This window comes from Synchiropus splendidus, chromosome 14 (assembly GCF_027744825.2).
Source record: "Synchiropus splendidus isolate RoL2022-P1 chromosome 14, RoL_Sspl_1.0, whole genome shotgun sequence".
In the NCBI taxonomy this organism is placed as follows: domain Eukaryota; kingdom Metazoa; phylum Chordata; class Actinopteri; order Syngnathiformes; family Callionymidae; genus Synchiropus; species Synchiropus splendidus.
In genome coordinates this window covers 10003858-10148036 of record NC_071347.1, presented here as the reverse complement: position 1 = coordinate 10148036, position 144179 = coordinate 10003858, and the positions used below count along the sequence as shown (strand labels likewise).

The following is a 144179-nucleotide window of genomic DNA, read 5'->3' as shown; positions in this document are numbered from 1 at the left end:
GCAGACTTTAATGGAGGCGCTTCGCAGGCTATAATCACGTCTCCCCAGACCGGTCTATCTAAATTGTGAGGCAACAGCGCATGAGTTTAGTCTGCAGATACATATTTATCTGCCTGCATGCTTGTGGTGGTGCCTGCCCGAGGGCTTCTCTCAATGTGGTCTTTTTACACGGCGAAGTCTTGCAAAAATGTTATTCAATAAGGTCCTATATATGAAAGTCGGCGGTGCCGATTGATCTCAGCGAGGTCTCCACAGGCCCAGTTTGTTCATTTAGAATTGTTTTTCCGAAGTGCAATAAAGCTGAAGAAACTCCCCCCCCCCTTTTTTTTTTTTTTTTCTTGAGCCAGGCTCCTAATATGTTCCATATTGTGAAGTTAAGCGGGGTGGACTCAGGAAATGCAGTCACACTGCTTGGCCTTCCAAGCTTCCAGTCTGAGGTTTGGCCTGCAACGCTGGTGGTTGTGTGGACTGCGGCTGATTGGGTGGCTGGAGCAGTCCAGGCGGTTTTGGTTGGGCAGTGTGGCTTTTCTTCCTCCTCTTCCTCAGGAGCCGAGATGTCCACGTCGCTGTTTCTGTTTTCTTGTGTTTCCTTGGCTCAGATTACCATCTCTAGCAGTGCTGCACGTGAAATTCGATGCTGCTTATGTCAACGTGACCTACTTGTTTGGGATGTAGTCGCCAGTTGACTGATCCAGCGTATACCATGGCAGTGAGTGTAGTGTACACCGTGATGTGTGGTTACAAAATCCTTGAAACTAGATTTTGTACTGTTGTAGTTCAACCTTTTTTTGTGTGTTTAATTTTTGCTTTTTTTATAAGGAGGGGGAGTTTGTTCCTGTGACCTGTTAAAATATTAGATTTTTTCTATTACATTACATTAATATGAAATAAAAATATAATCTAAATATGTAACATATGAATGTATCTGATCTCTGATATGAATCAGGTCATCTAAATCGGTTTTTCAGTCAGAAAAGGGTCGAATGTCCCGTCCATATTTAAGATGAGACCCATCCTCTGGTGGAGGAACTTTCTTTGGACTTGGATGGAGCATGAGATTGGCGTCTGGACTCTTACAGTCTAAGTCAAAAACGTTAAAAGACCAACCCCTCCATTTTCAGGCTGATGCACCCTCCAACCCTCACTTATGGTCATGAGGTTTGAGATTTGTCATCCAGGGGACGAGCCACTCTAGTTGTTGCCAGGTTGCCTCCTCCCAAGTGCGATGTTCTCAGGTAGCAAGAGCTGAAGGAGTCTGGACCTAATGGTCCTGTTTTGCCACCTTTGTTCCCATTTATGAAACTATATCTCACAATAAAAACACATTCTAGCACTAACTGCTTTGATAATATTTGTCCCGACCCATTTACTATGTCGAGAGATTTTAGCGGGACGTGGTACCACCAGCAGCTGGTTGGGTTTTCAGAGCTTCTGCCCACCAGTGCATCTGTTGCTCTTTCATTAACCTGTCAGGCCTTGTTTTTAATCATTCCTGCCTTGTAAGCAGTCATTTCCGTCACCGTTATGTGCTCAGACGCTTAATGTCTTCTCATTCTTGGGTTTTAGGGCAGATTAGAGTTGTAGCTTTTTGCTTCCGATAGCTAGATTCGGCAACGTCCCCCGCCCCTCCCTTTTTCTTTTTATGTCTTTGTGCTAAGCTGCGTGGCTGCAGGGCGCATGAATGGTGAGCTCTGGTTTCTCACGAGATCTTCATTTACTCCAGAGCAGCTCACCAGTTGCTGGAGATGACTTTATGAAGTTGTGAAGAGCTCTGCCAGGCTTTAAACTGAGTCTCTGAGAAGAGCGAAGATGAGTGTGGAGGCTCGAATTCCTGCCGAGAGGTCAGGTTTCGCATTCCGCGGGCGCACACCAGCGCCTGTCTCCACGCCGACATACCTGCTGAGTGTATGAGTGCCAGCCAGGGGCCTGGAATGTGAGCGTCTGTGTGTTCAGACCTCCGTGTGCATGTATGTACTGTGTGTATGCACAGGGTTCTGTGTGTTTCAGCAACACAAAGCTGCAGCTGAACATCATCTCTCAGAGTAAACACTGCTCCATCATGCACATCATGTAGTGGGTAAACAGAAAGAAGAGCTCGCTTTCGCTCCTTCTCCATCTGAAGGTGAAAACACACAAAAGTTTTGACTCCACTAATCAATCCAGGCATTGCAGCCACACGCACCGTTGTACGCAATCAGCTCGGAGGTTGGGTGGAGGAGCAACAAGGACCCTGGTCTCACTGGAGCCTGCGAAGGTCCAGTGCTTCCAGAACTCCCGAGGCCTGCGGCTGCTTCTTTGTTTTGATTTCCAAAACTAGAATTTTGTTTTTCTTGTGATTCTAATGAGTAAAAGGAACCGTTTATTTATCGGTCACAGTGGTTTTCTTTGTTTCTACACCAGCTTGTCTTCACCATCTCACAGTCAGGTCTGAGTTAACGCAATCCATTAGAAACTTGATGCTCAGAATGGAACTCTTCAGTGACACCTAGTGGATGATGGGAGAAAAAAACCACCATCAGATGGCGCCCACTTGGCGTGTATTGTAATACCATAACCTATTAGTGTCAAAATGAAATTTTATGGCATGGAATTTCACAAAAAACAAAATGAAATTCAGACACGGGAAATACAAATATTGTTAGAATGTTTTCCTTTGTTTGCTTTTTACTATGCTCAATTAACTTCCCCCAAACCTATTTTTGCCATTGTAACTGACATCCCCGTTGGCAACAATGCAATGGTTTCTTCCACTGCGTTTCGGTCAGAGACCCAGATTCAACTCCGCGTTTAGCTTTTTCAGCCACACTAACATTGAATCATAGTGGAATAAATGTCCAGAAGACCACGACTTGAAATAAATGCAACTGTTGATTCCCTTTAGCAAATTTCTGTGAATTTAAATGTATTTTCCGAGTAATATTCTGCCGGACTTAATCATTAAAGTCACGTTTTGTTGACATTTTATGTGCAAACTGACGACAAGTTATGATTAAAAATGGACTATTCCCATTAAATGTGAGTCAACACTATTTTTAGTGTAGTTTCTCGTTTAAAATTGTGAGTGGGCAACTTTTGAACTTCACCAACATTTTGCGAAGATCTGCCAAAATATGTCATTGAGCAAGGTAGCATCCCTGACCCCCCGTTTCTGCAGTTTCCTGTGCTAATTTGTCCTGAGGCACATGATGAAATGTAGTCCTGGCTGGCCAGTCAAAGCAAATTTACTGTACTGGACTTTTATGAAGTACTAATCCTCAAAATAAGTCCTGGATTATAGGACTACATTTGTGAAAAAATGGAGCCCAGCTTTATGGACAGGCGTCCATTTTGCCATTTATTGTAAGAATGTCTGTTTTTTTCGATTAATTTCATTTGATGGACCTTGTTTTGTCTTATGTCTTATTATTTCAGGGAGAAAAACCAGTGGTCATGCATGACTTGTTTAGGTTTTATTTTGAATTTCAACTTCCTGTGTTCTCCGGCAGCAATGTAGGAGGTGGTGGTGAAGTTACATATGTCACTGCCCTATTTGCTTCTTCATCCCGTTTTGCTTCCAGGGCTCAGGCTTATGACGCCATTTCCTGTCCGCGTGCGCACATTGGTATTTCAAGACGTAATTTACTGAGTATATACTCATATTAACTGAGACCTCGTAGGCAAGATAGAAAACTGCATGCAAATTGCACAGAAAGATCCAATTATTTCATCTGAAATCTGAAATACGAGTGTGTAGTCCGCATGCCCACATTGGTATTTCAAGACGTAAGGAAATGACGAAGCAAAACGGGATGAAGAAGCAAATAGGGCAGTGACAACATATATTGCGACTGGAGGACGGAGAATTTCCGCCATTGTTATGTCTTCTTCGTGTTTCATTAGAGCAGCATATCAGGTAGTAACAGCAACACTGCCCCCGACGGTTTCCGGTGGTACTGCTCCGTTTGGTCCGTATCTGTACGCTCTGTGAAAACATACAGAAATATCTATCTATCTTTGTCTACTTGTTGTGTACTTCCTCTCACAAACCGTTCAAGCTGTTGCAGTACTAATCCGTGAGCTGGTTCTGACTGCTATCTCTCTGCTCAGTGGTGTGTGAGTTGGACCATCACATGCCTGTTTGTTCGCTCTTTATTTTTCTGTTCCACCTTCATGTTTTATACTATTGCTTGTTTGTGTGTTTTGTTTCCTGTCTGTTTCTGTTCTTGCTGTTTCTTCTTGTCTTGTTGTGTTTCCTTGCTTATTCACTGTTTCACTTTTTCTTTCCCTAGGTTCAGATCACGTGTTCTCTCCCAGTTCTGTGATGCATTCTTTCCGTCCGCCCTATGTGTATCTTGTATTTTATTAAACTGTTGATCATACTCTTGACCAAGTCTCCTCGCACTCCGGGAATTACAAGAACTTGGTTTCCGCGGCACATGGTCCGTCAAAGACTGGAGATTTGATAAAACGTCTGTGCTGTGAAATTGAGTTATCAAGAGGCGATACTGCACTTGAGGAGACTCTACTTGACGAAGATACCAGAGTGCCAATGGCTGGCAACTAATGGGACACAGAGATAAGCATGTTGGATATAACAAATGCTGGTGTAGTTGGGAAATGCCCTTTAAATGGAAAGACATTCACCTGGAAATACACTGAAATGGAAATGGACTTTATTGCTGATGAAGGGAAATAAGTTGACAAGTATAAGTGGAAATGAATGTCAAGGAAATCAAGTAATTTTATTAGAAGTCAAAATAAATTTCTATCTATGAAAATATGGTATAATGTTACATATAAGTTAATAAATAAATGCATTTGACAATAACAAGGTTTGGGTTCAAAATCATGGGTATGTTAACAAAGGAATGGAGCACAGGTCTGATAGTGAGGTGATCCTTGCATCATATAATCAATTCAAATCTGATTCAATCAATGTTCAATCTCAATATGCATGATATATTTGTGTTCAAGACAAGACATGGCAACACCCAACACTGCTTGTTATTTCCACGCAGCTCTATTTTCAATCACCCGGTCCTTCTTCCTACCACTTAATCCACAATTAAATGGATTGATGGGGAGCTGGTGCCTCTTCCATGGTGCGAGACTCTCCATCGATGCTATCTCAGTGCTGCTCTGTGGCTTCATGTCAGACTTGGCAGCCGCTCCTGCAGCGTAATTTTAAACTCTCCTCCTTGCCAAGAGCGTCGCAGCAGACTGGGCGGCAGGCCAGGAACTGTTGGCTCATCTCCTCAATACTATGGATCAGAAACTTCCAACACACCTTCAGGACTTAGAGAGCTGGAGGGAACAGACGTGCTATTGCAAATGTAGGCCGTTTTCTCCCCTTGTATGTCCCTGTGAGTGCCTCTTGATAGACCTGGCCGTTGTGAGCAAGACACTCTCTATTCCTCGAGGCCAGTGCAACACGATCGCTCTCTGACGTTCCTTGGCTTTTGTCTCCGGTCCTGCTCCAATCCCAGTCATCCCGTGCCATCCTGTTGGAGGCTGTTTAACATCTTAATCTGCTGCTGTCTTTCATCTGGCTCATGTTAAAGCCTCAACAGAAAGATTGTGAATGCTAACTTCTGTCAGCACCTCTGAGTAAGACAGCTGGAGAGAGAGAGAGAGAGAGAGAGAGAGAGCGGAGGGTTTAGGAATCCAGTCAAGAGTGGAGTCGGGACACTTTGGCTCAGCGGGAAGAAAAGCTGGAAATGATGACGGGAAAGATGCTGGCTGAGGCGTCAGGATAAATGACTGTGTAAACTAAAGAGGCTATTGGAAGTTTTTAAATCCTCTTTTGAGTTCTATTCTGTTACTTTATAACTAACCCTTAGACCTGAAATGTATTTCCCCTGCACTCACACATTCATCTACGATGAATTCATCGGCGCCATAGCTACAGGGTCTGACCACACTGGACACCCGTGGTCCCACACTGAGTCCATGTTTTGCCTGGCTGAAATAAAGGGCTGCATAAACATGCAACCACATGCTAGCAGATCGTCCAAAATAGCTAATCGCATTGCTGTTCATGTCACATAGCTTGCTAGATATGTTGGTCTATGCTGTTGCTTTGTGTTAAATAATTATATCAATTTACAGTGACGTGCACAGATGGATCCCTCGTGGTTCCATTTTTCCTGCATGAGACAAGGGCCCCTTTTAAAGGTCATTTTTTTCTTCCTTCTCAAATTCTTGAGTAAATAAAAAAAAAACATTACTTCTTCATCAATTCCACTGAAACATGTGTTGGGGCATATATCTGAGCACTTCGTTCCCCGTCATCTGTCATGGTGGCTCAGGTGAACAGACCCAAGTGCTAAATTGTAGCTGGCGCATAGAAGACTCGAACACAAACAAAGTTAAGTTTAACAAAATTGAATCTACAACAAACAAGAAATAACAGGGCACGGAAAGGAAACCAGGAACTAAAGACGTCGCCACCAAAAAGTGAGAGAAACACTTAAGGACGGGGAAAAACCGGAGGACGTGGAGCAACCATCTGGCAGCGCAGACTGGAACCCAGGTGTAGAAATCAGTGGCGCGTGATCATTGGATGGGGGCCAGCTGCGCTGCTGTGAAGCTGGATGGAACAAACGTAACGGAAACAACCGACATGAAAACCGTAAATAACAAAATAAAAGCACACAATAACCGAAACACGACATCATCAGTCAGATAAACACAGAGTTTGTGTGATCCCCTTCCGAATATTGATATGTTTTGTTAGGATCTTTTTGGACTGCTCTACACATTATTTGGTCATTAAAAAGCATACCAAGCAGCTCTGTTACCTAGTTATACATTTGGAATTAGCTCATGATGAAATGCATTATACTTTAAAGCGGAGGTGGAAGAAATTACACTTTAAAAATGCACATAAAATGCTGGTTTGTTGTCTTTAACTTCATTTGCCCTGGTCTGGGAAAGTGCTGTGAAATTGTAAAGGTTTGATGAAGTGATGATGAACAGGTGTGGACAACGTGAACGTTACTCCGAACTGGCTGGTCCATGTTCTTACTCTCACCCATGGCCACAAAGTTACGGTAGTGACTAAAGAAAAGATGCAAACGGTGGACCCTGCCTCAGAGATGTTGGTGAGAGGCATCTGGTAGGAGATGAAATGGCATTCCACATAAGTCATTTGAGATCTAGATGCCTCCTGCTTGCCTCATTAGTGAGGTGTTAGTAGCATATCCAACCGGGAGGAAGCCCTGGGGTAGATCCAGGACACACTGAAGAGCTCATATGTTTCTGATATCCTCTACATGTACTCATATTCCCCAAGAGGTGAGCGATTTCTGGGGGAGGTTTCTGGGAATGGGGAAGTATTTGTCATCTGAGTTGCAAATCATTACCAGAATTTTGCATTTTATTTAAAGTATATATACATGTCAGGCAAGCATGTGCAAAGACAGATCAAGCATCAGCCCTTTACCTGCAGTAGAAAAGTACCCTTTTTTCTGGAGACCTTTTTTCCTCCTAAATTTCCTCGTCAATTCCACTTAAAATGTATTGAGTAATAAGAAGAGTAACTTTAAAAAATATATTTTTTGCAATGGGTCACTTTTTTTTATGGCTTCAGCACCTGCCCCCCAAAATGTGCAAGAGTCTGTTTTTTGGTTGCAATGGATCAGTGATAGCTGTGGTACAGACATCCATCTGCGTTGTGTTTGGGTTTGAAAGTCTGGTGTGCAGCTGAGTTGTTGGTACCATGGGACCAGGGTTGTTCGGAACATGACAGGAGGTCAATGAAGATCTTAAAATCCGCAGTACCGTTGATGAGTCCAACTTCCACTTTGGCGGCTGCGCAAACATCTGCCTCTGCAGTCGCCCGACCCAGCTACATGCTTCTCTCTGTTCCTCTTATCGCTCACATCAAATAGCTGCGTGTCTGACATGAGTTCACGCGCTGATAACGCTGCAGAGTTTCCAGCACGAAGGAAGGAGGCGCCTGTTTGAGGCACGCTCGCTTCATTATCTCCCTCGCTTGATGGTTGGTTTCTCACAGATTCCTCGGCCGATTATGCAGACACCCTTCTACTCGCCTCTGGCTGCAGGTACCAGTGGCAGCAGCCTGTCACATCTGATGATGTCTAACAGCCTTTAACACTGCAAACACTCACTAAATGGAATGAACCCTGAGGTGGAGAGCCTTAATCCTAATCCAAGCAAGGATTTTGAGTGAGAATCTCCATCTTAAAATGGCGCTCAGCGCGCCATCTTCTCTCCTTTCCTAATTGCCCCTGTGTTTTTTCTTTGGCCTGCACGAACAAAATGAGGCAATCCGGGGAATTAATCTAAATACTGTAATAACGGGCCTCAGGGCTTCTTAAATCAGGATAATGGTAGGCGCCTTGCGAGCAGAAAGAAAGAAGAAAATCCTCATTACACTTGCTTGCGCATTCTTGATGAATGGTGGACATGCTACGGCATGTTTCCCTGGCTCACCAGCGCACAGACTTATCTCTGTTCTGTTCCCCCGCCACCCAAAACAAGCAGCAAATTGAATGTTGAATTATGTGTTTGTGAAGGATGGAATGAAATTCATATTTTCCCAATGTGTTTCGACGTCCCCCGGCGCTCCAGTGTGACACTCATCTTCTGGTCCAGGTACCGTAGCCGTCAGTTTTCAGACGCAGCTGAGGGGAAAGTAAATTTTGGTGCTCAGGTTGGTTTATTTTGACTGGCGGCGTGGCCGTTTTGGGCACTACCAGTCATCAGCTTGTGTTTCTCTGGCTTGGCCTCAGTTGGTGAGATTCAGTATCAGGGGATTTCTTCCTTCTGGCGATGGCACTGGTCCAGCACAAGAGGCCCCCTGTGTCGAAGTGTTGACTGTGTGAGAACACAAGAGAATAGAAAAGCGGTTGTTGCAGCAGACGCCCTGGTGGGACCCATCCGACGGACTTCACCAGGAGTCAAAGAGCTGTTTTATTTTGTTTTGACTAGACAAATATTTACGTGTCCATTATGAGGTTCCTCCCACAGACATGAGCTTTAGAGACAGTGAGAATTTGTTTTCATCTTTTTCATCTTCTCCCATCCCTCCTGACTCCGATCCCCCTCCCCTCGCCTCAGCAGAGTTTTTAATATCAAAGTGCGGTGTCGAGCGGGCCTAAGTCTCAAACAAGAGCCCTTTTGTTGGACCGGCCAGGAACGACAAGAACTTGTCAACCCTTGTTCAGTATGAAAGGACGAAGGGGGGGAAAAAGGCTGGGGATGAAATTGGCTCCTGCACAATGCACAAAAGAGAATATTTAGGTGTCTGGCTATGAAACCCAATAGCTTAATTTGATCTTATTATATGAAAACACCATTCATTTTTCAGATCACGTGGGCGACGGGGAAGACCTTTGAGCTGGGACGCAGCTTTCTCCGGTGTCGTCTGGAATGTTGAAGAGGCCGAACTAGATGCAATATTATATTTTCTCTGGTTTATTGAAAGGTGATAGTAAACACTAGCTCGGGCCACAACTGTAACAACGCCTGTATAAACGGTTCACCTTCAACTACTGAGTCCGACATTAAATGGTTGTAGATCCAATTTTTGATCAGTGTCACTGTGAATTTTGGAGATGTGACTCTTTGTTTGGTCAACATTTTTCTAATTCTAATTTCTAAAAACAGTGTCTTACCAGTTCCTTTAACAACTGGGGCGCTGCCAAAGGTCCATCTAGAATTTTTAGGACTTGGGTTCAGCTGAGATGCCGCAGGGCTGTGCCGCGCTGACTGACTGGGACGTCATTACTGGCGCTGTCATCCAGATCTCGGCACAGCCCTGAGCACCATGAGGCAGAGCTGGTGCCTGATGTACTTCTGACCCATTTCGCCCACCTGACCCTTCTCACACGGCATGCTGGGAGAGAGACACCTGATTGGCCCTGGGCTTCTTTCACGATGATGTTGGTCAAAGCTAACAAAGTTTGATGTTTGAAAAAACACCTGCTTCAGTCTGATAACTTTGACTTTTTTGAAAACTTGAAAACCAGCTGTCTTTATGGGTATAATTCTCTGGTTTATGAGCATACAGCTACATAACCTGAATTTACAAGCAGGTTATTTCATAGAACGCACAAAATCAAGGTAAATATGTAAAATATGTTGTGTTCAAAGGACAGGTTCATAAGTCATTAAAGCCATCTTTGTTAAAAGTAGTTGTCTACAGGCAAGCAAAGAAGTTAGTATTGTAAATTGAAATTCATTTCCGCCTATAAAGCAGCGCATCATAGTCAGTGTTCACCTTAGTTGCAATGGTCGCCGCCGTTATTCCATTCCTCTGTTTTCACTACATTGTCATCACCCTGACTCTACTCCATCTAGCCAAGGCACTGTGTGCCACTCAATATCTATTATTCAGTCCCTCCAGGAAACTACTATGCCCAGAAACTACTCCCGGGAACATCATAATAACATCATAATAAATCATAATTTTGTGATATAATTTGTTTCTTTTTGTGTGTGTAAATTAATAAAGCATATTTTGTTAGAATCACTTCAGCCTAAAAACTGACACTATTTTTGACAAGCTAATTTGCAAAGGTCCTTATTTCCCGTCATGTTGTTCCAGATTCATCCATGATCACAACTTCCACTGCATTTCCAAAAAAATCTGCTGCAAAATCAGGGTTTTTTTTAAGCCTATAGGCTACTCCTTCGGTCTCAGTGGCATCTATGAAGTTTTGCACTGGTGCTTTTTTCCCACATTTTCATTATTGAATGACACTTCATTTTAATGTTAGAAAGCACTTTTTACAACACATCAAACATTTACACTCACAAAAAAAAAAAAAGAACCTTGAGAATGAAGGTGGGCTTGCAAATGTGCTGCTGCTTGTAGAGAACATCACACTATAGACCGGGGGTGGCCAACCAGTCAGAGGCTAAGGGCCACGTTGTTTTACTGTGTGGCTGAAAAGAGCCACATCCTACAAATATGTAAGGCTGTGAGGCTCACCTGAACAGCTGGTCACGTGACTTAGTGGCGGTACAGCGGATAAAGAACATGCTTGTGTGTTACAAGGTTGCTGGTTTGCGTCTCTTGCGTATGTATTTTTAAAATTGGTACATTTTACTGACATCCTCCTCAAAATATCAAGCAGCGTAGATACAAATGTTATTTTACTTATATATATATTTTTACATGGCTCATGCCACCAATAACTTAATATCATAACACAATAACGTGTGAGCGACGCTGCAGACTGGAGTGTCTCATCTTCTCTCCACTGAATTAAATGGACTTCATGACACTCAACAATGAATAACAGGTGAAACACGTGCCATACGTTTAGTTTAGGGAATGACAAAGTGAAACGTGGAACTAAGTCAGTCGTGTTGATGGTGGATCTGACGACGGTCCAAGTCTTAGGACCGCGACTCACATCAGCATTGCACATGCTTAAAGCCCCAATAGTGAGGAGCAGATTTCGTGCAGGAATGGAAACAGGGATTGGCCCTCAGTCGTACATTTTCTGGTCCTGTCCTGATGTCCTGCTGATATAACGCTGCTTTGATCTGCCTGACAAAGATCATCACGCAGATGTAAAGACAGATATTCTGTCTGTTCCCACAGCTGTAAAGGGCACCGATGAAGTCAATGCATTGAAGGCAGTCTGATGATCTTCACCATGAACAGTTTGGTTGTATTAGTGTTTCCTCACATCTGATCACTAACCAGTGAGCTGCTCCCATAGATCATGGCTGTCATGACAGCGTGCTCCTTCCCGATGACTATAACAGTGCTATCATGCTCAGGGAAAAAAAAAAAAAAAAAAAACAAGGTCTTGCTCTCATGCTTCAGGTAAACTTTGTGTGACCTCTCCTCAACAAAAAGCCCCTCTATGAGCAGCAGCTCAGATTGAAGGTGAGAAAATGTACATTAACAGTGAGCTGTAATGTATACCAGCCATTGGGAGGGGGTCGGGGGGGAGGCGTTCCAGCTGTGGCAGATGTGCAGCCCTGTTTTCTGGCGTTGCAAGCGTGCAGCAAGGAGCCAGCTACCGGGCTGCGGAATCTGGGCAACAGATGATGGTTTGCCGTTCCCAGCTTCAAAGACGAACTGTCGTCTATTAAGGATTTACAATATGAGAATGTTCAGGAACAGTAAATATTGGCGAGTGAGCGATTGCATTACATGTGTTCAGGGAAAGCCGATACTGTGTGGCGTTTTCTTGAGTCTGGCTTCGCTCCAGGCGTCATTTCCGATGAAAAAAAGGTCTTCTGCCGCACAAAAAGACGATCGCATGAGATAACTAGCTGCAGGACACAGACATTATCATACCTCAAACTCTTTTCACTGGAGTCCACTTCGAGCAGACCATGATGTTCTGTTAGATTTGATGAGCCCACCACAGACAACCGATTACATATCTGTTTAACTTAACCTCTGAGGAGAAGACTGCCAAAAGCTCACCCCCGAACAAAACCCACCTCTCCCTCTCTTTTTCTGGGTAACCGACTCCCATCCTGTTGTGATCACTGGTAGAAAATGACTGGATGGAGGACTGACGCTACGCCATTGTTCACCCAAAGGCGCCTGGACCGGCCGAGGACCATGGTTTGGGCTACGAGTGCATCTTAGAGGGCCACAAAGTATTTTGTTTTACAACTCTGGGCAGTGAGGGCCGAGAGTTGCTCAATTTTAAGACACTTGTCTCATATGGAGGCAGTAGTGTGTCGTTGAATTGACATGACAGCTGCAAATTCTGACAGTTACCAATGGAGAAATGATGGTGCCACCAACAGTAAACACCTGTTGGAGCTTGGTTTTTAAAATGAATTACAAAATTTGATGCCGATACTTTCATTTACACTTATATCTTGTTTACTTTATATTTTGTAAATATATATTACTCTTATTTCACAATATTTTAGTATATTTATTTTACTCAAAATTATGTTTATGACGTACAGTTTTCCCTATTTTCTCAACAGTTCGGATCGGCTGTATTTTTTTCTAAAGTACATTTCATGAATATGACTTGCACCTGCTTCTGCTACTGGTTGGACTTTTTGATGATAAATAAATATCTTTGCGATGATCACATGGTTTCATGTCATTTTTCAAGGTTTTGGTTTGGCTCCATTTGCTGTGGAAAAGTTGGGCCCCGACATCCAAAAGGTGAAGAACCCCTGGCCTAGACTTCCCTTATCCGACTCTTCTGAAGGAATTTCGAGGTGCTCAGGGGACATAATCTCTCAGGTGCATCCCATGTCTGGCCAAGGGTCTCCTCCTCACTGGACTGACCCTGCAAACCTCACAATGGAGAGCCAGCTGATGCAGCTCACTCTTGAGGTTGGGCACGGACCTTTGTTGCTACTTATTAGAGATTCTCCGGCATCATTTTGAGATGGTTGGCTCAGACGAACAGACCCAGGTGCTAAACAGTGACTGGCTCCCAGATGACTCGATAAGACAAGGTGAGGTTTTTACAAAATTTAATCAACAATAAATCCAATAAGTAACAGGGCACAGTCAGGAGGCGAAGAACTAAGGACATCACTATCCAAACACACGTAGCGAGAAAGAACACCCAAGGAACGAGAAAAAAACCTGAAAACAGAAGAGAAGCGAAGCGAATTACTATAAAGTCAGCTAACAGAGACAACAAAAACGCACTCGGACATATCCATGGGGCCCAAACAACAAAAAGCACTTGGTGGTGGAATAATCTAACACACACACGAGGAAGAAAAAACCAGCAAGTGAAAACAAGATACGAGTAACAAAAGGTCTCGCAGAGCGCACAACGCAGCTATCAAAGACAGGAAACAAACAAGAAGAACAAACCAGGAAGCGGCAAGAAACGGCACACACAATAAACAGTTTTCACAGAGCTAAATTCAAGGAAGGCTTTACTGGAGAACGAGAACCAACCGTCAGGCAGCGCAGACTGGGACGCAGGTGTAGAAATCAGCGCGGCTTGATCATCGGATGAGCTCCAGCTGCGCTGCCATTAAGCTGGGGGAAACAAAGGAAAAGGAAAACACAGACAGGAAATAACAAAATAAAAGCACAAGAAAACCATGGAGCATAACACATTTGGTCTTATGATTTATACCATCTAACCAGTAAATGGGAAGCTGAGCGACTTTATGTAATTGCATTGTCATTGATGATTTGTTGTAAACGTGATGTTTCCTGCTGCTATCATTGAAGCCACTCCAAGTAGAATGATTGAGTGCATAAACAATCCTCAATTGTAATTGACAGGTAGATATGTTTTTTAGTTTTTTGCCTTTACAAAAATTGTTTTACAACCTTGGATTTCTTTGTCTAATTCTATGAATTCTAACTCTGGATAGCGCTTTAAGGGGTACAGTATGGAGTTCATAGGACATAGAAGAGTTCATAGGACATAGAAAGAAAGGAAATAAAAGAAACAAATTTAGCTAATTTCCTGTTCGCAGTGAGTAACAGTGCCATCTAGCTAAGGCTTTAAAGCCGAACAGTAAGTTATGAGGATCTGTATGCAGCTATTACAGCCACACATCCTGTGTTTTCAGCTTGTATATGAGCGAGGAGAGGAATAAACACGATTTTATGAAGCTGTCCACCAGGGATATGATTCTAAATGTAACTGTAGGTGTAGCTCAGACAGACCCAGCACGATTTTGTGAAGAAAAACTCACATTAAATCCACAATGAATGAAGTCCCACGTGTTTAAAGTGGAATATGAAAGTCATTTAGAGATGATAATCAGTCGTCTACTGCTAAAAAAGCGAAGAGTGGACAAGTTGATTTGCTTTCTCAAGAGGTAATTTAGTCCAAGCGACTAATTGTAGTCGCTATTTTCACATCCACTAACTATACACTGCTATGTTCCGTCTTTTTTACTGATGTATAGTAAACAACGGAAACAACCCAGGACTCTGTGACAATAAAAAACACAAATAACCTGCAATAATAAAAGGCCAAACAGCTGGAACAGTTAAAGCTGACATTTTTAACTTGGGTAAGAAGGCAGCAGTGAAGTTTGAGGATAAATGTGATTCCTGTGTCCTAAAGCAGGAGCACTTTTGGAAAGAGGAATACCCATCCATCTAAACATAATGGTGTTTAGACTCTTGTTGGGCCAGATCTCAATGTCCAGGCTTCAGAACTACTTTTCTTTTTCCTACATTTTGTTGTGAGTTCATACGGTTTCCATGGCATTAAACAATCATTATAAAATTAAAATATGCTTCATATTTAGTATTACATACATATATATACACACAAGAAATACATATCTTACCTAAATGCTTTTTTTTTTTTTGTTGAGATACTTGAAATACAGCTTTAAGCACTGTCGGTCACTTGACATTTGGTCATTAAGAGTGAAATACCTGTTGTTCTATAGGACTGTAAACAGTTGAGATTGAAGAGGCAGGTAAACCCAAAAGCACAAGTGGCTGTACGTTATGAATTATCTTGATTGACAACTGAAGACAGGGGTTGGATCAATCCAAGAGGGCCAACACATCAGAAGGGCGACTCATGCAGTGAGTGAGGCGGCAGTCAGAGAAACTGGGACCAAAGCCAGACAGACAGCTCCAGTGAGGGGCAACATGATGCGGTATAGAAGGTCAGAGATCAGACGGACGATTTAAGAGGAGTGAACTGGCAAACAAGAGCATTTCAAAGGGAGAACCTCGATGTTTGGGGGAGGAAACCTGGATAGAGGAAAGGGAATTAGACATAGGAGCAGGAGCGTCACTGATAGTGAATTTTATTTTACGGCCCTTACCGTAACTTTGCTAATCTTAAACCCTTCTCATTTCTAAGACAATAGTACAATGACTAATACAATAATACAGTAGTTTTACTGTTTATGACCAATAATTACAGCTGTCTGACAGACATTAACATATGTCTTCAAAGTTTCCTAGCCAGTTCACCAACAACTAAAGTCAAACCAAGCACTGTGTGGACAATCTGTTGCACCATCTTATTATCATCAACAAGTACACTGAGGTACAAGGACGTTTGGTGACTGAGAGTCGTGTTGTGATGTCAAGTTATGTCAGAGATATATATGATGCACAATTTGACGTTCTCCTGAAGAACGTTTTATCCTAACCGTGATCAGGTTTTCATCTGAATCTGTCCCCACGTTGCCTTTGCTTCCAGGTTCTGACCGAGATGCTGCCAGTTCCCACACATGACCAGCAGTTACACTCCTCTCCCCTGACCTGTTTGTTTTCCACCTCACTCCACTCACAGAAAGGCGAGTGGTTCTATTTTGAGGAGCCTGAAGGGGAAAATACTCCACCCTGAGGTTATGCAATTTATTAACATAAAAATGTTCCCTACTTTACGCTCTTTTTCATGAACGGCCAAGACTTGTCAAGGGCCACATGTGGAGTCTCAGGATGGCCACAGTGAACTCAGGGCTCAGGCAGGGAGTGGAAGTGTTCTGTCATGGTTGAACATGGAGGTCTGCTGGTGATTAGAGACCATTTGTTTCTGTCAGAGCACAAAGCTAGCAGCTTCCCTCTATGTGAGAAATGCATTAGTGAAAGTGAAATGGACAGAGGGATGAAAGGGACACGCTCATCAATGAAATGCTCCGACACTCAGATGCTCCAACTACCTGTACTGGAATGTTTTCGCCTGGAATCCAAGAAAAATCACCCTGTCACTTCTCCTTCCTGGCCTTCTCACGGAGCCAATTTTCCTCTTGGACCCAAACCGGTCCCACTCCTTCCCCCTTTCTCACACACCCTCACATAATAAACATAGTAGTTGATGACCGAGCTAATGCTTGTTCCTTGTCTAAATAACAGAGATAAAGACAGAGAGGGAAGTGGCTAGTGGTGCAGTAGACCCCCTCCTCCCCCTCCTCGTCCTCCCCAAGGGGATCGGATGTTCTCAGCCGTTATAAGCAAGCAAAGCTGGCGGCCGGCAGACCGTCTGGCTCCAGTGCAGTCCGGGCACACAGACAATGCCAGACCTTCTGTCATGAGGTTTGCTTTCACTGAGGTCAGCTAAACAAGCCTGCACGCCCTAAAACACAAGCAATCCTCCGTCCCGGTGCTCATGTGAACACACATTGGCTACTTTATCTCACACCTCTGGCAGGGTTTTCTCTGGCTCCCTTCTCCGTTTGCTGTGTCACGAGGTCCCCTCTTTCAGTCAGAGAGGAGCCTGCACCAGCATTGTTTATGTCCAGCATCACTACATGACCTGAACTCGAGTCCTGACGACGGACAGAGGAGACGAATGAGTGGATTCATGTCTGTACACAGAGAAGGTAGGGACACTCAGCGACTCAGCCAGGAATGCGATAATTGTTTGTCATCATCTGGGTGAATCCACTTCGGCTTCCGTAACCATCAAACAAGTTTGTGTTTACAACAGCCCATCGTTTCTGCTCCAACCCTCACGAAAGACGCAGCCAGAGGAAATTAGTTTTCCTAGCTATGGCGTCAACGCGGACACTCCAGAGAATACACCTCCACTCCGACTCGGTAACATCCTTGGTTCATTAATTCAGACCTGGACGAAGTGGCCGGGGAAATGAAATGACAGGAAATTAGGGAAGTCACCTTTTTCACTTGGTTTATCCAAATAATAAAATTAAAGTGAGGATGGCATAGTGTTCCAAGGACCTCGTCTCATTGCCACCTTCCTACCCACTGGGCCCCTTCATATGCCTATATTTAATGCATGCATTACAAGGCCGATTTCACAACGTAACTCAATCTTATGGAAACGTTTACTCTGCTTTTTCTCTGTCATTTTTTTGGTGCATGAAAATGTGTTTTCCCAGTGTGATTAAGACATGAAACCATTTATGAGAAACAAATGAAAAAAAAAAAAAACATCAAATTGAAGATACCATGTTAAAGCTGTTTGTTTTCAACATAACCCAAATAAAACGAAATATATTTCAGTTAAAATGTGGTACTAGCTCCTCTGGACATAGCTGGCTAATGAGCAAAAACATATTTGTCAGTAGGTCATGAGAAATATGAATAATATAGCTGTAGTTTCATTTTCTGTGTGACAAAGTTTTACTTTTTTGTTTGTTTATGTGCTGAAATCTGGGCGTCAGACACCCGAGTGAAGGTGGTAATGACACACCCTGAGTCTGATACTTTCACCCACTGGATCTATTTTAAAATATATTTTCATTTAAATGTGAAATGGTGTTGTTTATGGTCCAACAGATTTTCTGGATATTTCAGTTCTTATTTTTATTTGGTGTTGGTTTGTGGACAGCACTTTGAGCAATGTGTCACGACACATTCATTCCCTTCCACTGGCTGATCCCAGTGAGTTGAAAAGCAGGGCAAACTCTGGACGGGTCACTAGTCTATAGCAGAATTGTATATTGATGCTATGAGGTCCAGTTTAAAGGTTAAAAAGAAAGTTTATAATCCAGAACTATGTCTTGTCATAGGCAGTGTTTCCTGTGCAGATAAGATTTATTTCCAACTAGAACTCATTCTTCCTGTTTTGTGAGTCTGTTTTCTCAATGCTTCGAGGATCAGGGGTTTGGTGATGATGTGGACAGTCTCGCCATCTCCCTCTCTCTCTCTGTCTCTCTGTCTCTCACCCTCTCTGCCTTTGGTAACCTGCCAGTTGTCCTGGAGAGTAACTTTTGTGAGTGAGTTATACTCTCTAGAGCTGTTTTTGATTTCACAGCTCATCATCCAGCTCACAGCCACATAGTAAAAATATACTCCTTCATTTCGGCTGAGATGACAACAGGTGTTTATGCTTGCAGGGCTGTACAGGTGATTTACGAGAGTAAAATTAAGTTTTAAAGGTAACACGCAGTGTGAGCATCTGAAGTGTGTCAGTCTCAATCAAAAGTCTGATGGAAAGATTTCCGTACTGAAGGGTGTATTGAAGGCGAACAGGGAAGACAGACTTTTCCGTGCAAGAGGAAACAGGTAGGTATCGTAATTGACAAATAAATAACATGCTTTCATGCTCCGTCCCCTTTGGCCTGCTCCCACTCAGCTTTCCTGTCCTCCCTCTCCTATATCTCTTTCTTGTCTTCCCTGTTTTTCATCAGTGCGTCTCTCTCTGAATGAGCTGCCCTCAGATTACTGGGGCTTGTGGAGGTCGATCAAAACCATGTGTGGAGGGTTGGAGGCGGCTGATGGGAAGTCCTTCGTCAAGCAGCTCGCCCTCATTTCTTCTTAGGAGCAAGAGTCAACGGAGAGAGAGAGAGAGAAAAACTCCTGGAGAGTTCAAAGACATGAAGTTGTTGGCTTTTTACAGGATATGATTTTCCACTGGCTGGATAAACAGCACGGAAAAGGCTTCACCCGCCTAAACTGTACAGTTAAAACTGTACGACATCTGTTACCTGACATCATTCAGTCTGATGGACCTCGAAATTCATTTGCTTTCGTGCTATAAATGATGAGAAAACACTTATGTTTCAAATGAACATGTAATAAGTTTCAATGCATGACGCCAGAAGAATAAAGAACAGTTGGAAATGTGCTTTCAAGTGTTGTAATCTGAAATTCAACTCGCAATAACTATGTTGGGGCAACAGGAAAAGCAAGTATTTTGATTATTTTTATGCTTTTCTGATGTTTCTGTCTAAAATTGAACACTGTATGGGTAAAGTTATAAGCAAAATATACAATATCTTGAGGTTTTTGTAATAATGTTTTCATTGCAGGAGATACTATAGAGCATGAAAAAACTCCCAGTGCATCACCTTTTTTAAATTAATGTAACCTTTTTTTTTTCTTTGTCTTCTTCTTTCAAATTCAATTATTGCATTTTGTTTTGAAGCATATTAGTATCTGTTTATATGGCTGTACAACTTTTTTTCCCAAGTTAATAGCGGATCTCCTCATTTTCATCTCTTTTTTTATGTCAAATGAAATACTCCCTGTAAGCAAATGTAATTTTGAAGATTATAATGACATGGTGTAATTACAGTTTTTACTGTATTTTTCTCCTTGTTTTACTACATTGTAGCAGCAAAATGTATGTTACATTATCTGTCTTTCTGTGCAGGCACATAAAGTCACAGAATATAAGAACATAGACGGGAAGTAGCATTTGTAGCATTAGAGGGTTTCAGTTTTTGAAAGAGAAAACACTTGTTGTTTCTTTTCAAGATAAAAAACAGACGTGTGATATAGGAAGATATAGGAAAAAATAGAAACCAGAATGACATTGTAATAAGACGCTTATAGTCGGATTTTACTCAGACTCAGGACATTAAGACTCACCACAAGAAAAACCATGTGGGGTGGTCACATCTTAAAAGTCCTGTCTTCAGGAATTGCGTCTATGCTGATAAAAGTTGAGCCTGTTCGGATATAAAGTTTAAATCAATGGCTGATGAAGTCAGAGAAAGTTGCACGCTGCACCCTTGTGGACGTTGATGGTCTTGCCGGTGGGGCGGAGTTCGGTATGGCTCAAAACTACATTTCTATAAAAAAAATAAATAAAAAAAAAAAAATGCATTGGTCTCCAAGAAATCAATGTTTTGTTTTATTCTGAAGTTCAATAAAATACAAAAACAAGGCTTGGAGCTTTTGTAAAATGCAGAAGCATACATGAAAATGAGGGAAAATGTGAAGGCAATAATAATAATAAAAAAACAGAATTATTTCATTGATCCCATTCAGGGAAATTGATCCCGATTGATCAAAATTTGGAAGAACTTGATTTAGGGTGTGGTGGTGTTTTACCACAGCACGAAGCAGCCAACTTTATACGAGTCTTGTGTTTCATTATTTAAACAGTGAGGACCAAGTCTTTTGTTAACACAGATTTGCTCACGTTGAGATTCTTAATTCTGCAGCGCAGCAGAAGACGACGCGCGAACAAAGCGAGTGTCGTCTCAGCCTTGAGCCGCTGAGCTGTCTGAGCCTGAGAGTGCGTCTGGAAGCCAGTGGAAAAATCCACAGCATTTAGGTAAAGCCATGTCATAAAGGCAACACTAATGAGGCAGAGGTTTTAAGAGGGAGCCGAGGGGAGGGAGCCGGGAGGAAATGGTTTACATATGGATTTGAAAGAGCCCAGGCATCGCAGCGATGCTGTGTGTTTCATGAGGCAAAGGTCCACATGCCTCCGACTGCTGCTTCACACTGCTTCAAACACAACACACCAACACACATCATCCAGAAGTCTGGACCCAAAGAAAGGCAGTGCCATGAGCTGCTGCACAGATCGCTGCATCCACCAACATGGCCTCCCCTCCTCGCCGAACCTCGTAGATCTACTTCAATGTTGCTTCAACATAAACATTTACGAAGGCGTGTGAAACTAGTGCTGATTGCTTTCAGCTCCTGGAGCCACAGTCAAGCATCTTCTCAGGCACATTAAACTTCACTGCCATTACAAAGATAATCAGATTCATGGGTGACTGAAGGTGCAAAGCTCTGGCGTGTCGTCCGCTCAGGCTCATTCGGTCAAATATGGCCGACTATGTCAACATTCAAACAAATCAAAAGTACGGCACGGGGGCCACATGTGGCCCTTTGCCTTCATTTAGAAGGTCAGAACATTTATCATTCAGTACCAATTGAATTCCATTTTTTTCTATTCCACGTTTTCCACATTTTTTTGTCTGATATCTTTCCCCCAAGAAATGAATAACCACAATAAAATGTTAAATGAAAATAGATTCTTGTGATGATCAGCGCTCCTTCACATCATTATTAACATGTTTTACGTGTAGTTTTGTTATTAAGATATTTACAATTGGAAAGGCTTCCAGTGTATTACAGTGTATCCAAAATATGGTAATACTGTAGATTGGGGAACTAAACTAATTACTTCCTTATTTTAGGTTAATACTTGGTAATTATGGTGTTTATACTGAACTTTTGTTTATAATTCCAGGTGGTGTGGAGGCATCTACTCAAGTGGCTACTCTCGACGCGGTGAAGTGGCGGCTCTACTCCGAGTCTCTCCCGAGTGACAGAACCTCTCACCCTATCTCTACCCCTCGCCCCCTGCCACCCGTCGGAGAAAACTCATGTCAGCCGTTTGTATCCGGGATCTTGTTCTTTCAGTCATGACCCACAGCTCATGACCATAGCTGAGGGTCAGGACGAAGATCGCTTGGTAAATATAAGAGAGCTTTGCCTTTTGGCTCAGCTCTCTTATATACACAACAGTGCCATAGAGCGACTGCAATATCGCCCCTGCCGTGCCGATTCGCTGACCAATCTTCAACTCCCTCCCCTGTGAAGACAACTTTGTTTGCTTGTGTGCAGCACTCTATTCATTCCATCACTGGCCAACGCTCTTGATCATGAAAGGCACGTAGATCAACTTGTGAATCAGAAGTGCCCCCTCTTGGCTCCTTGTGACTGGAAACACTGCCATTGGGGCATCTGTCAATTTCCGTAATGCCCTTCAATAAAGGCAACCATGGTCTTCTAAACTCAGTTTCTCTCTTATTTTCACCTGCAAGAACCAGGATTAGTTGTGTCAGGCAATTCTGTCCAAACAGTGATGAACGTAGTGGTGGAATAATAATAATATAAGTAATAATTTTGAACAATATCATTGACTTGCATCTTTTCAAACTTCAGCAACATGTCACCAAATGAATAAATGAAAACTGAAAAGATTAGTCTCCAACAATATCCAGTGCTTGATTAACCAGAAAACAATATTCATAACGGCAGAGATTAGAGAATTTCATAATGGACTACAGGAAAAAAAAAAAAAGTTTACAGTCGCTTGAATAGAAATACTAATGAGAAACACCCCAAATAGAAATGAATCCAATAAGCGCCCCCACTGCCTGCAGCTCTGTGAAATAAGCAAGTTTTAATGTTCAGGAGTAATGCTTAATTATCCATACATGGCCATTTACAGGCGTATTGCCACGGGGCTGCGGCTCCACAACAGAGTGGAGGATAGCGCCGGGCCTGTTCAGAATTATTCACTGCATTACCCACGATTCATAGCACGTATTAACACAAGCAATTTCATGCATATGGATACAGTGGGGCCCAGCGGGGGATCCTCTGATCACCCTGAAACTAATTTCACAATCATTAGTTTTGGCGGTGATGTGGGCAAAATAGTGTGGATTTTAGAAAGATGTCGAGAAGTTAAGAAGATGAAGGGATCTGTTTCAGCAATGTTAAACAACATAAACTAAGTTTTTCTGAGAATGCGATAATTTACGGAGCCACTGAATGAAGTACACATGGAGGTTGTTTTTTTTTTTTTAAGGCGGGCTGTGCCTCTTGGTAAATACAGCAGAGGATCTGCGATGTGCAGGCCAAACAGGAAGTGGTGCAGCCTGCAGGCGAAGTTAATGAATCATGGCAAAGTGCTGGCTTGCATCCATATGTAGGATGAGGGGATGTTTTTACAAAGCTTCTAAATCAACTTAATGCTGCCATGGGTCATTGTTCATCATAAACATGTAAATTGTGTTCACGGAGGGCAATATCAATCTTCTGCCTCGACTCATTTCAAGTCTGAGTGACAAAAGAAGAGCGTCGCGACAATAAGGTCGCGGCCGCATGCAAATGCCCAGAGCATGACTTGCCTCGTCTACCGGCTTTGTCGTCCACCACACATTTTAGGTCACACATTTAAAATCATTTTTATAAGTATCTGACTCCTCACCTGATTCAGAGCACATATTTTTAAAGATAATGTTACTCCTCAGACTCCTCGGATTCAGACGTTGCATGCGTTGCAGCAGCCAAGAAAATATAAAATATATGATACAAATTATTTTTAAAAATAGATCTGGGAGACGTTACATATCCCTCCTTCTGTGAGAAAAACCTACTCAAAAGTATTGTCCTCAGAAGAATCACAAGATGTGTTTCATTATTTTTGCTGAATATAAATCAACAATGATAACAATACCTGACCAATTTCACGAATCAAAATAAAAGATAAGGTGCAGAAACACAATGTAACAATTCCCTATATTTATTGTTTATTGTGTAGGCATTTTTTTTCTTTCATTTTCTAATGTACTCTTTCTAATGTACATGATACTGTACAGCTAGGACTTTTGGTTGTTACAATTGTGAGGACCACTTTCGACCACCAGATGTCCCTGTTATCTGCTTTGTCTCGTTGGGCTGGTCAGCCGCTTTAGAGACTATTACGTTTTTTAAGGTTAGGATATTGCTGGAAAAGAATGATGAAACATAAACATAGTCGATGAGAAAAATAACGCCTGGAATAAAAAACTAACTAACTAGAATTAAAATAATTTTATTTTATGCTAGTTAGTGATTGAGATTACAGTATTTGCAGACAAAATAAACTATTTTCCAGCTGTATATTGTGACAAATAATTGAAAGCTTAAGGAGATTTCATTGAAAAACTACAACGTTTCTTTGTTTACCAGTTTGGTAACCAAGTCATTGTCTTTCTTTATTTGTATTTTCCTTTCCCTCAAATGCATTTACTGAATACAGTTCCAGCAATGACTATTTATTTTTTGAAGTTGTGACTGAGTGTAAGATGCTGCAAAGTGGAAATTCAACTGTCAAAAGTTGTGAAAAAGCCAAGGTCCTCTTGCTATGAAGGAGGAAGTAAAAACCTCTAACTATGAGTGCGTGCAACAATAAGAAACATACATCAGAACTGTTACCGTGCCAAAGGGCTCCATCCCTTTGTCACATGCAGTGAGAAACTTAACGTTTTTCCCACCCTCCAGATTCCATGTGGTTTGGAGAACTGTTCTTAAAGGATCACATAAGGCATTCATTAGGTGACAGGAACGTATTTTCTTCATTAGAAGACGAAGCCAAACCACAAGCCGAGGCTTACGGAGCTGCCCAAAAATGGGGGCAAGGGGGAAGTTCTCATTGGCCCAGATTTGGAGTGGCCAGTGCGTGGGGAGAGATTGATGGCTGCAGGCCGCAGATAACAGCTTTCAGGGAGAGGGGAGATTAAGACGAGAGGATGGAGAGAACTCCACCCGGTGGAGGGCAGAGCAGCCACCTTGGCTTCTCCAGTACTGCAATTAGCCTCTGAGACTATTGTAGGCTCCAAAAAGTCTTCACATTTCAATCTCAAACACTGAGCGGGACACACAGGAGTGTTCAAATGGGCCACAGCCTCAGGTGCAACATATGGACACGCGAAGCAGATATGCAGTGGGAGTGCTGCTCCATCCTTGTCAGATCATTGTTGTGACATGGGTCCAGCTGATCATGCTCCTGCTGCTTGTTTCCCACGAAGTCCTTCAATGCTCCGCCACAATGCCATTGTTGTCCATCAGATTGTCTGCCGTCATAATGCATTCAGGCTGCCGCCGTGCCTTTTGTCCAAAACCATCCCCTCTGACCTTCTCCTGCCTGCTGCGGCCCATCTGCCCCCCTGTCTGACACCCACCATCACGAGTCGCTGACACAGACACACGCAAAATCTCTCCACACCAGCTGCCCGGCTCGTGTCCCCCCAGCCGCCGATCGCCCGCACATGCTCCCCAGATTACCAGGGAAGATGATGAAACGCAAAGCAGTTTCACTCTGCATGCACACATCCTGCTGCCTGCACTTTCTGCAGTTACATGACAACTGGGTTCCTGCCACGACAGGAGCGCACACAGCAATATGGCATTCTCTGAACATTTAACCAAATTAACAGCCGACCTTTCATGACATCACACTTCGCTTGCCAACACAGAGAGAATATTTAAGAAGCAGGAAGGAAGATGAGATATAAAAAGTCTGCCAACATTGAATGACGCTATAAATAGTCATGAAAAGGGGGGCGTGGTCCTGTGAATATTTATGGCAAAGGTTGTTTACAGGAGCCCGCACTTATCACTATAACACTATAAAACCAACAAGGCTCCAGAAGGCACAGTCACCTCTCAGGGATGCATCTGATGTGAAATCAAATCACTTTTCAGAAGTCCGATCAAAGGGATGGCAGGGAACAGACGTCTATTCATGGCTGGCAGTAAATGCAAAAGTTGGATTACTTTTCGGTGTTGACATGTCTCAGATGACACATTTTCCCCTCCCTCTGAAGTTTAGCATTTGTTGAGTGAATGTGTGAGACGGGGTTGAAAGTCAAGCTAGAAATCTCTGCATGTTGACAACGTGGTCAAAAAGAGGAACACGTGCTCAAATTGCAGAGAGCGGTTCCACTGGAATTTGTGAAGGGAGGACGGCCAAATACAGCATCTAAGCATGACTTTGGATATAAGGGACGATTCCTTTTGAGAGTAAATTGGAAACCAACGTGTGACAACAAGACACGCCTTCACTATATGAACACAACTGAGTAAATAAAACAGCACATCACACTACTCTCACGTCACAAGAATTCACCACAAAAATCTGTGTTTCGACTTGATCTGACGCTGTTATCGTGAATAAAGTGATACTTCAGATGCACTTATGAAACGTCAAAGTCAATTATATGCAAAGCTCTGTGACCTAAATAAAAAAATGTTAAGCATTAAGCATAAGAACTCTAATACCAAAAATACCATTTTAGTGTTCTTAGAAGTTAATCACAGCTATAACAGGAAGCCAGCACATGAAACAACAAAAAAATGTGCAGAGTCAAATAAGACCCAGATGAAATGTCGCTGCCTTTTTGTTATAATTATTTATATTAGTCTACAGTGTCTTCACTTGTCATCATGAAAAGCCTTTTCATGCTGGTACATTGTCAACAAACATAACTCATTCTTCCTCACAGGACGTCCACAAAACCACATGCTCATTCACACCCAAGACTTACATCCTGAATTATTTGTTTATGTTGATTCCCATTTGTCCGGGTCAGGATGCAGATTTAAGCAAAGCAAATTGACTTCCTGCTATGAAAATGTGATGTTTAATTGCATAATTATTGCATAACAGGAAGACTGAAGTGAATACTCTGTAGGCAGTAAGTATATTTTCTCAATGATTTACCCAGACATCGGGGACATCTGAAGATGTTATGTAAATAAAGAAGTTCTCCATTGTTCCAATTATTTGACAACCGTTTCAGTGTGTATAAGTGGTCACTCATTTAAATAAATAAATAAATAAGAAGTCGAGAGGAGAGTGCAGGTAGGGTGGAACAGATGAAGGGAACTGTCATATGTGATCCAAGGCAGACGAATTTCAAATGAGTACACTGAAAAGAGTATATCAGAGGGGCAAATCATGCAGTAAGTTTTGGAGGACACTAGGACTAGGAAGATTTATGGATGTGGTAAAGGAGGATGTGAAGAGGATGTGAAGGTGGAAAGAAACTGACTTGTTGTGGCAACCCTGATGGGAAAATGCAGAAAGCAAAAGAAGAATAAATAATAATTAAAAATGTGTTTCGGTTAAATTAAAAGATACAACTTTGACCTTTTAAAATGTGTTAATAGTCCCATCTGTTTTAAATGGTCAACAACCAAGGCAATAACTAATGTTATTGTGGTGTAACTTCTGTGGCGAGGTGAGTGAGACACAAAGGCTAAGCCTTGTAAAATGTACTATTGTGCTGGTGTAACAACCCTGATGGGGAGTGATGTGGTGAGATGGTGGGTGCAGGTGGATGAGAGGCCAGCTGACTGGGCAGGAGGAGGAGGAGGGAGGGGGCAGACAGACGGGCTGACAGGCAGACGGGCTTCACTTGCTGTGGCTGCACCCGACAAGTTCACCTCATTGGCGGACAGAGAGTGGACCGAATACGCGGAGCCTCAATACGTTTTGACCCGGGCATTGTTTTGAACTGGACGGCCGTGCTGTAAAGCATTTCTGGAAAATGTCTATATTACCTTTCACCCCTCCAATCGTGAAGAAGCTTCTTGGCTGGAAAAAAGGGGAGCAGAACGGACAGGAGGAGAAATGGTGCGAGAAGGCGGTGAAAAGTCTGGTGAAGAAGTTGAAGAAGAGTGGCCAGTTGGACGAGTTGGAGAAAGCCATCACTACTCAGAACGGCAGCACGAAATGCTTGACCATACCCAGGTGAGCTAACTCTGGAGCTAAGCTAAGCTAACAGCCTTCGGCAGCATCGAGGGGTTGCTACTTAGCATGCTAGCTTAGCGTAGCATGCCTTCATGTCAACAACCTGTAATTTGTGTCAAGGATCCTTCTATTTGTTTGTTTGTCCTCTTCGCTACAGTCACTAGAGTCGGCTGTTTGTAAAGCATATAAAAAATGTTTTCTATTGCGTTTGTCTCGATTGTATCTTAAATGATAAACGCTGCCTAAAATTACAAAAGTGCAGTGACATAAATTTGCCATTTAAACTAAGCATCTAAATGACGCTGGGATTTCTGGGCAAAGAGTGTTTACGGTCTATTACAAAGCAAATAAATTCTATTAGCGCTTTGAAAATCAGAGAGAAAAAGTAAACATTCATTCGTCTACTTTCGCTTGTCCCCTTCACTAGGGACCCTTTCCCTGTTAGCTGGGGTTCGAGGTGCGGGGCAGCCAGAATTTTAGATACATTGTCGTACACTTGCATAATGTTATACATTGTCTTGAACCGCAATACGTCATTTGTAATTGCTCAAACTGTGGTGTGAAAGGAACTAATCGTTGCATCCCTATTCTCGAGTGAACATCACGTTTTGTCATTTTGAAATGACATGAAATGATTGTGTTTGAGTTCAAACCTCCTTAGTGTTTTCTTGGAGTGCTCTACTTGAAGTCCAGAGTGGTGGCATAGATGCCAATTCAAGGGATTCTACAGTTTAGCGTTAGAAATTCAAGTCATTCTTCAATAAGTATCACATTCAAAAGGCCTTTATTTTGAAATTATGCAGATCAAACTTCCTGGTTGTCTTCCTGGGTTGCTCTACTTCAATTCAAGAGTAGTGGCGTAACAATCAGCATATTGGATTTCCTAAAACAATATGATGTATCACCGTGTCTTCTACTTTGAAATCAGCATCCTGTAGGCATTGCCGTAATACCTGCATTACATGAGCACCGTAGCCATCACGATTTGTGTTTTGGTGCAGGCTTGACTCAGGTTGGTGTCTACAGTTCAGATGTGTGGAGTACAGGAGTGCGTGAGTCACACAGGATGTTTAGACTGCAGCGTGAGCGCTGAGGAAAGTTGGAAGACTTATTTGTTTGCTGTTTTGCTTCTCCATCCGTCCGTCTGTAACTGTGTTAAAGTGAGTGCTGAAATATCATACTTTACATTTCCAACAATGCACACTACTAACATTAGATTTTTCACTTGCTTGAATAGTTTGTGTTGAGGGATAATTTGGTCAATATTATTACAGTTATTTGAGTAATTTCACACCTTGACGATCACATAAGATGTACAACTATTGAGCTCCATGCCCTCTCTTTGTTCCTGAGGGATTAATACCCAACAATAAGTCAGACAGGCAGAACTAAACATGTAATTGTTGTAACATTCCAGGTCACTAGATGGCAGACTCCAGGTCTCACACAGAAAAGGTCTCCCTCACGTGATCTACTGCCGCTTGTGGCGCTGGCCCGACCTGCAGTCACACCATGAGCTGAGAGCTGTAGACCACTGTGAGTTTGCCTTCCACACAAAGAAGGATGAAGTGTGCGTCAACCCCTATCACTACCAGAGGGTGGAGACTCCAAGTATGTCTATTTGGAAATATTACTGAACGGCATATCGTAGATAATAGCTGTAATAATGAGCCTCTGTCTCACACAAGTTTGTGTTTGTCCAGTTTTGCCGCCTGTCTTAGTTCCTCGCCACGCAGATATTCCAGCTGAGTTTCCTCCATTGGACGACTACAGTCCATCCATCCCAGAGAACACAAACTTCCCCTCTGGCATTGAGCCACAGAGCAATTATATACCTGGTGAGATATTTATTTACATTTATTATGAGCTTTCTTTAGGTCATGGTCGTTTATTTTCTCACTTGCTATACTGATTTCTTTATTTTTGCTGAAAACATTCCAATCCCTCAAGTGTGTCTGTGTTCCAGAAACTCCGCCACCAGGTTATTTAAGTGAAGATGGTGAGGCCAATGATCACCAGCTCAACCACAGCATGGACACAAGTGAGTCACACCATAGGAGCTCATACTGTTCTAATGATACCTTATCAGGACTGTGACCCCTGCTATTACTGATCCGTTTCAGGTTCGCCCAGCTTATCGCCCAATCCCGTTTCTTCAACAAACAATAATCTTGGTAAGCATATCTGCTGGGGACTGAGCTATTTTAGCTATATACCCTTTATTATGTGTTTCCCCGTGGCTTTCGAGCGTGAAACTTCGAAACCATACATAGAGGCCTCTCACTCACTTGAAGGTTTGTAGAAAGAAATGCTTGTGATATGAATAGTTCCAATGCATGCATCTGTCAACCTTTTAGAACATCACTGCCATGTTTGTCATTTTCAGTCACAAATTTAAAACGAAACCCTTTTCTCTGTTAAGTACCACCATTCCATCTTAAATCGATGCTCAGCTGGAAAGATGCAGTGAAGAGTGTCCAAGATCATCAGAGCTGAAAAAAAACAGTCAGAATATGCTTCTCAAACTTCACTGCTGCTTATGAAACGGATTGAATTATTGTTTGAAGGCTTCATCATGCAACGGAACTGTTGTTAAATGGCAATAATAATGAGATTTTCCAGTATGCGGTTACTCATATTACATCATAGTTTTATAAGTTGCATTTTTCTTTACACATGATTAGCAAAACTAATTGCATAAAAATTGTAAGAATAACTCTTATTGGCTCGACTGAATGAATTGTAAACTCTTCTAAGGCTTATTAATTTTGTCTTGGTTTTTAAAGATGTGCCTCTGCAGAGACATGTTTTTCAGTTCAATAGAATTCCAAATGCTTCACACTCATAATTGTGATCCATATTTACAGATAATACTTATCTTTATTTTGGAATAGGTTCGTTTCATCTGTGAATTGTTTGCTCATAATGTAGTTATATCCACCTTTCTTTACCCTCTTTTAAATTTCATTGACGATATTGAGACCTTAAAGTAGGCAGTGTACAGAGTGTATAACTGTGTATATTTGCGGCCACCTCAAAATAACTCGACACACACCCATTCATGTCTAAACTGTTGGCAACTAAAGTGAGTCAATATTTTCTGTTATTTTCCAGCACTGAATTTCAGAGTTCACCTGAGTTTCTCGGGTTGTTAGAGAAATCCTCTTTTACTCATCCAAGATGACACCATTGAGGTGTTGGATGCTTCCTCCGCCTTTCATTTGTCCCACAGATATTAATGTTTGGCCAGTCCATAACGTTGAACCTCAGTTCCTTATCTTGTTGCCGAAGGGATGGTCTTATGCTCTGAATACATTGGCACTGTACCTTCAATGAGCTGCAGCTCCCCAGGTTCAGCCAGTGGCAGTTTATTTTATTTTATTATTTATTTTTAAATCTTCGGGACTAGATATGACCAGTGCACGTGTGCTCACCTTTATGGCTCTATTAAGACTGAGTGGTGCTTGTCCTGTTGAACCACTTTGCTACCATGCTGTAACTCAGTTTCAGGCTGTTGTTATGTAGCCAAGGTCTTTATGTAGAGCAACGATTCTTTTCCTCTGAGAGTTATTTGCTGTGAGGTGCCATGTTGAACTTCCAGTGACCAGTATGGGAGCGTGTGAAGACGTAACACCACATTTAACATAACTCTTCCACATTCACACCAGAGACTTTGTCACGCTCGTGGTCACATGACACTAGGAAGCGACACAATTTGGACTTTTAAAGTTGTGTTGTACTCACATTTGTTGTGAGTGGTTTTGACATGAATGGCTGTGTATTGATTATTAATAATAATATTACGTATCATTTCTGGAGCAATTTTTGATCTCAGCATTTTGGATCCTACTTCCATGAATTCTATTCATTTCTTAGAAAACCGTTGGAGTGTTTGAAACTGTTTGTGATGGAAATTAAATAAGTTAATGTGGTTAAGCAGAGACTGTGGTTTAAACCTCCTATAAAAGGTTTTACAAACTGGTGCTCTAAAGTTGATGTGGAAAAACTCATCTGGAGTTAGTGGGGGAGTGTAGATCAGGAAGGTGACCACTGAACAAGAAGGCGGGAGCGTGATCGTTTGGGCATGCACAGAGCCGTGATGAGGGTTATATTAGGAAAAGAATGCTGATGATGAAACTGCCTAGCAAGAGGAGAGAAAGGCCAACGAGGACAGTTTCATTGGCTTGACATTGGAAATTTTCCAGGTTTTTGCAGCTCTGTTCAGGCTCAGCAGGAAGCTGATGTGAGTGTGTGAGTTTGATGTCTGGGAGGTGGAGCTGCGCTCCGGACAGGTACAACACAGTCTTTGTCTGAGGGCCGTCCCCATCTGGGACAAGACTTGACTTAATCTAATAAAACTAATTTCCGTTGCCGGTTCATATTATTTCTTAGCCCATTAAGAGCTCATTGGATGATTGAAAACATGGACGTAATGTCATAAGGGCAATGGGGAGAGTCATGGGAAAGAAATTTAGATTCACTTTTTTAAATCTCTTAGAATAGGATCCTGCCTTGGTCGTTTTCTAAAGCATATGTTGATCTGACCTTCATGTCTTCATTGACTCAGACTTGCAGCCTGTGACGTATTGTGAATCGGCCTTCTGGTGCTCCATCTCTTACTACGAGTTGAACCAGCGAGTAGGGGAGACCTTCCACGCTTCACAGCCGTCCCTCACTGTAGACGGCTTCACAGATCCCTCCAACTCTGAACGTTTCTGCCTTGGGTTGTTGTCCAACGTCAACCGCAACTCAACGGTGGAGATCGCTCGCAGGCACATAGGTACACGCACCTCTACAGAGAATATCTGCACCTTTACATCTGATTTACCACAATCTTTGTTTGTTTCAGGGCGGGGCGTGAGGTTGTACTACATTGGTGGGGAGGTGTTCGCAGAGTGTCTCAGTGACAGCGCCATCTTCGTCCAGAGCCCTAATTGTAACCAGCGGTACGGCTGGCATCCGGCCACCGTCTGCAAAATTCCTCCAGGTCAGTTCCAATCTCAAGATGCAAAGATCTGTTGAAATTTATGGAAATGTGGGTGGGGACCACAGCTTTGTTAAGGGTCACAAGGTTTTAGCATGTTACATCAGTTATTGTATAGATTAGTCAGGGACAGGACGATGGATGGATGGAAGGATGGATGGATGGAAATCATGGCTGGCAAGTGCACTTGAAATTCCTTGAAAGTTCTGGAAAATGTGATTATTTTTCACTGATGAGTATTAGCTTCCCGACTGAACGGTTTGCTGTGTTTTCACGTCGAAACACTGCCGTTAAAACTAGCATTAGCTGGACGTATAAATTAGAGCCTATAAAGGGATCCCCATGTAGCCTCTTGCAAACACTGTTGGATGAATACTGCTGGAAAGATGCTCGATTTTGAAAAGGTTCACACCTTGATGGATGCATAGATGGATGAAAGAATGGGCTAACACGAACAAATGGGGATAGGTATGGATGAATGTGTGTATATATATATTTGATAGACGGTTGTGTCAACAAGGACGGTTGAGTGCATGAACATTGTCTATGATGGATGGATGATGATATGATGGACAGTGAATAAAATATTCAATCATGAAAATCTGGTTGGTTTGTGCATAAAGTCGTGGTGATCCTGTTTACTGAAAGGTGTTTATGTCCAGTGATGTAACTCCCAGTCACGATCACATGAAGTGCTGAGTCGTGATGAAGAAGTTGACTCATCTCTGCTGGCATCAGACGTGTAATCAGCTCCTTTTCTTCTTCAGGCTGCAACCTGAAGATCTTCAACAACCAGGAGTTTGCTGCTCTCCTGGCCCAGTCCGTCAACCAGGGCTTCGAGGCCGTCTACCAACTCACCCGCATGTGCACCATCCGCATGAGCTTTGTCAAAGGCTGGGGAGCTGAGTACAGGTGCACTGAAGTGGAGTGTTGTCTTCGTCTTGCAGTATGCCTGCAGTGTTAGATTAGGACTATAACTGTGTCGTGTTCCTTATTCCATTGTATGAGATGTGTTATCAGGAGTATCGATTTGGTTGCTGGACCTGAGTTATGGGACTTGTGTGATGCTACACAATATATATGTGGGGTGTTGGCACCAAAACCTTCAGAACGACATTGTGCTTTACACTTTTTAGATTTCTTGAATCATTTATTCTCAACAGATCGTGTTGTGACTCACTCGATCTGCCTCCTAAACTCGCCTTCTTGTCTCCGTGTAGGCGACAGACAGTGACCAGCACCCCCTGCTGGATAGAGCTGCACCTGAACGGCCCTCTGCAGTGGCTCGACAAGGTCCTCACACAGATGGGATCTCCCAGCATCCACTGCTCCAGCGTGTCCTAAACTTTGCTCCTTAGACGCAGCAAGACTCGTGCAGGGGGCGGAAAGCAAGTGGTCACGTCAGTTTTTAAGTCACAGATCCTTTATCCATCAGATGGATATTTAACTCATCAACATTGTGCTTTCGTGGACATCTAGGTTTTTCTATGTATGAGACCATGAGTCGCCATTTTTCCAGTTGATGACATGATCTACTCACAAGTTGTAGTGGAGTGAAATATGACTTTTCCTTAGTCATTCTGAGATTGTTTCAATTTGATGCCTCCAGATGCTTACGATTCTATGAATTATTGAAATCTGAGTTTCAGTGGCACAGTGTTGCACTTCATCCTCACTGAATCAGAAGCTTGATCAGCTTATCTTCGAAATATGAGAATATTTAATATTCAAGGACGTTGTATGTCATTTGTCTTGTTGGTAATGTCAAGTATTTGATTATTTAATTGGTATTTTAGCTATTTTGACGAAGAAAAATAGCAACATGTCTTGAAAGGAACCCAAATATGAAACTATTTTGCTCAGTGATAGACATTTTCTAATTTATTTTTGCATACTGTCTTGCATGGGGTTATATTTTTATTATTGCCTCGACATGATTGGAGAGAAATATTTATAGCTTGTGAATACTTGTGGTCATGTGATGCTTGAATCGGCGGTCTTGAGCGACCTCTGGCATGATTAATAACCGAACAGCAGTGTGCTCTGGCTGAGGTCAGCAGGTTTGAGTTGAGCACGGAGCGATTCAACACGCTTGTTAGAGTTCACAGTAAAACTAAAATCTAGATAAACATTGGGTATCGTGCCTGCAGGTTAGTGTGAACACTAAGACAATAGTTCTGTCTTCTGATCCGTGGACTTTATAGTAGCTGGAGATGTCTGTCCTCTGTCTGTCCTCGTCTATGCTAATGACCTTGCACTTACAGAAGTCTGACTTGACGTCTATTTTAAACAGTCGCTCAGTGCCAAACTGGAATACTGTGTACAGCCATGTGACAGGTATTTGGTGAGGTGGTCCATCAGCTGGTAGTAGTTTGCTCAACCAGGACTGGCGGACTAATGTTGGTGTTCCACAATATAATCCAAAGGTTTTGTTTCTGTAAAGAGATAATAAAATCCAAATAAGTCAATCCTGCTCCATTTGATTTTTTTTTTTTTTTCATGCTTCAACCATCTGACTTTGATAACAAGAAGAGATTGTAGATTCAGTCGATTTTCAATGTCACAGAGGGTCATCAGGGTGGTAGAAGTGAGATTGCCGGCAGCCGTGCAGGCACGAATGCCAAGAGACTTTCATAGCTGACATGGCTCTGCTGCATTGCAAGGAAGTCTGGGACCCAGCCAAACGAGTGGCAGGCTGCGTGTGGGCTCGTTCCTTCAGAGCACTGGCAGAGTGGAGGTGCCGGAGACGAGTATGTGACTAGCTACCCATAAACATAGGGGGAAAAAGTACTGACTCTGCAGTTGTCTACTTACCACTAAGGCATGAAGGGTTGATGAGATTTTCTGAAAAGGTGTCCTCATTTTCAGAGCTCAGTAGGTGGCGCTCTTGGTTAAAAACTGATGTGAGGTTTCTTTGCATATACCTCAAAAGGCAAATATTATACAGCAGACAGTGCCATCTAGTGGCTTGTGAAAATTAGCAATGTTTCATGAAACATTTAAGTTTATTGAGATGGAATAATATGTAAATATCCCTTCACTCAGGTTTGCAAACATCAACATTGATATATAAACGGTGCGCAATTTCAAGGAAAACAAAACCACAAATGTGAGGGGATGAAGGTCTTTATGCTGATTCAACAAAACAAAGGCGTGACATGACCATAGTTACTGACAGCTCATGATTGTGTATGGTCTAAAGCTTAAGACTTAAGAGATCCTCTCCTGGTCTTGACTCCCTCCCCTCAGCTTCTCACATCAATAGTTTGATATTTATTTCAATGAATTAAAAGTCTCTGAGCGTGGCAGTGCCTGGGACACTGGTGAGGAGTCAGCTTGAGAGAGTCATGGGGCAGGGCAGACATTTAGTAGGACATGGAATGTGTGGCAGTTTATTCTAGCTTTCTTCTCCCGATGATAAACCATCGATCTCGTCATTGTCTCCGCCGATGGCCATCCAGAAGGCTTTTGCTACCTGCAACAGTAGACCATGTTGGTCCATAGATATTTCACTATTACATGAAAGCAAATGTGAAAAAGCACACTTTTTTTTCAATGGATTTTGAGTTGGATGCAGCGTAACAATGCAGATACACGTCTCCCACCTTTTCTGCGTGAGCTTTTCTCTGCTCGTGAGGTAATGAAGAAGCTTTGTCTGCAAGTGGGCAACACAGAATGTCAACATCCCATCAGTAACACTTCTCAATCCCAATCCAAAGACATTCCACACTTAAGCATGCTCTAATTCATGATAAATACCTTTCATTTCTTTCAGTTTCGTGAAGAGGCGTTCAAAGTTATCGTCTGCATCTCCAGATGTGAGATTTGCCAGTTCCTGGATGTCGAGGTCTGTCATTGCATCTGAGAGGGGGAGAAACAAAGAACAGGGATACATTTAATAGAACAACAAGTAGATGCTTCACTTTGATGAAAACCCACCCACGATGGTGTCCTCCTCTTTCCTCTCTGGTTGGTTGGGCTCTTCATTTACAATTGCGCCCTCTACTGGGGTGTCCGGGGACTAGCAGTGAAAGTGATAAACTGATGTGAAGAAATGAAACACTGCATGGTTAACAGCACTAGATTACTGACTTGGGGATCAGGACAGCTGCGTGGATTGTTGTGTCTCGCTGCCACCAAGCTGCTCATGAGACCAAACCCCTGATTGTGTCCTGGAGGAGAAAGAAAACATTTCAGGCCAAAATAGATTTAATTTCATTGAACTATATCTGCATTGCAATGACTTTGGCAGCGCTCACTGTTGCATATTCATTTTGTCAATGTCATTTGAGGGTAAGTGATAACTGAAACGTTATTGGTGGGAGTTAGCTGACCATCTTTCATCTCCACGCTGGACCACACGTTGGCATTCAGAGCTTGGATGATTCTTTTTACTCCAGTGGACTCTGGGAAGTCATCTGTAACAAAGCAACACACAGTGAGTAGCTGGCCACAACAAGCAAAGCAAGTCCTCACCTTCTTCATCGGGTACCTCCTGAGGATTCAGTTCTACCAACTCAAAACTGTGGGCTAGACACCACTGCTGCGCCTCATGTCTGGAGATGCCTGAAACGCGAAAAGATTTGTGATGAATTGATTTATTTTGACAGGTTCTTTGTGAAGGTGAGGTGCATCAGTTCCAGTATTTGACACTCATTCATTAACAAGAACAACTTGAGAGGCTCACCTGTGTCACAAACCCTGTCACAGACCAGGATGAGCACCTCAGGAGCTATATCCTCCACCACTGGTATCCAGGGCTGCAGCCTTTCCAGTCCATCTTTCTGTCAGCACAATACACAGGTGTCACCAACAAACTCAGTGTTTACACAGCGTATATTTAAGGACGTCTCGTACCCGTGCACTGTCGAAATAAGCCACGAATGCCTGCATAGTCTGAGCAACCTCTGAGGTCATTTGAAAAGTGCTCGGCACCACACACAGCCTGACATCTGCTGTGTAGTATTTGTTGTTAATAGTCCATGGATAGCAGCGCACAGTGTCTTCCCCCTTAACTGACTCCGGTAACGTCTGTGTGCCGAGAATCTCTGGGTGGAAACAAAGGAAATATAAGCTAGTCAATACACAACACAGTCAAACGATGAACTTGTGGTCGCATCTGGTTACCTGCCATGCTAACGTTAGCAACTTGCCACTTTAAACAAATGTCACTTACGTTTGACTATCTCTTCTTCTTCAAAGCCAGAGTCACTGCTGGTGACCAGCACACACGGAACAAGAGCGGCTGTACTTTCCTCGGTGTCTGACATGTTTACTGTCTTGTTGGCGTTAGCTTCAGTAGCTGTTAGCCTGGCGTGACGTCACTGACCCTTCAACTTTGACGTCTTCCGGTTTTTCCAATTAAGAGTGCTATTAAACCGAATTAAACGTTAAAGGAAATGACTTGAAAGACGCTAAAGGAAAGAATATCCTGAATGAAAATAGCAGTTTTTATCTCACCCATGTGCTGTTTAAGCGAACGAAGAGGACCTCGGAGCGAATTCCATGCAGGTACTGTTCATGTTCAGTTGTATATATAAAGTTGGTTGTAAAATAATAACAATAATAGTCAGCTAAAAGTCAAAGCACACTTTTAACAGCACAGCTTTTCAAAGCTATGCTCAATAGCTTTGCGCTTAACATTGTCATTGCTTTGTTTTGTAATGATTACGTCATAGAGTTGTTGTCATGAACAAAATTAGAGCAGTTAAATGTCCTAATATTTCCATTACGTCCATCATATTTCAACAGTGACATGTTTTCCCCCGCTCTGACCGAAAGGATTATGTGTAAGAGAAATGTCCCAAATAACCCAAACACAAAGCAACAAAGAAAGGTCGCCATTCCTGACATGGTGTTTTTCCATCACTGCCCTCTTCGGTGTTCATGGATTAATTACCACCAGGTGTCAAACTATGACCTTTTAGTGAAAGTATCTTCATTTTATTGTGACGGCTCTAAAGATGAGGCCGCAGCGTTTCTCTACATTAGTATTGAAAAATGAACTGCTAATATTTAGAGTCAACTCCTCATCCTTGTTGTTTCATACCAGGAGATATTGATTCTTCCCGTGTTGATATTAAGTGTAACATACAGCCCACGCTTCAGGAAAGACTTGATGAAGATACATTACCGGACTTTGCTTTTACACCGAAGATAAATGATCTATTCTGGCTTCTCTTTTCCTGATACTTACTCCCTTCATTGTTAAAATGGCAGCACGGAGAGTGATGGCCCGGGTCCTCATTGATACACTTCAGCATAAAGGTCACCGGGCCTTGCGATGACAGCGGGCACTTGTCACAGCTAATATTTGCAAAGGTCGCCATTAGTTTTAGATATAGTTTACACACTTTGAGTGGCAGTGTGGCGTCCGGGATGATGTGGAGCGGGTGCCAAGACTGTCACCGTGATGTAGGAGAGCTGGAAGTGTTGGCTGCAGGAAGCGGAAAGCAGCAGATTGCGGCACATCAGCATTCTTGTAAAGAAACAGGCACCTGATTGCGCTGCTATGGGCTACTGGTTTACAGCTGTCTCTGGACAGAAGTGCTACCTGCTCCAGCATGCCAATAAGACAGCCGTAGCTTCCCCAACTGCTAGCCACTGGCGCTCTGCCTGCTGGAACTCTGGCCAGCTCTTCTCCCAGCGTTTGCAATTTTACTAAAGGTGCCACCTCTTTCCAGCCCCCCTGCCAAACAGCTGCGTGCCCTTGAGCGGAGCTTCTCTCCGCACCTGGCTACTACCTGTGGTTTGTCACGGTGCTCACTGGTCTGAGGCGAATGAAGGCGAGGATGGCGGCTGACAAGTCCTGAGAAGCAACTTTCTTGGATGACTAATGACTTGTTTAAATTTAGCCACAAATTACTATGGTGATTGTCCGAATAAATCATGTTCACCTTCAATCAATCAGCTGGATGTGTTGCTGCGTGACGTTAGAAAACGCAGCTGGAGTTTCTAATTTGATCACAGATACTTTAGAAGTTCAGCAAGTTTTTCACACTCTATGCTTTATAACAAAGAACTTCCAGTGGCCATTTGTGTGTGGCTTTGTTTAGTTTATGGGGATTATATTTAAAGCTGTAACATATCTCATGTGCACTCTGCCTCTGCATCTCTGTCCATCTCCATCTTGTATTTTATTTTATTTTATTGTATATCAGCACTTTATTTCAAAGCACTTTCCTAGCTGGTGGACCCCCACTGACCATGCCAATAAATTCTATTCTGATTCTGAATATATATTCCTATAGCTAATGTGTAAAGCATCATGAGTTGCATCATAATGTATGAAAGACATGTACCTGTAGAGTTTACTTAAAGTCCAGACTTAAACAAACGTAAGCTTTCATTTGTGTTCTTCAAATCTAAACAGGAAGTGACAGTTGTTGCCACTTAGACACTCGCTGAGATCATCTTTTCTTTTCTGTTGAAGATACATGTTTTGAATGAAGGCATCTTTCTGGGAAAATGACACTGGTGTGCAAGCTCAGTCTCATTAGAATATATTTGTATTTAGTTAATGTAGTTACAGTCCTGTTTTGGTGAGCTTGTCAGGTACTGGTGTTGTGCCACCGGGACCCAAACATCCTTCTGTGTTGCTGTATCTTATGCAACACTGAGGTGTACTAGTGTAGCAGCTGCTCTTTTCAGTGTGTAGCTTAAAATAGTCTGCTGTTCATAGAGTACTTCGAATGTCACTGTAATATAATAATATTCAGGAGACATTTGTTGGCTATTCATTTGTTTCCCTTCTTTTATTTTATTTACTGTCTCTTTCTATTTTTTATCTCGAGGGAATCTAGTTATCTTTAATCAGCAGATTCTCTGGATTTTTAAGGGGATATTTATATGCTTATCACTGCTCCATGGAATGCAATATGGTGATAAGACACAGCAGAGTTTATGCCAATGTCATCATTTAGACTGGCATTTGAATGAAAGATGTAATTATGTGGTTTTGAGATTATAGAATACAGTGGCCCGGAGTGGACATGAAGTGAGTCACAGAAAAGCAGGATTCATGAGCGTGTTGTTTATACGGGTTGATTTAAGTTCTTTGATATCCAGTGCCTTCAAATGTGTATCCCATCGGTGTTTGAAACCTTTGTAAACTATTACAGACTTATTACTATTTAAGGATTGTGCACTGTTGTTACGGTCACCTATGAGCCGAGGTCAAACTTGAGAGCCCCATGTCTGCGTGCAGTGTAATAAACAAAATCCAAACAAAAAAGATTGCAAATCAGATACATGCAAATGTTCTGGAAAAAAAAGTCAACATTAAAACACAAATCAGACAAACAGAAAAAGTGACTGAAGAAGCAAAACAAACAAACTTGACAGTGAAAAAAAACATCAGTTACACTAATCAGGAAATGGAATATTACTCATAAAATATATCATCAAAGGATCATAAAAGAATATTTAATTCCACGTTCTCCTCACAAAACAAACCAAGAAACAGGTCTTATTTATCTAAACAAAGGAAGTGGTGTGGTTCTTCTGTCAAACAAATATGGCCACTGTTGTTCAGGTATGTCGTGTGTCTGACAAAATGATCTTCCACTCTGCTGATTTTCTGAGCTGCTGTCTGCTCACGCTAATACAGCAGGTTTATCCAGTTCCCTTGAGTGCAGGTTAAACTATGCAGGAGTCTGTCCTTCTTTCCTAGTGTCTTTATCAGGGAAGCTGCAGAGGGACTGTAAGCTCCGGTGGGTGGGTAGGTGGAGTGTTTTTACTTAAGAGTCGAGCTGGCTTCTGTCAAAGTTTGGTCCACCTGGAGGCGATCGTGAACACGGACGTCCTACCTGAGCAGAAGCAACCACAAGTGGGCGTCCAAAACCTTCAGCACGCATAGTTAAGGAACAACCAGCTGTGGAACTGGTGCAAACACAGAGCTTCTGCACTCACAATCATTTGAGTGTGTATTTGAGTCTATACGTATGAATTTACCAGCTATTTGATCGTTTTTTTTTTTTTGCTAGCAACAGCACCACCAGGTTGCTCAAGAGTGCGGCAATGTGATCTCACAGAAACACTTCTAACATATAAAAGCAATGAGAGCAGCCAGCGGAAGACGAGATGGCAGAGTCGTAGAAACATCAGGGGCTCGACAGATGAACAGACGTGAACAGCAGAGAGAAACTGTGAAACATAATGAGGAAAACTGTGGAGACAAGCGAGATGAACAGCAGGAGGAGGAGCAGACAGATGAACAAATAAAATGGCGGGCATGTTGAAAATAAAGAGAGAGTGAGGAGGTTTTTTTCTTCTTTTTAGATTAAGGGCATTAGGTGAGATTAGTATTGGCTTCTTTACAGACACAACTTTTGTGTTGGATGGTGTGTAGTAATTCAGGATATAACCCTGAAATATAACCGAAATATTCAGTGACTGGGTTTAAATATTCCAAAAGTGGTGTCTCTCTTGTGTAGGTGATGTACCAGTGATGATATATTTAATTCCCATGAATACAACATCAGCTGACTGCGCCTCCACACCTCCTGTCAGCGTGTGTTTCTCTGCTTCAGAAAGCTGCGTGACAGAATCATTTACTCCCGGTTCATCTCAGATGTGATGTCGTCGTCTGGTCGGACACCGGCAGCGCTGACACTTAATTAATTAGCACCTACAAGTTCATTTAGCCGCGCGGTTCGCACCTATGCTGCACCCAGTGTATGTTAAACACCCCCTGTGTTAATTAAGCCTGCTAATCTTCCGCTGGCAGAAGCATCATGTACCTTCCTGATTGAATTAATTGTGAGATGTTTGGAAGGTAAATGCTTCATTTAATTAAGGTGGTATTTTATGCTTGGGTTGCTTTGCTGTTCGCCCAGAGAGAAAATGTGTTTTTATCTATGTTGTGATGAGATGATTTCTGTATATATGTGTGTGTGTGTGTGTTTACGCGCCTCCTCTCTGATCGCTCTTCTTCTCCATCCCCAGCGTCTGGCAGCCGACTGGAACCACATCCACTCGTCCTAGAGGACCATTATCCACGTCCCTTCATTAGGTAGCTGCCTCACACACACACACACACATATTTGATCTAGTAGCAGTCAGACAGCGACTCACCGCTCTGCAGCACTGGTGGAGTCACTCTGTCTCATTCAAATGGCTCTCTGCTGGAAACGCTCACAGGATGATGACGGTCCTGATGCCGGGGAACTGAGCAATTTAGCCTCAATCGCCATTTAATTTGTAGATTAAGCAAATGAAAAACCATTTCCAGGAGAAACAAAGGTCTTCTCTTACTGCTATAAAAAGTAATGCAAAAGAACCCGCTGTGTCTTTACACACCAGACAGAAGAGCGGAAAGTGAAACCTTTTTTCCCTCCTCCCACCACAGCGCTCAGGTTGGGCCTGTGATCAGCCATGGTACATCATTTAGCAATCGTCTAATATTATTACGCCTAATTACAAGCAGATGGAATGCTTTATTTGCACGTGGGGTGACTACAGCGAGTGCAGTGTGAGCGGGGATAATTAGAAAGTTGAACCCCATTGTTGTTAATTAGCATGAATCCAATCATTTAATTACCTTGAGTCAGTGGAGGATTCTCTGTCAGGCACAAATCCAGACAGACGTGGAGCAAAGAAGATGGAGCTCCGTGGCGGCGGGACATGGAGCGGGAGGCGCGCGTGACAGTACATGCTGGATATTAAACTAAATTAACCAGCAGGTCCCAAACTCCTGCTTGACTGGACGTGATGAACAAGACAGATGGTTGCTATGCTCACAGAGGATGATGCAGGCCATCCATCCAGAATTGGTTGAACAATACAGACCCCATCAAATTCATGCGAGAAGTTCAAAAGAAGAAGGAGCCGTAATATGAGGTGTTGCTCTGAGTTTGTAGCTTGAATTGGCGTGTGACTGGAAGCAATGTCTAAATTTTCTGTGATCCATCGTGGGACAAATCTGGGTCATGCAGTGTCCTCTCTGTGTTCTATAGTTATCTGGACTTGCTGCTTCACAGGTTCAGACGTGAAGGACACGCTAGTCACCAGGCCTTCGCTGAACATTTATAGTTAGACAACAATCTCTCACACTCCTACAAAGTCAAGAGTTAAAGTACGGCAGTCATTTGTGTTTCCAAGTGAATTTTCTCAGACTTTGCAGCTAAAATAATAAAATAATAAAAATTACAAAGCTGTATCGGTTTTCATAAGTATTACCTTGGATTCCTTCGCTATAGTTGTGTCAGTTCAAATGTACTGTTAATACACACAGAAAAAAGAGAATTTACATTCAAGTGTGGAGTTCAAAAAGGGCACGTTTAGTGGCTGGATGGCACTACTGGTATAATAAATACAGTGTTTCAGCCTCAACTATTAGAAGGTCGTAAAGGCCATATCTACCTGCTGAAAAGACATAAAAAACACTCCGTAAACACGTTTTTCTTACTCTTTTCGAAGGAAACATGTTTCTTCTACATTATACAATCTCTTTATATCAAAGTGCGACCTGTAAAAATGAATTAAAGAAATTTCCCGTACTATAAAAATCCTTTAAACTCAACCCGCAATTATCTGCTGTCATATTTCATGATTAAATGGGTCGTCCTAACCTGTTAGTGCGTGCAAGAAGCAGCTGTAGTTGTTCTTTTGTCCTCCAGAGGGCAGTAGAGTAGACCGTGAGCCCAGCGAGGGCTGCATTTAATTGTCCTCCTCCTTCTACAACTATGAAATTAAACATCTGTGTTGGTTTGAGGCGAAGCTATACTGTTGCAGTTAATTAAAATATATTTAATGACTGCTTTCTGCTGTTCACACGAATTATTTTTTATATTGGAGATTTAATCAACTGTTTGTTTCGGGAAATGCATCAATGTTTGATGAAACTACAATTGTGTTCCATAAACAGAATTCACTCTATACATCTCCACACCGCCGTGTGCGTTAGGTGAGACGTGCACCACAACATTTTCATTTATTTCTATTGATTTTCCTGCTGTTTTGTTGTTTAACTGAGCCAGACGTGTTGCTGAGATGAATCGCCGGTTCCGGCGGCTGGCAGCGCGTTCCGCCTGTGACAGAAGGGATAATTCCTGGTGGATCAAATAAATACAGATGTGGAGTAATTAGTCCTATTCCCAAGGAGCTCATCCCAAACACACACAGTACACGAGTGAAGGATGGAGCCAGTCTCCTTCTGGCCGCCTTTATCAGTGTAAGCTGCTGGACTTGAGCAGAGGTCAAACCCGGCTGACAACCCCACCTCAACACTCCTCACTGCTGCTGTCACTGCTCAATTGCCTGCACAAACCTTGATCACTGTTTTACATGTGTATTATATACATCCGATATACATCAGACTCAGTAACAAGCATTGGTACCCAGTCTGATAGTGGATTTCTTCTTCATTCTGATAGAAGTCGCCTGATCCAATATCGAACCAGCTCATGCCATAAACTGAAGTCTATTTTCCTTTTTACTTACTTGCACTTTACATTATAGTTTCTGCGTTTTATATTTAATTCTAAATGCTAGATTTAACCCTATTTGGCAACATCAGACTCTCTGCCAACAGATTTATGTTGTTCCATGAAGCTTTGAGATTTTTAAAAGACACTTTGCACACTTGAAAATTATATTTGCTTGACCTTGAAAGCAGAATTTTATATAAAAAAAAAAATAAGCAGACCTTTTCATCTACAAATCATTTACTTTTTGACATTACTGTTGTGACAAGATGGAAAATATTAGAGGAAGGACACAATTCCGAAGCACGATTGCATTAGATGGATGCAGATAGATGGTATTGAACCAATTATTGGTGCATGCAATGGATTATATAAAGATGAAACACTTTAAGTGTTCAATATAAGTCATCTGATTTGGGTGTTTTTAACTTCAGTTAATGTAGAAACAATTCAGTGCTTATGGAGTGATGCCAAAACCTGAGAACAGGCATTAGTGTGACATAGTGTTTGCATTACACAGTGCAACATGGTGGCAATGATATGGTGGCTTCTTTGCACAGTCAGCAGGAATTGCGATCATTGTTATCCTAGATTGTAGTCTCAAATCTCAGTCACCCAAAGAGAAGCTTATATTTCATTTTTTAATTTTTATTTATTTTGCCAGAGGACGCTGACCCACGACTGGAGGTGCAAAGATGCTATTTAAGAGCAGCAACTGGAGCCCACTGTGAGTCCGGAGACCCATCACATGTGCAGGACCATTGTGATGCATAGATAAGCTACTGCAGATGAATGGACAGTGAAGTCACATCAGGTCAAGTGGGGCGTAGGAATGGAAACGCTAAACCCAGTCGCCAGTCATTACAGCATTACAGTAAGTCTTTTTCTCATTCCCTTCTAAAATTCATTTTAAGACTACAATATTCTTAAGGCATGTGATTTAAAAACAATTTCTATTCCTCTTCTTTAATATTTCTCCTTTAAATAAGCAGATCCCCTTTGTAAGTTCCATAACTTCATAAGATATTACTTCCTGGGTTCTGTTTTCATTGAGGTGTACTTTTATATTACCAGCATGGGCCTTCTTCCTGTATTGCACGTGTTTTTTCTTCACTTGGTTTACTATCTCCACCAAGGTTATGTGACTGTGGGCATCTGCCTATTAGCAAATGAACTGAAAACAGATGAGCAAATTTCCAGGAAATAATGAAGAACAGACAATTTAATTTTTGTCGTGTTCGTGACAATCTGAATCCACAGCAAGGATTCATCACTCTCACTGCAGAGCAAGGCCCAGCAACTTGTTTTTGTTCCCACCTGATGTTGTGGGAGCAAGTTCAGGAACAAAGCTGGCACCTGTCCGTTTGAGCTTATTGCTATCAATGATATTTCAAACTATAGACCAGGGGTCAGCAGGTTTTGGTTCCAACCAGTCAGCTTTTCACCAACCAGGTGTCTGACCAGTGTGTGCTGTTTGGTCGGAACAAAAACCCGCAACCTGCGGCCCCTTTGTGGATCAGTTAGATATAAAGTAGATCTAGACCAAATGAACCACGGGTGGCATCAGTTCCACCCTGTCTGGATCACGCTGCTCATATTGCAGGCCTTTGCTCCCACTAATACCTTCTTTTCTGTCTTTTATCATTTTCTAAAAACAAGTAAATGTGAGTCATTTTTGAATGGTGTGTTGAGCTCCAGGCCTCGGGCTCTTATTCCTCGCATGTTTACAAAGTAGCCTTTGATTTTCTGTCATGTGTTAATTACCGTGTTTTGCCATTTAACTGGGAGCTTTGTGTAAACTAATTACAGGCTAATGATTGTGGGCTTGCAGCACGATTGTTTTTACATTTTATTCCATTTGGAAGTGTGACCTTCATCTCCAGCGTCTTCAGGCTCTCTCTGTTTGGTTCCCTTCAGCTCCGTCTTTGTGTGTGTGTGTGTGTGTGTGTGTGTCGGCGGACTGTAATTGTTGTTACATGGCTGCTGTTAATTACGACAGAGTGACTATGCGGCAGCCGAGCTCTATAATAGTAGCCCAGGCAATGAATGGGGTTTGTGGCACCAGCTGGGGTCCCGAGGAGAGGGAAGAGTGCCGAGGCCCCCAGTGTAGGCCCACAGCCTCGGGGCCTCTGGGCCATATGGACACAACACTTTAACTGGCCTTTCTTCTACACCTTGCTCTTTTAATCAAAGCAAAGCCCCTCACCCGGTGCTCCTCGTCGCCTGCTTTTCATAATGACACTGTTTTCCCATAAAACCAACACAGCACTTGCAGCGGCCGTCTGTCCTCCGCCGCCGCTGCTTTATGGAGGAGAGCAATTTAGTCTATGCTGAAATATTACACGGCCACAAACAAACATGAATATTTTACATTAGTTTTGCTGGCTCTGGATGAATGGGCCGCACTTTATGCTGAAAAATAACTCGGATAATTAGCATTTGTCTCAGCAGAAACATGCCGCCTTAAATGGTACAAATGCTCAGGATTCAGATAAATTCCAGGACTTTATAAATGTATATATTATAAAACAGATTTGTAATAATAGAATCAATCATTAATGGAAACAACATCACCTAGCGCCTCTCAGTGTTCCAACCCCTCCCTCTGCGTTACACCCCAGAAACCACAGCAGACTTGTATTTGTCCTACACTAGTCCAGTACTACCACTCACCCCAGTCCACCTGCATCATAACTAAGGCATTAACTTAGCAATTAACTATAACAATCTTAAACATACGGTGCATATGCACTGTCCAATGGTTATAGTGACAACACACAACTTAAACAAGTGCTACCTGCCCCGGTTGCGTTTTCCCACTTATATACTTAACCAGGACAATTTTTTAAAAGTGCGCTTGTAACAGTGACCTTTGTTGCCTTCTTCCATGTAAAATAGATATTGTCCATTTTTATTCTAATTTCATTCACTCCCCATCTATTGTCGCTTCTGAAGTCTAACTCTGACTGGACCCTTCAGGATGTTTCAGTGAGGGCATCACAGTAAACATCCAGACAGTCCTCACAATGCTTGGTCCATTTGTGCTCTTTTGTCTCTGCTATACATTTCTTAGCTTGTGGGAAACCATTAAAAATAAAAAGATACACTGTATTTTGATGAATATCATTTAATCAGACTCTAACACCAAACTTCTCCAACGTTTAGCAGAGGTCTGGTATGTTTGGGAGGTAACACTTTGTATTGGGGATCTCATATGAAGTAAAGTAATTACTTAGGTCAAATTTAGTCAGTCTTAACAAAATACTCATCAATAGTTTAGAATGATTTATTACTAGCTTGTACGCTGTGGATACACATATGAATACATGGTTTATTAAGGGTAATAAATGTTTGTAAATGCAGTTGTTGTGCTGTAAGGTTTATTCTCAAGACCCATTTGTATTGAATCATTTTAGGACCAGTGTTGGCTGACTGCTAGTGTGCTGTTTCTACTTGTTTTTTCTCAACTATCTGTTAAAATTTTGTCCTGGAGGTCTCCATTCCACACTTTTTATTCAAGTGATTCTGAAGAGAAAGAAGTTAGAATTTTATATATTTCTGAGATAATTCCTTTAATAGATCTTTTGCCAGTAATTTCTCTAGCATGCATTGCACAGGTCTCATCTGTTGGTATTAATAGAAGTGTTTATATATTATATTGTGTCTAATTATCTGTTCCTCAAATGTCTTACGCATAAAATAGGTGCTAAACACCTTTGACATACATCCTATACGATACTTTCCAGTGAGGGCATGCCAATGCTAGCTTCTAGCAAAGAAAGCGGACCTTTTTGCTGAAGCTAAAAGCTAGTTTTTAGGTCATATTAGAAAACAGATTTGGAATTTTCTTTATTTTATTTTATTTTTTATTATTGTTTTCTTTAATTTTTGCTCATAGAGAGGGTCTTGACTCTGAGGAACGCTACCATGCCTTTTGAAGATATTCCCAACTCTCTCCTGGTGATGCAAGAGACAGCCAGAGAAAGTAGCATGAGGAGGTGAGAGGGGATAGTGGGGGGTCTCTGCCTCCAGCCTGATGCCCAACCCCTCCCACCCCCCGCTCAAAGCCCCTTGGGCTTTTTGAGAATTTACACAGAGGCATGTCGATCCACTTGCAAACACACATCTAGGCTCGTGCAGCTTGAATAAGGGTCATTAGGCTCAAGAGGCCAAAAATTACACCTAATAGCATCAACAGATGGTGTGTTACATTTTGACCTATGGCATCCAACAACTCCTGAGCAACGCTTTAATGAGACAAAAATATACCTGATAGAAATGAAACAACTGATAACTCATCACAAGAGAGCTATGTTTTTCCAGAAATTTATATATGTTTTTTAAATTATTTTTGTGTCATGGTAATTGTTTTGACCATTACAAATCGTTGCATGAATAATATGAATCCATTGAATCACATAAAAATAATGTCAAGCACCACAATTACTTTGCAGGACAAGCGCCTTCCTGACATGGTTTGAATCCTGCAGTCTTTTTTCTGTACTTATGCTTCCTTGCCCCATTTTCTCAGTCCATACAGTCATACACCTTACTTTAATAGTTACATATGAACTATACTGCTGGTGACTGAACCTGGCTGGTTGGGAAAAGGTAGGTCCATATATGACTGGATTCATTGGTTGCAACCATTTTTTTCCCAATTCAGCAGATTATATGTAAGTTTTTGCTATTAAGAATATTAATATTGTATCTATGTTTATCTTATTCGGGAAGTATGACTTAAATGTACTCAACATGATATTATTTTAAAAGCTTGGATTTTGTTGTACTCTGTAGCTATGAGACGACCCAACAGAGGTGACGGGGACTCGCCTCTCTGTCTCAGTTGTTACTCCATGTAATAGAGAATCCAAACGGCAATCAAAGAGCAAGCGCAACGTCTCGGTTATTTATGAGCAGATTGTTCGGCTTTATGTGGACGCAGAGCAAAGCCTGGATCCTATCACTGTATGCAGTTTAGGGCCGAATAATTTATTGTAAAGAGCCCCTCACTCTCTCTCTCTTCCCCACTGTCCTGCTGTTTCTGTCAAGTGCATAGGCAAAGTCCCGGGGTGAGCCTGCTCTTCCGTTGAGAATGACAACTGTTCCCTTACTCTTTTTGCCGCACCATTGTGTGCTTTATGGCTTGTGTAGGGGAAATCACTGTGTAGTGTTTGACCTCGCCTCTTACACTACTTGAATATGATGATGGCTGGCACATGACTGGAATATCAAGACTATAATCTCCTGCTCCATCGTCACTGAAGCCAGACGGCAAATACTTCAAACAAAGAGACATTAGGTGGAAAGGACAGAGAAATGATAAACATGTGGTAGAGATAAGACCCTCACTCTTTATTTACATCCAGAGGAAAAACCTGTTTACGAGGTGTAAAATCTGGACTGAAATAATGCAAGCTCGTTCTTGTAGGGATTTGATATTAATATTGGATAATAAAACACATTTTATCCAGAACCGTCAATTGGAAAGTCAATGTTTTTCTTGATGGAATGTTTTGTTTTTTTTTGTTATATGACAGCAAAATATAATAGTTAACAGCAGTGGTTCTCTTTGAACCCACCGTAACTCCTAAATAACATGATGTCACCCAAATCAAGAATCTTTTCTCAAAAACACAAGAGAAAGAAATGCAGTTTTTACCTTGTTTACTAAATTATTTAACTGTTGGATGAATGGAATAAAATCAATTGGGATTTTTTTCCTTAGGAAAAGGCCCTTGACCCACTAAAAGCAACTTTGTGACCCAGTTTTCGGTGCGAACTCACCAGTTGAAAATTTCTTGCGAGTACACGAAATATTTTTTTATGCAGTATGCATTCATTTTCTGCTTTGCAAGGTGGCAAAACGCTTGGACTAAGATTAATTTTGGTTCATTAATTGCAAATATAATTGACACCAATAACACAGATTCATCGTGTATAAACTGTCTTACCTTCACATTGATCCTATGCGACATGAAGTCCTTTAGGAGTTCCAAATATGAGCAAAAAAACAACAACAAGAAGACAAGTATCAGTACTTACTGTTGTTGCTTCCTCAGACTTCCAATGTTGATCTGTAGCGTCCCTCCTCGTCTCTTAAAATGGTCTTCACCAAACAACAGGTGTCTGGACCATTTTAGATTTTACTGTGAAGTCAACCACGCAACACTTCTGGACATCACTTCACACTGTGGCCTAAAATGCCATTATTATTTAATGGCAGGTTTTATACTCTTCACTCAGTGTGTTAGGCGACCCAACTATTTACAGGAGCCTCCGACCCAAACTTGTAAATGTAGAGTGTAATAAAGTGCTTAAACTATGGTGGCATTTCCTAGTTACAGACACCCGAGTGATATTGATCGCGGTGCAGCCCTGATTGATCCCCAGATAGATGACTGGAGCCTCAGTATTCATCAGCTGTTCAACAGAGAGAGTTGTTATTGAGTGCAGGTGCCGTCTCTGAGGCTCCCAGTTAAAGCCATTAGACTCCTGAGGCCTTCTGATAATAGGCTGTCAGTCACACGTAGACCCTCCCGCCGTAGCCATCAGACACTCGCACCAGAATTGAAGCAGCCACCAAAGGTCTCAAGGATAACAAGCAGTTGACTGGAGTCATCCGGATAACACAAGGGCATTTCCAATCATGTAGTCCACACGGATATAGAGCAACGCAGAGAGTGGGCAAGATTTGTTAACGTGTCTCTGAATGAGCAAATGAGCTATTTTGCGATGCCTGTTCTCCTTATTTCTGCCCGTGATCGTCCAATTGTTGCTCAGATAATTAGACTCGATGGTACGCTGCGTCTGTCCTTTGCAAAGGTCACAACTTCATGGTTGGCTGTTGAAGGCTCTTCCACTGCAAACACCGCTATTTGGCGCTAAAGTAATTTCTTGTCCTTCCAGGTTCCAGATGTTACCAACTGATACAAAATGGTGTGTTATATCTACGACCTGCTGGTTTACCACGGTTGGAACAGCAGATGTGGCAGTTTTAGAAACTTCTCTCGTAAAAGCAGCTAAACTAACCTCTGAAAACACGCATTTATCAACTGATGATTCAAATAATGAAATCTGGCCATTGGAATTTATTTTACAATCTTTACAAACTCTCTTAACAACTTGGAATATTTTTTTCATATTAATGTTTAGCAGGGAAAATAGAAACGTATGGATTTTTTTTCTCATCAACTAAATCAGAGTCTCTGTAGCTACTAATGTTGAAATTGAGTGTTTTCTTGAATTAAGCAGGTATTCTGATCATGAAAATAAAAAAAATCCTCCAGTACCATTCTTGTGCAGCAGCTGGAGAGGGTCGTAAATCAGTAGACCAAACACAACGTGTCTTCACTCTCATCAGAACAGATGCACAGGTGGCTCGAATCACATTAACACACTGAGTTTCTTGTGTTAAAAGCACAATTAAAGCTACAATCATTTCAGGTTTCACAGTGTTCATGTTGTAATGTTCCTGTTGCTTTTTACAGTAGAATGCAAATAATGTCTACACGTTTCATGATGAAATTTTCACGTCACACGTCACTTTTCACTGTGCATTAATACATTTATTGCATGAGAAAGGGCGAGTGCGGCATGAGTGCCTGTGACCACCCTCGTGTTTGCGTGAGTGTTAGCGGCCCTGTATCAACCTGTGATGCACTGAATCTGCAAAATATAGCAACTACACCAAATTTGGCCAGTCACGGCGCGAGTACCAATGCTGGTATCGGTATCGGGGAGATCCCCAGTTATTTTAAAGTCTTAATTTTTGACAACCTAAACATGAATTTAAAAAGGTCCAATATATTTTGCACTGTTTTCGCTACGACCTCATGAGTGTAGCGTTAAAGGAAAAGTGCTACATGTGGTTTCTGGGCGCTACTGTGTCTGGTTTAAGTTTTGTCTTGAATTATGTTATGAGGTTGTAGCACTACCTTTTTGAACTGGAGGTTGTTCTGATGACCTTTCCAAGTTTGTACTTCATTGGAGCATCTATCTCTAGTCTCTGGCTATTGGCTTTATCTCCTCGAGAAGTAGATACATACAAATACAAGACCTTGTTGGTGTAGTCTTCAAATTGTGTAGCAGAACGCTCCCCTTTATGCTCAGAGTAGTCGTAGGTAACACCATTTAAAAAAAAATTACACTCACTGTTTTTATGTATTCTGTTACGAAATGTATTACACTGTAAAAAAAATGGTGTGTGTATTACCTAAAATAATCAGGTCTTCGCCACCAACCTTCACGTGCACATACATGTACCTCCCACCAGCCCTAGGACGAAAATTAATCTTGGAATGAAGACTAAAACCTGTCTTTATTCCCCAAGATGTGTGCCTCCCCAAACATGGGCCTCTTGCCCCAGACAAACACTGCTGTGTTTGTATTGTCCAGTTTTCCTATGGTTCTTGCAAAACATAAACCGACATGACAGTGACAGAAGATGTGCGTGATGCGGAATTGTTTCACCCTATTGGTGACCGATTTATATTCCAGATCAGAGGTCCATTTGGGTTGACAGGACCTGTTCTACTGCTCCCGAGGGAGCAGACAACAAGGCTAGCAGTGGACACTGGGACTAAAAAGTGTTGCAAGGCCGAGTAATAAACTGTCAGCTCTTATTGTGTCGATACTCTGATTCCACCGTTTAAGTCCTGCCCTTTAACCTCACTGGGCTGAGAAATATAGTGACGGCTATCTCTCAGACTATAATTCTTTCCAAAGTGACCTGGCAGCTTCACTCGGACGTCCTGTCAGTAACGGTGCCGGTCGGTGCGAGGCTGAAAAATGTGTCTTTATCAGAGCAGGACGTCCATGAAACCTGCTCCCGTTTGTCTGGATTATACTGGGTTTGATTTATGATATTGGAAATGGGCTGGTTTATGATGGTTTAACCTCTGCTCCTCACACACGGCTCAAGTCTATTGATCCACTGTTTTAAAAAGGAGTGGGACGTTTGTATTGTGGCAGCAAAGAGAATAAATAAGTATAGATGACACTGGACTGATGAGGCTTTGGAGGACTGACGGTTCTTAGATATGGGAGTCGTATGAGTGACACTGAGCACAACTACTGATACATGAAAAAAAGCGCTTGATGTGAACTTGAGAAAATGAAGAGAATCATAAAGCAGTCTGAATATATCCGGCTCTCATTAAATCATTGTGGCGGCTTGACTTGGTTGACTTGGTCTTAAATTTCACGTCTTTCTTGTTATATATGAGCATGTATTTGTATATAGGGTTATTTCTTTTCGGCTTGTGTTTATGTTTTTAAGAGTCTTTGGAACATTCATTCAGTGGAATGAGTGTGCAGTGCTCCTTGAATGCAACACACACAGAAACATGTTCCCTGCCTCAGGCATGAATTAAAATCCATGACTACATTTATTTTATTTTATTTTTTATAATCTTTTTCTTGAATGTTTCTGGAATTGTATTTTTCACATTGTTGTTTTTGTATTATTTATATAATGATTATTGGAGGAATTTACTTTACTTTTATTTGGCTTTTAATTTAGGATATAATATATAATAAAGAATCCGTCTGACACACGCACACACACACATATATACAGTATATATATGTGTGTGTGTATATATATATATATATATATATATATATATATATATATATATATATATATATATACTGTTTTACAATTACATTTTCTGCTTACCTTTTAACAGATGCTTTGTTAAAGAAGTTACAATTGCAACCTAAAAATTAAAATTCAATTTGAATGCGAGTGAAAGGGATTCTCTGACAGCATAATTAAGGCTGCACTGGGAACAGTGCGTGCCTGAATAGACGCGGAACATTAGCGACAGATTCTTCACCGTCTCCCCTCAGACAGACAGGGGAGAGTCACACGGGCAAACCTGTCTGGCTTTAAACATCAATTTAGATTCAAACCTGTTGCTGAAAGCTGCATACTTTATTTGATGAGGAGAAGTGGGTCACATATGTTTGCCCTTGCAGTCCTTCCTCACATTGTGGAGCGCCGGGGCCCCAGCTGCAGCATCACGGTTTTTAATGAAAATGCAAGGCAGTGGAAAACAGGTACAATACAGGCTTACATGTCCTGGCGCTTTGTTAAGAGCGACAATGGGACATCGCCAAAGGGTTTTCAGTGAGTGTAGTAAAGGTAGTCTTGGTCGTCTCCTAACCTCGGAACGTGGTCAGGAAAGGTATCATCTCTCTGTCACACTGTGTACGATTGATCCTGGAAAACCTTTCGGTGATAAGTTTGTATTCCTGCAGTTACTCATTGAAAGTTCACTTTCTTGTCCTAACATTTAATGACAATCAACAGATTATTGCGGAGTCAAAGTAGTAGGAATGAGCCAAACCAAGCAAGGAGTTGTCAAAGAGCTAAGTTTTTTTCTGGCTGATATCGGAGACTACTTCAGTCCAAATATTCAGCTGCGTATCTGAAAAAAATGTCAACTTGTGTGATGGTTGGTGGCAGTGTTGAGCAAGTTATGTGAAGTAAAGTAATACACTGTCGCGCATTAGTGAAGCAAAAACATGACAATATTTCCTTGTATTTCCTGTCTGTAATGTGCATTGCACATCATGAAATAAATAATGTTTGATTTTTCCCTCACAAATTTGCTGAGCTGGACACTTTTGTGAAAACGGCACACTCTCATTATGTAGAGTACGTCGCAAAAATGGACACCAGTAGTCAGTTTTTTGCTCTTTGAGTATGAAAACTGAGGGTCTCTCAAGACAGTGGCATCAACTAGTAATCTGAGGGGGGGAAAGAAAATACTATAAAAAACAAAAAATTGTAATGTAATACTGTATATAATGTAAAACTGTATATAATGTAATTACTCTGAAATGACCGGAACAAGTAATAAACAAGACAGTAACAGATAACCAGTGCATTACGTTTTTGAAGTAGCTTTTGACTTGACAAAGATACTATGTGATCAGCAAAAATCAACCGTGCAACCAGAGTTCTCCCCAGCACTGCAGCAGGCTATGGGCCCCCGATGCTGGGCTGTCTCTCCCTAGACAGCTTTTTTGCTTGTATAGAGTGAGTTTTTGTAAACATGCAATGAAGTGTGACTCACCATGTCAGCTTTCCCTCACTGTCCGTGAAGCAGGACTTCAGTTATTGGTACAATCATGAGCCATATATACCAAACATCTCATATATCTACCATAGAAACACATCTTGTTGGACAAATTTCCATCTGCTCGGCAGCTTCCATAGTGATTTTAATGGCTTTGTTTCTTAGGCATTAATATGATGATGGGTTCAAAGATAAAACAATTCGATGTTTGCTCCCACTTTCGTACAGTTTGAACTAAAAACCTAAACTGTTTACCAACTCAGATATTGTTCCATTGAAGGCAAAATTTGAATTATACAGAAAATGTTATTACTTGTTGACTTTGACTCATTTCATCCTACAGTTGTTGACTATAATGTCACAGTAACATATGTGGTGGAATTATCCTGCCTTCATGAAGTTGTGGAGATGAAGTGCTCAGTGGCCAAGATTTTGGCCTTCAGACGGGCGGCCATTTGCATGTGGTGGCAGCAGCATTTACTTTGACAAATAGGAAGCGTGGACGCAGGCAGCAAACTGCCACTTAGTTATTAACAACTCCTTCTCCCGTGATTTATATGCCACTTTTGAAGAGCGGACACGGCTATTTGGTTATTATTAGGGAAATTAGCCCTGTTTAAGCACAAGGCCACGACCATACCTGACCCCTTAATATACTTATAATGATGCCATTTACCATACATATCTGAGCTGAGCCTTTCATCACACTTGGACCAGGCAAACTAGCTCACGGCAGCGGAGGATGTGTTCCGCATTAGCACCTGAATTACACAAATCCGTACAGCGATGTGTCTTTATTCTCTAGCCATGGTATCAATATGGCAAGGCCCCAACACCGCCCGGAGTCAAAGGCTTTTTGATGCTCCTGAATAAACCTAGATAAAAGTGAGGTTCATAGCGTGTGTATTTCTATCTTGGGGGGTTTTGTCAGCAAGTCGGTGCGTTTCAGCTCTTCACACCTTGAGTGAACCGACTTGTTGGCTGATTCTCTGCAGCAATGGTCTCATAGTATAAACATCTGAGGTGGAACGAGAGATCAGAGACGTCATGATTGGTTTATGTTTAGACATGTGAGTTTGCATTGGTCTTCCTTTATCCATGCCTCTGCACACGGCAACTTCATTTAGGCGGTGGGACTTTTTACTCCTTTTGGTCTGATGCTTCACAAACATTTATTTCACATGTAATTTTTCTATAGACGGACAAAAAAGGTGACATTTGTGTGTTCTTCTTGGGTTTCCCCATGGACAGGTGCTAATTTTACTTTAAAAGAGTCAATTTCTGACAGAAAAACAGAAAGACCTACAGTATATATGCTGATGATCACATTGTCTCCTTGGTGGATTCAATGAGAATATTACCAGTACTATTTTTATTATATATTATTATGATATATTGTTATTATTTCTGACTGTATATAATAAGAGTTTCCTTACGAATTAGATCCTTACTAGAACAGTTTGCAGCCACCGGTGAAACAACAAGGACAAGGATCATCTCCTCAGTAGATCTACAATAGTTAGAGTCAGAAGGGAGCAAAGTACTCTTCAAGTTGGAGATGAGGTCCTTCCCCAGGCGAAGAATTTCAAGTGGGGATCATTAGAGACAGAAGGTTGTTGCAAGAGATTGAGATCTGTGCAGCATGTTCAGTCAGGAGGACTCTGTGTCGGTGTGTGGAGGCGAAGAAAGTGCTGAGCCAAAAGGCAAAGCTCTCAGTTTAGTTATGGAGGGCATCCTGTCACAGACCAGAGCTTTGACTGAAAGAACAAGGTTATTGGTCAAGTGGCCAAAAGTACAATTGTCGTATCATGTCGTAACCAAAACATCTACGATGGACGAGGCGAAATGAGATTGGACTGATGGATGGATTTAAAAAAAAAAAGTTTCTGCTGCGAAGACTTCACTCCTGACTACGGCACTTCTATCATAATGTGTAAGCTTATGTCTTCAGATTCATTTTATCGTGTCAAAATATGAAAACGTGCTGAATAACGATGAATTTTAAAGCCTCTCATGAATGAAACAAACATTTTAATCGAGTTCCAGATCTCTCACACAGCTCAGTTAAAGATGAGTTTAGTGAGCATTTTTCCAATGGCAACAGGCAACATTTTACAGTCTGTTTATGGAGGTGTTAGTTTTTCTAATCCGAGAGAACCTGTGCAGACTGCGCTCATCATCAGCCCCTGCTCCAGTAATCACAAAGATAGATCAAGGTTTCCCTCTTCATTTAGGTTAAATACAACTAAATACTGTAATTACGCACTGGGCTCGATTGCTGTTAAGGTGCTGAATTCATTATCATTTTGATAAATGAGTCTAAATAATCCACACATTAATAATTCATAGTGTTTTCATTATGCATGCGCGCGTGAGCCGCAGCACCTCATCAACCTGGTGCCCGGCACTAAACAATAGAGGGCATTGTGCCGCAGTTTACGCTTGTTAAGCTGCGACGTGTATTATTTGATCCCACCTTCATCTGACTGGTGGCTGGTTGTGCCTTGGTTAAGTGGCCGCAGTGCTTAATGGCTTTAACAGTCCACATCATTAGGAGGCTGCATATTACAAACACAATTAAATCCCAGTCGGACACTTTTATTGGGGTGTGAGGCTTCTGTGTGTGACACGTACAAGCCCAGCGCTGTCACGGCGAGTTACTGGCAAACTCCTGCGCTCGCTGCGCCGCCGCCCTTCCAGTGTCCCAGAGGTGACATTCTCATCCTCCCACTTTCAAGTAATCAACCCCTCTAGTGGACTTCTGACTCAGAGGAGGCTGGTCGCCATGGCGTGTCGCTCCACTTCTACACTTGTAGCACTGCGACTTGTTTGATGAACACCGAACGATCAGGCGCATCTTGATTTCGGAAGGTCTTCTAAACATTAATTGTTCCTCCCAGCAGTTAATTAAGAAAGTCCCGACAATTAAAGCATGCGCCCGCGCGCATGATGTTCTCTGCTCACACTGACACTCCACAGTGACCCTCAGGACATTTCCATGGACTTCAGCCATCTTTACTGCGGCCATTTAAAGGTGTAGTCCGTGTTTTAGTCAGCGATGGCTTGAAAGTGAGAGCATTATTCAACATGAGTGGGATAATATTTTCATGTATGGTACAGAACAATATGTATTTAGTTGGTTTCCTTTAAGGAATGGCCCAGTTATATTTCGGGATTTGACAAATATAAGTAATTGTGATGATTTTTATTAAAAGGTGCCATGTTTTAATAGATGGATATTGATTATATTTTGTTGTATTTTGTATATTATTATACAAAATATAATATATATTAGCATCAATATACATTTTTACATTTTAATTGTTAACTATTCAAACATACTGTAATGAGGCGAGAAAATGAATGAACGAATGAAGGAAGTATAAAAGAGAAGACAAAAATAACAAAAGAAAGTAACTGATTATATTATTTTATTGTATTATATATTATTATATTATATATGTATCATAATCTTCTGATGTAACAAAGTGGCTCAAAACATTTTTATTATTCGCATTAGCATTAATATGGTTAATATTTCAGAATATAGTAAAGACAAAAAAAAAAGTATATATATATATATATATATATATATATATATATATTGTCCAGTAAGACAAAATGAAATTCTGGGGTGATAAAACAATTAAATTATTATTATTTTTAGTCATTGAAAACAAACATTAAAAAACCATGACAAAATAACACACACAGGGCTGTAAAGAAACAAGCAAAGGAAATGAGGTCTCACTGTCTTTGTTACTGTTTAAATCATAGCAATCCCTTTTATTTGGCCCTTCATCTCTCTGTGTATTTCATCTGTGGACAGCAAGGTCATGGAGTCCTGCCGTGTGGGTGGAAAGAGCTTGTTTAAGAGAGCACAGATGATTCCTGTCAAGGATTGAGATGCTGCTCTTCACTATAAAATGCTGTTATGAACTCCAGAACCTGTTACGATGAGGATGACTCAAGATGTTTACCACAGAACTCATTCAGCTTCGCTGTAACACCGAGATCAGAGAGCACTTGCCTGAGCTGTCATGTGAAATGCTCATTTAGCCGCCATCATCAGGTGAACAAGCTGATGCTTCCTGAGCCAGTGACATGTGGATCATTAGTCAACTCTTTTGCCTGTGCTGTTGTTAATAGAACAATCTCAGGGTGTCTCTTGGGAGTTTGAGTGACCTTTGTCCACAAAGCTGTCAGTCATTCATCAGGAAATATCAGCATCTAAGTTGCCAGCCAAACCATCGTGTTAATGACATAACGATCGAGGGGCGCTTCCTGTTGACCAATAAACCTCTGTTGACAAAGGACCAGACGACTGTGTGAACATTTGAGAGTGAGTGCAGTGCAGGAATGGAAGAGTCAGATTCAGTCCAGTAGATGATTAATTCAAAACTAGGTATATGTCACCTACATCGTGATAGGACCTGCCTTTCACCTTCTCCATTATTAGAGCTGGAGTTTTATTTGTTTGTTTGTTTGTTTTTTTTTGTTTTTGTTTTGAGAGTTCTGCAATAGCATGCTTTATTTGAGGAGTTGGTTGTTAACCCACGGTGCAACATAAAATAGAAAGTGATTAGACACCATTATTTCATTTTCAGCCTTATTAAGATTTAACTACTAATTTCAGTGTCATAATACAGACAAATATTAACATGCATTATTGTACATTATTGTACATATATGATATACTGTATATTATCAAAAATAAGCAGCCAGTTGCAGCCCTGTTTCTTCTAAATAATAATAATCATTATTATTATTATTATTGTCATCCAACGTTATAAATACATTTTACATTGGACAGCATGGGTAGGAACCATTGTACAGCGGTGCGTTTCCAGTCGTCTCGTTATCGAAGGAGCACCAGGTCGGAATGACAGAATGCTCTTGTACGTTTCTCGCTTCTATGATGTAATTTATATCAATTTATAACTGACAGTAATGACGACTGGATTAGAGGAGTGAACGTCCGTAACCCGGCATGTTTTGATCACGAACTTATCCGCAGCTGAGCTAACTTCAGCCACGGTGCTTGTGTTCGTGCAGCTCCCTGTGAAATGCGTCCGTGACAGAGAGCCATGAGGGCGGTTTTAAAAAGACTCCATGACGGCTTCCTCAGAGCCGTGTTGTTTCCGAGCTCCCTCGGTAAGTCGCTCCCTCGCCCCGCCGCCTCCGAGCTGCTCAGCTGCCACCTGCTGCAGCGGCGCCTGCCGCCCTGGACCTCCTTCTGTGTTCGCTACTCGGACGTCCACAACGACCAGTTCGGGAGGTCCAACTTTAACTGGAGAGTCCAAGGAGCCAATTATCATATTCTGAGAACAGGCTGCTTCCCGTTTATCAAATATCACTGCACCAAAGCTCCTGAGGAAAACCTGGACCTGGAGGACAAGTTCTTCACCATATTGAAGTTGATCAATCTCGGTATGTGTTTGACGAACGATGGTCAAACTGTCTTCACTGCCCCCCTTTATTTTTTAGCTCTCATTTAATCACATCAACTGCTAACATCTACTTCTTTCAAAAAACGTCAGATATACTAGAAGATCCAAGTCCAGTTTGAAGGCTGTTTACTTTATTAAACCACAATTCAGTTATCACTATGTATCTCCTCACACTTTGGAAAGACGGTGGCAAACTAGTGAACGATTGGCTGATGTTTCATGTGTTTTCTTTATCTTCCATGGAAATAAAATGGGATTATTGATGTGTTGCAGGGATTCCATGTTTGGCCTATGGTATCGGCTGCTGGATGGTAATTGGTGCCTCAGAAACAGTCCAGACCAGTGTTGGTCCTGTCACTGTTTATTTTGCTTACAAGGAGGACGAAGGTGCCCAGTATTGACAAACAGTGACACTGAAATTTAATCTTCTGAGTGTATGTTTGTGTCACTGTGTACTGAAGTAATAAAGGTAGATGCTGTAATCGTGTGTTGATGTTGGATCTTTATAATAACTGAAAAACTAAAAATCATTTTTAATTCTGTGCTAATTATTGATATGAAAGGTTTGTGGTTAATAATTTAATCATAATCTATTGTCTTTGTGTTTCATACATATGGCATTCCCTCACCTCAACCTATCCTTCACTTCCTCCCTAGTCACACCTATCATCTATTGCCTTGCAGACCATGTCCATGAAGCTCATTGGTTGTCCTCCTCTTTTCTTTTCGCCTTGTATCTCCATTTCCAATGTTCTTTATCCACTTTGTTCTCACTCTCTCCTTTGTTTGGCCTTTGTCTCCAAACTTTTCTGCTGGAGCCGCCCCTCTGATATACTCATAGTAACTCAGTATCTCCATTTACAGCAAGTGTAGCTCCCCCTTCCCTTTTATTGTGGTTCACATGAGAAACATCACATGCATCAAACTGGCCAAAAGGCCCGGGGTCCAAATCTGATCCGCAAGAGCTTGAAATGTTTGGCAAAAAAATAAATTTCAATCCTAATGTAAACTGCACCAGTGGTTATTATTATCCCACAGAAATGCAGCGTTCGAGTGTAGGCTTTTTTTCTAAGGCAAATTTTCACGTCATATTTCTTGTCGCCCTTAATTGGTTGTTCAATATAATATTTAGAACTTCTGTGCTTCAAATGTTGTCCCCTAGAGACACAGCTGCCCATCTGGGTTAAATATTAATATGCATAGTTACTGTTGAATAGACAATAGACAAATATTTTTTAAGTTTAAAAAGTTGGGGACCTTGCATGCACGTTTCATTTTGCTGTGTGATTAAATATTTAGGGATGAGAGAGGAAAAAGCTTCACAAACTTCCATCACTTTCAAAGGGCTCTTAAGCATATGTGAGGGTCTGCAGGACTTTGCCCCCCCCCATGAATAATTAAAAAGCTGCTGTTAATTACGTCATTTATTAAACAGTGTGCCTCTCACCACAAACCCAGAACCTAAATAAGGTGAGCTCATTTATTTAAAGGTGAATTAGTGATCAGTGTCTGTGCAGCAGCTTGTCAATAGTGTGGGAGAGGAAGCGGCGACAAGACAGCGCTGATAAAATGTGTTTTAATTACCAAAGTGAGGAGACATCTACATGTTTCCCTTCAGGCCTCCCTGGCCTTTGATTTCTGGTAATGTGCTGTGCTGACAGGGCACACTTGCCTCAGCTGCAGAGTGCGCTGCTGCTCACAGGCACGTTGACAAACTGCCATATTGATTTCCTCGCCCCTCTGCATCTCCTGCTAATAGCATTTATCAGTGACCTCAATTTTCTGGCTCTGGCCTCTTCGTTTTTAGCAACAATGAGTAGGAATGAATAATTTCTTGTTGAACGTGTAAATCAATGCACCTTTTTGACCTTCTCCACTCGAGGCAGCGGCCGAAACACGCTGCACCTCACTGCCTTCTCACCGTTAGAAGAGCATCTGAAGAGTCGACTTAGTCGTGGTAATTGCTTCAGAATAACAGAATCACAAAAGGAGGCTGTAATTAATGCTGTCAAAATATAGGTGATGCCACAGCGTTGGCTGAGACTTGAGATGGAGTCAAGTTTCCCTTTACTTCTCAAGTCAGTTTTCTCTTCATATTTGCACCACAAAAACATAGCATTTTGAAAATCTGGTGCATGAAAATGGACACGTCACTTAATCATTGTCTTGTTTTCTCCCAAATTTGGATTGCATATATGTTCCATTCATCACCACCAATATCACCATGAGAATGTGTAGATGTTGTAAGTGTCCTCAGAGAGATGTGTCCTCCACACACAATTAGGCAAGACCACATCTATGGCCAAGACTTATTCCAAATGGTCCTTTTTTGTCTAGACAACACTGGGTCTGATAAAATGAATTCCCTGAAATACATGTTCAGATCGAATAGATATGCGAGACAGTATTTGGAGCGACTGTGAGGATTTAAAATTTAAAGCTGCTGAAATTCCATAGAAACATTTACCATCATTTTTTTTACTTAAAGCAGTCCTTCTCAAGTAGTGGAGTGATGCCAGGGGGCGCATGTCATCTCAGAACATACTTTTTTGTTGCACATCCACTCATGAGTTTTTTTTTTTATTTCAGGCAAATTGATGCACTTTAAGTCTTTTCTGTTACAGACAAAAACAATGTCAAGTTATTCTTGGTTGTAACTTTCTTTTTTTCTTTAATGTTAACAAGGATACAATGCTATGCAGAGGTGTGCTTATGATAATTTTATAGCGAAATGATACTACACCAGCACTCTGAACGCTATCACACACTGAATGCTATGTGTGTGTGTATATATATATATATATATATATATATATATATATATATATATATATATATATATATATATATATATATATATATATATACTGTCAATTTTGCCATTTCTAAATTTTTTTTTATTTTATTTGTTTTCTCTTTTAAATTGTCCTGAAGATGCATGAAAAATTCAATGTGAAACATGAGATAGACGCTGACTGGACCTGTAGCTGGAGATGATCCAGAAAAAGAGCGGTGACATCACACCCTCTCTTAATCATTGTAATTGCCCTGAACAGGGAACATTTAGACACACTTACAGAAATGTGATCAGTGGTATCAGGCTGCTCTGAAATCTCCCTCCTTTTGTTCCCCACCTTTCAAAAGTGTGCATGGGGAATGCTCAGGCAACCATGTCTTAATTACTCGTTGAACCTTTGACCCCGGCGCTGCATTGATACGCGGCCGACACACAAGTGTGGAGCTCTGCAACTGCCTCTTGCATGTGTGTGAGGCAGTGAAATCTGAAGCCAGGGCATGTGAGTCCACTGTATTTGTTTACAGGGCTTCACCTCTGAGTCACTCTCCACGGCAGGGGAGCTTCTCTCCTCCATCGCGGCCTGACTCGCCATCACAGACTCGTATGTCTTCACCGCCAGTGAAGACGGGCTTTAAACAAAATGTTGGCACGCCGCAAGATTGAAACCTTTAATAGTCAGGCGTCGTTCCGAACTGAATTACACAGCACATTTAATGAACTCAGAATTAATGCCTCTCGGTTTAATTGCACTCTCTCACTGGTAATACGTTTTCAAGGTGAAATCTTTAAATACAAAGATTTTTTAGGTAAGTAAAGCAAAACAAGTGCTAAAATTGAGTGCTGTAATTTGTTCATGATCAACAGTGAAATTGCTCCATCTAATTATCGTCTAATTAGCTCCAACCAAAACTAAGAGCAGATCCTCCTTGAAACGGCGGAGGCAGCTGCGACTGCAATCCATCGCCGTGGAGCAGAATTTCGGCTTTCTGCTGTTCCCGTTGATGTCGGTGTGTTCGGTGGCAGAAACAATTATTGCGGGAACAACCCCCGCAGCTAATGCTCACCATGTTATTATTATAAAGCCAGGGGATCAGTGTGTGTTGGCATCAGTCAGATCACTTCCAGGACCAGACGTGTCACAAGATTCTCACTTTTCCAATTACGCAGAGACAAGTTCATTACTCTTCATGTGTGAACATCGGCAGCTGCTGATATCAACCTTTTTGAAATCAGATTTCAAAAAAAGGTGTTTCCAGGATGTGTACTTGAGATTTATTGTTGTTGGTACCTCATGGAAACCAGCGAGTCATTGTTCAGTGAAATGATTCTTTGTTGCGACGACCAAACAGTGCTGACCTTAACACTGGCGCTGTATATTTCAGTACAGATGTTTTGACTCATCCTCCAAATAAGTCGGGCCAAACTCACGGTCTTGGGGCCAAATGTGGCCCATCAAATCTCATAATGTTGCCGTCCGAGCTGTAAATACGAATTAATACTACTACTTTAAAAGCTCTTAACTGCAGCTCACCTCCAACACATGTCAGCATCACGACCCACTAGGATTTAATTGAATTAATTCAGACTGTACCAATCATCAGAAAGCTTTATTTTCGAGCTTTGTCTATGAATTACATTGTTGTGTTCATTCTAATTTTAGGGTTTAGTTGTGTGTGTGTGTCCCTGCGATGTTTATGGGTCTCCCCAACATATCTTGCGTTGGCCCATGTCACTCTGCACCCATCCGCTTGTTTACGTAGGTACCTGCAATCCAAAACTTTGGAGTAGCGATTGAACAATTGCATCACTTTCACCATAAATAGCTGAAGGTGCCAACAATGTAAGTACACTCTCATGCAATTGAATTCAAGCTCTTCTGGATTGAAAATAAAAGTTGCTGATAACATTAAGATTACCATGTTGAGCAACTCATCCACGCTACTTTCAAGAGCATTTCTTATTGTATTGATCGGAACGATTGTTTGCTGCTTGGTTGCCTACGATGTTGTGTTCACGTTTCCAATAAGATCAACGTCTCTTGCCGTTGAGTAGTGAGATTTTGTTTTTCCCTGGAGGACGTAGTTTAGGTGGGGAGCTGTTGTTGTCGTCAAGATGGCTCCCCTGAAAATGAAGAGATTCACTGGAAACCTTGAGATGTCAACAAGTATTCAGGAAACTTGCAACTAAAGGTGACGCTGAAAGCTGAAGGAAGGGACTGTAATGGAAGTAGTTGGAAGTGATAAAGTTCTGACCAACATGAGTGCGGGGAGGCAGCAGGAACAGTGTGCATCTGTGGTTATGGTTCTGAATTCAGTGTTTGCAAAGACTGATTTTCTCTCTAAGAGAGAGAAATGCATTGAGGTAACAGTTGATTTTTTTGTAAAAAAAGAAAGATTTTATTTTAGATTCAGGCACAGACTTGAGTGAAAGTATACTGTCTTGTGATCCCAGTGTCCCATTATTCAGAGCTCCATAGGTGGCGATCTTGATGATGAGAAAAATGACAAGGGGTTTCATTGAAATACTGTAGTTGTTCAAAGGTTTTTTTTAGCAGACAGTGCCATCTAGTGGCCTCTGAAAATTAGGACACTGTTTCATGATACCTCATCAAACTACTGCTAATATTGTGCATAACGGCTACAGGTTTTTGTTCCAACCTGACTGGCACACACACAGCTTGACCAGTCAGGTGACGCTTGTTTCAGCTGACACCTGATTGGTGAGACCATGTGAGCTTGATGGGTTGGAACAAAGATGAAAATTTGAAAAATGAAAGAGAAATTAAATCCTGCATTGAGGTGATTTGATGACATTTAAGTTCATTATATTACACGTTATCGTTACTTGAATAATTAACAATTTTAATTCACTGTTGGACACTTTCATCAGATGAAATTGCCATATTTGCTTACGTTGTCTAATACTGTCTGGGGCCTTGGTCGCAGGGTCACAACTGGACCTTTGACTGTGTTCCGCACGAGGTCAAAACTGGAAATCATTGCTTTTTGATGACATTTTTCATTTACATTTTTTTTGCTGTGCTCTTCTTTGCTCCTGTTTTAAATAAATAATAAAATAAATACATAAATAATAAAATAAATTAATTAATTAAATAAATTGTGTTCTATGAGAAACGGTGTTCTCACATATTTTAATGTAACGTACTTTTTCTTTATTTAAGCAAGGTTCTTTTTGTATAGGTAGATGTATTCAAGACCTTCACTGTACAGTTTCAGTGTCCTTCACTGTCCTTTCCATTTTATTCAGTCTTCCTCATCTGAATTTTGGGTCTCTTTATTCTCTTTATTGGAATTCTATTCCGCCCCGGAATGCAACGCTGTCCTTCAGAGAGCGAAATGTCTGTCACAAACCAGCTCCAGTGTTCACGGCCCCACAAGGATGACTTCTCAGCTTAGTGGTTTTGTGAGCTTGATGTATCCGATAGCAGTGAATTGTGGGATCTAAATGATCATGTTTAACTATATTCTCATCTTAACTGTTGCTATGTGTTGCCCTGAAGCTCAACTTTTGTGTTTTTGTCTCCCACTTTAAGTGTTTTTTCGTGGCCGCCATGCTTCTTCAGTCATACTTAATGCTCACTCTGTTGACATTTATGGCTTTTAATAGTGTTTTTTGAGGCGAGGGCTAAATGAACTATCCATTTTTATTATATATTATGCAGTATTTAAAGTTTCAGCTCATTAAAAAAACAGGCGCCCTCTGTCGCCCCTTCCCCCCAGGCTGTCTTTTACCCCCTACCAGCATGCAGTCATGCTCCTCTAGCCACGGGCTCTGCTTGATCTGTTTTTTTTTTCTTCATTTTTTTCCCCTCCAATATATTTATTTATTTTTCTTTTCTTTTTCTTAGCACCAGCATTGTCTTAATTCACTATTATATTTGTAAAAATCTTCTTTTATCAATGGATGTATTTATATTTCTGCAGTGCTCCCTTGCTTCCCTTTCGCCGCAGAACTATGTCTGTGGCGGGGGATTTACATTAAATACAAAGATACAGATGTTGCATACAAACACAGAAATGGAATAAATCAATTTTGTCCCGAGAAATGCTTCACGCACTTTTTGATGCAGCGTGATCTCCAATCTTTCTGCAAATGAGCTGCGCTCTCTTGTAATGGTTTCTGCTCCTCGTGGGATGGCGGTGTCTGAGAAAAGCTGCTGATTGAGGGGGAAATGTAATACAGGTGTAACGCTGACTTGATAGGGGTCTTACACGAGGGTTAAGCATTTTAACAGTGATATACATACTGTTACATATTTATCAGAGAATATGGAATTTGCTGGCTCGACTCTTTCGCCGGCCTGCAGAGATTTGCCGGTTTCTGCTGGGGTGTTGTTAATTCTGCCGGCGAGGTTGGCCATTATGTTGAATTAATAGGAATTAAGGGTTTAAATTGGTTAAGTAAGCACTTCATTAATCGTGAGGGGATTGCTGCGGTAGAGGCTTAACGTAGGTGCGAACATGGATGGAAGAAAAGAAGGTGAAGTTAGACGTGGCTCATCAGCTCCACGTTCACACTGGGTGACTTCTAAGCGTATTAGAAGTGGTAGATCATTTGTTTAAAGTTGGATGCAGTTGTTGAAGTTGTCTCCGAGTTTATGGTCCTTTATGAGGCGTAAGAAAAGATCCCTTAGTTGTAACTCCCTTTTTTTTCCAACACTCACTCATAAAACAAAATCAACTGCTTTCTTCTTTTTGGCCTTCTTTTATGGTCCTCTCTACTTGACATAATTACTTAAAGCCTGCAAACATGAGGCGTCAAAGTCTAGTCGCGTGTTGGATTAAATCATATGGATTAACTACCATGGAATGTAAAGTGATCTCTAGTTCTCAATACCACATCCCTTCTGTCAGTTCAATCTGGTGTAAAAAAAAACACTATTAGCTTCCTTTGAATCTCTGTGCAATGACTTTGGACTTCAGAACTAGTGCACTAGTGGCAAATTCTAGAGCTTAAATTCATTTATGGTTAAAAAGTGATTTGCTATTGACAACTCCGATGGGTGTTGACCACTTGGTTGGTGAACAAATTTGTAACAGCAAATTATTGGGGACCGAGCAGATGGAAAGCGGTTGTTCAATAAAAAAAAAACAAAAAACATGCACAAGCCATCACATAAAATATTAATAACCTGCAAATAAAGAAACAACCTGACCGTGGGAAAAGTGGACTTTCAGCATTGCATGTTGATGCATTACGCTTTCAACTGAAACATGCCGCGGCATATCCTGATGCTGTGGGCAGCGTGACACACAAAAAAGACTGAGGTTGAGGTTGTGTAAGGTATGGGATGGCTCTCCTTATGTTCTTCATGTAACAACGTGTCAGTTGCTATTTAATGCCCCTCAAATGGTTGTGCGTTTCAGTCACAGTTTCCAAACGTCTCCTGTGCCTCGCTGGGTATTGTATCGGATTTCCCAAAGCAATTCAATTAGATTTACAACGGCCTGATTCGATTTGATTGGTAGTGGAATAGATTTCAATTTGGTTCGGGATATATCCGTCTATGGGCCTGTCCCAATTCTCAGCCTAAGACTTGTTTTTGGCCCTAACACTCGTCAAGTGTAGTGTGTCTCAATGCACTACAATGATCCAGTGAAATGATCCCTTCATACTTGGGGGGGCTCCAGAGGTAACTTGAAGCACAGTGGGACGATGGAGTGTGGATAGATTCCCAGGATACCAACGTGTGAATAGAATAACATAACTAGAATTGAATAACGTGACTTAAAAACAATGGAAGATGTGACCACAGGGAAATTGTAGTAACAAGGACTCTTCTTTTTATTTACTTCATGCTTGTGTCACACGCTAGAGACCTGAAGGGTCTACCGTGTCTACAGCTTCAGCCGTTTTCTCGGTTGGTTCACCAAACGAAGTAAGATAATCAGCGCCGATGCAAGAGGTTGCAAAAACGCTGGAGCCGTCATTTCCAAAATGTCTCAACGACGCTCATGTTGTCTTTACCTGTGGCTATCCCAGTTCTTGGGGACGTCAATCACTTCGTGGTCGGAGGGCACTTCATAGTGGATGACACTCAGAACCAAGTGCTAGAGTTAAGGGTGAAAAACATGTTACAGTAAATAATGGATTTGGGCATTTTATGAATTGTCATCGGGCCACGTGTGGGAACATCAATTCAGATCAATTATTTATGTCTTACTTTAACCCTGCCCAATTAAATATTACACCACTAACATTCCTTCATGCACAGTTGTGTAGTTTTAAAAATTTGCTCAGCTGTACCCTGACTTCATGGAACTTACTGCTACACACGTATCCCATTGACTTCAGTTGCACCCTCTCACATCCCTGCGGTCTTGTTCGCTATCTGTTTGTGATGTTACTTCAAGTGGTCAACTGGAGCTAAGTGATGAGATCTTTGCGTTCACTAAGATTCCCGCTGACTGTGTATTTCACGCACTCGTCCAGCAGCGCCTCCCCTTTTCATGGCGAGACGTGGATTTAGAACATTGTGATTCCATTCGATTAAAACCTCTGAGCCATGTGAGAGTGTTCGATAAAGTAATCTCTGGACCTCCGTCTGGACATGGGCGTGAAGTTATGGCCCCGGTCAGATGGAAACAGCCGCTCTGGTTGATGTTGCTTCCCCAGCAGAGGTGGACTAATTGAGGTGTGTTTTTATCTGGACTCGCTAATGACGACGAGGCTGGGAGAGAAGTACACTGTCCCCTTAGGCTGAGGAATAGCACGACTTAGCCAACCTTCTGTACTTATTGTCCAACAAAGGGGGAATTCACTTAATGCAGTGCTTCAGAAAAGTGGATAATTGTAGCCTCGATCAATAAAGTAACAGAGCGGAAAATGAACATGTGCAGTGTAGCTGTGTTGTAGATATTTGCTGGAAATGGAAAAGGAGCCAGGTTCTTGTTTTTTTTTTGTGTGTGTGTTTGTTTCAGCCAAGTCATCAAACAAGGAGAGCGCGTGGACCGAGCAGACATGTGTAGCCGCCGCTTTATTTACTCCATGCGCAGTGTTGTGTTTGCATGTGCGTGTGTATGGTGGAGGCTGCAGGTTCGGCTGGATGATCCACATTGTTCCGGTGACATCGCTGGAGGGCAAAGAGGGATGGAACCTGAGAGGGGTGACAGTGATAAATAGCCCTTTTAATAACAGCTGCCCCACTTGGCCGGCGAGTCCCAGTCAGTGTCCTCTGTGTATTTATGCCCATGTTTATTTATGCATCCATAGCAAGCAGGAAATCAGCACCGCAGGGGCACAATCAGTCTTTTTTTGTGTGTTTGGGGGATAGCGTTTGGGGGGCCTTCTCATCTTTTAAGTGAGCAGATATTCGTTTAACCCTGAGGTTGATCTACTGGCATGTCTGTGGAGGAATATGCAGTTAGTCTCATTTTGGGAAGGCAAAAGCAAGACAGATTTGTCGTGTAGTTACTAGAGATCAGTCTATAGCGCTAATAGGTTCATATGCTGGTAGTTGCCCTTTAAGAGCAGGGTGTTTTTGTTCCTGAAGGATTGCAAATGCCTGATCTTCTTTTACCATATAAGATCCGATAAGAAAATCCAGCGGTATGAGGTGTGTTGGGAGTGAATTTGTCCCACTAATCGGCTCCAAAAACGCTGACAATCAGAAATCTGTTCAACATTTGTGTTAGGGGAGAGTCGCCCACTCGTGACTTGAGCTGTGCCACCTGGAGAGCTGCACCTTGTCCTGGGAAGCTCTCCACAGGGGGTGAGCTTCTTGCCTTAGATGACTCTGCGCTAGACGCCAGAAACTACTGTACGTGTACAGCGCGACTCCACACAGACATTAGTATGGCAAACCTCTAGACAAGGTAACTGACAATGGCCGTGTCCTGAGAGCGACGCCACAGCCACCCATGTGACCGCCAGATTAATATCTGGCAGCTCTTTCAAGAGAAGTGTGCAGGAAGAGAATACAGGAACCGATCAACAAGAGGCCGGACCAGACTGAACAAAGGAGTTACATTCAAACCCCGACGAGAACCGGAGACTATCAGGCTCAAAGGCTGAAATGACAGTGTCTGCACTGGACTTGTCAGTCATTCATTGGTGTTTACCGCAAGTGCTTGGTGTGTTATCAAATGTTGTGGAGGTATTTTGGTAATGGTAACAAATGTGTCAGTGCCATTTTATTGTGATTACGAAATTCTAGTCTAACAAAAAAAACATTATAGCTCCGACATTAGCCGCTAAAAGGCCATAATATTTTCCTTTTTTTAAATTACTTTTTTTCCACACGGCTGTCCGACAATAATCCACTGGCTGATGGTGTTGTAGAATGACTAGGGAAGCACTGAACGAGTAGTGTACTTGCATTGAGTACTCATCAATACCAATACCAAATACTTACTCCGTTACACATGAAGTTACTGTGAGTTTTTACATTTTTCTGACTGCGCGCTGCTGTATCGGTATCATGGTATCGGTGGTCATTCTATGAGAACAGGTACTCAACCCCAGTATCGGTCTGATATGTTGATGTACCATCCACTATTCGCTTGCTTGTGAACTGCTTTGAATACACCCAGCCAATGTGAGCAAAACAGCATTTGACTCTTCATTTTTAATCAATTAATGCTCATAATTCTTGTGCTCTACCATCATAATGTATAATGTTTCAACGAGTGAAAGTAGCAGGGCTGCTCATAAACCTGTCTCGTAACACTGTCGAAGCAATATGTGGTGCTTTATTGCTCTTTCAAGTCAACTCTTCATAATCTGGACACGCCAACGCCGCGTGTACTAATAGCACGTCTTTGGCAGCGCTCTGCTTTCAATCTGCATGACTTTCAAATTAGCCAGACATTGTTGCTGTGTGACTGAAGTCAAAAGTCTTTTGTCTGCTGAAATATGACCTCAGGCCTGCAGCGAGCAGCAAGAGGGGAGGCTGTAGATCAGAGGTGTCACAGCTCCTGCCGCGGGGCGACGTCGCCGCTGTTCTCACTCAAACCTCTTCCCTCTCTTTAATTGGTTCAATTAGTTAAGTATCCATATACATTATGGTGTATGCATTTTTCATGACTCCTCTTAACGCTCTGTTTGAACAGAACTACTTCCGGCTATGATTTGCCTTTTGGATGAATGTCAAGGAGACTAAATGATCACGCTAATTGAGTAATTAAAGGCAGATGTTGGTGCAAGCGCTAACAGGAAACACTTTGCCCTCCAGAAAACCTACAGTGTTTTTGACACCCCTGTTATGTATGGATATCCCAGAGGTGCCTCTCTAATAGTTACAGTTTCACCCTCCTGATTATTCAGTTGAAGTCCTCGCTATGAAGCCAAAATGGTGGTTTTACGCCGTTCTGAGCGTGGAAAGAAACTTGTAGCCGGGCGGTCGGACGCTGTGGCGCCGATTCAACCTGAGCTGACCTCACTGTCACTGCTCTCTGATAGGACACTAGCGGTCTGCCCGGGACCCTTTTCTATTGGGGGTAATTAAGATCGGCAATGTGCCAGTGATCTGAGGTATCAAACCTCAAAAGAGTCAAGTGTATTTCCTTGGCTTTTGACAGCTGTGGTGATCAGAGGATTGCTCGCAGGCAGATCAATAAGCAACAATTTTCCTATTAAAGAAAAATTGCTTGGACATTGTACCAAGATAGCTTGTGGCTCTCTCACCACCGACCCGCTGAGGCTGAGGGTCTCTTGTAGAAGAATGCCGGAGCTGTCTGTCTCTGTGAATCTCACGTGACCCTTGTGTTTCTTTGTGCTGCTCACCCCAATGTTTATAAACTAATCTGTCCAAAAGGAAGAGCACTTTATTATTATGTGTACAGTAGGTATTGTAGGTTTTTGTTATATGTGAGTCATTTGATTCTGAGTGCTGAGCCAATATTTCAGCAATGCATTAATCATAACATAAAAAAAGAGTACACGGGGTAAAATCCTATGATTTGCAAATCCTGTGATCAACCCCGAATTCTAATGACATGAAGACATCTGGCCTGGAGAGAAACCTCCAAATTAGAAAGCTTCAAAATATCCTCCGTCAACAAAGGCACCTAAATGAACACACACTGTGTAGACGACATGTGTAACAGAAACTATTACGTTATTCATGTCTGCATGTTCATATTTACTGTCACTGCAGCCATGATGATTCTGAACCTTTTGACTGAGTTTGGGGCCCCTAACTTTTCAGAATGTCAAGTGCTGTTTCTTCCTTAGTGCCTCTCTTCAGGTACGTTCACACCAAACGCAAAGGCACAGAAATGTCGGATTTAAATGTAAAGTCTATGTAGCACAGAGGTACTGTTATGTGCAATTGAGTACTGCAATATGGGATTGAGGCTACATTTTTAAGGCCATGCGTCACTTCCAAAGTAGAAGAAAAAGCTAGGGAAATTCCGTCATCAAGACAAACAAGTAAAATGGAAGACCTTTGCAGTTGCAGGCATTCGCATCTCACTGCTTTGACAGTACCATATCTGACCCAGAGACGACTGCATCCTGCTCTTCTAAAAAGAAGGGCAAAACATAATCAACAGATCTGGAACAATACTGTCAGTGTACAGTCAACAAGGTCACTACATAATATATATTAAGTATAATATAATATTTATACCGAGTAAAAATATGCACACCATATAGTACTTAGTAAGTGAGGTAAGCAGTGAGGTGCCATATCTGTTTGTCATGTCATAAATCATCTGCATATGTGACTTCTGAAAGCTAATGTGTTTGAAAATGTGGTGGAAGTAGTCACTCCCTTGTACTGAATCATTGTTCCGTCATGTGTTCACCTGTAGTGAAGCAATAAGAGTAGTAAATTAGTGGGTTTAAAGAACGTGTTTGACAGCTGAAAGGTTTCTAGCTCAGATGTGCAACTTATTTCTGCTGTTATGCATCAGGAAGGCGCGTGTTCTAAATGACAAAGTTCCCTTTTGTGTTAGCATTTCATTTTCAGTGGTTTCCATATTTATCCAGTGTTATTATTAACACTCTGTTGTTGTTTAAACTGTTATGGGAGCTTCGACTTTTGCAGTGCATTATGACACTTGTAGTATTAGTCAGAGCTTTAGTGCATTATTATTATTATTATTATTTTTCAAACAGGCCTTGTAGTTGACACGTCAGATATAGTTGTTCTTGGTCGCCTTTTTCATGTGTTCTTTTTGGGTAGAAACACTGAGGAAACAGCACATTTAAACGCCAAAGGCTGGCTGTTGAAATATTCCCAGAGTTGATGACAAATCTAGTTTTAATAAATCTCTAGGCCAGTAGCTTGGCTAATGAACTTAGTAATTACTCATCAGTGGTTGGGAGAGTTTGGGCTGCGGTGGCTGCTGGGAGCCACAGCAACAGCACAACAGGCAACGATCAACACAGTATCTGCACAACAATCAATCACGCTGTCAGCCTCGCAATGCTCACTGTAATTTGCCGCTGTTCCTCAGAAATGAGTACACCTTGTAAGATGTAGCTAACGCCACATTCCCAAACACCTCGCAGCCCGATATGTTTAAGCCAATGAGACTGGAGCACAATGATTTATCACACCGCCTTCGTGAGAAAAAAAAAAAAAATCTTTAAATAGCAAAGTGTTTCCATCCAGGCCTGAAGTCACTTTGGAGTACAGTGCAATGGATGGATGAATGTGGCTTTCAGTTTATAGTCCAGTGGTTTTTGTTATTTGTTTGTTTTCCGCTGAAATATCAGTCAGAGATTTCTGAATGAGTTTAAGGCTCCATTACGTCCCTGTAGCTCCACAAGTATTCACATTATACGAAACAATGCACACACTCGGACGGTTACAGTGCGTAAAAACCAGCGACGATCATGCTGCAGATTGCTTTGAAATCAACTCATCATTCAACCCTCAATTTACATCGTCGCGTCTGAAAGTGTTGTTGCTAGTGAATACTTGCCTCACAACTTTTTTCTCACAACACTTTTCATGATGAAAATCTTTGATTGTACATTAAATATCATGCCAAATATCTTTGACATGATATTGATATAGCTCTTGAAGTACTGACTAGACGGTTGTAGTACCTATTTTATTACTCATCTATTACTGTCATTTTTCTTTAAAATTTTTATGACTATATTCGACCTCTTTTTTGCTTCAAAATATTCTGCTGACAGCCCATTAAGAATGTTTTCTACTTACTTGCTTTACTACTAGTACTTAAATTTTATCTGATCACAACTTACCGCCCAAATATTTCAATTTCTCATACACTTGATCAAAATAACCAATTTTTTCATCAATAAAGTTGTCTGTTATCTGTTTATCCCCAGTTTGCTTTATTTCTTTTGCCTTAGTTTTAGACTGCTTTTGATTTAAATGTTGACATCTATTTGAAAACCCAAAACTAAAAGACAAGGTAATTGATTTGGTTTAATGGTGGGAGCAAATGTGTTTTTATTTTAAATAGAACCTCCACTAAAGGAGCTCATATCATGATTTAAAAACACAGCATGCTGTCACATTCCCCCCTCACTCTGCCTGAAGGAACCTCCCAAATGGGAGACTGTCTGTCTGACTCTCTGTCAAATTGCAACAAGTTCCGCAATACAATAATTATTTTGTCTCACGGTAAGAATATTGATAGCAATTGCTCTGGTGAAATTACCTTACCCATGGGCTGGTTACTTAGCAGCATTCCATTGTTGTCAAAGCTATATCACATGGTGACCCTAAAACAAAATGTTGAACTAAGTAGATATTCTGTCCCTACAGTCACCACTGAGGTCTACTCATCTGTTGTCCCATTATCAATATTTCCTGAAAATCTCACTTGAATACATGCAGAACTTTTCCAACTTATTTTGCTGACAGACACTGTCAATAACATAGCCTTCTTGGCAAAGGTGGGCTGGACAACTGTAACATCACATTGGGTCTCCGACCTCTCCAAGGTTGCCCTGTCAAAAATTCTAACATCAGTAGTGTGCAGCTGACATTTGTTACTTCCAAGGACCATTCCAAATATGCAGAGAATTATGGGTTGAATGATGAATGACTTGAGCTTTGAGGAATTTTTAGGGCATTTATTCAGTAGTCTTTTCATTGTAGAGGGTTACTGGTAAATGTGGCTGAGTTTTCATTTCTATTGACACCGTTTACACCATTTGTGATAGTCTACAAATGGAGCGGCGTCCATGTATCAGCGAGAATGATAATGCGGCCGCGCGTGTGCTGAAGACGTCTGATATTTAAATACGACTCAGAACACTTGGTGAATAATGCTGCAGCATTCACAGATGCTCCTCTTTGCCGAGCGCTAAATCATGCTTCTTAATTCCCAGAGCCACATCTCAATCAAACTCCTTGCTAATTTGAGAGCCACCCTCATTTCATTTTAAGCGATTCGTTTTTGGCAAATTTGTAAATGGCCCCGATGTGTTCCACAATTTAGTCAATTACTGTTTGAGCCAGCAGGACTCCGGGGAGCAGGAACACACATCGCCTGGAGGTGCCATCTCAATAATTGTTTCAGAAAAGTTGGGAATGGATTGCTAACGCTCTGCTCCACTTATTGAAATGTCAATTTCAGCCGAGACCCTTTTACTTCTCTCTCACACACACACACTTTTTCTGACATGACTGTTTCACCAGTGTGTCTGGACTCGGGCAGAGTTTATAATACATCCACAATGCAGAGATGACATTCTTAAGATATGTGTGCAGCTCAACAAAATAGTGAAAGCAACCTATTGAGATCTTCCCTATCTAACTCAGCTCAGAAGATTTTAAGCAGTCAGTCTGGTGCCTCTTGTATCGCACTCTCTGGTCTTCCACCTAGTGGACACAATAGATTTTTTTTTTTTCAATCTATGACCAAACCATGTCCTTTTCAAATGGCGATAATGTTACTCTTCCTCTCTGTAATAGTTGCCACAAACCTCTTAAACTGCTCCATTGTGATGTTTATTATCGGCTATTGACTGAGATACGACAAGAGGGCAAGCTGTTCAATCTGGGGCCAACCCATCCTCATGTCCACGGCGTAATATACTGACTTTGAGAAAGTGGACTTTTGTGTCCTATGCTGACGCCAAAGGCAGCCTACTGAGTTGCATGTTGATGCAACACACTCCTTGCTATATCTGACCTCTGACATAACACGTAAACGTTTAAATAGCAACTGACACAATGTACTTTACTGAACAAAAGGAAACCATCCTAAGGCTCACCAAACCCCAACTTTTTTTTTTCTTTTCAACGTGATGCGACGCCCACAGCATCAGGATATGATGGGGAAAGAGGCGCGTCAGTTGAAGACACATAGACATCAACATGCAATGCTGATGGCTGCTTTTGAAGCAGTTTTGGAACATTTTTGGAACAACATTTGGAACATTTTATACCGATACGTTTATTTACACTTTACTTACTGTATATCTCTGGAGTTTAAATAAAATACATTATTTTTATTTTATGATATTTAGACATGGTTTTATCAAGTGCTTTTTTCCTTTAGTCATTTTGATGAATATGACTTTTATCTGGTTCTGCTGCTGGTGGGACTTTTCTATAACAAATGAATTTCTTGCAATGATGTCATTTCACAAGGTTTCGGTTTCTTTACGTGTAAGTAGATTAGATTTGGTTCTTGATCACAAATGAAATGAAGAGTAATGAATCAGATCAATTCCTTGAATGCTCGGGGAAAGGTGGGCCCCAAGATCAAAAAGGTTAAGAACCCCTGCTCTAGCACCAGCCCTGACGAGAAACGTGCCCCTTTTTCTGGAGCCTACTTTTTTTTCCTTATTCTTGAACTCTAAAGACAATTACTCCCTCAACAATCTCATCTCGTTTTTAGCCGCAGTTGTGTGACCGGAAGTAATAGAAATGAATGGGGAAATCTTCAGAAGTTTTTAGATCCAAATGAACTGATCCAACAGCAACAAAAGAATCTCGGTGATGGTGAATTGTCATCGAAACTGTGACACCAAGCAGTTTAATAAATGTTCCCTGCCATGTTTGAAATCTGCCCTTCTCCTGTTAAGAACCATGGCCTCAGCTTTAGAGAGGCCAGAATCTAGATGCCATGACAATGGATTAAACCACCAGGGTATTTAACAGACACATCTCGCGGGCAACATACTGACCCTTGGTTTTTATTGATTTGACATCTTTCCCTTTTTTGTCATATTGTAAATTAACATGTGATCTCATCCGCACTGTCACCTGCCGTCTTGTTGGATTATTAATTAATTTGATAGCATTAATCCACATTAGCTTTTGATGGGCACTAATTAAGATGAGAGTTCTTCTTTATAAAACAGAACGCCGTGACCCACCCGACCTCAATTAATGAAGTTATTATCTGTTGAACAGTCCTGATAAGAGAAAGCAGCGGGCCTTTTTTATTTGGCTGTGCCCACATGTCCTCCGGGCCAATTAACCTGTGACGAGTCTGATGGCTGATAATTAGTGATGGGACACAAGATGCGGAGGAGAGCACACGACGCACAACGCCGTCTCGCTTTGTTAAAGATGTAACGCATTTTTTAAGACAAGCTTCATGGGAGTTACCTTCACGATCAATATACAACATTCATTTGCCAACAGCTGAACATTATTGTCGTTCGAACTAACTATACAGTATGAGAATTTGTTGGGAGCTGCTGCACTATGATGATGCGATCCTCCAATGCACTGCTTACCTTCCTGATGTGTGTCATGCTCTTGTATGGTCTTCCAGTTCTCACAGCAAACAGTCAGATGAATTCATGAACCGACATTCAAATTCCTCTTTATTTAGTCCGAAGACATGGAGGCCGGTATCCCAAAAATAAAAGGATCTGTCCGAGGTCTGTCTTGTGAATGTTAGCTGTGACAAGTGTCCAAGTAAAGATGGTGAATAAAAGCATGAAAACCGTTTAAGTTCAAATTGAATTTTATGTAGAAACAAAGGAGTGATAAATGTCAGTGTAAAGCTTTTTGATTCAGTTAATGAAACTGGGTGCCTTCTTATAGAGCACCAGATGATGATTATTGTTGTTTTTATGAGTCTCAGTTTTTTTTTCATTATTTTTGAATGCCGGTAAAAGTGTAATGCTTAAGATAGACAAGCCAAATTTTTGTTTGGCTCCTTGGTATCCATAAGCACACGTGAAAATGTTTTTATTTTTCTTTATTGCTCCTAAATCCAAACACACATTCACGGTGGATACACTTGATGAAGACTGCAGGTGTGATTTTACTCCCAAATAACCAGATGTGTGTTTCACTGATGCTTCAGTGCAGCAGCTTTAAACAAACTTTGCTGTGCTGTGTGTATTACTGTCAGTGTTGATAGGAGAAAATAAGCGTGCAGCGGGTCAGCTGCCTACGTCGGTTCCCATTACTGGACGGGTAATTCCGCACTTCTGTGTCTAAGACCTTCAGCTCTTTCCTATAATTAACTTTTGCCTGAGCCCATCAGGTTCCATTCCAGTCTTGATGTGTCCGCGGCCACTGTTTGATGCAGCCAGCTTGCCATTCAGTATGTATTAAGCTGTCAAAGTGGGCCGCTCTCCCAAGCTGCTTGTCTTCGCTAAACAACCCGGCCTATTAACTCCTATTGACTGTGACACACATGTCCCTCCAAAATGAGCGGCTCCGTATTGATTTTTCCTCAGCGCGGCTCACTTCCCCCTTTCATGCCGCCAAGGGTGAGATCTTTATCCTGACTGATTGTGGATGTTCATCGTATCACGGTGCCGCAGTGCAATTGCCATTTGAGTGCTGCTCGCCCCCCCCTCCCTCCCGCGTGTCATGGCTACTTGTGTGCGGTGGAGACAATTAAAAGGCCGGACTCCCTCGTGTCCTCTCGAACAGTGTGGGTCAAATGGAGCTGTAGACCTTCAACCCGGCCCTCCAGCTTAATACAGCAACACAACATAAGACATAGGACATGACAGGCGGCTCTTCTCCCCCCCTGCATACACCGCGTACCGATCAATGCACCTGAATAGACGAGAGCCGTATCCTTTCCTCGGCGCTCGCTCTAACTGCTCTCAGTGAAATCAACTCTGACAGCAAATATCGACGTCATATCAAGCGCCGCCATGGAGAGAAAAATGATTATCTGCTGGTGAAATCTGTTATTGACACGCACTGGAATAGCCTCCTGTCGCCGAGGGATTTATCGATACAGTTTATAGTATATAAATATTTATCTAATATGTGTCTGAGATGGATTCGTTCCCGGAATAGAGCGGGTTTGTCTGGTCTGGTCTATAAAGGACCGTCTTGTTCCTTCAGCCGTGACTCGAGCTGGATTCCGTTTTTACAGGGAGCGCCAAATTGCCTTTGCTCTTACGATGCTGTCCTGAAGTTAATAGTAAAACATGTTGTAATTACATTTTATTACCTCGCGCTCAAGAAATTCCGAGTGGCTTCACTGCGTCACGCATGTGTATGCTTTTCCAGTCATCTGGAAGGAGGCACTAGGAACATACTTTTCAAACAACTTTCAAACAAAGGAGATGTTTGTTGTTATACATATTGTATTACAGTTTAGAACAACATGCTTCAATGGCGTTTCTGAAGAAACTCTCTGAAATCAAGATCAAGTATGAACAAGAAAATTTACTTAAGCAGTGTGAAAACAGAGCGCGCGCTACCTGTATGTCTGGGTTAAGAAAGAAACCATAGTGGAGTGTGGCTTGTCCCCGTTGTATAGGGTAACAGGCAGTGGACCAGATGCCAGTTTAAAGCATTGGTGTGCAATTACTGGTACTCACAGTAGGGCCCACATAATGTACCGTGACTGCTAGAGCAGGCCGAAAGTTGGAAGAGCCGAAGAAGTAGTCTCATATAAATATAAATCTAACTAAATATTTGATATAATTTTTGATGAAAAGATTGAAAATTGGTAGTCTCCAACTATTCAAAGCCTTTATTACAAGGTTTTTATTTTAAGGGACAGCAAATACTGTTAAAATCAGTGTTACTAATTAAATTATAAGTTTAAAATAATCACTTTTCAATATAGCTATTAATAGCTATCAGGAAATCAGACGTACAATTAGGGGTAATTATATAACGTATATGTTGAGTTATGTGTATAGTACTATTAGGTGTAAAATATGAAAAAATGTACAATTTATTTTGTAGTTTTTCTCTGACCTCATGAGTGCATGTGGCCCCTGCCTTGGTCTGAGACATCAAGCTTTGTGACTATGCTACATGCAACGAAACAAAAGTCTTACTTTGCTACGGACCTATTTACCCCCACAAGCCTTGGTCTGGGTGTAAAGGGATCTAGTACATCCATATACTGTATAGCTCCTTCCCACATCCCTTCTGTCCCTTTAAATTACAAATAAACAGACGTCTAACTGACAAATTTCAAATGACTTCCAAAACCATCTGTGCTATTGTCCTTCAGCTTCTTACCTTTGCATTTTTATTGATCGCTGTCTTGTCACCTCTTAACTCGCGTTGACCCTTGTCTGACCCTCAAATTTCACAGAGACTCTTTCCACCTTTTGCAGTAAATTCACCAACACAAACGTTACGAGGACTCAGTCAGTGTTAACTTTGGAAGCAGAATATTTAACGTAGAAGGCCACTTGTGACATGTTATTGATTTGTACTGCCTTTTCTCCCTGCGTGATGCGCGGCGGCGAACATGACTGGCTGTCTCAGGTCGAAGGCTGCTGTCCCCACCGTGTCTCCATTACACTCAGTTTGCTGACTTATTGACCAGCTCTCGTGCTCGTCACTCAACACAGGAGTAGTTTGCGGTGATTGATACCAGCGCGGCTCTAAAACCTCTTCTCGCCGCCCGTCCCTCGCCTCTCCTGATCCTCTCTGCTCCTGTAAAGCCAGCAGTGAGTTTCATTAATGGTCTCTGCTGTTTATGACACCATAATTAGAGTTGAGGAAAAGGCACCTAACTACCACAGTTCCACCATACTGAGAAAGTCAATAATGCAAGCCCAACAACTTCTCACACAATTGAGCCCCCTGGAAAATCTATATGCTCGGCTGCTCGCCGCCTTTATGCTTGTGTTTGAGGAGAAGCTCTCTGATTTGTTGCTGTTCTGTCCTCCACTTTTAACTAATCCACTGGAATTGATCACTCACACCAACGATATAATTTAGCCTCCCACAGCCTCCGCAGATGTGAGGGATGTTTCCGCTGCGTGTGACAGTGTTGGCTACAGCATGTGGGGCCGTTTACTGCTTCATAATTTGTTTTGTGTTTCCCCTCATGTACATGGAGCCTCGGCTGAAACAGAATGACCGCTACGTCCAAATTGTTTGTGCTGCTGCGCTGGTCACCGGGGAGCGAACGTGAGATTGCTTTCCCTGAAAATAATTCTACCAGGTGGCCTGTTGGGCTTTTCCCCGTGTCTGCCTGGCTGTTGCGCGCACACAAAGAGGAGTTGTTTAAATACAAACAAATACATTATTTTTCTCATCTGTCTGTTTAATTAAAGAAGAAAAAAACTGCTCCTGTGGTGAGAAGAAAAGCAGTGTTGGCTGAAGGAAGGCATCACAGTGAACAAAGGGAAGCAAAACGCTGATCTGCGTTGTGCTGGATTAAATGGCATAATTTTTCTTCCATTTATTATTGTTATTTTTTTCATATTTGAGTTGTGGCGTTTTCAGTTTTTTTCAAGCACATAAAACAAGACCTGCTTTTGTGGATTTTAGTGTAGAAATAAAACTGTGATTGTGAGTGTACATGACGCCCATCTACACATTATTTCTGAATAAATTACCTTTGTGCTGCTGGTTAAAGTACAACTCATTGTCATGTGCACATGTTGTTTGCAAACTGAAGTGTAGTCTTAATGCTGAAACTGATTTTGTTTGAAAATCTTGAACTGAAAGCTTGCTTCTGTATTTTTAACAGGCCGGGAGGAAAAAGCTCTCTCTCCCAGTGTTGGAGAAACTCCTTTGTAAGGTTGTAAAATGACATGTAGTTAAGCCTGGCAGTAGTTTGAACAAAATACACTTCTAATCCTGGAGAGAAAATTACCATTAAAAAGAGTATCTTGAGGATGTACTTCTACTGCAATATAGGCATTTAACTCAGCATGAAAAATAAATATATATGTACACAACAGTCAATATACTACATCATATGCATGCTCAAATATATCCATGGTTGGGGGCGACTAGTATGAATTGCCTAATGCATTGAATATGAATGTAATTCAGTTACCAGCAGCAGATTGACGTTGGATTATGCAGTTTAAGTCCTTATCCACAATGCACCGTGGTTATAAGAACTAAATTATTACATGTCAATCCAGAGCAGCCACTCACGTTGTATGTTTTGGTTTTACATAAATAAATTTGGAATGACCTCACTGATAATTATTAAATTACATTGAATTGATATTAAAATACTGTGAAATTTGATCCCAACAAGAAGCTTAAGTATTTGCCAACAAAGAATGTTCTCATGAGGTAGCTCAACCTGTGAAAAACCATGGGGTCCATCTTTGTTTATGTATTTATTTACTTGAATGACTGTACCTGTCAAAACCGTATTCAGTGGTTACATTGTTATAGTTGTCCGAACATATTTACTTTGAAGAGTTTGACGTGCTACAAAAGAATACTTTCCTTTATTTCTTTTTGAAATGTGTAATTGTGTTTTCATGTACAGTATTTATTTATTTTTTATTTTCATTATTCTTATTTCCATTCCATGTACTATATGTAATGTGACATAGCTCAGATGGTAGCGTGGTCGGCCCTTGTCTGAGAGGTGGTGTTGCAGCCCACTGCTTCAGTGTGTGAATCGGTGACTTAGTGTAAAGCCCTGTGGTTACTGAATAAGCATGGAAAGTGCTATATAAGCAAGAGCCATTTACCATTTACATCGGTTTATACTAGAAAAAAAAAATAATGATGAGATAATGATTGACGGGTTGACAGGATCGTGGACGATGTTCAAATACTCTCTAATTCCAAGATGGCTGCCTGAGCCTTGTTGTGGTGCTTAAGGCACCTGTGTTTAATCCTCACGCTGAAGCGAGAACACAAAGGTAAATTTGGCCGCTCTAACTAGGCCTAGCAAACATGTTGTGATGACAGCAGTGTAATGACTTTGGTGACAGAATACAGGAGTGTAATCACAACTAAATGTCAGACACCATAAGGCCGCGGTGCATAATGGCTCCAGATTGATGCTGCCTCTTGTCTTAATTAACCAAAACACGCTTTGTTTAAAAGGTATTGATTGTGGTTTGAGAATACAGCCAGACATCCAAGGCAGAAGAGAAGAGCGGTGATTGACTTGTTAGAGGCGTGAGAGGTTAAGTAAGCGTCACTTATGACAGTTACACCTCTCAGGTGCAGACTATTAATCAAAGTCTAGAAGTGCTGAGTCGCCTCTTTGAGAGCGGCTCGTCTGGCAGGAGAGGAACCGGTGCCGGTGGCCCGGACGAAGGAAAGTTATCTGTCATGAATAAACCAGACGCACCAGAGACTGGAGCGGAGCGACGCCTTCCCCCCGGAGACCCCGCACCCTCTGGACGCCCTCACAGGGAGATTAAATGTTAGCTCCAACATGTGCTTGTGTAAATGTAAACCTGACTTGCCTGGTATCGGGTCACCCCGACAGGAAACCTAACCTCTGTGACTGAATGAACCGGTATCATAATTAAATCATCACTGCTTCGCTTCGCCTCTGCCGGCAACTCTAACCACTGCAGGAGAGACGATGACTGAGCTGAAGGATCCATCTCAGCCGCCCCCCTCTCCCCTCCCGTCGCCCCCCTCATCTGTATATCTGTATGTTAGTTTCTTACTTACTCTTGCATTATTCTCACTTACTTTTAAATGCAGCCTGAGAAGCTCGGAATAAGGGCAATAGCTTGTCCGGCCTCTCAGGTGAATGAACTCTGACGTGCCTGGCCCGGTGCCGTCATGTTTGTTTTCCTGGCAGCTCTGTTACCTTAATGCCTAGTAGCTTGTTGCAATGCATGTGTAATGACTGTGGAGCTATTGGAGCTTATCCCGTTGACCAGGGGATATTAAAGAGGCTAGTTACAGAGGCCAGACTTTAATTTGACCTCGGCCTGCCCTCTTCTCCGGTGAGGTGGCTCAGAGTAGCAGGCCGGTGGTTTGGGCGCTCTGTGATGAATGACTTTATTTGCCGGGCAGATTGTTACAGTTCCACACTAATTGAAAGGTCAAGACAAGGAGCAAATGTGGTAATTGAAGCACTTGATTGTGGCGATTGAGCTCAGCACAGCTCTTTTGACCTCAGAGCGGTTTGTCGGCACTGAAGTCTGCAACTATTCCATTTAGTTGTCGGACAGAAAAAACCCTGCTCTTTGGAGCAGCTCTGTTGAGGACACCCATTTAAAGCAAGTATTCCACTTTTTAATTCAAAGTTCGGCCTGTTCAGTCCAGTCAAACAGAACTCTGGAGCCAAGGAGCTGCAGGTCGAAGGACCAGTTTGATTTAGCTTTGCTTTTGTCCGACAATGTGGACATCAGCTATGTAAAAAAAGGGCCTTGAACATTTCTTTAATTTCTCTAAAAGGCTTCTGGACTCCAGTTTTCTGTTTTCTACAATGGATTTACCCAACTCGTTTTGAAATATCAATCTTAAAGTTAATGCTAAAGTTATGAAATATAATTAATAAATACAAGTAATTGCTATTGTGAATCTTGAGAATGTTTTCTTCAGTTGAAACATCAATAAATAAATGACCCTTCAGCGCAGCACAGTCAGTAGCAAGTAGTTCTCCTTCATCTATCATGTTTGTTTAACACACACAGTGTCCTCGGTTTTTTTGCACCATTGTCAGTAAATTATTTTCTTGGCTACTGAAATGTTCTCGAGGCAGCGCTAGTCGTCATTTGACAACTGATCCCGTCTGATATGTTTACCTTTTTTAAATTACAGACAACAAAAAAGAACACACATAACAAAAATAAAAAATTCGGAAGTGATGTCACTATTGAATGTGTTTTTGGAAAACTTTTTCCAACAAGATGTGTATTGAACACACAAACAAGCAGCATATAAAGTATATTCACATTGAAGCGCGAGCGAAAACATTAGCTACGTTCTTAGATGTGAAGTGTTTTGAAAGCGTTCGATAAATGCCTGCACTTTAATGTAAATACGCTTTGCTGTTTGTTTGTTTTCTGCTTCCAATATAAAGCTTGCTGTTAATAGCTTTGGAAAATGACATTGTCGCTGAATAGTGACGTCACCAGGAAAGCAATGTGCCATGAACAAACTTCAGTGTTTTTTTTTACTTTGTTATGGATGTATTTTAACTGCGAGCTGCAACAGATGCGTTCTGCTGATCTTAGTCTGTAAATGAAAAAGGTCTACGTATCGCAGCTGTAGAAAGGGTCGGTTGCCCCACCTCAAGAAAATTTCAGTAACTGAGAAAATAATTTACAGGCACTAGTATTGACTAACAATATTTATTTATATATTTTTTGGGTCACCAGTACTCATTGTGGACATTCTTGCAGCCTGAAGTATATATATATATTTGGATGTGCTAATTATGAGGGCGAAACAAAAGTTTTAAAGACACTGTATCCGGTAGTGCGACTGATGTTGGACGAAGCGAGTGGAATGTTTTGAGTCATCAGCTTGGTCTCACCTATCCACTCCTGTGTCCACCTTTAACAGGGTCAATGATCCTCAATAGTTGTCCCTGTCTTCTCCCTGACCTGTTTTTTTGTCTATACTTCCTGTCACATGTGACTTTAAATTTGGTAAATTTAACTTGAGAATATCAGTGTTAATATGTTTAAAGGCATAATATATCAGTTAAATGTGGACGTTATTAGTTGCATTAAAAAAAATAAAAAAAAACTTTTTTTATTGTGTTAAACTGCTTTAGTGTACATTATATAAATGGACTCTGAGCTCTCAGGACAGAATTGTTCTGCTCTGAGGTAAACCATTATCCATTGTGTACTGAGTGTTGCCCTTTGTGCCTTTACCGGTTGATATTTTTTGGCTGAGGCTCACACTGATGTTGTGGGGTTTTTTTCAGACTGGGGCTTCCTGTGTTACTAGATGGAGTTTAATGGATCTGTTGGCCTTTGCATTTGCTTTGGTCCTGTAGCAGTCGCTCAGCTGAGACTTTGGCTGAACACCATCCATTTACACCTAATGGCTGCTGCCTTCGTACGTGTTGAGTTGTGAACAACACGGCTGGCACGTGTGTGGGAGAGTTGATCGAAAGCGCGTGTGTGTGTGAAAAGCTACAAGGACAAATGCATTCTGCATTTAATGAGTGTGGGCCAAAGGGAACGCAGGTAGTTAAAACTGAGAGTTGGCGAGACTATTTTGTCCCTTGCTACCTGACTCTTCCGTTGCACCTTTACACTGCAACATGCCACTAAACTACTCTGATGGTCTCGCAGGACAGATGTGGAGGCTACGGCGTGGCGCGAATGGAATTGATGGAGCACATTAAACTCTGGGCTTCATCCTGCTTAAATGCTTTTGCACTTTAAATCTTTTCAGCGAGGAGAGAGAGCAGATCAGAGAGCGGCTCCTACATCAATGAGGCTGTCGTTCCAAAAGCATCGTTCGTGGATATCAATCATCCGCAACTTGTGTTTAATCTAATCCACTGTTGGAGGAGAACAAAGCTCTGTTTGCTAAGCAGGGCACAGCAACTCCCCCAAGTCTGCTGAAATATCTACAGTTTGACGGAGGTGTCATTGTCTTAATGCACAAAAATGTGGATGTTGTAATTACCATTTGCACAAACAAGACAGCAGCTTCATTGATATGCAGCCGCTGATAAGGTAGGAGCGTGGCAGCCAAACAATAGCGAAGGCCACCTGGGGTTCGCCCGCACCAGGGACTCGGGACCGTCCTGCCTCCTCAGTCAATGCGGGGTACCAACAAAAGCGGCCCGTCATTCACTGCACACAAACGTTTTTAATTAATTTTCACTCAGCTCTCCTCGGAATGCTTGGATGGGGATGTTGACCCCAAAGATCTGCGCGTGAATGTTTTTCCTCTCAGCCCGGGCTGTCGGAAGGTCAGCAGCGCCGGCTCCTGGGCTTCACAGCCCTGGACAGAGGAAGTGTCACACCAGCTGAGAGCGTGTTAGAGGCCATACATGACATTGTGAAACTGACCTTTTCACACATAGATATTTCTGATTCACCATAAGCAACTCAAGCTACTGCTTGCAGGTGGACTGAATTTGCCTGGATTGAACCTCACTCTTTGCATTAGATCTATATGTTATGCGACCATTTCTGGCTCTTCGTGCACATAAGGACCATGTCAAAAACTATCACTTTGCTTGCAAGTGCAACTGTGTCCTGGGAACTTTCCTATTGATTCAGAGGGCAGCTGATCACACAAACTTCTAATTTTCTGTTGTCCACACATGTTCTACATCATTATGAACTTCAGTATCTTCCATCTGCTGGCTACTTTCCAGGTGCATAGCTCTAAGGTTAAGGACTTAGAAACGACTTTTGCATGAGCACAGATCTGTTGGCCCCTTGTCTAAGCGGGATCATTCCAGTATGATCATGTTGGATGAAATCCTTCCTGAATCCGATTAATCTGCTGTGGAGACACATGCTCGCCCTCTGTGTGAGGCTTTGGAGGACGAATGGAAATGGGACTTTCCTGTGGCGCCCACTGGGCTCAAGAGAATAAGTGGTCTTAAGGTTCAATCTAGTCTTAAGGACCCTCCTTTGTCTCCACAGGGGTTGGGATAGTCTGATTAACTACTTTGTTGAAAGCAATAATGTTTAATGTGGACTTTAATGTAGCTATTTTGTTTCTTCCTTGCTGACACGGGGTGGACAGCGCGGTGAGGAAGTGGTTGGTGCTGCAGCCTCACCTCAAGGAGGACCCTAGCTAAGGTCCAGCGTGTCAAGTCTGTGTCTGCCCGTAGCTGTCCATTTACCATGGATGGGACTTGAATGGTTTTCTATGTGTGCTGCAATAGAAGGATGACCTTTCCAGGGTGTCCTCCACATAGCGCCCCTTGAAACTGGGTCCGAGTCCAGCCCTGCATAAAGAAAATGTATTCATGGAACCCATAACTGAGGCATGACTAATGCGTTTTTTTGCTTTTCAGCTCAGCTCCTTTATTTATTTATTTTCTAATGCAACTATTTCTTCTTGTTTTATCCAACAATACCACAAAGAATCACTTTAACATAGTTCCAGGGTTGTCACTCTTGACCTGCTTTACATTGAGTCAAATTTACCATTCAGAAAAGTTTTTAAACTGAATTAATTCATTAATTATTGACTGAATAAAACTCACAAAAAGTAAAGTTTGATGTTCACCATATGATGCATTGCGTTCAACAATCCAAATATTTGGAGCAGCTGTCAAGTCAGTCACAATTTTGCTGGTATTTAAGTGAAATTTGGAATCCTCTCTCCAGCAACTCGCTGAAATGTCGTCAAATCTGGAGCAGAGGATGCAACAGTGGACCACTTCACTCACAATGAATCGATGTCCCGGAGAGACCGGGAGCCTTTAGTCTTATGGAAACACTGCCGCAGCCTTCGGCAGCGGCCGGGTAGATGCTTTCCTTCCTGTCACTCACATTTGTGGTGATGGCAAGAGAGGCTCAACGGCTATTCCCAAACGCTGTGTGTAAGTGTGTTTGAGCCCACTGCCCCAAGCAAGTCTCATTCCATAGTGCTGTCACTCCCTGCTTCCTGGCATCTATTAACACCCACCATTATCATGCTAATCTACATTGTATGATTACATAAAGTAATTTATGCACAGTTCTATTGGCTGCACGCTGATGTGGCTCCTGTTGTTGAACGCCGTGAGAGAGAAAAAGAACATCTCATGACCGTTAGATTCCATCTATTACCTCTTTTAAGCGCCTTGAATGTTTGCTTCTTCCCTATTAAGCGCCAGGCACACTTGACGTCCTGCTCGACAAACAGAACTCTCACAGGTTCCCACTCAAATTCCAAGGTCTCTACCTACTGAGAAAATAATAGCCAAACTCTCGTAGTGCGCCGCTTTGTTCGTGAAGAGATTCGAGATTTCTCACAACCCTCTTTAGCTCCATATCGGAAATTGCGAGAATGTGTTTTGTGTTGAAAGCGCCAGGCAGGAGATGAGCTCTCTTCCTCATTTATTCACAGCTAGTGGAGTAATTAGGAATGCAGAGGGCTGTTAAATTAAAACTGAATTGCACTTATTAACATTTTAACTACCAACCCCACCCTCTTTAGACACTAAACAAGGACAGTTTCGGCTCTAATATGCCTGAAGAATCCCGCTGAGGAGACTCTTTATGCATCCCTAAAACAAAGGCGTCCTTTAACGTAAGATCTCCCTTTTGTTTAAACAACCAAGCGTTTAACATTCAGTGTAATATGCCGGGGCGTCCGCCATGCTGTCAGGAGACACGCCACTGGAGCTTCTCGAACTCTTTGGTTAATGGAACACTATTTGTGGTCAGATTGGATAGCTAATGGTGGTCCCTTTGAGGGTAACTCTCCAAATTAAATAGCATGGATTCACATCTGTCAGACAAAACCAGGAGGCTCTTTGTAATCAATGACCCAAACCAAGAGAGGCTCCACAGGGGGCGCCGCTGCAATGATGGCAGCCAGCATAAGGAGCCACCGGGGACCGAGGCTGCTCACCTGCACTCACAGCCAGGATGGTGGGCCGGACCAGACGGCGGGAACCTGCGAGGGAGAGCGGCGTCGGGGTTAATGTACATTTATAGAACGGGTCAAACTACTTAAGCCGGCCGCTGATTTATAATGCAGCCGAGCAATGTGACTAAACTGTAAAGGGAATTCTTGTTTTTCTGTGCAAACATTGCCGTCGGTGTTGTGTTAAAATGTTGAACCCCATTAATTTTATCACTCCCCCTCTCTTGTTTCTCTACGTCTTTAAATTTTGTTTGGAGGAGAGACTAGCAAGACCTCCCGCTGCTGCGGAGAATTTCCTCTCGTTGTTAATTTTCCCTGCTCCATATGGCGCCACAGACACTTCACCTGCAGGCTGTAGCAGGCCGCGCGGCAGCCAGCAGACGTCCTCGGGCTCCGGCTGTCATTTACACAGACCCGTGCATCTGTCTGAGCCGAGCGCAACGCGAGACGGCGGAGACAGCTTTTCCCTTCACCTCGCAGCCTGAGTCCGGCACCATCCGCCTGATGACAGCGCATCCTTTTTCCGAAATGCAAAGGTGGCGGCGGGTTATGAAGAGACACCTGTCACACACGCAAATGCGCCCTCGCTTGTCATAGGGAAAAGTCGAGTGGGAATCCAGCCAAGGCGGCAATGCCAAGTGAAAGCGCGGGTGTGTGCGTGTGCTTTCAGGGGGCCTAAAGTTTGCCGATGGCAGATCCATGCAAGAAAGGCTTTCATCCTGGCTTGTCATTGATTAGAGAAGGGTCTTTAATTCCATTTCACCCCATGTTGTGATTCATTTGCATGATGTGTCAGGAGGTAATGGAGTTTTGCTCCGCGGTTTGCTCTGAAAGTGCCGACGATCTAATGTGATTCCAGCCGCTAGCAAAGAGCGTTCTGATTTATAATGTCTCGAGTGTTTGCTCATTATTCCCCTTCTTACTTATCCTCCTGTTGACTGGGAGAGAAAGTGCAAACACGACACTGTACAACATTTCAAGCTTGCTTCAAATTGGCCCTGTGAGTTCACCTGCTGCTTCCACCAATGAAGAGACTAAAACCAATTCAAACTCATTGCAGGAACTCTTTTTCCAGATTCATACCTGCTTCACGAAGAATGAGATACGATTGTCACTTCTGATATTATTGCCAATGCCCGAGCGTGACTACTGACATAATATGTTTACTCTGGTGGCAATTTTCAGCTGTCACAGTCATAGCAGCTTCTGTCTTACTCCTCTGCACCTCATCACTGGGTGCCTTTATGTTATTATGTTTTTCAAACAACAGTGTGACGTTTGGTCGAAGTACATTATTATTTATTATTATGATACATACTAAATTATATAAATTATTATATATTATTATAATAAATAATAACGTATGACGATCAAAATTATCATTTATTATTATCATAAATAATAATGTATGACAAACCCAAATTATTTTTCAAATGTCTATCAAGTATCCTACATATATTTTTCTGAAGGTTGTCTTGTGTAATCAGCAAGATTCTGTTGCAAAGCATCATGGGACTTGTGGTTTGACTGCTGGTAGTGCTTTTTCAAAGTTGTGGCCGCCAGGTCTTGTTGACCGACTTTATTGCAACTGTAGGTGGCTGAAATTCATGTGAAATTGTATCAGGTTGAGGAGTTTTGTCCCCCACTAGAGCCTGTGTGCATCTGCTGCCTCAAAACAAAGAGAGAAAACTGTCCAAGTCGCTTTCCAAGCTTTGGCCTGAACAAGAGATATGAGTATGAACTTGAGTATAAATGCCATTGTACGAAATGAAATTTCCAGATGAACTGTTGACATTTACCATTTCTACTTGCAAAAACAAGAACTCGCTGACCTGCACACTAATCTTCATGAGACGAGGATTGAAGATGATTTTTGTGAGCTTCAGGTAAGTTTGGAATTAAATTTTGTGATCACTAGGCATACTGAAAAAATATATCAATACTCCATAAAGTATACTTGTAGGCTGTGTCCAGATATGCAGATATGATACTCACTCAAGCTTGTCTTCTAGTCGAGATACAGACTGAAGCAGAGAGAAGTCGACCTGCAAGACAACAGAAAGTCTCCTGGAGCTTTCAAAATGAGGAGAGCTGTGCAGGGTTCCCATGACTTTTATTTGAGTTATTTGCGAAGTAAAAATGCCATTTTCTTTTCTAAAAATCGGATTTTATTCTGTTCTATTGAATTATTTATCTGCCAGTCTATTTCTGTCATGTTACTAAAAAATATTTTTATGGTCTTTGTATTTGTATGTCATTTTTTAAATCCCAAATTTTAGCATTGTGACAAGCCACGTTTTTATTACTTGATGCTGGCCCATAAGCCTTACATTTTATGTTACACCTGGTCTCATACAAGGAATGGGAAAGTTGAACTCCACCGGAGGAAGTGTCACTGAACAGACGATAAGGAAACTATTTCACAGTTTATTTTCACAGGTAATTCTAGTTGTTTCTGCGTGATTTAAATGAGAAGCTATGGATTTCCCGTTAAACAGACCCCCAAATCCTGTCAATCAACTCATTTTGATGCCCGTGAGCGCTGCTCGTCCCTCACCACTGCACCATGCCCCTCTATTTTCCATGAATCCTAAAAGATTCCCGCTCACAGGGGTCTCATTTTCCCATTATGTCGGAGATGAGACGGGAGGTTAGGGGAGGCGGCTAAGGGGCCCAGCTTGGCTCTGGGTTGGTTTTCTTGAGTAAAGTTGGGAAAAATGTGGTGATAAAAATTTGTCCACCTCTGGGGGAGGCCACACTCAGGGTCACAGCTAAATCTGCGCGCCGCGGGCTCAAGGCCAGCCCATAATTCCAAAGGAGACGAGCAGAGAGCTGACCTCAGTGCAGCTGGGGCTGAGCCGCAGCGATTTGTGTCCACCTGCAGCATCGTCTCTCGGATAACAATGTCGGAGGTGTTTCTCGCTCTCCTCCTTTCTTGTCACGCTCCGTGGAAGCACCTGAACGTCCTTGCGTGCTGACCATCTCCCAGAACATCACTATTCATCCCTCACAAAAATCTCGCATCTGAAAGAAAAATCCAATCAATATGTCATCTGTTGAAAATGAAAGCGCTTGCCTCGCGTGTTTATCGATTTTCCATTATGACATTATTGCATCAATGCGCCATCATGCTAATACCTATTGTGAGCTGCGATTCACTCGGCTGATAAAAATGTAAATTAAAATGTTTTATGGCCCTTATTAATCTCATGTTGATGTCTCACCAAATTAAACGAAAAAAGAGTGGGAAAGGCAGGTTGTGCTGCGAATCCATCGCTGAATTAAAAAGGAAATGAGCAGGGGACACAACCTGCTTTTTTTATTACGACTGTTAATGAAAAAATGTTATTGACTTGAACAAATGGAGAATACACCTGGAAATGTATATTAAAACCCCATTCCAATTTCTCTCTCTGTGAACTTGGCAATTATAGTTATTTCAGCGATGGTGGGGGATTAATTCCGCCTGCAGACTGATAATGTTAGCCGTGTTAGAAGAATGGATATTGTGTTGGATGGGGGGTCTCTGGGTATTTACGTGGAGTGGGAGAGAGCAAAGCTTTATTTAATTGAAAGCATGAATCAATAACAGCTCCAGCACTTTGTCAGAAGCCCTGTGCAAAATGAGCAAGTAATTTACTGCAGACGCTGGCAGGGTGGAGCGGACGCCTGATCGAGGCGTGCCAGTGTCCTGAAATAACGCCTGACGCTGGGTTATATTCTAACCGCTGTTGGCTGGAGTGTCACGCGAGGAATCCACTGCAGTCTGGGCAGAAAAAGAAAAAAAAGTTGATTCATTCAAATTTGATATTAAATATAATGCGTTTCATTGATCTGCTGGTGGAGCTTTAAAATGTCTCAGCAAGTTGAAAGAACATTTGTGTCAAACGTCGAACACACCTTCTGCATGCTTGCATACTAACAGATGGTGTGATTTTTGACACACAGCCACAGCTATTTGAATCCTTCTTTCACCTTTACATGGTCCAATTTGTCTCCAAAATAGGTCATTCTATTAATAAAAAAGTAAATTTCATTTCACTTCTACTGGTTTTTCGTGCACCTTTTTTGGGATCCAATAGTTCTTATTAATTTTTCCTATTAATTCTTATTAAAGCGAGGTAGGATGCTTGATAATAAAAAAAACATATTGTTAATAAGTTTTGTTATTAATGACAATAGATATAGTGTTTTAATATTAGATAGCAGAGTTATCTGATTTATATTTAATCTGTATGCAGACGCTTCAAAACATCAGGATGAAAGTGCTCCAGTCAAATCTTACCTGCACAATGCGCTGGTGGGTGTTTGTACTTGTACATCCTGAACATCTTTAGACTTGAATTGTGAGAATCCTCCAGAGAACATCTGTCCGTCTGCTGGCAAAACAACTTGAAAAGTTGTGAATGAATTCCAGTGAAATAAATAGAAGCGTGCACAATGAGAGAAATAGATTCTTTTATTTTGTAAGTGACAGGACAGACAGAGTCTTTTGACAGTGAGATGGAATGACGGGCTGGTTGGAGACCAGCAGCCTAGCATGAGCGAATATATTGGACAGTAGCATTGTAGACAGTCACAGTCTCTGAGGACACTCCAAGTCGAGTGCTGAAGTGAAGGGCTCTTTGGATTGACTAAGATGTGTTCACAGTCTGACTCATACTGTATGTTCTTGGCTAAATTTGCTCTTTATACCATGTTATGCAATGGAATTATATGTATTGTTGGAAATATGACATTTGAAAAAGCTAGCCGTTGTGCGTCCAAAATCTTAAAAAATCTTGTCAATTATAAGTTTTGTTATAAATGATGATAAAGTACCTTTTAATATTTGATGGTAAAATGCTATTGTGCGTCCAAATTATCAGTTGAAGTGAAAATACATTGCGTCACATGATATAGGGGATTCGCCTTTACATGAAATCATGCTAACTTATTTCATTAAACCTTTTTTGTATTCTTACATTCTCAGTGCTGAAAAAATATTTTTGAAGACATTTGCTAAGGAGCCACATAAGATTTAATGAAGGGCTACACATGGCATTTTAGGCAGGACCTGGTTCTGCAACTGCTGAGCTTCAAATTACACTGTAATGGGTTTGTTTTATAGTAATATGTCACAATAACAGATACAAGAAGTCCTTTTCACTGTGGAACTGCAATGCAGTTTTTATTTTTATTTTTTTGAAGTAGAATTCTTATTGGATAAATATGAAAATGCACACCACAATACTAGTTGTGGTGGCCGTAAACATGGCCGTAACGGTAAAAAAAAGTATTATTTAAACTTTTCCCACCCGTTTCTCACATCTCATCTCTCTCACTCCACTATTTTGGAGTGAAAGCAGAATGCTGAAGGTAAATGAGTGTGGTGTACTCTGGCAGGCTTCCCAGTATGTAAATTCATCTGCTAATTCACAACATGATTTCATCTCAACTCCGACGCAAATGACAATTTAATTGAAAATGAAATCTCAGAGAGTCTCCAGTGTGCCGCGCCGTATTTCCATTTTGTTTTCTTAAACAGGACTTTTTGTTCTTTTTCCGAGCCATTTCCTAAAAATAAGGACTGAAACTAGGCGGGTTCATAAAAAGGCGCGGTGAAATTAGCATGATGCTTGGGCTGCTTGTGCGCGGAACTTAGCCAGCTATTAACATTTGTGTATTTTCATTATGCTAATGGTGTTAGCACATGCCCACAGATTGCCACCAGTGGTGCCGTAATTCTCTCTCGCTGTTCATAAAGTGTCCGAGTGGGTCATTTTGATTATGACGCGCTAATTACATATTGCATTCCCTCTCCGCGTTGCTCCCCTCAAACTCCGAGCCAGTCTGTCTTTTAATGGTGAGCTTTTATGAGTGGGAAGGAGGGAAATGGCGGGAAGGATGTCGGCGTGTGCGTTCCTGACGGCGGTGCTGCATCCATGCCTCAGTGCTCCCCTTTAAACTTCCTCAATTGTGTTTCACAATAAATAGATGCCCAAGCCTTTAACTGCCAGTGTTAGATTAGATACCATTAGATGTAATAGAAAATTCGCCCCCTGTAATATTTTCATAAGAGTTTGAGGCGTTTGATTAATCTGACCACATTTTATTGCATTAATGATTTTTTTTTTCCCCTCTTCCACTCTGCTGTAAAGACACGGAGCACAGACTAATGCTGTTGCCTCGCTCCCTCTCTGCTTACTCTCATTCATCCTCAGCCGTTATTGCGATGCATTGTTGATGAGGTGAGTCGGCGTCTTATGTGCTTTCACTCCTAAAGTCATTCCTAATGGAGTGGAAACCTTATATTTTGTTTCCTAATGAAGCACAGGAGTGGCAGACAGCTCCGCTCCAGCCGTCCCGTGGCTGCCTGCAGGTCGGAGCCATCGGGCCGAGCCACGATGCTCCGAGGGAAACCAGCGGGGGAGGTCAGACCGGGGCGGCGGGCTGCAGCAGAACTATGGGCGCGGATCTAAATAAAGAAAAATAGCTGCGGGGGAAAGAGCCCGATGTGTTAAGTAAAAATGGGTCGTGGTATGTTTGTGTACACGATCGGTACATCTAGGTTGCGCGTAACACAGCTAAATGACCCTTGAGTGAGTTTCTTCATCATCAGTGAGTCAAAAACAAAAGTGGATAGCGTCTCTTTTAAACGTGGTGCTCTTGGGAGGAACATATTAAAGTGCGTCGACGTCATTCGTAGCTCGGATTTGAACCCTCGCTGCTGCTGTGATGTGGCTTAAATGTGTTGTGTGTGTGTTAAATGTGGCTTTTTTTATAGAGTCATGGAGTAATAAAGACCTAGGCCACGATGGGGTTCCCTCAGATTTCTCAGTTGAACTATGAAACAAAGTGTTCAGTGTAGTGACTCTTAAGAGGTCAGAGTTCAAAGGTGAGTATGGCACTCTCCACTGCACTGTTGCGTAAATGGCCAAAACAAGGTTGTGTACACCAAACAATAGGTCCTTCTTAGGTGCTTAAAATTACCTGGCCAGCTTTGTCTTTCGGTTTTAGTGTACTCCACCATTGGTAAGAATTGGAAGGAAAAGTAGATTGTCACCACTTGTACAATTTGCAACCTAGGTATTTGAGGGTGTATTTCTGCACGTACTAAAACGTGGCCGCTCAAGATGGAAACATACAAAGCTAGTTGTTGAATTAAATGATCTGTGTACCACCTGCTGTTTCAGTTTTCAATGTCCACCCATCGTCTCTATTTTCAGTCACATTTTTTATGAAGCTTTATTATTTGTTTGAGTGCACTTTGCATATATTAGAAATGAGGCGACCAAGTAGGAGAAAATACACCATCAACAGGCTGCAGAGAGAACAGTATTCCCCAAAGCTCATGATACTGGCAGCCACCCATTCAATGCCATTGAGATGTCATTGATCGACTTAGTAATACAAGTTGTTTTTTGGTTATTCAGTCATAACAAAACTGAAAACATTTTTCACGGTGGATATTTCAGTCACAACAAGCATTTGTTGGGTCATGACAGAGAGGTATTGGCAAAGGTAGTGATGGACTGGTGATGTTTCATGAAACAGTGTGCTAATTGTCAGAGGCCACTAGAGGGCACTGTCTGCGCCACAATATTTGACTTTGAACAAACAGTTTTGTTAGATTACCTGAATGACAAACCCAGAGCGCCACCTATAGAGCTCTGAATATTAGGACACTGTTTCATGAAACGTCATCGACCTATCACTTGGCAGAAGCATATTGCTTAAAAAAAGCCTGCATTATGTTTGCCTACCAAAAATATAAATTCACACGTGTCGGCTTCAAATACAGCTTCACAACCACAGGATAAAATGTTTTCAGATTTATATTGTACTCATTCCAGAAACTAACCCCAAAAACAGACACCTCTTTAACCTCCAGACTCTTTCAATATCATGAACACTTTTTTTTAAAAACAAACCATAAAGTTTTGTAGCTTGAGAATAAAAAAAAGGATTTCAGTCATTCAAGGGGAGGAAATAGGGAAGTAGACTGAGAGCTTGGTCAGTATGGAAGTAGACCTTAGTAGTGAACCTGAGCAGCGCTCAAACTGCCAGGACGGTTTCTGGCTTTTTCATCAAAGTCAACGTGGTGGGTCTAATAGATGTCCTACAATATCTGTTAATACCAGGCAAATATGATGTCTTGTGTTGTGTTTGTCATTTAGCACCAAGCTAAAGACTCCCAAGCTGCAGGTCACACTGTCTGTTTTTAACATGCCCACCTGAAAGCACATAAATGCTACTTGATGACTATTAACTGTCTATTTTTGTTTTCCTCTATGATGGGCTAGCGACTTGTCCAAGATGCCCAAAGTAACTCTCCCAAGCTGCAACCCAAAGCCACCGTGCTTCAGGAATAACCCTCTCTCATCCTTGACTCTAACAATACTTGATCCTATCCTGCCGCATGACTGCGCTCCGTGACATATTTGGGATGGGAAAGAATGAAAGCCGAGTGTGAAAATGATCTTTATTCCTGCTCTCACTTTAATCAGACTCTGCAGGCAACGATCGCTTCTATTCTGAGCGGCGGCTGCACAGCAAGGTCACTTTTGAAACAAAATGTCTCCTCCTCTATGTAGGTCAGCGCACATTCCGTCTCACAAACTTCCCTCCTTGCCGCTTATAATTAAACACACACAATTATCCTAAATTTAATAGGATTTCAGACGCAGGCTTTTATTTAAGAGGTAATGAATAATATTTTAATTGCATATGTAACTGTGAGATGTGCTTGTGTTTTCATGTTTAATTACTTTGCCACTTCTTTCCTCTGTGATTTTCCTTGCGTCTCAGAATGCGATCAATAGAAGTATTCCGCCGTCACTAATTGAGGAATAATCCAGTGGGGTTAACACACTGCGCTGCCTTTTAACATACGGCCGACGTCCCATTGTATGTGGAGGTCTGTGATTAACGGCGTAATGCGTGTCAGGGAAGTAGTTTGACCTCTGAACTGATCATTACTCAGCACAGCGGCATCACTCAAACGCGCATCTCTTCCTGTCTTGTCCCCTGAGGGACTCGCCGAGCACCCACTGTATCCTCATTTGCATTCGGCTGACCGAGGTCTCAGTATGGATGATTTACCGCTGGCTTTCAGGCTGTCTCAATGAGGGACATGAGATTTAAATGCTGTTTGAAGTGTCACAGTTTTCCCCAACCAAACCATGCTTGCTCTGCAGTTAGTTCCAACAACCAGGTCTCCAAAAACTCTTCGCATTCCTTTTATTATGACTATGATGCCAAAGGCTCTTTTTCCCAGGACGGTCTTGAGAATGAGACTGGGTTGAGACTCTCAGAGCTTAGAGTGTTTCATATGGCTGTAGTTGGAGTGTTAAGATGTGGTTGTGAGTGAAGGAAGCAAATGTTTGTGAAGCACCAATATGAGATGTATTGAGGTAGTTGGGATGGTCGGGGCTTCGCAGTGAATAGCAATTGAATCACGGTTTTCACCAAAAGTGATCACTTACTGGGCTTTAGATTGTGACCAAATCTTTTTTTTTTTCCAATCACATTTGGAGATGCTGCAACAAAATGACAAACACACAACCACAGTGAGACCTGTCAGTCATTGCTGTGTGACCTGCCCCCGTCTGAGGTTATGTGTCAGTAGGCTGCTGTTTCAATGAGCGGTGGCTGGGAGGAAGTAGATATACACTACTACACTACTCCTGCTAAACACTGTAATAGTTTCTATTGAGTTGCACTTTGTGACTGAACTCTGTAACTGCATATTCATTCTGTTAGTCCTTGCTAAAGTAGTTTTATGGATTTATCTATTGCTATTTATTTTCATTGAATGACGCTAAATCTTTTTTTTATTTCACTAAAGCAATAAAAATATCGATATTTTTGAAAATGCCATGAAAAATTATGATTGCTATATTATTCAAATAAATAAATCATGATCAAGTTCAAGATTCAGGGCCAAGTGAGGAGCTCCAGTCCTGGTCGTCTGCTCCTCCTGTGAAGGAGGGTGCCTGTGCCTCATGTCTTAATTCAGGACTGCAGTTTTTAAGGGTCGGCAAGGTTTGTTTGTTTTTTTTAATCTGATGCAGCTGACTTTATAAAACCATGTTGATTGCTTCCTCCGGGGAAATATTCAGAGTCTTTATCTGACTTGGCAAAACAGACAAACAAGTCCCAGTCCAATAAATGAGAAACATCTTTTATGGACTTTCGCTTTATTTACTTATTCTCTCACTTCGACAAATGACATGTACTTACTCCAGAATGGGAATTGCTCTTTTCACGTCCAGTAATGTCTTGGCTGGGCTGTGTAATTCACCCTCTCTGTATTATAATGGCCCTGTGAATGTCTGCTTTTGGACGCAGCGCTGGACAGATTGTTTGGACTCTCTGGATGGAGGCGCCATGCTCGGCTGCCCAGCCTGAGGTTTAGAGGTGCCGAGCGGAAGCCGGCGTCCCACTCCAGCAAGCATCCCGGGAAAGCAGGGACGTGCACATTTGAATAAGTCATTTCATTGTTAATTTAAACGGTTTTAAGACTTCACTCCAAGGTAACACGGCGAAGGTGTGCGGGAGCGCAGCGGAGGTGCCCCGGGCTGTTTCTTTAATATTAGACCGAATTGAATCCTGCTTTACCGAACTTGTGTCATATTTCAAGCAGCTTCTGGGCTACAAAAACAAAAAAAACATGAATGGATTTGTTAATTTCAGCCCACTCCCGGATGTTGACTTCTTGTTACCGCTCCCGGTCTGATCTATGGTGTTGTCTTGTCCCCGCCTCTGGTCCGTTGCGGCTGTGTTATTGGGTCAGGTGAATCTATCAAGGACGCAGAGCTGGGCAGTTCACACACCGGGGGGATAATTACACGGTGATTGGTGTCCGCCTGCGTTCCGCTCTCACTATCTTTGTCTCCTCTTTGTTAGCAATGCCCCTCTCGTAAACTCCAGCCGCCACTGGGAGAAGCCCAGAACGCTTCTCAGTCCCTCGGTCCAAACCTTGCTCCGTCTCCAGGGCCTGCTCTTAAAACCATTTGAGGAGGAAGCTTTGCTTCACGACGTTGGTGGCTTTGTTGACACCTGCAGCTGACGTGAGGAGATCACGCTTCACTTTTAACAGCAGCACTTCACTGTCTATTATTAACTTCACCTTCTCTCATGGATGATTCGTCTCTATTCCTTCCTGATTCTTTAAGTGTCTGTCCGCCCCTTTGTCATTTTTGGGTCATTAAGACAAACTGGTGTCACTTTGGGTGAGTTCAATTTGAGTTTTCTTGTTGAGTTGCTTCCAATAATGTGGTTAAACAACTAAAGACTCATGTAATGTACACTTCACTTCATTCATTTCCATAAATGAATCATGACGCGTGTACTACTGTGTCACCACCATAGCACCGTATTGTTCCGTCTGGTTCGTCCAGCCTCTCAAGTTTCTACTCTTGATTCTGTGGCTTTCACAACCTACTCTTTTGACATGAGCCGCTGTGTCTGTCCAACCTTCACTGTCTTCACCTTAGTCCGAACCCCATAAACATGTCTTTGTTCCTGACCTCTGATTCATGTTCCTCAAAAACGATTTTGTTTCTAACCTCTTGCATTTGGAACTGCCTTCATGGTTCCTACATTGTTTGTCACAAAAGGTTTTGGGGTCCATGAATGTCAAGCTTGTAGGTGTTAGCAAATGCAAGGCCAAAGCCATTGCCGGGCTTCTTGACCCAATATTTTGGCCCTTGTTTTAACGCAATATAGTCTTTGTTTCTGTGTGGCAAAGCATGCTCTATTTAACAAAAGTCCCTCACCTCTGCTTCTTTTCTCTTTTCTCCCTGTAAATCTTAATTGTTTTCCTTGTTTTTGGACTGTCTCTGGAGAAATTGCTGTTTCTGCACGCACCATTTCCTCCTCACACCATGTCTGTAAACTCTTAAGCCCTTATATGCCTTTCAAAGAATTACACTCATAGCATTGTATCTTGGCGCTCCCATTCAAAAGAGACTCCCGAACGATAAAATCCTTGGGTTTTGAACTCAAATGATCTGAAGGCACATCCACCTGGGTTTTTTTTTTTGTGACATTTAAATTTCGGCGGATAACCTTCCTCCCCGTCTTGAAATGTAATGCCTATCACCTTGCATGGAGATTGCATCCTCTGCCCTGGTCACACTTTGGCTATTTGCACTCCCAGGATTTAAGAGGTGTTTCAGCACCGCGGACAGTTCCTCCAGAGACACGCTCTCACCTCGCCCCCACTTTGTGACTGGGCACAATGGGGCAGTCAAAAACAGAGATTTTGCAGCTTCTTGTACATGATAATGTTGTGTGCGTGTGCAGACGAGTCCACTGAGTCGCCCAGCTCCCCCACCTACACCCCCACCGTCCCTCCAACACACGCATATCATTCACCCAGAGCCATTCTATCTGTATGGAAATTTGGGCTCCACAGCTGGAATCCCACAAAGCACTGTCATCTACTAATAGTTATTATCTCTTTGGCCTTCTCCCTCACAAAACCCCTGCAATACAAGCACATCGCATCTTTATGGTAATGCCCTACAATTCAGCCCCAAGCTATGGCGCATAGACCTTTCTTATCATTACGATAATTCCCATTCTCATTTGACTCCTCATTACACCATCGAAACTGCTCAGGGTCGCACGTCGACAAATTCCTGCATCTTTCTTTATTACACTGTAGCATAAAGTGTTGATACACAAACTCTCTAAGTAGTCTGGGAACAATGGGACGCACTCCCTGACAGTAAGAAACAGAGGCTGCTTCACAGTCATGTCGATCCTTTCAGAGCCCCACCTGGGCATAACATAACCTAAGTAATAGCAATTATAAATAACCTTCTTATTTCAGATGGTGGAAATAAGGTGAATTATTTTTATTCATATTTTTATGGGTGTGGCATTAGAAGCAGTGAACCGACATTGCTCCTAATTTATCTCAAAGATCACACTCTCAGGGCACTTCATAGATGATGAAATATCTCACAGATATATTGGAGCTGTGGCATTAAACCCTAAATTCACGGTGAATATAGTGTTTTGGAAAATCAACTGAAAAGGTAAAAACATAACAAGTGTTTTATATAACTTGCCCAAAACAGGTGCTGAGTCATTTTGTGGTTCACATCTGTACAAGAATAATCTATTAATCTGCTTTAAATGATTACTATTATTTATTTTTGTTAGTATCGTGGTATATAATGATGCTAATAACGTGTGTAGATATTGACATTGCTGTTAAATAAATAAATGTTGGCGTCTGAATTTAAGAAAAAAAAAAAACAATCATGCAGTTGAACATATATCATTGAACCAACTACTGGAACTACAACAAAGCAAAAGCACCACACATCTTCAGGTTCTCATTTACCACACCATGAAGCTCACTTTTCCCTGGCATCTCCAGCATTCTTCATCCAACACGTCCGCAGCCTACTCCTCTAGAATTGACTTTAAAATGTTACTGATAACTTGTGAAGCCCATCCTGAAGTCAGAGCCTTCCCTGTCAGGCCTCCTCGACTCTGGAACAGCCAGCCAGAGGAAATCTGAAGTGCGACATGTTCCTCCATAATACCAGTAGAAGTGTTCCTGCTTTTGCTATATTCCACAATAATATTATATTTCTGTGATATATACTACACACCATGGATTATTTTTTTATAATCATAAATGAAGCTTATGGTGCCAGCCCATGTTAGCACCATGAGCTAGCAACCTGTCTCGCGTCGCGCCCCCCTACTCCCCATCATGGGGCAGGATGGTCTTCGTCTCGACGCTGACTCGCTGGAATAAGTGGTGGACAATGAAAGCCAAAATCCCACCCTTCCTCATGTTGACTTATTACACAAAATGTCAACACTATTGTCTTCTTTTTAGACAGAAGGGTCAACAGAGAAAAGGTGCTGAAGTTGTGCTCTATTTCTCGCTGGTGCCACGTCCGCCCTCAGGTCTTCGAGGGAAGTTCTCCACGGGCAGGCACACAGCGACTGAGCTGGACCTCAGCGTGGTCGCGTGTGTCCTTGCACCTCTCTGTAAATGCCCACACAAAACCACTGAATAAGACCGAAAAAAAAGTAATTGCTGTGTGATTGGCACCGCTCGTCCTGTGCAACCTGTGTCCCACACTTGAAGGCTGTCCTTAGAGCGCCGTCATTGTCACGCAGCCTTTTAGCACCTTTGTTCCATTCCTCCCCCAGGACCTCACGGCCCACCATTGGCAGCTGAGTCCCTGCCTGTGACAAAAAGATCCCTGCGCCCACCCTCATTTGATGCAGTGACGACCCCACCCCCCTGCCCCTCGCTAATATCCACAGCCGCCACACGCAATGACACGTTCACACATACACACGCTTCTTGCAAGGAGAAATGTTCTGTTTAGTGAGGGAGGATGTGGGGGGTCAGGACACAGGGGCGGGTTAGGAGGGGACAAATAAACATCAGGGCCGAGGAGGAGTTATGTCTTGTTTACACATTAGCAACTGTTTAGCCAGTCTCAGTGCTTCCGTCGGGTCTCGGGTGGCTTCTCACTCGGGCCCACTCACCAACCATCTCAAGTGTTTCAACGTCTTCCTCCAGATCACAAGCCGCAGCTCTAATGGGATTAATGGTTTAGTCACAAATATTGTCTGAAGACATTTGTTTGGTGCATATTTTTCAGCAAGCTTTCCAGGGGGTCCCCTGCATCTATGACTGCTTCCCTGTTTGAACACGTTTTTGTTCATATTCGCTTACATTAGAAACATAATTCAGAATATGATTATTAGTTTTCAAACTAAACCTGTAACATTTAGCCAAAACATTTTTTTTTCATGAACATCACTTTAGAAAAACAAAATACTATTTTATCTGTGTACCTTAAGCTCTTACATTGTAATACATTGTAAGGCTCTATTGAAGACATTATGAATGTTCATACTCACGTATGGTAATTTATGAAAAGGTTTATTAGGTATTATAAGTTCTGGACTTAAATTAGTCAGGTTATTAAGACTCCAGAACCCAAACCGCACTGTGCAATGTTATTACAAATATCACATTTTGTAGCTCATAATACTGAAGAAGCTTTGTCATACATGACTATAAACACTTATAACATCTTCTCTGAAGCCTTAGAAATGCACCATGGTGATACACTTGTAATACTATAATGATATACTATTACCAGGAGTGGTAATTCAGTTTAAACATTTGGCTCTTATGACGCTTCAGCCAACTCAGGCTTGTGTGGAGAGTCCCTGGTGTGATGGAGTCCATCTTCCGGTCCATTTTAAAAAGACTACTGAAGAAATAAACGTCAAGAGTCTTTCACTGTTTCATCATTGCTGTCAAAATGGTTCTTTATAATTTGTCTTCTCCTTTCTGAAAAGAGTAGTATGTTAAGTATGACTTTGAAGACATATTTTTGAGTGTGTCGTGAGCGTAAGGTCTTAAATGTGACTTCTGGGACAGTTTGGTGCTGTGATGGCGTCTGCGTGTGTGTGTTGATTCGTGCCAGTGGGGGTCCCAGGCCAGGGTGATGAGGCGGGCAGCCCACAGAGAAGTGCTGGGGTGAGGGGGTTTAGGTTTTGATGGACTGCAGGCCTCCTCCTCCTCTGCTGGTCTGGAGAGATATCAACATTATTTTTGCATTTGTATCTTCAAAGTCACACGAGTAGAATGAGAAGGATTGTTTATGCAGGCTAATAGGACACACACCCACGCGTACGTGCACACGTACACACACCAAACAAGCCGCATCTTTCCAGCTCTTTCTAATGAGGTGATGACCAACCACTTGTTATAATTGCTTCAGTCTCCTTTTAATTTTCGAGCTTATTAATCATATGTGGAGTTATTTAAGAATGCATAAATTAATCTTAGATTAAAAAGCCTATCAAAGCCACAAAACAATTAAAGAGTAAGGTAAGATTTCCCCAGGGCTGCCACTTTTATTTTAATAGACTGCTCAGGTGATTATCGCACTTTGCTGCGGCGCTGTGATTAATGCAGACGCAACCAGATCTGAGGCGTCCTGCTCCCAAAAACTCATCTCATGACCTCCTTTTTGGTGGGACCTTGTCTTGGGAGCAGAGTGATCCAAGCGCATTTATGATGAAAAAGAAGTTGTTTAAGGTGGACGAAGATGATTTCAGCCCTGGCGTCAATAAGGCTTCATAACAATGTGAATGCAGCTATGAATTTTAAATAAGTGGTTTATGGTTTATTGAGCAGCAGCAGGTCAATATCTGTGCACAGTGAGAAGAAATGACCTGTTTAGCAAATTTGTCTCGACTCTTTCATGATGTCATGTTTTACGACAGCAGACATTTGTAAGTGTATGAACAGCCTTTCGGATCTGAAACAAGATGATACATATTTTGCTTCCATTTGCATAAAATTTATGGTATTGTGTTATGATTATATATCATACAGGTGTTAGAACTCATAAAAAAAGTTATTATTGTTATTATTATGACACCATGGCCCGTTTCATTTGGAACATATTAAACATTTTCTATTTTGACATTATATTCTTTGCTGCTTGTTTTATATGAACCATCAGTTTAATTTCATTATTCTCCTATTTCATAGCGCTTTTCATCTGCATATTCTCATGTTTAACTTCTTTGTCAAAGTGGGGGGCTGTAATTTATTACATAAAATGCTTAGTTAATAAGACAGTTATTACCCGTTAATAACAGTTTTCTTTCTTGTACCATGAAAATGCAAATATACAATAACTGATGCCAGTATATTTTTAATTATATTATTATTGCTGCTGCTGTTGCAAACAGTCTTGAGGTGAAGATATAATATTAAATTCAGCAATAATTGTTGAGTTTATGCACAACAATGTAAAAATATTCAATTGTAATGTAGAAAAAAATAGTGCTGCTTTATTGTTTTTTGTTTTATCGCCTAATTTATCGCCATGTGTTTCAAACAAAATTATATTATTATTATTATTATTATTATTATTATTATTATTTAGTTGCTGTTGTTGTGGTGGTGGTGGTGCATCGGTGAGTTCTGCCTGCGGTGGTCGGAGCAGCTCTGGTGTCGTGTTCCCTTCATCAATACTGCAGATGAGTGGATCCACGCGTGTCGCAGATGAACGAGGTGAGTTCACCGACTCTCGCAGTAAATGGTCGCCGTTTAGAGTCTCACATTGTTCCTCCGTCCCGCATGTGCTGTCGTTGTTCTGTCATTCAGCTGGAGGGGAAAGTGGACGCCGATTTTCAGAGCAGCTGTTTTTTTTTTTTTTTTTTGTCGACACGCGTGCAGTGAGAGTCCGTGGGAACGGAACACGTGGCCTGCGTGGTATTCATCTCCGGGACCCACCGAGGGTCCCTGCTGCTTCTCTTTGTATTTGGGGAAAAAAATGGCAATTTTAATTATTCGCTTTTCTTTTATTGTTTCAGGATTTGTGTGCGACATCGCGGATTAGATAGAAAACCATGTTGAGAAATGTGATCGCTGAAGAAATCAGGTGAAGACACTAGAAATACTGACCTGCGAAACACGTCAACTATTCATGTGTCGCTTTCATTAAACGCTAAACCATCATTTCAGTGAAACTACACTGGGCAGAATGTGTCCACTGTAACTGCTGATACATTAATATATATTGATGCTTTCACTGTTATTTTCACTCCATTTTATTTCATATTTTCTAGTGAAGCATCTATATAATTATTCACGCCATTTAAATAAATGTGACAATGTTGGTGTTAAATTATTTCATGTACTATTTTATCTGATTTGTAATAAGTCGTAATTGCATTTTATGAATGCATTTATTGTATATATTGTTTTGTAATTCATATATTGTATTTTAATAACGGATGCGTTCTGCTAACATTTTTTTAAATAATTTTATTTGTAAATTGTACATTTTATTTACAATGTGTTGTAAAAAAAATATCAACCAGTATATTCATTTTGCTTCTTTTTCCGATTATTGTTTTGTAGGTATTTTTAGATTTTTCCAGCTGATATTACGTGTAACTGAAATATTCTTATGGATAAGTGTAATGTTTCCGATGCTCTTCCGTGGTTAATTCTCATGATGCAAATGTCAGAGGGCTGCGGTTGGTCTTCGTGGGAGGGTCTTTCTTAAGTTTAGCTGTCACTTGATTACTGATGGGGTCGTGGTGGGGGGCTGTGCTACATGTGGACACAGTGATGATGCTGAACACAAACCAGCCTCCCACAGCAGGAGAGCAGCAGAGAGAGAGAGGAGGACGGGCAGCAGGGAGGAGGTGCTGCTCCACTTCTTCTAAAGCAAACATCTTCGCGTCTTCCAACACTTTTGGCTGCTTCACCGCGGAGGGAGGCGTCCACCACACCAGAGGTCAGTGAGGAAACGCTCGAGTCTGAAACATCACTAAATGGTCTGCTCTTTTGATGTGATCTCGAACCATGCTGTCCCTGTCTCCGCAGCTTCCAGGCCTCCAAGGATGGACTCCATAGCTGCGGGGCGAGACTCCAGCTCCTCTCCGGGCTCCAAGCAAGAACTCGCCTACTCCAGCAGTCTGAAGCCGAACCAGGTCGGGGAGACGGTGCTGTACGGAATACCGATCGTGTCTCTGGTGATCGACGGTCTGGAGAGGCTGTGCCTCGCGCAGATCTCCAACACCTTGCTGAAGAACTACAGCTACAACGAGATCCACAACCGGCGGGTGGCGCTGGGCATCACGTGCGTGCAGTGCACACCTGTGCAGCTGGAGATCCTGCGCAGAGCCGGGGCCATGCCCATCTCCTCCCGCCGCTGCGGCATGATCACCAAGCGCGAGGCCGAGAGACTCTGCAAGTCGTTCTTGGGAGCGCATTCTCCTCCCAAGCTGCCCGAGAACTTCGCCTTCGACGTGTCCCACGAGTGCGCGTGGGGGAGCCGCGGGAACTTCATCCCGGCCCGCTACAACAGCTCCAGAGCCAAGTGCATCAAGTGCTCCTACTGCAACATGTACTTCTCGCCCAACAAGTTCATCTTCCACTCGCACCGGACCCCGGAGTCCAAGTACACGCAGCCGGACGCGGCCAACTTCAACTCGTGGAGGCGGCACCTGAAACTGTCGGACAAGAGCAGCCCGACGGATGTTCTCCACGCGTGGGAGGACGTGAAGGCCATGTTCAACGGGGGGAGCAGGAAGAGGACGATGCCCGGGAGCGAGTCCGGCTCGCCGCTCAAGTCTCAAGCCCCGAGTCTGTCCCGGACCTCGCCGGAGGTTCCGGCCAAGATTCTGACCTGCGAGGAGAACCGCGGCGGGCTGGCGAGCCCTCGCAGCTACCCGCTGATCCCGGTGCCGAGCAAGGGCTTCGGGATGCTGCAGAAGATCCCGCCGCCTCTCTTCCCGCACCCGTACGGCTTCCCGCCTTTCGGTCTGTGCCAGAAGAAAGATGACGTCATCGTGGCCGAACCGGGCAGCAAAGCGGGCCTCCAGGGCGTCCTCTGGCCCGGTACCAAGGACAGCGCTTACCACTCCTTCCCCATGTTCTGGCCCGCAGCCGGGCCCCTGCCTCTGGCCCCCTACACACAGACCCCTCACAAGCCACCCGCGGAGCTGCTCTGTCCGCCGCTGGACGTTCCCGAGCACAGCGAGCGCAACAAAGACACTTCGGTTGACAGCGAGCGCTGCTCGAGCACGCAGTCCACCCGCAACGACGAGGACAAGTCCGGGGACGAGTCCCGGCCCGCCGAGCCCGTGACGTCACGGAAGGTCAGCTACGTGTCCGCCTTCAGGCCCGTGATCAAAGACGCCGACTGCATCGCCAAACTGTACGGCAACAGAGGCGCGTACACCCGGACCGGCTACCTGTCCCCGGACTTTTTAAGCGAAAGCTCCAGCTACAGGTCCGTGTCTCCGTGCGTGGACAGCGAGGGGGATCCGGACGTGGACGTGGAGACCAACAAAACAGCCGAAGACGAGGACTCGGTGTGTTCTCGGACTCCCCCCGGACTTGGTCACAACGACTCGGACGCCAAAGAGACCTGTCAGGCCGAGCCGCAGAAAAACACGGTGCAGTCCTCAGACCGGGAGCACCCGAGCAAGCACTTAACGGAGAGCCACATGTCTGCGCCTTTTACTGAAGTGAGTGACGTGTGCGATAAACATCGAAATAAATATGAATTTAGAAGGACGCCAATCTCAGAAAGGGTGCCTCTATGGCTTGTGGTCATTTTTTTTTTTAATTATGAAACAGGTTGTTTCTTATATATATTTTTTTCCAATATATATTGTTCAACATATATTTGAAATATAGAAACTGCTATCATAGATGATTTATTGACGTTACAGTAGCGTTGATGTAACAGTCGGATTAATGTGGTATATTAACAGTAATACACGCAAAACTGTATTCTAATATTAGTGTCTGTTTATATATGTTGTCCGTATATTATATTCAAACACTGAATAAAGGTAATTCCCTTCAACTGTAGGTGTACACACCGGAGAGAGCCGAGCTGCACCCGAGAATCAGTCCGCTCCACTTCAGACCTGCCAGCTTCCCGCCAGCTCTCCTGTCCGCAAACGGTCAGTACACCCCCTTTTTTTAAATTCACCCTCTCCTGGCAAATTATTTATTCACTTCATCGAAAGAGAAATGAAACATTGACATTTCTACAGACGAGAGCGCGACCAAAGAGGAGCCTTCGTCCACCGTGGAGGAAGTAGAGACCAAACAGTTCCACGAGCAGAGCAGCGACGAAGCGCAGCGGGAGCCTGATGGCGGTGAGTGTAACGTTCAGATAGTTGTCATATCGAATTATATTTCTAACTCGTTTTTTTTTTCAAGACAATAAATTATAAATACATGCATATATTTTTAATTTAGGCGATGAGGCAACTGCGAGTGTTTTACCATCCAGCGATATACAGCGTCTGGCAAAAGGTACCTATTATTATTATTATTATTATTATTATATTATTATTATTATTATTATTATTATTATTATAATAGTCAAAATAAAATATTCCTTAAACACAATTAGGGACATACCCCACCTCATTTTATTGTCAATACCACAATTGCTACAGTAATTATACACTTTTCTATTGATATAACGTCATAAGAATTATTGCTTAAAATGATTTCATGTTCATTACTCACACATCTCATAAAATACCAATACTGTATATTATTAAAAGCTGCCAATATAACAAAAGTATTCACCGTGACATTTAGCATATATTATTTTATAATATTGCTGCTCCTAAAATTTGCCAATAAACAACAGCAACTTTCAATAATTCGAAATATTCTTTTCATGTTATTTTACTATCACTGTCATTAACAGTATTTGTACTCATGTGCATATTTTATCCCTGCTGTTGGTCCTACAGTACCAATAAAACTTTATTTATATTAGCTGTATAATTACTCTTTAAGCTAATGCTGTTAATGCTACTTAAAATGGTGTCTTGATTTACAATATAATCCTTCACACAGGTTATATTTATACAGTTATTTTGAACAAATAAATTATATTACTATAAATATTTTAAGTATATAGAGTATGATAATTATCTAGCTTTAAGGGAGTTAGTATGGGAGTTATTGATAGTATGTTTTATTTCTTTCCATTTATGTAAATAAAAATGTGCTGGTTTCATTTCTGACTCTGTTCCAAGAGGCTCTGCTCTAGATGTTCTGTTTAAACGAAGATAATGTCCTCATCCCTCATCACTGTGGTTAAAAATAGAAGCGTGTCCCCACAGAAATCTGACACAATTGCCTTTTTCTTCTCGACTCTTCTACAATACAGAAGAGTTACAGAAGCAGCTGCTGGAGCAGGTCGAGCTGAGGAAACAGCTAGAACGGGAGTTCCAACATTTAAAAGGTAAGAACGTGAAATCTGCCCTGGTGCTTTGATACCACTGTGACTCGGAAAAGTCGACCCCTGCCCACCACATCCACCTCACTGTAGTGGCACGCGCGTCTCTCACTGGAGCACAGATCTCCAAAAGTACTAAGTGGTTCAGGGACATGCCCCTCTGGGTGAACACGCTCTTGTAACCTCTTTTATCAAAACCCTTTTAATCCTGCTTTGGTAAAGACGATGGGAACCCTCTGTTCAATAGCATCCTTCTTAAATATTATTTCCCCTAACATGAAAATTGCATATATATATATATATATATATATATATATCTCCAGGATTTTTTTTTTTTCATAAAAAAAATTGTTCTTAGTGGATATTTGCACTGACTGAGTGCTTTTCTAGTTTTTAATCTTGGCTATAGATGTTGAGGTACTTGCAAAAATATACTTCCAAAAAGAGTCAACTTAAACTATATTATTGCAAAATCCATAATCGAAAGTACAGTAAAGTACAGAATGATGATGTGTAATTTGTATCATCACATCATCACATTTCACTTCATCATTATTTATTGTAATTTGGATGCATTCTTGTCCAACTTTCCATTAATCTTGAGTATAACTCATGACCTAGTACTGTGGTTAGCACGTCTATTTTAGGGAGTACCAACCTGTAATGGTGTGAGAAAGGCAACATGTTACTGTTCAGCTTAAGCCGAGATATTTGTGCTATACACTGGCACACCTACAATAGTTCCAAAACATCTCTTCCATTCTACGACAGCACTTGCCTAATCCACACTTTGTTGGTCAGATAACTTCCAGGACCAGATGAAGAGAGAGCTGTCCTACAGGGAGGAGATGGTGCAGCAGCTGCACATCGTCCGAGGTGAGAAAACTAAAGTAACGGAGTCATCAGACAAAGGTCTTCCAGTAACCTGTTTGGCTTGTATCTGACTACTGTATATTCACTTAATGACGGCTGGTATGTATTGAACAAGGAAGCTGCATTCATCATGGGTTCTGTGTGTATGTCCAAATATCTGGAGAATGACTCATCAGAACTTCTATTCTACTGCGGAACCTGTTCCCATAATTACACACGGTCAATGTCCGTTTTGGAACTACATTTCCTGCAATCGCCTGCAGGAAAAAATGAGATTGAATTGAATTGAAATGAAACACACAACTTTCAGATGCTTTTCTAAAAGTATTGTTTTTGTTGTTGTGTTCTGGATGAATAGCAAGTAATCACATCAGGTTTAGCGTTCTACATAATAATAAATAATCCCACATCCAACCATGGAAGCTTCAAATGCTCACGCACAAAGTTGGTGTTTTACCACTTTTACCAATCATTTATGAAGGTCATCGACCTGATCACTTGGTATAAACAGTTGGAAATAATTCAGGAAGCTCATTCATGATGGAAACTTTCTATTTATAACTCACCACACATGTCGCTCTACTGTAAGTGGCTGGTCCCGGCTTCTAAATCATTGTGCACTATTGATTGTTCATCTCCTTCTTCTTAGAAGCTCACGACGCTTTACACCATTTTTCATGCAAGATGCTGACTCCTCGCCACTGCACCGGCTCCTGCACCTTCAAGTCTCCCCTGCTGCCTCCCTAAACCAGGAAGACGTGCTACAGTCCTCAGTCAGCAGGAGGCGCAACTCTATTGTAATTAACTGTAATAATAATTTAAAAAATCTGTACCACTTTGTTTAGCATTTATGTACCCATTTTGCATAAGGTGAATTTTGTTAAATATTAAAACATTGATTATATTTATTATTTGTGGCAAAGTGCAATGAGAATGTATGTAAGTTGTGAACTTTTTTTCTGTTGTCACAGTTCATCCATAGCTTCTTCTCTGATTTCAGTATTTCACCTTCTGTGTTTGCTGTGTTGTTCTTTGCAGGCTGATAACTAAAATATGTTCAGATAGGATGCACTTTAATTTAGTGATGGGAACCACCAAATGCCTGCAGGTCTACAGTGCAAACATGGTGATTTGAGTATGATTCATTTGATTTTCAATACAAGCAAGGACGTTAAAGAAAAAAAAAAAAAAAAAAAAACTGCGCCTTTTCAAGCACATATTCTATTAAAAATAGCACATGTGTTGATGTGACACTGATTTCCATGGTCATTAATAAATCATTTTATTAAAAGGTTGTGATCATTTTGTATAAATATTTTTTATTTTATTTGTGTTATGTTCGATTTATAGCTCCATCTAACAATCCACTTTAAAAAAGTCTTGAGAACTTCTGAAGATCAGTCAGTGACCAGGCTGAATACAGCAGCCTTCAGAAGTGAAACTACAGCCAGCAGCTGCGCATGCTACAGCAAGTCAGCCACCAGCTTCTTCACCTATATCGGCCGTCCCTCCTGGTCGTGCCTGTCCTGTGTTGTCAGTAACACATCCGTGCACCTCAATGCTTGTCTCTTCTTCTTTTATATAGTAGACACAGCCATATCTGACATTCTTTATCCAGCACGTCCACTGTCTCTCTGCTCTGTGTCCAAACCAGATATAGTCTGACCTCCTCCTCTTCATCCTACTATGACTAAGAATAAGAATAAGAATAAGAATAAGAATAAGAATAAGAATAAGAATAAGAATAAGAATAAGAATAAGAATAAGAATAAGAATAAGAATAAGAATAAGAATAAGAAAGGATAAAAATGAGGATGCCTTTCAAGGATCTCAGGGTCACCGTACAGTAAACAGTAGTGTATGAGAATAAAGAGAATAAAACACCACAGGAGACAAAAGGGGCAGAATTTAAGGAATAGAATGAATAGAAAAGTGTGTATTAGTGGCCAGAGGGAGTGTGTTTTGTATGTTGCATATGTGTGTTCTGTACTGTTTTATTTTGTGAACACTTTATGCGTCGCGGTGTGTGATTTAAATCACTCAGTGCACTTGAATGTAATGCGCATATAAATCGATCACAGCACATGTGACAAAGTTAAGGAGCCTCAGCTGTTCTGAACCCAGGGAGCAAAAATAGTAGGAGATGGTGAAGGAGCCATAAGGTGAAGGCGACTTGTGAGGGTTACGGATGTGTTATATGCGGACCCGGAGAGTGACTTGGGAGGATGGCTAAAGAGAGGTGGAAGAGTACGAAATACGATAGAATACTTTCGACAAGTGACAACTGACATTGTTCGGTGTTGCAACAGCGCTCTCTGCCGACCACCGTTCACAAGCGACACCCGATTTTGACCTGGCGTTGTCCCTGGAGATTGGCTGATGCGCATGCGCATACAATGTAACAAGATGGCGGAGAGTGCGGAACTGAAGGTAAAGCGAGCTTTTACGTTAGTTTCCCAAATAGACGCTTCCCGCACCCGCATTTGAATTTCAAAATACATCACGGTTAATATTCGGAGCGAATTTAAATTGAATTGTTGACCACTCGATATTATGTGACAAGGACAAAACGTACCGAAGTCATGACTATCTGTTAGCTGGATGCTAGCTCGCTATAGCATTAGCTTTGTTATTGTTGCCGAGGACCCGTTAGACAGTTTACGCTCCCTCTTTTGCGGATATCAATATTTATAGCATCGCATTTTGCCTCGCAAACATCAGACACAATTTCATGTAGCGAACACACACGCTGTGATTTTTTTCATACATAGTATATGTTGTATAATGCGCGTTAGACCGCAATATTTTTTTAAAAACGGGCTCTGTCTATTTCCTGGAAGACAGCTGTAGGTTAGATGCTTGTATGGCGTTATATCACACTGGTTCTTGAGACATTCACGTCGGCACTGTTACCTTTCGCGGTCGGTGCATCTGTGATGGCTTCAACTCATGTAGTCTTTGCTGAGAAAGATTAAAATGCCTTTAAGTTGAGTCAATCAATTGCGCGCAAGAAATAGTCGAGCGCTGGTCGCCGACTGCTGATAAATCACCGTTAAGCTTCTGCGTATTTTGACATGATGTTGGACTGAAATAAAACGTCATAGTAAAGAGTCTGTTAAGATTTATTTTAGAATGTTGCGTGGTTATGCCGGGGATGTTAAGCTCTGGCTCGCGCTCCTGAAAATTGATCTGATGTCGCGGTAAAAAGGAACAAACTGTGTGAACGGAAGTCTTTTCAGCGAGTCATTTTTAAAACTGAAGGTGATGTACTGTTTTCTGGGGATGTCAGGCTGTCACCTCCGTAATCCCCAGGGTTTGTCCGGTCTGCATCCTACAGAACGGATGTACTGTTTTCCTGTCCTCCTGTCCCTTGTTATGGTCATCAATAAAACAAATCGACATGTCATTGGCTTCAACAATTGTGTTCTGATGATCGACTTATCCTTCATACAGCTACTTACTATTCATAATCCAGCTGATTAATGTACGACATTGGAAAAAAGTAATAATAATTGTTGATTTAAAAATATGTGAAGCATTCCCATGATTGTTTGTGGTGTTGCTGCACCCAAGTATGTAAATTGGAGGAACCATAAATTACCATTTCATTTGTTTGGACGCCAAGCTTCTCATTTTACTGAAAAAGCAGGGTTTCTCTCATGAGCATGACCAAAGTATCCTTGGATTGCCTGTAAACTCATGGTGTCTGAGAAATAATAAGAGTATGACTCCCATCATCTTATGCTGTCTACTTTATTACCAAGGTATATTGTTTTAAATTTGACAGTTTGGAGACTTTTGTGTCAGGATTGAGTTCAACTACCTGGTGTTGTAATGCTACAGGTTTCTTCTGTCAAATTGTGAAGATACTGCGAGTAAAAGTTTGATTTCACCTAGTTTCACCTGAGCCATTTCTGTGTTTTTCAAAATAAATGTGTACTAGAAGCATTTCAGTAAATTAGGAACTGTGCTTTTGGTAAACACAGGTGTCTGTTACTGTCGACACGTGGCTCAGAGCAGTGTTGTCTGTGAGACATTGGGCTGTTCTGCTTCTTTTTGGTCCTATTTGCAAATGCTACATGAAATCAGCTCCCCTCCAGCCTGATCAAGTAGCAGAGCTGGTCAGTTAAAACTATTTTTCTCACAATTACGGCGCCCGAAAGTTATGTAAGCACACTAATCCACATGAAATGATTATTTTGCTGATCGTCTCCCCAATTGCTTTCATTCTGTCCCGATGCACTGTAAACGACTCTCTGCGCCTATTGCTAATGGAATGTCAGTCATCTAGTCACCCACTACACAGCCCACCACATTGCCAAACAAGAGTGATCGACCATCTATTTTGAGTGGGGGATGCTAGAATTGACCACCGTTTAGTGTCATTGCAGACCTAGGTACAACACCGGCATCGTTTTCCGTGTCAGAACCTCGCAGGATAGGACACACATGCAGGGTTCTGAGTCACAACAGTGGTGATTGCTGCTGAACAATCTCTCATGCTCAAACTGTGACAGAGGTGGAGAAGCCAAGCGATTTCTTCTCAAAAGGAACTTGTGAAAAATAAATATGATTGAAAAATGAAATTGCAGCTTCCTACATCAGAACCGCAGAAATACATTTGCACCCCAGTCATGTGTGCCTGCTCAGAGTGGGTTTTCAAAGCGCAGGTGGAAATGTTGTCACCTGTCTCCACTCTTCTCTGAAGCCAGACCATGTGAACAGACGTGATGAAATGTTATTTTCATTTACATTTTACACGTTGTTTTGTAATTATGATTCCTCCTGTTTTTTCCATTGTCTTTATTCGCATTTATATATTTTGCATCCCAGAAAACCGGCGATGAGGTGAATATCATTTGTGGTCTGAATTACATCATTACATTACAGCTTCAACTTGTAACTCACAAAAGTGTTGCCATCTATAACAGTTTTGAAGTAGTTTGGGTGGCCTGCTCCAAGTTGACATACGAGGCCAAGCAGAATTTAAGAAAATGGTTTTATAGGGATAATTTCCCGCACAACTCAGCTTCACAGTCTCTTAGAACTCCTGTTTTTAAAACCTCAGTCAAATCCTTTCACTTTAGACATGTTGTGCTTATTATGCAGCATTGTTCAGATAACAGCATGTCTGTCATAAAAAGTATTTTATTGGTACCAGTATATCTGTATTTTACTGATGTGCTATACTTACTAGTATTTATTTATCAGGTATTAATTCAGAAAACAGAGTAGTTCAATATGAAAACTCAGTGACTATTTCATTTTTCCCCTGTCATGTCGAATTATTTGATGTACTTTCATATTTAATTTCAGTGAACAATTGGTATATGGTCATGTCACCAATACAATCTCTCCTGCTGATTTTGTGAATCTAAATTATATTGCCTCAGACGTATTGATGTTTTTATTTTATTCATTGATATGAGAAACATTAGATTACACTGTGAACCATACTACAACTGACAACTGTTTATTAATAATCAGTTTAAAGCTCATAGTACGCAACTGTGGAAGAAGTCTTTTTTTTTTTTAATGAACTACTTCAGTAATGATCTTCTTTCTCTTTCATCAGCAAATGGTGATGAGCCTTCGAGTTTCGGAGCTCCAGGTGTTGTTGGGATATGCAGGAAGGAATAAACACGGGCGCAAACATGAACTTTTGACCAAAGCTCTCCACCTCCTGAAGGCCGGCTGTAGTCCTGCAGTGCAGATGAAGATCAAAGAACTTTACAGACGCCGTTTCCCAACCAAAATGGTTTCACCGGTGGACCTCGCCCTGCCCGGTGTCCATTCTGCCTCTAGCCTGCCCACTAGCCTAGCACAGCTTGGATTTGATAGCCACGGTTCTCCGTCACCTTTGTTGCCTGTTTCATTGCTGGGTCCGAAGCACGAGCTGGGTCTGCCTCACCTCCCGTCAGCTCTTCACCCTGTTCACCCGGATGTCAAGCTCCAGAGATTGCCCTTCTACGACCTTCTGGACGAGCTCATTAAGCCAACCAGCCTGGGTGAGTTTCAGCCCTGCACATCTGGTCTTTTGAGTTGCCTCACATCTGACGCCTGGTTTCTCTTTAAGCCTCAGACAACAGTCAACGGTTCCAGGAAGCATGCTATGCCTTTGCATTAACGCCACAACAGGTTCAACAGATAAGTAGCTCGATGTAAGTGGAAAAAAAAACCTAACCTTCACCTATGCTACAACTATCTGTTTTTTATTACTGACCCAGAATGTGACACCACTCTCATCTGATTCTGTTTGTGATCACTGCCTTTCATTATATTTCATAGGGATATCTCTGGAACCAGGTGTGACTTCGCAGTTCAAGTCCAGTTACGGTAAATCTAACATTTAATTGTAATAATTTATATTATAATATCAATCTGGCTGCCTACTGAGATGACTGCTGAAACCAGATGTGCCTGGTAACTCTCCGCTTCTCTTTTAGCTTTTATTCTTCTTTATTTTTTGATAAATTTCAAGAATTGTTTTTTTCTCAATTAAGTTTAATATGAACTACCAGATGCTGAGTTAGGTGAAGCACTGCCCCAATTTTTTATGTGATCTTTTAGGCCGTTCTTCCTTAAATTGTCTTGCTGCGTAACCAATCTTCTCATACCATTGAAGTAACTTGTTACATATTTGTCTGTGTCTTTATTTTGTTACTCTAGCTTTTGTTTATCAGAGACAAGTTGTCCTCAGGAGGATCATTTCCCACCAAACCTGTGTGTGAAGGTGAACGGGAAGCTCTGCAACCTGCCGGTGAGTCTCATCCCAGGACTCAGCCCCCTGGTCTGTGTCTCTAACAATCTGTTCCCTTCCTGCAGGGCTATCTCCCTCCTACCAAAAATGGAGTTGAACCAAAAAGGCCCAGTCGTCCAATCAACATCACGTCACTGGTCCGGCTGACCACCACCGTCCCCAACACGATTGTTGTGTCATGGACTTCAGAAATTGGGAGGGTATGGAAGCGATCCAAGTCAGGTGACCTTGATGTGTCGGTCAGCTCAGCGTGACAGAACTTGTGCTTTTATCTCCCGGCAGAATTTCTCCATGGCTGTTTATTTGGTACGACAGCAGTCGTCAGCAGTGTTGTTGCAAAGACTACGAGCCCGAGGAATTAGAAACCCTGACCACTCGAGGGCACTGAGTAAGTCCAGATATTTCAGTAATGCAATCATTCATTCTAACAGTGTGATATCTGATAGTCACAGTTTGTTGATGAAGCTCAACTCTGTGCTGGAAGGGCTGTCTTGAAGCTGAGCTCTTGGCAGTTTCGTGCCACATATCTAGGCTATTTTGTTAGTTCTTAAAATGACATCACTGGAATGTAGGACTCCCATCTCAACATGAACAAACACCATTCTCATAAAAACGCTGAAACACCTTAAAGCCTAAAAACAACGAGAGAAGAACAGACTTCTGAAGCTCTGCTCCCACTGGGTAGAATTTTGCCTGGCTCCTTGGCAATAACTGTGAAGTTGAATCAGTGTAGAGACATAAACACTGTGCAGAACTCTGCCTAATAACCAACACACCTGCGACTGACTCGCTCCTGTTTTCACTCATAACATTCACTCAGCGATGCAAACTGGTTTGATCAGACTTTTTTTTAGATCATGAGCAATCTTATTTCCATGCTTTCAATTTCAAGTTCTTAGTTTTCTAGGTCTAAGACAGAGGTGTGCAATTCAATTTCCTAAAGGGCCACATTACAAGCTGTATCTGTTGTGAGGGGCCATCACGCCAAAAGAAAGACAGCGATGACTACAAAACATGATGAAGTAATCCAAAATATATACTGAGGTAACAAGGACAAAATGAAGCTAAGAATATGAAATGTAACTAAGGTTATTAAGTGCCATGAGACCTATTGAAATATTTCATTTTATATGCTCTTAAATTGAATATAAATCAACTATGGACTAGACTTTCAAGTTAAAAAGTCAATTTATTCCAAAGTGCTTTATTTAATGCCGAAGTGGTGGTGGTGAATAAAAGAGAGAATGAATAAGGCAGAAGAATTCGGACACATTATTTATAGTTTTAGTCTGACGTCAAACGGGCCATGAAAATACAGGCATCAGGCCGCATATGGCCCCCGGGTCGCACCTTGCCCAGGTCTGGTCTAAGGTTAAGATGGACAGCTACTTTTGCTGGCTACTATAGTCTGTTAGTTTGGCATTATAAATACATCCTTTCAACTATTTATTTAAGGATGGAGTTTGGGGGGAAACTACATCACTGCATATGGTTGCATCACGTATACATCTGTATACCATTGTCAGCAAAAAGTCTAGTCTAGTGTTTTCTTAACCCTGTTTAACAGTTGACGTCACATAACCTTTATGCCACAGGATGTTTTTGCAAATGATTGATTTGTTTTATTCTTGTTTTCAGTCAAAGAAAAGCTGACAGCAGATCCCGAGAGTGAGATCGCCACCACAAGTCTACGAGTGTCTCTTTTGTGTCCTGTAAGTTCTCACTCCTTTTATGTCATTGATCTGTGGAACAAGTGTGTTGCTGGTCGCTTTCACGAGAGCAGCTGTGGACACGAGAGGTGACGTGTGCTTTGTCTTCATTCAGCTGGGCAAGATGCGGCTGACGATCGCGTGCCGCGCGCTAACGTGCTCACACCTTCAGTGCTTCGATGCTACGCTTTATATCCAAATGAATGAGAAGAAGCCGACGTGGGTCTGTCCTGTCTGTGACAAAAAAGCGCCTTACGAGCACCTCATTATTGACGGGTGAGCACACTCACGCCTGACAGTTGTATTCATGAGCCATAGTACTGAAAAACCATTCGCCCTACATTCTAATCAAACTGTGACCTGACTCCCTCCACACAGGTTATTCATGGAAATCTTGAATAGCTGTTCTGACTGTGATGAAATTCAGTTTAAAGAGGACGGAAGCTGGTCACCCATGAGGTCCAAGAAAGAAGTGCAGGAAGTCTCAGCTTCGTACTGCGGCGTTGACAATGGTGACCGCTTCAGCCGATTTTGAGAATTGTGCGTTATTTGGTTTCTTTTTGGGCTCATCTTTTTGCCGCCTGTTGCAGATTTGTCAAGAACAATGGCGCAGGAGCAAAAGCGCGGATCTTTGAACGACAGCAGTAAAAAAGTGGATGTGATTGACCTGACACTGGATAGCTCTTCAGACGATGAGCCCGATGATGAGCCGCCTCCGAAAAGGGCCTGTCCGTCACTGTCGCCAGTCTCTCCTCCTGCCACAAAGGGGTATGTTACGCTACATGGTGCGTTGTACGCCTCCTGTGAATAAGTGGCTTCAGCTTTTGTTTTTTTTTCCTCCATTCAGAGTCCTGAACCTGCACAACCAGGTGTCGCCAGTGACCAGAGCTCCCAGCATGCCGCCTGTGGAGACCAGCTACATTCCTCCACCTCCACCTCTAATCCAGGACTACCGTCACTATTACCATACTGGTAGTGAGCTACCAGGTGCGGCCCTTACTCACCTGTCATGCTGTTAAACGCCTGTCGTCCTCACTTGTCTGACTGACTCATCCGTCGGGTGTTTGTTTTCTTGCAGATCTCAATTTCTTCTCCATCCTACAAGGCGACAATCAGGTACATCATTTTCTAGAAAAGTATTTAAATAGTGTGTCAAGCATTTTAAGTTTACAAGGTGTTGAAGTATACAGTGTCCTTCAGAAGATTGTGTGAAATCTGACAGTGATTCTACATGACACGTTATTGGCCGTTTCATAACGCTGTGTTTCTAATACTCAGCTGTTTTCGTCCGGTCAGCATTACAACATGGTGATGGCCGCCGCCGCAGCAGCTTCGGCTTCAGCGTCAGAAGACCACGACCTGCTCCTCAACCGCTTCCTGCCCTACACCTCTTCCCAGATGTTGCGAGAACAGCCCGGCACCCCAGGGAGCAGCACGCTGGTGGCCACAAACGGAGGCAGCAACAGTGGCAGCACCAGCAGCCTGGTGTCTTCCAGCAGCCTGCGGGACAAGGACAGAGAGCGGGACAGGGACAACCACACCATCTCAGGATTGTCCAGGTCTTCTGTAGATGCAGCGACGGCGGCCATTTATGGCTCCATATCTGACGTTATCTCTCTGGACTAGAGCGACTGGACTACACAACAAGGGACACCTCCAGAACACAAGTTCTTTGTAAATACGGAAGAGGAAGACGAAAGAATACAGTACTATGTACAGAGAGGAAAATCTATTTTCAATTTTACTTATCATATGTATATAAACTTAGGACGCTTCTTGTCCAGTGAGTTTCTTCAGTTGATATTTTTCTGTGAACACTGAAGACTTTTTCACACCTCTTCATGTGCTCCTTTATATTATATTGTACCTTTTGTACTTGGTTTTTACAGTTTTATGTTTCAATATTCCATTTTAATGGCATTATTCCATGATAATGCCATGTGCACAGAACCATGAGGAAGTGGCACGCTGTGGAACGTGATGTCTAGATCGTGAAAGAAGACGGGCATTGTTTTAGATGTACAAAAGGTAAACGTCACACCAAACTGTTCAACACTTTATTACCTAAATTGCAGCAACTTTTGTCAAAAGCGTCTTTGGCAGCAGACAGATCTGGTCACTTTTGCAGTCACTGTAGGTTTTCATGAAAGACATTCATGCTGTGGTCTTGTTATTTTAAAGGTATTATTTATAATGTAACTTATGTCGGATGGATGCTGTTTTTGTTTTTGTTTTGTTTTCTAAGGAATCATTCCCTTGCCTCTCAGCTGTTGCCACTAGAGTTGCAAAAGGACTCGCTAGGTCCTTTGGTTGTCACTGCTCTCTTCTCTTGCCTCTCAACTGAATCCATGCTGCCGTGAACAAAATCTTAGAGTAAGTAAAAGTGAACTTAAGTCAGTATTTGAACAGGTTTTGATCTGTTGCCACATCCACCCTCCCTTTTCTGCTGAGGTACAAATTAAAGTCTCATCACAGATGACTGGTTAATGCTTGGACTTTGTTTTTGAAGGACACAGAAATAAGCATCATTTTTAAAGACACTTGTTTTTAAACAGGCGGTAGATCAGCACTTCGGCTTTGGAACCTCCCCCCTGAAAAAGCTCTCCTGCTTCATTGCTGTCAAGTGACCTGTCAAAGCACAGAGCCGTGTTGTAGTTTAGCTGACAAAGTAACTGTGATCGTCCTCGAGTGAATCACACAACACATTTGTTTTGGCCGTCGGGGTCAAAACCATTGAAGTAACTATCAACCCCCGCCCTTCCTTGACTTGTGCTTACAATACAATTATTTATTATCATATATATTTTCAGCATTCGTTTGATTTTTTTGTGGATATGCATTGCTGTCATTGTATGTGATATTTCTTTTGTAATTATATAATTAATGCTATTTAAAAAACAATGTCATTGTTGCTTGACATGCATCGTAACATTTTCTGTTTCTCTCCAATTTAATATCAGATGATGTCAATAACTCAGTAGAGGCTCTGATCATTTTTGAACCGCTTCAAGGTCTCCTGTGCTGTTTGATATTTGTAAGAATTAAACAGATCAGAAAGTGCATCTTTGTCATCCATCTGAACAGAAGACAGTGTGGTTCACATTTGAAATATCCTTACCACAGAAAGGAAAACACAGATGTATCACGTATACGTTGAGCTTTCAGAGCGTGTAATTTTGTACTTCTCTTTTTCGTTTGGCATCTATTTTTATCATAAATCTGGTCAATATTAAAAATAAGTCCGGCCACATTGATGCTGAAAAAACAAATGATCCTGCTATGTTTTATATATATATATATATATATATATATATATATATATATATATATATATATATATACACACTATTTTTTCGTTCACGTAGTCCAGAGAAATAAAAATGAAGTCCTCTATTATCCTTGTTTTTTCAGAGCTCAAATGCAGACTAGAGAGGGATGTGTTGCAGGAACGAAAAATGACCTGATGTTATGCAGGTTTTCAAATCCATGGCTGGTTTCACTCCCACGTTAAATGTTGCTCAAAAGAGAGCGAGCGCGTATGATCTCTTTGGGGGCGTGTCGGTGTGTTTGATTGACAGCAGCTGGCCACCTGCCATGTCGTGTGCGATTAAGTTTTGCTGGCGCCAGCACTTGTGTAACGTCACACCAACTATCACAGGTAAAGCTCACTGTTCCGCCGCTTGTTTTTGCGCCTGCGTTGACGTGTTTTGTGGCCGTTCAGGTGTGTGTTTGTTCAACTGAGCGAGCTTGGTATCGCTCGGTATCACATTTGAGGTCGATAGATTGCTCAATAAATAAGCACATTTAATACTCTGCGATGTATTATTCACGTATTGTCAGTGTTTTGTTTCTGGGTTCAGGAGCTTTTAAGCCGCTCAAGTCACTTTGGTGCTGTACAGAATGTGTATGTTTTACACAACCCTTTCCTTATATAATCAAATCTGCCCAATGAAAACCGTGTAGAATCAGAAACATCTTGGAGGACCTGTTTATATATATATATATATATATATATATATATATATATATATATATATATATATATATATATATATATATATATATATATATATATATATACACTACAGAACCAAAATTCCGATTGTGATAATGTTATTTTTTAAGTTGACCAACAGGGTATTAATGGTCACGACAGGCAGTGAAACTAGGAATGAGCAAATGATGGATAGTTTTCATTTTCGCTCGATATTTTTAGCTTTTGCATTTGAAATGGCTTGAATTACAACATTTCACTGAGATGTTTTTCCCCATTCATTTTTGAAAGAGCAAGCGAGTGAGATTTCAAATACAATTACAGCCAATTCAATTTTGTGTGCAGTACTAATAGTTGTAAGAATTCTGAATGTTTATAAGAATGGACTATTTAAAATAATAAAACATTGAGAGATGCTTTTTTCAATTAGCTTCCGGGTGAATTTCCTTTATTTGTGGTTCATCCCTCTCATTGACGAGCAGTAAATATAGAGTATTACAGGTGTATAAATGGTCAACACATTTCGTACCATTTAAAATAAATAATAAATAAAAATAAATTGCACTTTCACATCAAGAGACGGGCTTTATAGAGAATTACGGGGATGAAAAAAAACACTCAGATCTCAACATCTGATGGCCAAGTTGACTCATTTCCTTATTTCCCTTCAAATGAAATCATTTGAATAAATCCAGGAGTGTCTTTTTAAAAGCAAGCTTGAGACGGACGCGGCTCATGTTTATTGCGTCACAATGTGCGTGATGACGTTTTCTTAGAGCGCGGCGCCGTTTCAGTGTGGAATGGGAGCTGTCGATTTTTTCCATATTTTGATAGCTTAATCCTTGAATGGCGCCGAAACAGGACCCGAAACCTAAATTTCAAGAAGGTACCCACCACTTCCTGGCACATGCGTGATAACCGAGCGGACTGCGTGCGTCTATTCACCCGGAAACGGCCTGAACCTAGCTTAGCTTGTTGCTCACCGCTGTGCTGCAACTGTTAGCGCTGATTGTTTTCTAGGGAATACTGAAATATATCCGATGTTTCTGTGCACTGATTTCACCTGCATGTGTTAGCCGTGGACAGTATGATGCTGTTACACCATTGCACTGCTGTTTCCCCTTCTCTCCAACGTTAAAACCACCACATTTTGCTTCTTAGCATTAGCTTCTTTCATGCCCAGTTGATCTTCTCATTGATCTCACTGTGGTTATTGTTTGCTTCGAGGTGAGCCACATATCATCTGTCTCTGCCGCATTTACAATACAGTTCGCGAAGCGATGTGTTTGTTTCGTGTGCATGTGGTCAACAGGCTACTTGCACCGTTGCATCTGCTCATACATGCGGTTAAATGTCACAGTTTTAACAATTTCTGTCTCTGCAACAATAGTCGCTGGGTCCATCCATTAGTTTGTAACTCCCAAGTATTTCGACAGTGGACTCATCGCAAAATCCAAAAGTAAATACAAAACCAAAGTAAGGTGTATTTTTACTTGGCAAAAGCGCACTAGTTATTGTTGACCATGTTTTACTTTTAGCAGTCTTAAATCTGAAGTAAACTACAGTGGTACCTCGGTTCTCGACCACAATCCGTTCCAGACGGCCGTTCGAGAAGCGATTTGTTCGAAATCTGTATCGATTTTTCCCATTACAATGAATGGAAAAAGAAAATGCGTTCCAAGCCTTCAAACAGGCTTTTGTAGGAGTGAATGTAGAGTGTCTGCTGCAGGTGCGCCGTTCCTCTATGTGTGTGGCCGCTGCATGTGGGAGGGGTTGCCGAGTGAGTGACGTCTCTCCAGAAGGGAAGAGGTGCCCGGTGCGTGTCCAGCTCTGAATGTGCGCTTCTGTGCAGTTTGGCTGTGACAAAGTCATAAACCAAGTAACTTAGCTCTGTCCCAGACTCGCCTCATCCCTGTCCCAGCTCCAGCCCACAACAGGACATCAAACCCTGGAGTGAGCGCTCCAGCCTCGGAGGTGTGGAGAGTGAGCACCTCCCCTGTGACACTCTACCACGGTCCAGTGCGGAGACAGGAAAGGTTTTACACCTCAATATGAAGAAAAACAGCCAGTAAATGTAGCTAACGGGACACGTCTGCATACAGAGGCCGCGTTATACACAATAACAAAGCGCGTCTGGGTCAGCTGATCGGTGTGTGCATGTTATGGTTTTTTTCGGGGGCGTTCGAGTTCTGGATTTTCGTTCGAAGTCCGAAGCAAAAAAATCTCGACATTTTTGTTCGAACTCCGATTTGTCCGAAGTCCGGGACGTTTGAAAATCGAGGTACCACTGTATTTCTAATGGACAGGAATGTGTTCAATTACATTACATATGTGTTCAAACTTCCCATTGTGTATGAAAGTTTAGGGACTCTACTAGCATTCAGTATTAGTTGCAGTAGTTTGTTCTGGGTGTCTTTCTTGTTTTGTTCTGTATATTTTACTGCTACTGTTTGCCCTCTAATGTAAACCACTCGTTTTCCTTGTGCAGGTGAAAGAGTGCTGTGTTTTCACGGGCCATTGTTGTATGAAGCAAAGGTGAGCTGCAGACCAGACTCTTCTATGTGTTGATCTGTTGCTGTGATCTTTGGCTAATGGCTCATCTCTCTTTTCAGTGTGTTAAAATAAACATCAAGGAAAAGCAAATCAAATACTTTATTCATTATAGTGGGTGGAACAAAAAGTGAGTAGCGATGCTTCTGACAGCATGACGTGTGGATTTGAATGTTGACGTGAAGGAGGGTGTCTGATGTTTCCCATGTCTCCCTTGCTTGTTGTAGCTGGGACGAATGGGTTCCTGAAAGCAGAGTGCTTAAGTATGTGGACAGTAACCTGCAGAAACAGAAAGAGCTTCAGAGGGCCAATCAGTAAGTCTGCATGAGGTGGACCTTCTTGTTGTGGTTCTACTTTTGTTATGGTTATTTGAAGTACAGAGGTCCTCATGGAGGCGAATGAAAACAGGCTTGTGGTCACATGAAATGATCTGCTCCTATTCTCCTAGAGACCATTATGTGGAGGGAAGAATGAGGGGAGCTGCACCGAATAAGAAGATACCTGCGGCGCCGCAGAAAAATGACGTGTGAGTTTCTCACGCTAAATTCAGTCAAAGCTCATCTGTTCCACCTGATGTGTGTGTTGATTTTGTTTTGCATCTCTTGCAGTAAGAACAAAAAGAACAAACAGAAGCGTAAGTGTTTTTGACCGTTGAAAGCCACCAGGCTCCTCCCCCATGCTGTCACAAGTCGATCATGGTTCTTTCTCTGCAGCTCCTGGTGCTGGAGAAGGAACGAGTTCTGGAGGAGACCCGACTCATCCTCCCAGGAAGAAGAGGGCTCGTGTCGACCCAACAGTAGAGAGCGTAGGTTTCAAGTCATGTCGCTGTGGAAAAAAAAACATCCTAGAAAACTCAATGTTTATTACCAGATCTTTCTCTGTCTAACTCTGGTTTTATCTCAGGAGGAAACCTTTGTAAATAGAGTTGAAGTGAAGGTAAAAATTCCAGAGGAACTGAAACCGTGGCTTGTCGATGACTGGGACCTAATTACACGGCAGAAGCAGGCAAGTCCTCTTTCTTCTAAACTTTCTGTGCCACTTTGGCTGCCACTCTGACTCCTTCACTGAATGATAGCTCTGAGACTGGAAATGGCCTGGCGTCACTTTTTGTCGTGTTTGTTTTCTCCAGTTATTCCACCTTCCTGCTAAAAAGAATGTGGATTCCGTTTTGGAAGATTATGCAAACTACAAGAAATCGAGAGGCACCTCAGACAGCAAGTATGTGGCCATCGCCGCCTCATGTTGGCAGCGCTGAGCTTCTCCTTCTCCGTCCTCCTGCAGGGAGTTTGCTGTGAACGAGGTCGTGGCCGGGATCCGAGAGTATTTCAACGTCATGCTGGGGACGCAGCTTCTTTACAAGTTTGAAAGGCCGCAGTACGCAGACATCCTGGCCAACCACCCAGACACATCCATGTCTCAGATCTACGGGGCGCCGCACCTGCTGCGACTGTTTGGTGAATTCTTGCCCTTAAACCATTCAGGAGTTGTGAAAACAAATTATGCTCATGGATTCCAGATATGAGTAGAAATGAGAATGGAGTCTTCATTCGAAGACAGTAAGAGGAAGCTCATTCTTTGTCATTGTCTTTCCACCTTCTGCTTAAACTGTCAGTTGGTCATGGAGGGGCTTTTGGTTGGCCGTCTGACTTCATAGCTCTTACTCAAGTATATAAACCGACTGGCCCGTGAGAAGGTCACTGAGCAAGGGTCTGCGTTTTTCTCTTGACAGTGAGAATCGGGGCGATGCTGGCCTACACACCGCTGGACGAGAAGAGCCTGGCGCTGCTGCTCAGTTACCTGCAGGACTTCCTCAAGTGAGTTCTCGTCTCCTGCCATGACTTCAGCTCCTGCAGAATCGAGAACCTCATGTGGCCCCTGTTTCAGGTACCTGGTGAAAAACTCTGCGATGCTCTTCAACGCCAGCGACTATGAAGTTGCCCCTCCAGAATATCACCGCAAGGCAGTGTAAGAAGGCATTTGGTTTCGACCTAACTGGACTGATAGGGAACTTTTTTTTTTTTTTCGAGAAGAATTGATTTCCCCGAATCTGGACGAGTTATTTTGTTTTGACATGAAAAGCTGCTGAGTCTGCTCGTTTTTGTTGTTGGTATGTTTTTGAGTACCACGCTTCACTTCCTGGTTTGACTTCAACAGAAATGTTCCACGTTAATTCCAGCATTTCACTTTGTAGTTTTCATTTGGTTCAGATGCTAAACTTGACTATTTTCTAATAAAAGTGTTCAAACTTAAATGCTGTTCTCTTGAGGATATTTTGGACAACACAACTATTGTACAGTGTTTTTAGCGAGCTGAAAGTGAAAACATGCACCAGTCCAGGTCATTTGACCCTCAGAGTCACCATTTGGTGACCATGATGTCTTTACTTGTTCTTCATCTAAATGAGTCCATCCCAAATACTATCATTTTTAAAAGACTCTCCGGATGATTCAGTGATGCGTCCGCTTTGTCCAGTAGGGGGCAGCAGTCGTATTATTCAACTATTAAAACGTCAGGATGCAGGAATCAATAACAGGCTTAGTGTTTAAAAAAAACTATTTTTTTAAATGTGATTTTCTTGAATTCTGTTCCCCTTGATTTTTTTTCTTTTTTTATCTCTGCATTGATTTTATATTTTAGGATTTTATGTATAATGTGGACTTGCACTAAGAAGGTGTGCCGTGCACTCATGAAGAGCGACCTACCCTCAATATCAGCATCTGATCATTGAGCCTGGTTTCATGTCGTCCTCTTTAGTCGTATTGAGCAATTGCATTTGTGCCACAGGGTGTTGGTGAGCAGTGGCTTGAAGTGCTGCCAACAGGTTCAACATGTAAAATATGGAATGATATTCCCTCAATTGACTTTGTAAAAGAAAGCTTTAACTCGTAACCTGAAGCTGGTGGGTTATTATGACCTTTTCAGTCTTTGTTTTCATTGGTGCTGGATGCTGAAAGTCGAGGTTGGTCACTCAGGTGCTGTTCTCCATCAGAGACATGAATGGATCATTGATGTGCTGCTGACACTACTGCGTGTAGGCAGCAGGGGGCAGCGTTCTTCACGAGTTCTTCCTTTGTTTCGTGAGTTAATGGTGGGGAGGTTCGCGCCTTGAAAACTGTCGCCGTTTGAAGGTTATTTTTTAAATGGACACAGTATGCCCTGAAACGTGAGGTGGATATTGACTTCAGTGTGATTTGTGCTTTCTTCTAATGGCAGCAACAATTGAGTCTTTGAAAAGAAACGTCCTATCATCCAATTTCCCCCTCCAAACTTAACTGAGACCAGATGACGGAGCTGTGCACCTCTGTGAGGTCAGCGAGGGGTCGCCAGGTGACACCCACATGTCCATGTGAGAAACATACACGGGCTGATCCTCGGTGTGTCACACTGAAGTTTGGGGATTCAGTAGTGTCCTGACTGGTCTCTGGGGTCTCACCACGTCTGTTATGATCATATTTAAAGGCTGGAAGAGTTGCAGCGACACTTGTTCTACAGGCCACACTTTCCATCGAGCTGAACTTGATGCTGAGGAAGGTGGATGAGACGAATAGTGACGTCACAAACTGTAAACGCACAGCCTGACTGTAATGTTCAGTGTGATTAGGGCTGCAACGATTAGTTGACGTCATCGATAACGTCGACAACAAAAATTCGTCGACCTCAAAATCTGAGCCACGATGCGTCGCGTTGCTCTAAATCGAGAACTGGTTGTTATTCAGAAGCAGTGAGAATGTATCACATTCTCTGGAATCATTGTGTTAATCTCTGCTCCTTTAACTGGTTCCTGACTGAGGTCCGACTCCAACTGGCCACCGTCGCTGCCTCGCGTCCCCACCTCCGACTGACCAGTCACAGAGGAGAGTTCGAGCGGCGACAGGTCGTCGTGTTCAAAAGTGTGGCTTCGTATTGTTTGTGAAGATAATGTGTCTTGAGGATGAGCAAAACCCTTCGACACCATGGTAGAATAATGAGTGCGCCGTGTTTGGTCTGTGACGCCACACACCCTCGAGCTAACAGCTAGCATGTCGGTTAGCACGGAGCTAACTTGTTGTAAGTTGTAGATGGAGTGAAGTGTCTGAACTGTCTCTCTCCTCCCCCTAATAATAACCAGAACTGAACCAGGGAGCTCCACTGAACACGTCGTTCACATCTTATTCAAATAAGACCCTCTGATATGGATGTTGAGACATTTTATATTAGATATTGATGGTTTAAAATTCTTCTCAGGGACCAGTATAGACCTCCGTTTTAAAGACCTGGAGCTCTCTGTCGACTCTTTTATGCTTCACAGGGTTAATACATGTCCCTGGTGTCATTATTTTAATATACTTCTTTCGTAATGTATGATGTCTGAGTATCACAGTGAGAGGATTTATGCAACTTCAGGTTAAACAGAAATTCAAAATAGGTCCAAACAAAGGTAATCGCAATTAGTCGGCTAATCGAAAAAATAATGACTAGATTAGTCGACAATGAAAATAATTGTTAGTTGCAGCCCTACTTATTGATACTTATTTCCTGTGTTCAGTGAATGTGTGCTTCAAATTCAGGTGGACATTCTGTCTTTACTTACTTTCTCTATGCAGACAGTCTTCAGGTGCATTAATCCATGGCCTAATTTTGATGTTGAAAATAAGATAGCACATGGTAACAGTCGACTTTGAACCAACAATGTGACTTTTTCCATCAAACAAATACAGTAGTTAATAGAATTTCGTCAGACTCGTCACTGTATTTTGTCTTTTTTTTTTTTGCTAATTTTTATACTGATATATTTCCACAGTCCTAAATTCATCCTGAAAAAAATGAAAAACAGAAGTTAATAAATATATTTGAAACTTTATTCCAAAACTCCTCTTTGGGTGCTTCTATTGAGTGAAAATCGATCGATTGTCAAATTGTTGGTTGTTAAAAGAAACCAAATGAAACCTGTATCTACGTTGGTGTCCCTTACTCGGAGTCCCGAATCATAAATATATATAAATTCTGACTCTTTTTCATGTGTTTTGGTGCCTCACGGCGATACGTCAATCACTCCGATGTTAAATCGCCGTGGAAATGTGACGCCAATAAAAAAAAAAGATGGCCATCCAATCCTTTCTAAGCCTGAGAAAAACTCACAGGAGGGTGTGTGTGTGTGTGTGTGTGTGCGTGTGTGTGAGAGGAGGCGGGGAGGGGGGCGGCTCTCCAATGTGATCAGTGGAACTGGACTGATGAAAGCCATTTGTGCTCGACATGATTCCACAACAGCGCCACCATCTGCTGGAGGCCCTTTGAGGTGAAAAACCGCCGGTTTCTCATGTGGTGCTGAATGTTTCCCCAGACCAGGGGTTAGTGGTGGACTAATTACACAGTGGGCAGAGAGACCGCTGCCAGAGTCTTGTGTGACTGGATGTCATTAGTTTTGGAAAGAGCGTCGGCCACAAAGGGCCGCGGTCACTCAGAGCCATTAAAACATGAAAGGACACACTGGGCTCCTCTGCAGAAGGAATTTGCGAGACATAAACAGCCTGTAAAATGGAAAGCTCCATCTGTGTCCGTTTGTTTTTCTGACAGGCGGCCAGATCTGGTGATTCTGAGTGAAATTCTTTCCAATAACACTGTGATCCAAACAAAGCGAGAGGCCTGTTTGATCCATCTGGTTTCACTGGAGAGCTGCAGCGGTCTGAGGCTGCCATCCCCACCACAGAGACACTTGAGAAAGTTGCGCCGAGCGGCTTCGGGCTCTGTGCTGGCTTTTGCCTCATGTGAGGGGAATGTTGCTGAAGCAGAAACCACTCTGTCAGTCGCTTAATAATGCAGCTTTCCTTCAAACTCACTCGACATGGGACTTCGCCTTCACTTGGTTCAACATTCTGAAAAGTACGTTTCTTATTCACAGTCTCACTCTGCGTGACAGGTCTTTACGGATGAATTACAATTATTCATTACAAGAAAAAAAACGGGTTAATATTTAATATAATTTCGTTTAATTGAACCTTTGTAAGTGCAGGAGTTCCTGGTCCACTGATCACACTGATGCACAAGACACGTGGCAGCTAGGATGATAACAACAACAACAAACATGGAGGAATCCCTGAACAAAAGCAAACAAAAGCATCTGTTTGCTTTGGTTCAGGGAGGTTTTTCACTACACAATGGCCAGGGTTTCCACTACTCTGAATGGACTTGAGATTTTTATAAAATTGAAATTCTATTACAAATACTTTCAAGACATTAAAAGAGGTCTAGTTTTAATAAGGTGATATAAAAACCTAAATATAGCCACCATTGTGATTTATTGTGCTATTGTCAACTGATGCAAAATAAACTATATTATGTTGTTTAAATGTATGTATGGGTCCATCATTTAATTCAGTCATATACCACATTCATTCAAATTGAAAAATGTGGCTTCTTGTGGCAAATATTTTTATGTGATTAAACTGCGATTAATTGAGATTATTTAATCACAAATTGTCGAATTAACTAGATTATTTATTTATTTATTTATTTTTAAATCGAATCCCACCCCTAAAAGTATGAGGCTTACACCTTGGAGTATTTATAGTGTTTAAAAAATATATTACTAATAATATCCTTTTTTTGTTCGTACTGTACATGTTGAGTAGATGAATGATTTAAAGTGTGTCATTCAAATAATAATAGTGTAAATTAAGAAAAATATCTGCAAAGAATGATTTAATGAATAAAAATGTAATGGAAAAACTGAATCTACTGAATCAGAACCCTAAAAAAATTCAATAACATGACAGGAAATAGTGCCGATAGATCAGTGGCTGTCATGACTCTAGCTTCAAGCTGTCTTGCCTCCGACTTCACGTCTGTAACACTGTTTACACGTCCAAGTTCTGCCCACCACAGCCCATGTTCTGCCATGGCAACTGAGATCTTGAGTCCACCGCCCATGTTTCCAGCCTTGCGGTTGGTTTCCTTTCACACATGACATATCATCTCACGTCATCCTGTCAGCTGACTCCTGCCCCATTTCCAGTCGCAGCAACCCTCTTTTCTTCCACTCATAATATTGCTTCGATAAGAGATAACAGCAGCTGTAATGATGACGATAATTTCACTTTTCTGAACCCTAAAATAGAGTCATAAGAATCATAAATGGCTCTTGTAATGGTCACTTGAAACAAGTCAAATGGTTCGGAGGACGACGACTCTTTAAAGGTGAGGTCGTCTGCTGGTAGCTTCAGTCCACAGCAGTGAAGCTGGTCAACAGTCCCCACCTCAGCTCATCGGTGAAAGGGTGAATTATTAATATGATCTGCAGGGATTCTGCTCATATTAGGCTCCAGCCTGAGCTTTTGATGTACTGTAGAAATCCAAAATGGTGGCTCTGACAGCTCCGAATAATAATGTGTGTCTCATTACTGAACCCAGCACCTCGGTAAACAAGTTCATGTGGGTCTTTCATCTGAGTCCCCTGCTGCCCTCCACACCCCTCCCTCCCATCTAGCCCCACGCATGATGCTCTGACTGAGACGCTCGACAGGAGAAATGCTGCTGCTGCTGCTGGAATGACCTTTGACCCTGTGGAGGAGGTCAAAAACATGACTAGGTCGTGGATTTCTTTTGCTGGAGCCAGTAGAGATGTAAAATGAGAGTTTGATAAGTTTGCTAAACGTACAGTAAGAGACGGTGGTTAGATGAAACCTTCCCTGTCTATGGTTTCTGAGGTACATAAGGGGGGCAACAGCCAGGAAGCGTTCAGTCAGTCACCTTATCACGCTAATATATATTTGCTTTTTCCTCAGGGAACCTAGCTACACTTGTCCTTCCTTGTAAAATGGCATTGAAATCAAAAACTATGGAAAGTGTCTTGATCCTTTTGCAGATCGGATCGGTGATGTGAGAGTTACACATCACAAAAATAGGTCTCACCTGGTAGGTTCTCCATGAAGTCTCATCTCTCAAAAGCACACATTTTCATCAGCAAAGCGAAAACACCATGTCTTCTGTCATACGTCATGTCAATATTGAAATGCAGTAGTATCGAGTAGTAGCCAGCAGAGGGCAGGATTGGCTGACAAAAAACAGAAACAGACTTCACCTGTCTTTGTTGAGTCCCAACTTTAATATCCAACTTTATATCCAAATATCACATGGGAAGTTCGAGTCCTTATCAATGTTGATTTGGTCGATCTCAATTCCCTAAACAAAATTTATGACACAATATTTTTGGAGACTTTTTTGAGTCCGTGACATGGTCATTTTATTCACTTCAGAAATAAATTGACAAAACATCATGCTTTATTATGATCGAAATGTTGCCTTATGGGGCACAACAATCTACAAATAGAGATTTATTAGAGACTTATTTCATCTCAATTGTTCAGTGTGTATTTATTATAGTTATATTGGAACAATGCCATGATCATTTTCAAGTTTATATGATTCCCACAAGAGATGTCATGAGAGAATACTTTAGAAGACACACTTGCTGTCAGTGGCGATGCACAGCTTCAGCCAGTCGCAGTTGGGGCAGCAGGGACGAGGAGTCCTCTCAAACAAGTATTCACTCCAGTCTTCAATAAACATGTACTGAGATCTAGTCCAATCTTACAATATATGAGGTTTCTGTGAAACTAGACTGTGGCCCCAAAAAAAAAAAAAAAAAAAATATATATATATATATATATATATATATATATATATGTACAATGAGACAATGAGGCATAATGAAATTCTTATAAAATTGAAATTCTTACCCAAATATTTTCAAGACATTAAAAGAGCTTTAGTTTAAATAAGGTGATATAAAAACTTCCACATCGTGATTTACTGTATATATATATATATATATATATATATATATATATATATATATATATATATATATATATATATATATCTTAGGAAGTGCGTAATGAAATAAAATGTTACTGTCAGGTTCTGGCAGCGAGGTCCGCTCTGTGTGTCGGTGGGTCTCATTAGGAGGTCTGGACCTGACAGACTGGACTTGTGCGCCTGGACTGTGGGTCACTTGTGGGCTGAGTGATGGCTGCTGCCACAGACTCGCCCTCCAACACTCCAACTATCCTCGTTGCTGGTTGACAGCAGCTCCCTTCTGGGTCTGCGGGGCCTGGCCTGGTTCTGACCTGCCAGTCTGCTGGAGGAACTCCACACTGACTCTCGCACACTTGGCAGGATTAATCCCAGTTGTTCCCACCACACAAGTCACACGGCAACGTGCTCATTTACCAAATGACCACTTCCATTTTACTTGAGTTTGCACGTGGTCATTACTTTTCGGGTGTATAGCGGCACAAATATTTTGATGCTTGTTGTGCCGATACAGTGGAGCAGCAGCTTTCCAGTTCATCCGGCTGTGTTGACTGCAGTCGTGTGTGATTATGATTTCAGAGGAAAATGATAGCTTCGCCGCACGCTCATAAATAGTGTAGCCATCATCATCAGCCGCAGCGCCGCGGTGAGAATTTAACCCACGATTTTGTGCCGTAGATCAAACAGCTAGAGCGCAGACTTAGTTAATGATTAATGCCGCATCTGTTGGTGGGAGCGTTTCGGAATATAAATACGACTCCCTCAGGATGTTTGAGCACCTGATCGTATTGTGTCGGAACAGAACTGAGCTGTCGTGTTAGCGTGCTCGGGTGTTTTGATCCGCATCCTTGTGTCTGCTCAGCAGGGTTCTAAAGTGAGGGGGGGTGAAGATGTGAGGCAGGCAGACGTGTTCCCTTTGACTTTCAAGTTTGGGGGACGGACTGTTCAAGACAACCCTCCCTCGCTCCCATGGCGACATACAGTATATTGATGTAAGGAAAGTGGACTTTTGCATCCTATACTGACGCCAAAGGCAGCCTTCCGCATTGCATGTTGACGCATGTGGAAAAAGCTCTCTTTTTCTCTCTTGCCCTTAACATGGCATTTTATGACGGATGACAGGAGCGGCCTCACCCCATGGCTTACCTAACCTCTACCCGCTGGCCTCGGCATCAGGATATGCCGATGAAGACGGAACATGCGCTTCCATTGAAAACCTACTGCGTTGACATGCAGCGCTGAAGGCTGCCTTCGGCGTCAGTATAGGATGCAAAAGTCCACTCTCCCAACGTCAATACACGTAACATCTTATGACCTGCTCGACTTACGTCCACCCGTACTTAAGACCACGGCCAGCAGGTGCTTTTCTTTATTCAATGTCTGACACCGCAGCACGTAGCAGCCCGGCATTGCGTACGACAGTTACAGCAGCACAGTATCCAGCAACCTAAAACCCTCACGTCGGCTATTTTGAATGGCATTCCACTTACGTCCAATCTGACTTACGACCAGTTTGTTGGGACCCATCCCGGTCGTAAGTCGGATGCTACTTGTATATGACACCATAAGAGTGAGGATGTCAACCCCAACTTTAGACGCCATGTTGTTGGTCGATGTGGTCATATTTCTTCAGCATATTTGGGGAACAAGGATACCACAGGTACGTGCATATCGTACAACCATCTTGGGTCATGCTAGTGAGCTGCAAACTATTTTATATTTTAGTTTATTTTTGTCATCTCCACGAGGGTGTGCTGTTCTGTAGGGGTCGTTGACATATCCTCTTCCCATGACTAGCTATCCCACATTTGTCTCGATCAAACTATGACCCCCAAATATTGGTGACTGAGGGTCCTTAGTCATATTGCTCAGCAGCAGCAACCAGTTTGGCTGGTTTCAAAAATAGTTTTCACCCGAAGCGAGACACATTTGCTCAGAGTGATGGCAGGAATCTGATGCCCTGCATCTGTCCCCTGGCCTCCTATCAGGACTCCCAACTCACTTACCACATGAAGTTCGCAACTCTTAGTCCTTATGGTGTGTGTTTCTGCACCACTTCACACCAGGAGGAGGAGGAGGAGGAGGCTGTAGAAGTTGAAGAAAACTTTCAGAGGGGAATCATTGCCCCGTAGCAGAGAGAACAGCATAAATTATTTGGGCTGGCAGATGTTCACAGACCCAAATATGCATGAATTTGTAGCGCTGGCAGCCACACGTACTGGTTTTCAGCGTGCGTGCAGCAGCAGTTGTTATTCTGGCTGTTTTACAGAGAGCATTAATCTGAGCTGTCAGCACCACACACCACTTTGCTGGAAATTATTTGGCTGCTTAATAACGCCACTCTGGTGCTGCCTTTCATACGGCGGTCAGGGCCGCATTCTTGGTGGGTCTGTCATCGTGTTGCTGATCTGCAACAGTGGGCCGGCTGTGTTTCACACTCGCAGGATGAGAGGAAAGTCTCCAACTAGACATTAAATCTAACCACTGGCTCTCCACCGCCAGGAAGTGGCTCTGATCCAAATCTGTGCCGACGTGTTTTCGGTTGCGATCTGACGTGGTGTTTGTCCCGCACACGTGGTTGTTAAGTTCTCCTGAGGAATTTGGAGATTAAACTGCAGAAAATGAAAAGGCTCTTTGGGTCGTGAGCAGAGTCGTGATCAGTCCATGTTTATGAGAATTCACACATCAGACATTAAAGAATGGATTCAGTGGAAAAATAGAAACAACTGATGATACATTATCATTTATATTATTATAGCTTAGAGACTAACAATATGTTACTGGGAATAACCTGCAATTGGACTGCAACAGGCAGTAAACTAGTGATGGGTGGATGAGGTTTCATGAAACAGTATCATGATTCTCAGGGATCAATAGGTGGCGCTCTTGGTTTTCAAATGACGTGAGGTTTCCTTAAAATAGTTGTACAAAGCCACAGGTTATATGGGAGACACTGTCATCTAGTGGCGTCTGAAAATGAGGACACTGTTTCATGAAACCTCTCAAACCCATCACTTGTAGTTCCTCGTCAGATCACCACATACATCAGAATTTGCCAGTGCTTTATGTTAGTTTTGTCGTTTATTCACTCAGGGTGTTTCTGTACAATAACTTTTTGAAAAAGTCAATGTAAAGTCGTGGAAGTTTGGGAGGAGGAAGACAATGCTCTCACTGCAGCACCTGAAGAACAGCCATGTGACTTGCAGGGACGTATGTACAACTAGCTCGGATCATCTTCAGTATAGCGGCTGGTTAGCATTTTGGCTAGCAACTGTGATGGACTAAGAGGTTGTAGGTGTGGATCTCAGGTAACGTGTCTGTGTCCTTGGCAGTGAAAGCTGGTGAGGAGTCCGCCAACTGACATGTTCTCTAATCATCTGATCTAGTAAACAACGATAATGTGTGTCACTGCAGCCATCCATTATACTCAAGTCTGGGCATGTCTCCTGTTCAGTTTCTGAAAATTGTTTTGGCATAAATCATTTGGAATAATTATAATTAATGACATTTCATTGGACTATTATATTGCGCTTCAACTGTTTTGATCCTCTGGCCTGTAAATATTTGTAATATTCCTCCAGTAGGACAGAGGAAATGGAAAGTAGAATAATTCTGCAAAATTAGCATCAGTGTTCTTCTGTCTTAGAAAAAAATAAACTGAATAAATCTAATGACTTATTCACTCTAGACATTATATATATATATATATATCATTTGGAATAATTATAATTAATGACATTTCATTGTACTATTTTATATATATATATAGGGGCTAGATAAATAGGAGCTAGATAGACAGACAGACAGACAGACAGATAGATCGATAGATAGATAGACAGACAGATAGATAGATAGATCTGTATATATATATATGCCTTATTATGAATTAAACAGTAAGCAGGTCAATATTTTGTTGAACGTTTACAAGTGAACACAAATAGCTTGAGTGTCATTTATTTTCAGCCGTGATGAAGCCATGACGCTGTGTCATAATTGATATTTAGTTATCGAGTTGCACATGTTGATGGTGCACGTGTGAGAGTATCGGATGGCTCCGCCATGCTTATTACCGGTCATTACAAGGACTGGGTGGCCATTTGTGAAACATTATTTCACGTGTGTGCTGCATGATGTTGATCTTTTTAAGGGCTGCCTGCGTGACAAAGCAGCGTCACTGCAGCAGAGATGCAAACAACAATAACACAGGTGGAGTGAGAGGACTGTCGGAGCGGAGGGAGACGTGATGGGAGCTCCTGCAGGAGGACTCTGGCAGACTGCCACTTAGTGCTCCCCCTGAGGGCTCTTAGTCATGAATCAGAGAAAATGGGAATTACACATATTAAAGGGGCTAAACGTCAGTAATCACAGCACTGGGAGGAGGCTGGAGGACTCATCACAGCCACTGCTGCTTTTACAGACTCTCATGTGAAGGAGCTGCACACACACACACACACGCAGAAACGCACGCCGTGACGGCTGCCTCGGGAGGAGAGCCAGCCTGCGTCACCTTGGGCTCACCTACACTCACCTGAGAGGGAGCAGTCAGAGTGTGTTTGACGTGACACTACACACACAAGCGGGAGCACTAAACAGCACATAATTCATAATTCTTAGTTGGAAGTGGGAGACGGAAACACAGTGCAGACACATATGATCAACACTAGCAAAGCAAGATGGACTGTTGCAGTGCATTATGGGACATGCAGTCCCACAGTGATGATAGACATAACATGAAAGCTGAGACATGACAACACCTGGAGCGATTTGGACCAGACCACCTGCTGCCTCAGATGTGGAACGTACTAAGCCCGTGAAGAAAAACAAATGGACTGAGACATGGCAGGAGTCAATTCTGAGGCCAACAATGACCAGAGAGGTGACACTGTGTGACCCGTGAGGCCTCCAGTTACAGCCCATCATGTCTCGCTGGTCATTGATATTTCCGGCCCACGGGTCCCACATCGACCGCTCTGTAGTCCCGGCCCGACACGCCGTTTGACACAGCTTGTTTGTTTGTCTGACTACAGCCGAGGTCACGCGGCGTTGGCTTTGTTTGCTGGGTCAGTGGATAACAGACGCCAAGAGAAGTGATGGAGAGAGAAGCGGCCATTAGTGACCCTTCATGTGTGTTCCTCCTCGGACCACCACCAGGTCTTCCCCTTCCAGATAAGACGTCTGGAGTCGCTCCAGAGGGCTTACCGCTGCCGGGTCTCTGGCAGAAAACAACCCTTGAGGAAAACTATAAATATTTAGGCCGCAAAAGATCTTTATGGAGTTTGTTGTAAAAAGATTTATGGCAGGCAGGGAGGTGGTGCGTCAGCGTCAGAGGGCCCAGAGCGCTCGGTGTTTACAACCTTGCATGTCGGTCCTCCCACGAGCTTCGGGCCAAGCCCACAAGACTCGACCAAATAAGCACTTGAGCAGCTGGAATGCAAACAGCACAACTTTACAAACAGGTTTGAGAAAACAGGTGTGAGCGTCTCGGGGCCTCGGAGGTTGATCCTGATGGAGATGGTTCACCGA

At 42.1% G+C, this 144179-nt stretch overlaps 6 protein-coding genes across 39 annotated transcripts; 5 read left to right on the top strand and 1 right to left on the bottom strand.

The window, feature by feature from the left end:
* Positions 1-27496: 27496 nt before the first annotated feature.
* Positions 27497-35302, top strand: smad3b (SMAD family member 3b). Its single transcript, XM_053886219.1, has 9 exons — positions 27497-27857; positions 29275-29468; positions 29561-29695; positions 29824-29898; positions 29981-30031; positions 32425-32637; positions 32707-32844; positions 33609-33753; positions 34062-35302. The coding sequence occupies exons 1-9, from the start codon at positions 27655-27657 to the stop codon at positions 34183-34185; spliced, it is 1278 nt and encodes a 425-aa protein (XP_053742194.1). The 5' UTR covers positions 27497-27654; the 3' UTR covers positions 34186-35302.
* A 657-nt stretch (positions 35303-35959) lies between these two features.
* On the bottom strand, positions 35960-38482 carry aagab (alpha and gamma adaptin binding protein). 2 transcript variants are annotated; one of them, XM_053886414.1, is made up of 11 exons: positions 38302-38479; positions 38018-38211; positions 37699-37889; positions 37529-37625; positions 37318-37407; positions 37176-37259; positions 36934-37013; positions 36781-36862; positions 36601-36702; positions 36447-36496; positions 35960-36316 (listed from the first exon to the last, which is right to left on the bottom strand). In XM_053886414.1, exons 2-11 carry the CDS (start codon positions 38109-38111, stop codon positions 36239-36241), a joined length of 948 nt encoding a protein of 315 aa, XP_053742389.1. In that variant the 5' UTR covers positions 38112-38211; positions 38302-38479; the 3' UTR covers positions 35960-36238. The 2 variants fall into 2 exon arrangements, with proteins under 2 accessions (XP_053742389.1, XP_053742390.1); XM_053886415.1 differs by lacking the exon at positions 38018-38211 and having other exon boundaries at positions 38302-38482.
* skor1b (SKI family transcriptional corepressor 1b) lies at positions 37919-116099 on the top strand. 31 transcript variants are annotated; one of them, XM_053886403.1, is made up of 13 exons: positions 37919-38352; positions 42787-42853; positions 45931-46140; positions 94014-109263; positions 109566-109633; positions 110327-110497; positions 110587-112235; positions 112586-112679; positions 112773-112877; positions 112981-113037; positions 113912-113986; positions 114782-114856; positions 115503-116099. In XM_053886403.1, the coding sequence occupies exons 6-13, from the start codon at positions 110329-110331 to the stop codon at positions 115598-115600; spliced, it is 2322 nt and encodes a 773-aa protein (XP_053742378.1). In that variant the 5' UTR covers positions 37919-38352; positions 42787-42853; positions 45931-46140; positions 94014-109263; positions 109566-109633; positions 110327-110328; the 3' UTR covers positions 115601-116099. The 31 variants fall into 31 exon arrangements, with proteins under 31 accessions (XP_053742378.1, XP_053742376.1, XP_053742379.1 ...); XM_053886401.1 differs by having other exon boundaries at positions 94014-109464; XM_053886392.1 differs by having other exon boundaries at positions 37920-38352; positions 98396-98422; positions 98504-98605; positions 98959-110497.
* Positions 61214-62288, top strand: c14h15orf61 (chromosome 14 C15orf61 homolog). Its single transcript, XM_053886416.1, has 3 exons — positions 61214-61254; positions 61412-61786; positions 62080-62288. The coding sequence occupies exons 2-3, from the start codon at positions 61444-61446 to the stop codon at positions 62205-62207; spliced, it is 471 nt and encodes a 156-aa protein (XP_053742391.1). The 5' UTR covers positions 61214-61254; positions 61412-61443; the 3' UTR covers positions 62208-62288.
* A 1128-nt stretch (positions 116100-117227) lies between the features above and the next one.
* On the top strand, positions 117228-126382 carry pias1b (protein inhibitor of activated STAT, 1b). Of its 2 annotated transcripts, none has more exons than XM_053886412.1 (14): positions 117228-117283; positions 120429-120861; positions 120930-121014; positions 121142-121189; positions 121523-121613; positions 121679-121813; positions 121896-122001; positions 123252-123325; positions 123438-123598; positions 123701-123834; positions 123913-124090; positions 124170-124309; positions 124401-124438; positions 124619-126382. In XM_053886412.1, the coding sequence occupies exons 1-14, from the start codon at positions 117233-117235 to the stop codon at positions 124946-124948; spliced, it is 2004 nt and encodes a 667-aa protein (XP_053742387.1). In that variant the 5' UTR covers positions 117228-117232; the 3' UTR covers positions 124949-126382. The 2 variants fall into 2 exon arrangements, with proteins under 2 accessions (XP_053742387.1, XP_053742386.1); XM_053886411.1 differs by having other exon boundaries at positions 124601-126382.
* Positions 126383-128066: 1684 nt separating this feature from the next.
* Positions 128067-132117, top strand: morf4l1 (mortality factor 4 like 1). 2 transcript variants are annotated; one of them, XM_053885737.1, is made up of 12 exons: positions 128067-128202; positions 129805-129851; positions 129929-129996; positions 130094-130180; positions 130315-130392; positions 130475-130500; positions 130580-130671; positions 130770-130871; positions 130996-131084; positions 131148-131320; positions 131596-131680; positions 131751-132117. In XM_053885737.1, exons 1-12 carry the CDS (start codon positions 128163-128165, stop codon positions 131833-131835), a joined length of 972 nt encoding a protein of 323 aa, XP_053741712.1. In that variant the 5' UTR covers positions 128067-128162; the 3' UTR covers positions 131836-132117. The 2 variants fall into 2 exon arrangements, with proteins under 2 accessions (XP_053741712.1, XP_053741713.1); XM_053885738.1 differs by lacking the exon at positions 128067-128202 and adding an exon at positions 128582-128792.
* The last annotated feature ends 12062 nt before the right edge of the window (positions 132118-144179 follow it).

Excerpts from the sequence above, each read along its gene's own strand:
- smad3b (XM_053886219.1), top strand. The coding sequence starts at position 27,655 with ATGTCTATATTACCTTTCACCCCTCCAATCGTGAAGAAGCTTCTTGGC. Across the intron at positions 29,696-29,823 it reads ACAGAGCAATTATATACCTG|AAACTCCGCCACCAGGTTAT; the intron begins GTGAGATATTTA and ends TCTGTGTTCCAG. Across the intron at positions 33,754-34,061 it reads GGCTGGGGAGCTGAGTACAG|GCGACAGACAGTGACCAGCA; the intron begins GTGCACTGAAGT and ends GTCTCCGTGTAG.
- aagab (XM_053886414.1), bottom strand. The coding sequence starts at position 38,111 with ATGTCAGACACCGAGGAAAGTACAGCCGCTCTTGTTCCGTGTGTGCTG. Across the intron at positions 37,626-37,698 it reads CTTATTTCGACAGTGCACGG|AAAGATGGACTGGAAAGGCT; the intron begins GTACGAGACGTC and ends TTGTGCTGACAG. Across the intron at positions 37,014-37,175 it reads CAGCGTGGAGATGAAAGATG|GACACAATCAGGGGTTTGGT; the intron begins GTCAGCTAACTC and ends TTTCTCCTCCAG.
- c14h15orf61 (XM_053886416.1), top strand. The coding sequence starts at position 61,444 with ATGAGGGCGGTTTTAAAAAGACTCCATGACGGCTTCCTCAGAGCCGTG. Across the intron at positions 61,787-62,079 it reads ATTGAAGTTGATCAATCTCG|GGATTCCATGTTTGGCCTAT; the intron begins GTATGTGTTTGA and ends GATGTGTTGCAG.
- skor1b (XM_053886398.1), top strand. The coding sequence starts at position 110,287 with ATGGGGTCGTGGTGGGGGGCTGTGCTACATGTGGACACAGTGATGATG. Across the intron at positions 110,498-110,586 it reads AGGCGTCCACCACACCAGAG|CTTCCAGGCCTCCAAGGATG; the intron begins GTCAGTGAGGAA and ends CTGTCTCCGCAG. Across the intron at positions 113,987-114,781 it reads GGAGTTCCAACATTTAAAAG|ATAACTTCCAGGACCAGATG; the intron begins GTAAGAACGTGA and ends TTTGTTGGTCAG.
- pias1b (XM_053886411.1), top strand. The coding sequence starts at position 117,233 with ATGCGCATGCGCATACAATGTAACAAGATGGCGGAGAGTGCGGAACTG. Across the intron at positions 121,190-121,522 it reads GCAGTTCAAGTCCAGTTACG|CTTTTGTTTATCAGAGACAA; the intron begins GTAAATCTAACA and ends TTGTTACTCTAG. Across the intron at positions 123,599-123,700 it reads GAGCACCTCATTATTGACGG|GTTATTCATGGAAATCTTGA; the intron begins GTGAGCACACTC and ends CCCTCCACACAG.
- morf4l1 (XM_053885737.1), top strand. The coding sequence starts at position 128,163 with ATGGCGCCGAAACAGGACCCGAAACCTAAATTTCAAGAAG. Across the intron at positions 130,181-130,314 it reads GAGCTTCAGAGGGCCAATCA|AGACCATTATGTGGAGGGAA; the intron begins GTAAGTCTGCAT and ends CTATTCTCCTAG. Across the intron at positions 130,672-130,769 it reads TCGACCCAACAGTAGAGAGC|GAGGAAACCTTTGTAAATAG; the intron begins GTAGGTTTCAAG and ends GTTTTATCTCAG.